This window comes from Neodiprion pinetum, chromosome 4 (genome assembly GCF_021155775.2).
Source record: "Neodiprion pinetum isolate iyNeoPine1 chromosome 4, iyNeoPine1.2, whole genome shotgun sequence".
In the NCBI taxonomy this organism is placed as follows: Eukaryota; Metazoa; Arthropoda; class Insecta; order Hymenoptera; family Diprionidae; genus Neodiprion; species Neodiprion pinetum.
In genome coordinates, this window is record NC_060235.2 from 38,870,957 (window position 1) to 39,015,135 (window position 144,179).

A 144,179-nucleotide genomic window follows, 5' to 3' on the forward strand; every position below is an offset into this window, starting at 1 on the left:
ACATTTAATTAATATCGATGCTTAACGTCAATCGCGGATGTTGTCTTGTTTGTCTTTTGAACTCACATCCAAAGGCGAATGGGTACTTATAGTCAAGAAGCATTCAGGAATAATGGGGCAAAATAATCGTGGAATGATTTGCGGGGAGGCGCGAGTTTCACTTGTCGTAGTTGTCCATCTTTCGACCGCATTATATATGTATAGAAAGATGAAAGCAAGAGTTGAAAGTTGATCGCTGATTGGTAGATGACGTCAACCCGGTAGTAGCCGACCAATCGCCTCGTGCCTTCCCGGACTCTTTTAGCTTTTGCTTTCATCCTTCGAGAGAAAGAGAAAAATAGGTGATGAAAAAAGAAAAATAAGACCGATACCTACATCCTGGTACATTATACATATATAATTCTGATCGGCGCGGCGGTTCAATTTAAGTGACGGGTGATTCAAACTTTCGGCACTCTCGCATATACTGCAGATTAACCGGTTGTTGACACGTGAATTTTAATCGCGACTCACAACAAGCGCGTAGGTTTTGTACGACGCGATCCAGTTTTTCATAAGGCCAAACCAAGCCACGCGATAGAATTACGTAAAAGTACCGACTGTCTGATTTTCCAATTTACCAAGATTTTAACGTTATAATCTCTTCATCTCATAAAGTTTCGTGCCGAATGCGAATGCCGTTACAAACACATTTTATGCATTATTCACACGCGAATGGCGAAGTTCAAGTTCGATTATCGCTTCAGCTTCATTTTCCGATGCATGTAGATACCGGAAACTTTAATTTGCTGATCCATCAATTGTAGAGAAACGTTATTGCAGGAAATATTACGTATGGTGCTCGCCGCATGTTACGGGCGATAATTATCATTCCTGTTTAGGTGCGAATATCGCTTTAAACTGCAGAAACTGTCGTCTGCGGCGTGGCTGTATAAACGTAAGATTGCACGTTGAATCCGTTAGAGAGATTACGTGGACAACAGGAAAAAGGTTGCCTTCCGGGATGCTCCTGCACGCCGTTGGATAAAATCTTTTGACACGTTGAATTACGCGAATTAAATCAGTATTCATCATACTTTTGACATTCATTTTCGTCACGTTACGCGACGTTCTTCCATTGAATAACACACATAAATTCTCCTCGATTTGAAATTCGAATGGTGCCTTGCACGCGATTTTTATTAACGCTGCGTGCCGGATGAATTCTAGCCGTCACATCCTTTAATATACATATATGCTAGGATGTTTTTCAACAGAAGTCGAGGAAAAGCGTTTACATACGTCGGTATAATTTATATTGTTATTCGTGGAATCCGTGCGGAAATTGCAAAGTTTAATGAGAACTTGAGATGGTTTTTGCGTACGTGATGAAATTTGACATTATCAAATTACTTGTCACCGTTTGTCAGATGCACATGCGAACCAGAATACATCCTACTTATCATCGGTCATAGATAAACACTTGCTGAATACCAAATCGTTAATGGCAGATCGGTATGTATCACGGAAGTATTTCGGATCTTATGCCAGTGGCATACCAACGAAGTTATTCTTTCCCTATACAATTTGCAGAACCATTAAAATAAATTGCTTCTTATAACTCGCACAGAATCGTTGTTCCGATTATTTTCCTTGACTGAGGCTTCGCGTTCTTTCTCTTCTCTACATGACGTGTCAGGAATCGATCAGGCTTTAATTCATGCATATCGGTACATATATTTTTTCTCGAAACTTCGTTAGGACTAACAAGGATTGTACCCCAGGTCAATCTCTCCGATTTGATTTCTTTCGTAATATGTTATAGTAGACTAAAAACTAAGCGACACGTATTACTTTTTATCTGCCATTGAACACTTTAAGGGGGTGAGACAATCCTCCAAAGTAATGCATGTCAAGGGACGATTTTGCGGTTTCACCCACAAGAACATAATAATTTTTAACCAATCCTCTTGGAAAATTTTTCTTATAACGAGAATTAAAAAATGTAATCTACTCAATGAAAAAAAAAAAACTGCCAAATCATCTTTTGACATACGTTACTTTGGAGGGTGGTTTCGCTCTCTTAAGGTGTTTAATGACAGATGAAAAAAAAATATGTATCACTTAGTTTTTAGTCTACTATAACATATCACAAAAGAAATCAAATCGGAGATATCTATCTGGGGTACCTTGTTTGTGAGAAAAATAAAATAAACATTTTTGGAGAACGTATAACTATAATTAGAACTTGAGCCTATTTAAAATGTACAGGCATATGCATACGTACGAGTTATAAGCTTTGAAACTGTATCGACGCCCTTTCATTGCAATTTCATTCCACCTGCAGGTGATAAAATCAGTAATTGCAACACTTTTCCATAGCATTTACATACGGTTATGGGTATGGCCTACAATTAATTAAAAATTGCTCAACACCCCCTCTACGGTCTGCGCTTTTCTACCGTCCGTATTGCGACATAGGCTTATAGTTTCACCACGTCCGAAAGTACGGACTACTTACGATTTTCACTGCAAATGGGGTAGGTAGCTGCCACTTTGCATTAAGTACTAACAATCTCTTCTGCATTCTAACGCGCTTATAATATTATTTGTTTGTACGACACTGAAAGCTACAAGGCGAGTCAAAGGTCGTTGAATAGCTGGTTGAGTCTCAGTTACGTGCCTCGGTGTTTTGCCAACGAAAACCCCAAAGTTGAACGAAAGCATTACCACAGATATATCTAGTCTCGTTGATTCGTCACACTTTCTATTGTTCCAGTTTTTCATCCTTTATTTCGGTAAGTCCCAGCCGCCTGTAATACAATTCGCAATACCTCGGGCGTAAGTAAATCTCTGCAACCGTGAATCTCCGACTCGTCTATTAAACAGTTTATTTTCTTCAGGACCAGTCTAACATCGTTTAGTGCCTAGATTCAGGGTGCCATCAAGTTGACTTAAAACGACGTAATCGATTTGATCATTGTGAGAAAGTTGCGATGAATGAGTCGCAGTTCAGTAGGCAACTAATTAATAAAATTGTTCACAGACATTGCGACGGTCTTGAGCAAGAAAAATACATATAACGTATGATGCAGACAATCCACGTTACGAAATCCGTGCATACGGTAATTGAGTGTATTTTTCGATCGTTGTATATAATTCGAATCCAAACAACATAGGTGCTGAGAAAACGTCAATTATGGTTCTATCGTTTTGCGCTAAATACGTAATTCTTACGGAATGAAAAGTATGGAAAAAAATGTAGTCTTTTTTTAACAATATATCGTAACCCCGACTTTCTTCTGTTAGCTTAGCAACATTGTTCTTGGTTTTTTTCCAATATGCTGGATTCCATGTAATTCTGAGCCGATTTTTGTGCTCGAAACCGCGTACATATACCTTGAACCGAGTACTTCAAGGGCGACGAGATATAACAACGTTCGATTGGCTATGCCTTCACTTTCGCTGCGGCATCTTCTATGCAGGTAGAAGAGGTACAAGTGTATACAGCACATGCCTAACAGCAACATGCGACTGTCGACTTTCAAACGCATGTTGGCCTGCATGTATGTGGATGCGTGGTGAACAGGTATATAATATTGCCGAAGCGTGTTAATAAGGTTGGGAATTCGTTTAGTGTCTATGTTCTGGAGTTACAGCCATGGTTAGCATCGGAACGAAAATCATTCTATAAGCTGTATGGCTGAATGGGTGGTGCGTGAGCATCGGAGAAAGTTATTGTCCTGGTCACCGAATTGTTACAATACTATATGTATACCTACGTACGTATCTTCGACATTCTGCATCATGAAATTATCAGTATTTCTAAGTTGATTCGTGATCGTCCGTTTATAATTCGTATTTACTGTAGGTTCCATTTTGCAGAAATGAAAGCAGGATATATCCTTCGCTCAGTACTGGGCATATCGCATAAATCGCGATGGAATTCTCTGTTTTTTAATTTCAATATTTGTCGATGGCTCGGTCGTCAAACTTTCCAATTATTTCCGCGTCAATTGTCGGATTGAGAACATGTTCGCTTCCTTGAAATTACAGGACACTGTATGGGTACATTGACGTGTTAAGACGAGAGACCAGGATTTTGAGATGACGCATTGAGAATCGTGCGACGTTTGTGCACAGATGCGTGTTCTAGCGTGCGTAGGGGGATCGAGAAACCGAAGAGAAATCAACGTGTGATTTGAAAGTGGTCCATTCATACGGGCTTGTGTGTATATGTAATTCCCGAAACCACGTGAGATCTTCATAACCGTCTGATCTCACAATTGCCAGCGGCTACTTTCTTTCATCAACGCAAGTTCAAGGTCGTATCATAGAGTCATTTTTTATTCGCTTCCCTCATCGAAGCGATATCATCTTTGGACTTTGGACGTAATGTTGCTAACGTCCTTGTTTGGTTCATGTCATACAGCGTATTGTTTACTTTCGAACACTCGAGCCGCACATATTAAAACTGCCGACTACCGTGAAAGCAGTGCGTCGAAAAATTGTGATATGTAAGCATGGTAAATGTTTTTTTTTTCTCTTTGCAGTTGAAAGAATCAACGAAATACGTGCAGCTGGTAAGTTTTAGTTGTCTTCTTTTCACGTTGTGTATATGCCTCGGTTTTTGCGGTCTTCAAATGAATCGCTTCCTTTTATGATGATGAAGTATTCGGACATTTTGATTTTGAGTTTTATTGTTAAACATACAGAATAATTTACATCAGAATCTAAATCACAACGGATCCCAAATAGGTTTATTTTTTAACGAATTTGAGATACCTTTTTGCGTCAAAACCGTCATCATCGATATCTTCTTCCATTTTGATTACAGTTTTTGGTTTACGCGCCAAGAGCCTTAACTTTCGTTCGGCTTCTGTTAAAGTAGCTAAATTTAGAGGCAGTTTTATTATATGTCTAGGCTCATGATATTTTATGTTTATACTACTTCCATCGGGCAGAACGACTATGGTTGGATACATTCTCTCGTACGTCTTCCTGTGCATTTTTGTTACTGATGCTGTACGGCAGTTGAGCCCCCGTAAAATCGTCTGCAGAGGATGCCACGTGACTCGGAGGACTCCCGGCATTTTACCGCTCATTCTGAAACGCATGGGAGTTAATTTTTCATAGCTCTCAAAGTGCCAGTAAATGGGAATTCGAATTATCTTTTCTCTCTCTCTCTCTCTCAATCTATTAAGACACTATCTATCTATTTGTCTCTCTATATATTCTGCGAAACGATCATTTTGTGAGAATATAATTTACTTTTATAACAAACCAGATAACGAAGAGATGAGATGTTGATCTTTTTTTTCTACTTATTCTTGTACATCATTATAATTGTTGTTCGAAGGTGCAACGATACAAGAGAATGTTATAAGTTCAAAATTGTTAGATTTAAAATTTCTTGTGTCTAATAATCGGTCAATAAACATGCACGTGCATAGAAATAACGAGCGTAATTTACACACAGACCTTTGTTTCACGGTAACGTGAATTTGAAATAATTGAGACAGGAGAAGTGGAATTGGTCAATTTACCAATTTTACAGAAATTGAATCGAAAACTAGCATGTTTATTATACATCATTAAAACGTTACGTTATAACAAAAATTTAAGGTTATGTCCATCGCATATAAGTAATATTATGGCAAGGTTTGAGTTACAGCTGATTGTAATAGAATGAAATATCTAGATAACTTATGTGAAATACTATAATTAATTCAAAATACGTAATCCCTGCTTACTTGTATCTTGCTTTATATCAAACACGATTGCGAAGCTCGAACATTCAGTTCACCATAGCCACAGAATACTTTTCGTCGTGATCAAGTTTCAACTTTCGTGTTAGATAGCGCCACCAATCGGAATCGAGGAAATCGCCAACTGTGACAGTCTCGGTACATACGAAATACGTAGCGACCTGCAAACATCCTGTAAGATAAAATATCTCACACCGTGCTTGCAAAGTAGAATTTACCGCGTTGCGCTACCGCATTGAAAATGTGATGCCTATATTCATTGTCAGAATATATTTAACGACGACTAGTATTTTATAGAACACCCATATAGCGATTGAAATGTAATCGTTGCGAATTCACAACGTCTCGTCATCGAGATCTGACAAAAATCTACTACGAATTTACGAGCAGTCGATACAGTACACGAAATATAATTAAGTATGTAATATGTAGCAATGAATTATTCAACAATCCTTTGACGAATTCGTATGATTATTTCAACTTTAGTTATTCTATTTTCGTACATGAAATAATTTTATATCATCCATTGAAAAATGGTGTATATTGTTTTATTCCTCTATATATACATAACACAACGGTCATACGATATTTTTACGAATGATATTTAAATTGATGTAATATTGTACTAGTATGTAATTCTAAATCAATTTATACGCGCTGTTAAGTTTTTAAGTTATACATTACGTATGCACGCATGTTGTATACAGATATAGTAATCAGTTTTTAATTATTTACCCTAGCAGCGATAATTATTATTTTTTTTTTTTCTTTTCATTTTCAGTTCATAATAATAGAATTGTATGCATGCGATTCAAGGATCGTTCGGGCCAGCTATTGCAAATGTACAACATTTGTACACATAGTAGCTGAGCTAGCAACAAGACACACTTAAATTTCAGAATATGTGTTTTGAAGATTAAAAGAAAATGAATAGAAGAAAAATAAAAATGAATTTTAAATACACGTGTATATAATATCGATTACCTAAGAACAAAAATATAAAAATTTATCGTTTTTATTCTATGTATACATATATATACATACTATATATGTATGTATGTATATATATATATCCATTCGCCTAATTATTGTTTAATATAATTACAATTCATAATTCATATTATATGAGCATTCCGATTCGCGTAAGCAATATCTTCGAACTTTCATTGTTCAAAGGGTTCGAACTTAGAAAGCTAAAGCTTACAGTTAAGGAATTCGCTATTATAATGACTCGAGTAAAAACATAAGCTGACAACATTCCTTTCTTTCTGTTGATCCCAAATCATTTTTTTGCCTTGTCAAGAGATTATCGTCTTATTTTTATTCTCATGATTCTTAGTTTTTCGATTCTTATTTTACTTCCTTCTTCCTGCTTCATCCTACCATGACAAAATAATTGGTTACATATTAGCGCACTCCACTTTTAGAATGCGCTATTAACCACTGTAGCGTAATATCGATATTGTCCTTTTCTTTGCAAGAGATACTGTAGCAGCAGATCTCTCGATCCTGGATCACAGATAGGTTCCTATAAAAAGAGATCAATCAAATTGATGAGTGATGAAACAATACAGGAACAAATTGGATTTCATATCACATCAACTCACATTCTTTCGATTAGTCCATTTTCATCAAGAGCATGTGGCAGATCTCTCTTGTTACCCAATACCAGCACGGGTATACCAGTTAGCTGTGGTTTGTCGAGTAAATTGTGAAGCTCGTTGCGGCTGGCTTCGATTTTTTCTGGATCAGATGCGTCGACCATATAAACAATGGCGTTCACTCCTCTGCAGTAACGTTCCCACATCGACCTAAACCTCGGTTGACCGCCGATGTCCCAAACTTTAATAGTCACGTTGCCCTTTGTTATTTTCCGCATGTTAAAACCAACAGTTGGTATCATGTCCTCACTGAACTGCCCAGACTGTAAATATCAACTATTGTAATGTGTTCTATACTCACATGCGTAAAAAGTAAGCGGTGGGTAGTTAATGTGTCAAAATTTTGTCAATGAAGCAGAGAAGAACGAAGGAATAAAAAAGATCAAGTCACTGGTAGTTTCGATTGAGTTTGCTAACAGCAAGTCGCGGTTTTGAAGATAAGGAACAAAGCAACTTTGACCTGGACGAATAACTGGGAGTCAAAATTCATAATTGCTTGGACAGTTGATGGCTTGGAATGGGGAGGGACCGAATGATAAAAATATGAATGAAATTATGGAAGTTTAGCTATAAATTGGGGAGCATACCGCAATCACGTTGACAAATGTGGTTTTTCCACTGTACTGAAGTCCAACAAGGGTGAGTTCCATTTCCTCCTTCCAAAACAGCGACTTGAACCAGTCCAGTATGCGGTTTATTAACGCCAACATTTTGGAATAAACAGATCACCGATCGTGTTTCCAGTATTTTCAGCCCAAGAAACGTCAACCTCCGGTCTGACTTTGTGCACTGCCGATGCGCTGCTCGGTTAACAGGAGGTGTGTACCGCTCTAGTCATACGCGAAAGTGAAAAACAGCGATGTGACTAATCTGTTTGGATCGTTGAGCGTATATATTTTGTGGTAAACAGCTTATCGGAGCCCCTTTGTCCTAACGAAATTGACGGCACTGAACGGGGTGTCTTGGGCGGTTTTAATTTATCTAGTAGAAGACTGTTCGACGTATGTATCTACGCGTAATATCTCGCGTGGTGTATATATGAACCACTGTATAACGTGAGATGAATTTGACACGAAGCAGAAGATTTTATCAGCGGTTCTCAGTTTACTTTCTCGCCTACCGCCCACGTTTTGTTACCATGCGCGCATGCAACTATGCCTAGAACCTAGCTAGAACGGGTGCTTTCCATGTACTGACTCAAGCTGACTCAAGTGGCTTGTGTCGCTATTTCTGGTGTATTCCTTTGCCCAGATTGGCCGGTTACACCAGAAATAGCGACACAAGTCGATTTGAGTCAGTAAATGGAAAGCACCCAACATACACCAGGCAATATTCCGGCTCAGTAGATATGTGTACACGGTGTATTTTATGTCCTCTAGTACAGAGCTTTAGTTAGATTCTGACACGTTCGATATTCCTAGGAATTTTACGACCTACGGTGTTGGATGAGCACCGTTTGCATTAACGGCCGCACGTAAAGGGCCGTGCAGAAAACAAAAAAGAGTCTGCGGCGGGCGACGGGCAATACAAACGGTGCTCATCCAACACCGTGGGACGTGAAATTCCTAGGGATATCGAACGAGTTTATCTAAGTCTTATATGCTCTAAGATCTAAATCTCCGTACACGTGGTGCTATGTTTTTAAATGTAATTTTGCTTAGCATAAGATTTTCAGTTTTAGCATGACAGTTTTATTTCAATATGGATTATTGATTTCACTGTGTCAACTAGTGAGTTACTTCTTAACTTGCAGTAAAACTTATCTCTACTTGTTCGATAATCAATGATTCACTTCGGTGTTTCAATACCAGGTTGAGAGATGGCGCCACAAAACTTTTCGGTAATAAAAATGAATTGCATAGGTGTATGCCGAAGACGTATGTACAATGGAATCTCCTACTCGAAAACCTGAGTTCATTGAAGTCGGAGACGTTTACTGAAGAATATAAAGACAGTTGCCCTAATGGCTTTGGTGTGACAACCGAAAATCGTCGTGCGATTGTGCTCCTTGAGATGTTCCAACAGTAGGGTTGAGAACTTACTGCAGAACATCAGAGAGTTACCGATTTTGACACGATGCTGGCTGTATTTACCTTCCGAGTAACACAGTCTTCGCAATGGTAAGCCCAAGCCAGTATTTAGCCTGAGTGTCCTTGCTGACTTGTCGGCGATACAAGAAATTAATAATGAGAATAAATTTCTTCCAAAATTCGTAGCAATCAGTGATTTAATTAAAGTATGGGAACCTGAGAGAAGAATGTATACATAGATCATAAATAATAATAGATCAGAATGTATATGATCCATTTACGATCAATACGTGATGCATACTATAAATTTTCTAATTTTCCAGGAGACAAACTAAATTATCTACAATGATACGGCTATAATATGTAAATGGAAGAATTAATCATTTCGAAATGGGATTCTATTCGACATGCGCTCAATGTATTCCATAACATTAATATTCATAATTATTCCAACAACTTTTCATTTACTCTCTCGATCTTGAATTTTCGTAGGCATAGAATCGAAACGCTGTTATAGCGAGTCGCAAGTGAAGTATCTACTTTGGGGAGAGAAGCAGAATTGTTTTTCGAAAAGTGTTCGTATGGAAAAAAATTAAAGTAACTGCAATATATCACGGATCCGCTAATTTTGATCCAGATGAAATGGATGCTCCGTATATCTGACAATATTTAACGCAGTGTCCTGATTTAAAGACTTAAAAAGGTGATAGTCGGCGATTTTTTTTTTTTTTCATAGGGAGAGATAGAACGAAGCTTCTTAAACTTCGAGTGTATTTTAACACACATTTGAAAGGTACGAACAAAAATGTATGTCATCCAACTGTCGCAGAACAGCAGCGTTATTAGCTGACCCGTTAACTGAAGAATATATCTTTAGTCAACGGCTGACCATCGAAGGGCCTAGCCGCTTGAGAGTCTGGAATCGGCAGGAAAGATAAAGTGCGTATTTCTTGTCTAAAATGTAAAAACTAAAATCACTATACATCATATCATATCATCATGCACCATCATACATCATACATTATACATCATATCATACATCGTACACAGTATTAAAGTTCGAAACCAGAGTTTGGATGTTCGGATGTTAGGATGTTCAGAAAGTGACGTCACCAAAAATTTCTTTTCTCTTGACGTCATCGATCTATAGCAATCGTAGACGAGGAAAATCAGTTAGCCGAATTCCTCAGTCCGGAAACAACCGCGCAGTAGAGTGGACGTATGAGGATCGCGCTCCGCAGATTTCGAGTGCCGGGTTCTCTACCTCCTGGATCCTGCTCTCCGGGTTCGCTTCCTGGTGCAACTCGACTTCAGGGACAATTGCTTCGTAGCTTGTGCGTTCCTGGTCCGCTACCTGGTGAAACTCAACTTCAACGATAAGCGCTCTATAATTTGTATGCTTCAGGTCTACTGCCTGGTGAACCTTGACTTCCAGGACAAGCGCTCCGTGGTTCCTGCGGTCTAGGTATGCTACCTGGTGGAACTCAACTTCCACGACAAGCGCTCCATAGTTTCTGCGCTTAAAGTCGAATACCTGGTGAAAGTCGACTTCCGGGACAAGTGCTCCGTGGTTTCTGCGCTCCAGGTACGCTACCTGGTGAAACTCGACTTCAGGGACAAGCGCTTCGGAGTTTCTGCGCTCCAGGTCCGCTACCTGGTGATCTCGACTCTTGGAGGACGAGGAAGACGAGGAGAACAAGGTGGACGAGGAGGACAAGGATTTGTGCACGGTGAGTATAACATTCTCATAATTTTTAATGGCAATTGAAATTATATTTTATCTAAAATTTTTAAACTTGTCATGTTTACAATAAATTATTTCAATTCATTTTTCGCAAGCCCAAATTCAGTAGCTATCAATGCGCTAATAAAATTTCTATAATTTTTTATAATTTTCTGATAACCTTCTTGGTAAAATGTGTCAATAAAAAAATTATATTAATCCTTACACAATATTTTTGATGTGTTTTGATACTCTAAATATTTATCAGTATTCGAGATATAACCCGAGGTTGTTAGCGGTGGTCGTTGGAGGTGATTGGTGGTGGTTGGCGGTGGTTGGCGGTGGTTACGGGTGGTTGCGGGTGATCGAGGTGGACGAGGAGGAGGACTAGGAGGAGGAGAAAGACGAGGAGGACGAGGATTTGTGCACGGTGAGTATGACATTCTTATAATATTTAATGGCAATTAAAATTATATTTCATCTATAATTTTTCAAACTTGTCATGTTTACAATAAATTATTTTATTTAATTTTTCGCGCAAGCCCAAATTCAGTAGCTATCAATGCCAATGTAAATTGTTAGACATCTCTTGAACAATTAACTTTTTAGAAACTAAGTTGAATACGTATTTTCTTCACGCTTAAGGATGAGGAGGAGAAGGACGAGGTGGACGAGGAGAACGAAGGTGGTCGGAGGGAGTCGGAGGTGATAGAAGGTGGTTAGAGAAGGAGGAGAAGACAGAAGAGGAGGACAAAGAGGACAAGGACAGAGACGAAGAGGAGGACTAGGTGGACGAGGAGGACGGAGGTAGTTGAAGGTAGTGGGAGGTGGTAGGGGGTGATAGGTAGGAACAGGAGTCGGAGGTAGACGACGAGGAGGACGAAGAAGACGAGGAGAACAAGGTGGACGAGGTCGACCAGGATTTGTGCATTGTGAGTATAACATTCTAAAGTATTGAATAGAGTAGGAATAGGATCAGCAGTAGGATCAGGAGTAAGAGTAGGAGTAGGAATGTGAGGAGTTGTAGTCGAAATAGGAATAGGAGTAGTAGGAACTGAAGTCAAAGTTGAAGTAGAAGTAGAAGTGGAATTAGGAAAAGTAGAATTAAGAGGAGTAGAAGTAGAATTAGGAAAAGTAGAAGTAGGAGTAGGAGTAGGAGTTAGAGTAGAAGTGGGAGTTGGAGTTAGAGAAGAATTAGGAGTAGAGTAGTAGGAGTAGACTGGTAGTAGGAGGAGGGGTAAAGTGGGGTGGGGTAGGGTAGGTTAGGGTAGGGTGGGGTAGGCCCCAACACCCGACTGCCCCAACACCCCACGACCCCATTAGCTCACCACCCCAGCACCCTACCCCACTATCCAACCACCTTATCACCCCATCACCCCACTACCCAACCACCCCATCACCCCATTACTCCACCACCATCTGACCACCTCCAACCACCTCCATCCACCGCCAACGACCGCCAATGATCACCGCTAACCACTTCAGGTTATACCTTGAATATTAATGAATATTTTTAGTATTAGAACAGATCAAACATTTTGTGCGACGATTGATATATTTTTTTCTTTGAAAAATGAATCGAAATAATTAATTGTAAGCATGACAAGGTTAAAAAAATTTAGATTAAATATAATTACAATTGCCATTAAATATTATAAGAATGTCATACTCACCATGCACAAATCCTCGTCCTCCTCGTCCACCTTGTTCTCCTCGTCTTTCTTCTCCTCCTCCTCCTCCTCGTCCTCCTCCTCGTCCACCTCGATCACCCGCAACCACCCGTAACCACCGCCAACCACCACCAATCACCTCCAATGACCACCGCTAACGACCTCGGGTTATATCTCGAATACTGATAAATATTTACAGTATCAAAACACATCAAAAATATTGTGTAAGGATTAATATAATTTTTTTATTGACACATTTTACCAAGAAGGTTATCAGAAAATTATAAAAAATTATAGAAATTTTATTAGCGCATTGATAGCTACTGAATTTGGGCTTGCGAAAAATGAATTGAAATAATTTATTGTAAACATGACAAGTTTAAAAATTTTAGATAAAATATAATTTCAATTGCCATTAAAAATTATGAGAATGTTATACTCACCGTGCACAAATCCTTGTCCTCCTCGTCCTCGTCTTCCTCGTCCTCCGAGAGTCGAGATTCACCAGGTAGCGGACCTGGAGCGCAGAAACTACGGAGCGCTTGTCGTGGAAGTTGAGTTCCACCAGGTAGCGGACCAGGAGCGCAGAAACTACGAAGCGTTTGTCCTGGAAGTTGAGTTTCACCAGGTAGCGTACCTGGAGCGCAGGAACCACGGAGCGCTCGTCCCTGAAGTCGTGTTTTACCAGGTAGCGGACCTGGAGCGCAGAAACTACGGAGCGCTTGTCGTGGAAGTTGAGTTCCACCAGGTAGCGTGCCTAGACCGCAGTAACCACGGAGCGCTTGTCCTGGAAGTCAAGGTTCACCAGGTAGTGGACCTTAAGCGTAGAAACTATAGAGCGCTTGTCCCTGACGTCGAGTTTCACCAGGTAGCGGACCTTGAGCGCAGAAACTACGGAGCGCTTGTCCCTGAAGTCGAGTTTCACCAGGTAGCGGACCTGGAGCGCAGAAACCACGGTGCACTTGTCCCGGAAGTCGACTTTCATCAGGTATTGGACCTCGAGCGCAGAAACTACGGAGCGCTTGTTCCTGAAGTCGAGTTGCACCAGGAAGTGCACCCGAAGCGCAGGATCCAGGAGGTAGAGAACCCGGTACTGGAAATCTGCGGAGCGCGATTCTCATACGTCCACTCTACTGCGCGGTTGTTTCCGGACTAAGGAATTCGGCTAACTGATTTTCGTCCTCGACGATTACTATAGATTGATGACGTCAAGAAAAATAAAATTTTTGGTGACGTCACTTTCCGAACATCCGAACTTGGGTTTTGAACTTTAATACTGTGTACGATGTATGATATGATGTATGATGTATGATGTATGATGATGCTTGATGATATGATATGATGTATAATGATTTTAGTTTTTACATTTCAGTCAAGAAATACGCAGTTTAACATTGCTGCCGATCGCAGTCTTAAGCGGCTAAGCCCTTCGATGGCCAGCCGTTGACTTAAGATATATTCTTCAGTTAACGGGTCAGCTAGTAACGCTGCCGTTCTGCGACAGTGGGATGACAAAAATTTTTGCTCGTACCTTTCAAATGTGTTTTAAAATACACTCGAAGATTTAAGAAGCTTCTTTCTATCCCTCCCTATGAAAAAAAAAAATGCCTTTTAGTTTTTTTTCGTTTTCGAAAGGTAGCAAATAAAACGCACCCTATGCTGAGGCACAATCTCAAGTCGCTGCGATCAACGCGTCAAAAGCTTCGACCGTAAGCGGAAAAGTTTCATCATTTTTTTTTCAACTGTTGCACGACGTTGTCCTAATTTGGTGTTATGAGTTTTCAAGATCCTGATGATTGGTAAGACGCCTTCGAAAATTCATTCTACGACGGAGGTTTTGTGGTCCCCAAATATTTTCGATAAACGTTGAGTAAGGATCGTTAAAGGCCGTTACCCTAATAAGGTATTGCGTGCCTTAGATCACTAACCGACTTCTTATGGCCCCCAGGCCCACTTAACCGCTTATTACATGTCACGAAAATTTGCCTAGGGGTAACCGTTGTACGCATGAAACTATACTACATTCTGTAAATACTCTTTCGAGAGTCCAAGTTTCAATCCCCGATCCTGGAATATTCTCCGCATCAAGTACCGTAAATTAGCGCAAATTCACATACCTACGCTTCTGAAAATTATTATTCCGCATAATTATTCATTTTTTGACGTTAGAATAATTGATTTGCAGAACTCTCATGGAATTATTCCGCTGTCAATTAAGTACACACGATTCGAGACGAATAGCTGTAACGTGGTCAAAAAAATTTTCCCTCGATTTCGAGGGTCACTCACGTTGTTTCCAACTCAACGAACCTCCTACTTGATCATTCCCTCGTCAATAATATATCTGTCGAACCGAAAAGGAAATTCCAATACGTTCGATAATTGTACCCGTATTCAGTTGTACTGCTTTCCACATTTACAGATCACAATAGCTGCGGTATAATTTCGGTGGTCAACACGTATTCGTTTAAAATAGTAGCGCGCTTGGGAACGTGACTTGACAAATATACATACGGGAACCGTTGGGTCGAAACGAAAATTAATTAACGATTAATGTATCAATGTCAGGTATTTATGTATATCGCATATAAAAAAGACCGGCCATCCGTCAGAAGTCAGGAGCTAGTTTTTAATTCATGATCTCAAAAGTCAGTTTCAATCATACGTAATCATACATTAAATATTTATTTATGTATTTATTTATTGAAACCAGCGAAATATATGTATACGTTGGTATACAATCGAAAATAGTTTTAATTAATATATTTTTCATGATTTTTAATTCATTTCACATTAAAATCTGTTATTACATTTTGGGTGTGATGTGAAATCTACTCGCATAAATTATAAACATTCGGTATGTTACCAACAATTATTATACATATATAAAATCAGTAAATCAACCGTGACAGGAAGTTCCAAGACGAAGTAGCAGATATTGCAGATTATTTTGTACAAATCATTACGGATGCAAATAATGAAAAAAGCCAGGTCAAGTAACCGTTTCAGTCCCGGCGGTGAAGCATTTTTTTAAAATATCACGATGAGTTGCATATTTCTATAATGTAGTTTTTCAAATTCAAGCGTCAAGTCTCTTATGAATTGGCGTTTTTTCCCATAATGGAAGATATGGCGAAGCGTAAAAAATTAACTCTTCGAATCGGTAATTAAGTGTACTTACGCCCGAGTGTTGAACCCGGATTTACAATAAACGTCGCATAAGTTTTGATAATTTATTCACGAGTACGTGTTCTCGAGTAATGCTTTTAATCGATTTGAAAATCGATATTTGCTCAACCGAATATTAATTATAGATGTTTTTTTTTCCTCGTACATTTCGAACTCGCGTATATCTGCGGGTTTGCTGATATGAAAGAAATCAGTCATACATACATCATGTATACGAACGTATTATCACTTATATTGTTTGTTCAAGGTTTTTTTTCGCAGTCGTCATTTATAAAAAAGTTTGTTTAAATTTATTCGCACGTGCTGTAAAACTTTGGAGAACAGTCGTTTTTCTGCCGTCCATATATATATATACGTATATTAACATGAAAACATACTTCCTTTGGAGGTACGTATTATTTTTTCCGGTATGCCATGTGGAAAAGCATATGGGCTATTCCGCGTCAACCGGATCAGTCATCTCTCAGATATTTTTTTAATTTGGCATGTGGATTGTGTAAGGGGAGTTAGATTTTTGTGCCAAAGCGCGAATCTCATAATGCAAAATTCGATTTTTTATTAACAATAACAAATTAGACTCCCATTTTTTTCAAAAATTCATAACTTCGGCAACAAATTAGATACAATTTTTTTTTTTTTTTCAAATTACGCGGAAAGCTCCATAGAATTTAAAAAAAAATACGAAATGGTAAAAAAAAGTTGTTATCAATTGTTTATTTAACAATTAATTTTTCAAAGATTTTTAAAACAGTGACCGACACGATCAAAAAATTTTTTTAAAATTCTGACATGTTCCTTGAACTGTACTACAACCTGTGAATTAATTCCAGAGGGGTGTTTTTCTTCGTTTTCGAGTAAAAAATCATTAAAGGTGTCGATGCGCATGAAATTGCGGCGCGTCGAGTCTCTACGTAATGGCGGGCGGCCGGTTGCCGTCCACCGCTACCCCGCGGCGGCGTCGCGGCGTTATTTTAGAGTCATTTTCACGATGTAGGACATGATTGAAAAATCTGAAAAAAATACTGTACCTTCACAAGGCCTGCTCAAAGCGATAAGTGAAGTTTCAAGAATGTGTTTTTCACCGTTTTTTTATTACAGAGATTCGAAATTTGTTATGACGCATTATGATTCAAACATGAATTACGAACACAGGTCAAGTGTTGTTCCAGGATATGGAATACCTGCACCTGTGCATGCGTCACCTAAATCCTTCACTATCCAGGTAGTCCAGGTAGGGTCACCACCTCGATTCCGCGAAGGGGTCATTTGGCTAAAGTCAGGTACATTGAATTGCACCTGCATTATGTTAGCCCCATTGGTGGAATTCAAGCAATTAGAAGAGTCGTTGGGTGGGTGAAGCACTATATTCCAGGATATGGAATACGTCCACCTGTGCATGCGTCACCTAAATCCTTCATTATCCAGGTAGTCCGGGTCACCACCTCGATTCCGCGAAGGGGTCATTTGGCTAAAGTCAGGTACATTGAAATGCACCTTCATTATGTTAGCCCCATTGGTGGAATTCAACCAATCAGAAGAGTTGTTGGGTGGGTGAAGCACTATTCTGAACGAGTATAAATTTCGAGCATTTCAAAATGCATAACATTCAATCGAATACCAGTGTAGCGATCAGTGCAATACATCGTCTCATTCTTCACACAAGTAATTCATTTCTGAAAGCAATGTCTACAACAGATGTGAAACGGTGCTGTAATCCTTTCCAAAGAGTTGGCCATAATTGGGTGCGAAATTTGGTAAAGCCAGTGACACCAGCATTACGGAAAAAGTTTCCGGACCTAGGAGAATATGTGTGCATGGATTGTCGAATAAAATTGTACAAATGCAACACAATTACTCCATCTGATAAAAACGAGGTAAGTGATATGAATCATAATTATGCGAGTGGTGACGATCTTGTTTCACCTTCACCAATTAGTGAACAGAGCAGTGTGGAAATGTTTCTTGAGAATGATATCGGGCAAGAATTGTTGTGTGATGTGAAAGAATTGTTTATCAACGCGAAGTGTGTCGCGGACAAAATTAAATATCTCACAATGACTCCTCGTAGTTGGTCCATCAGAGAATTGGAGTTACAATTTGATTGTTCATATAGAATGGCTCGTAAAGCTAAAATATTGCAAAGTGAGCGTGGATTTGGATCCTCCCCAGATCCAAGACCATCTCGCACTCTTTGTGATGATGTTGTCTCTCATGTAGTGGAATTTTACTGTTCTGATGAAATAAGTCGGATCATGCCTGGTCAGAAAGATTTTGTCACTCTTCGCGATGTGGATGGTTCAAAACATCAAGTCCAAAAACGACTTGTTTTGTGTGATCTGAAGGAAGCTTACGCCGCGTTCAAGCAACAGCATCCGAATGATAAAATTGGATTTACAAAATTCGCGGAACTCCGCCCAAAGCAGTGTATTTTAGCTGGACCAACAGGAACACATACAGTTTGTGTTTGCAAAATTCACCAGAATGTGAAACTTATGTTGGTGGCGGTTAGCTCAATTTGTCAGACATTCAAAAGAACGTACCACGATTTGATAAAACAGATATCGTGTGACTCTCCAAATCCTTTGTGCTATCTCGGTGATTGTAGTAGTTGTCCAAGTTTTGATATGGTTACACACGAAATGGAAAGTTTATTCGACGATAATTTCGTAGAAAGTATTAGCTACAAACGGTGGACTCATACGGATCGATCTGTTTTAGAAACGATCACGCAAGAAACGGAAACGTTCCTCGAGACGCTAAAGGAACAGACGATAGCCCTCAAGAAACATGATTTCATTGCTAAACAGCAAAGTGCATATTTGAAAGACAGAAAACATCGTCTACAACCAGGGGAGTTCTTAGTTTTGGGTGACTTTGCTGAAAACTATGCATTTGTTGTTCAAGATGAAATTCAAAGCTTCCACTGGAATAACAATCAAGCTACCATCCATCCTTTTGTTGTGTATTATGTTGAAAATGAGGACTTAAAGCATAAAAGCTTCGTTATCATATCAGAAAATCTACAACATAATACAGTCGCGGTCCATCTGTTTCAGAAGAAACTAATCGGTAAGCTTTTTGAGTTCTTCGGTAGTGAAGTTATCAAGAAAATGATTTATTTTACTGACGGTGCTAGTGCACAATATAAAAATAAAAGCAACTTCATTAATTTGACTCATCATTTTGACGACTTCAATGTCGAGGCTGAATGGCATTTCTTTGCAACGTCACATGGAAAAAGTCCATGTGATGGCATTGGTGGAACTGTGAAAAGATTTGCTGCACGTGCAAGCCTACAGCGGCCCAATGAAAATCTTATTTTGACTCCAAGGCAATTATTCGAATGGAGTGTGAGTGCATTAAAAAATATCGCATTTGACTTCTGCAGCAACAGCGAACACGAAGAACATGAAAAATTATTGAAGCCGCGATTGAACCAAGCAATAACGGTTGAAGGCACTCGACGATTCCATTCATTTTTACCTCTATCTATAAAAACTGTAGAATGTAGGGTTTACTCTTCCTCTGATGAGTCATTTACCCGTAAATCTATGCGCTAAGATAGCCATGTAAGTTATGACGAAAACCTTTGCTCACATTTCTAAGTTTAATGCCCAGTTTGATCAAAGATTAATAGATTGTATCCATAGAATAAGCGATTTATTTGTATGAAATATATAATTGTAAGTGCGTTCATTTCGCAGCTTCCACATATCTTCGGGGGTGATTATAAGTACTAAAATAAGTAGCAAGTTATGTAATTATTATCATTTATGTGCACTCTCATGGTGCGTAACTGTTATTTTGAATCTCTGTAATAAAAAAACGGTGAAAAACACATTCTTGAAACTTCACTTATCGCTTTGAGCAGGCCTTGTGAAGGTACAGTATTTTTTTCAGATTTTTCAATCATGTCCTACATCGTGAAAATGACTCTAAAATAACGCCGCGACGCCGCCGCGGGGTAGCGGTGGACGGCAACCGGCCGCCCGCCATTACGTAGAGACTCGACGCGCCGCAATTTCATGCGCATCGACACCTTTAATGATTTTTTACTCGAAAACGAAGAAAAACACCCCTCTGGAATTAATTCACAGGTTGTAGTACAGTTCAAGGAACATGTCAGAATTTTAAAAAAATTTTTTGATCGTGTCGGTCACTGTTTTAAAAATCTTTGAAAAATTAATTGTTAAATAAACAATTGATAACAACTTTTTTTTACCATTTCGTATTTTTTTTTAAATTCTATGGAGCTTTCCGCGTAATTTGAAAAAAAAAAAAAAATTGTATCTAATTTGTTGCCGAAGTTATGAATTTTTGAAAAAAATGGGAGTCTAATTTGTTATTGTTAATAAAAAATCGAATTTTGCATTATGAGATTCGCGCTTTGGCACAAAAATCTAACTCCCCTTACACAATCCACATGCCAAATTAAAAAAATATCTGAGAGATGACTGATCCGGTTGACGCGGAATAGCCCATATGTATAATACTCACAAAAGTTCCGTCTCAAGAAGTTGAAAAGAGAAGAGGGGAAATACATTGTTACATGTATTACAAGGGGGAATAATATTACACATATTTTGTATAAATTGGTTCGAAAAATTCAAATGCGTACATTTATATAATAATATTTTTACTTTATTTCATTAACATATATTTTTTTTTCATTGTATTTTTCCATCTTTTATTCCTAAATAATATACATATTACTGTCTAATTTCGCTAATCGTTTGTTTTCTCTTCACTATATGTATATATACTTCTTTTTTTCTTCCCATACAATCCTGTTACTCTTTCTTATCCATACTTGAATAGTTTGTGTATGTTACATTATGCCCGATGGATTTTTCACTGTCGTATAAAATATTGTTCGTTTAAATTTTCGGCCGTCACAGCGATATCATACTACGAGCTGTGCTTGTTGTATTTATGTATGCATGCATGCGTGCGCGCGTGTGTCTTTTCGTGTGTGTCACCTTTTAAACGCGATAGAATACTTGAAAAACAAAACAACCTCAAGTCTCCCAGATTTAAAAGATCAGACACACACGTTACTCTCCGGTTGATTTAAAAATTTTTTTTCTCCATTTCATACGCATGTATTTATATGTGTAATAATAATAATATATTAGATTAATTGCATGTGTGTATGCGTATTATATATACTAAGTATTTATCTACAGTGAAATTCGGTACTCGTTGCCAGACTCGCATTTCACAATATACAGTTGTCTAAAAAATATCGACCGATATACACGTGCGTTTTCACAGTCCTCCTCATCATCATCATCATCATCGTTATCGTGAATTCATAGATTGATTTTATAGTTGGCTTATGTTACTGATTAATTAATGATTTCATGCGATACGCGCATCGTGTAATATGAATTGACGAATTTCATATCGGCGTTGTGATATCGACGGATGTGTACCGTGTATAAAATTGTTTTCATCTTGCATCGTTATTTAATAAGTATACAAATAATGAATCCGTACATCGAAATTCATATACACCGAGCTAATTATCGATAGTATAACAATCCTCAATATAATATAATATAATGTAATCCTACTTGGCCGTTGACGAAACCAACATACATATACACACAGCCGTTTTTACGTTACTCGACTTTCAGGCTAATTTTTTTATTATATAGTATACCGTTGGTCGAGAGGATCCTTTCCAACAATTCCCATCTATGCCTGTATTCAATTTTTTTTTCCATCTTCATCGCTAATTCTACATTAATTATGTTTACAATTGCCGTTATGTACAGATAGCCGCTTTTTTTTTTTTAACAATAGCAATAACAATAATCATTAATAATAATAGTAAATAATAAGTAAATATACACATGTGCTCATACATAAATTAATTCTACACAATGTAGTAGATGTACAACTTCGGAATAGAAAAAAAAGAACGCCCGAGACGCGGTTCGTGTAGCATCATTTTACGCCATAATTATATATATATGTATTATATGCATATAAATATATTATTATTCGTAAGTAATAATAAAATATGTATGTCATATGTATACGGTGAAAAGCTGTTCTTTGTTTGTTTCTTTTTTTTTTTCAATTTATCTTCGAACTTTTGTCCTCGTTAGTTCATCAACTAACGAGTACAGAGGGCAAAAGAAAATCGTCGTACGTTCTTCTGTTTCAGTATTTTTCTTCTTATTCGTTTCATTAAACATTTTATTATACATAACATATTATACATATCTAATAGGTTGAATTTACATTTGCAACAATTTGCCGTTGTACTCGTTACTGCATTATGGCGTTACAAGATTATAAAAACGTTTCAATCTATATTATACGCATTATAGTATTCCTATACTGTAATATTATGTACAGTAGTTGATTTATTTCTTTTTATTTCCATTTTGAATCTTTTGCTTTGTGAACTTTGCTAATCGTTATTACCTTCATTCGGGATCATCGTGGTTTAATCGCAGAATGACAAAGAGTGACGACGACATATTTAATACATAGAAATGAATTCGTCTTCGACACAAAAAAAACAAAAAAATAGAAAAAACACATACATGTATATTAAATGTCTAAAAACTGAATTAAAACTCATCTTTGTCCATAATATTATAATGCGAATTTTATCAGTGTGTATAAAGTTGCAATAAGCGATTGTGAAATTAAGGAAGACCGTAAGCTATCGTTTCAGTGTTTTATGCATGTACGAGGGGATAATTATTTACACATAAATTATTTCGGATTTGACCCGTAAAAATTGAAATCACGTTGTCATTGAACGATCGAATTTCGTTATTAAATTTGTATAAAAAGTTAAAAGATACGTTTTTCTTTCATACAACGGAAGGACTATTGCCACTGTGAATCAGCGGTTCGCGATTTCGGAGTAACACCTCATTGGCAAGGAAGACTGATATTATTATAGGTATAACATGATTGTTTTTTTTTTTTTTATCAATTTTCTTTTTGTTTTTGTTTTTTTTTTTTTTTTTGTCTTTTTGTTTTTCATCAATTCCTCTCTATCACAGGTCCGTTTGAGTACAATCGCATACTTGCATGTATACAAATACATGATTGTATATATACATATATACGTATGTACGTGCACTTGTATATACACATAATGTAACGTACGATCATATTTTCACGATCGATCACATGATTCGAAATTATGATTATTATTTACTTCTCCTCGTTTTCCCTGTCGTTGAAAATTATTAAAGGTGAATTATTCATGGTTGCGGTTTTCTTTTCCTTCCATTCATCGTCATTCTGATTTATCTTGAGAACACACTGCCGGGCGAGATATACTTAAACATACCTATAATATTACGTATCATGCTATAATGTATGTGATAACCATGCGCGTCGAAATTCTTTTTGTGTGTGCGCGCGTGTGTACGTGTATAACAATAGTAACAATAATAATAATATTAATAATAATAATAATAATAATGATAATAATAAATACATGTCATCGGTCTCGCGACGGGTGTCACTCGGCGACGGCGTTATACGATTTCCTTAATCCTAATTCGGAGGCGGTCAAACTTTCGCCCTTGACGTAGTAATCGGCCGCGTCCCTTCTGCGGACGGCCGTTGCATTGCCGTTCGACGTTAACGTCGTCGATTCGTTTTTGCCGTTCGCCTGGATATTCGCGTTGCCGTTTTGCAATTTAGCCGCCGCAGCGGAAGCCGCGTTCGCCTCGGCCCGCTTCTTGTCGGCCCTTATCTTCTTCTGGGCGTATTGCTGCTGGTAGAATTCGTTGAAGAGGAAGAAGAACATTACCGCGTGCATTCCGATCCACCATACGAAGGCCCTCGGGTAGTTGCAGTCGATAAAGAGGAGCTGGAAAGCGTGGATCATTATGGCGACAAACTGCAGCATCTGGAACGCGGTCAGGTATTTCTTCCACCAGAGGTAAGGCTGCACTCGGGGTCCCAGGGCGGCCAGCAGGTAGTACGTGTACATAACTATGTGCACGAACGTGTTCAACAGACCGAAGAACGTCGAGTGGCCACCTGAGGGCATTTATTAAAACATTAAGATTCCCACTTTCGAGGATAAGTCGAATGTCACGAGAGCAATGGTTACGGGTTACGGGTTTATTACGGCGATTAATCGATTAATCGACCATTTCGATTAATAGTTTTTTCGATTAATCGTTTCTCCAATCAACCGATCAATCGAACATTTAGATTAACAGTTCTTTCGTTTTATCGATTAATCGACGGTTTCGATTCATGTACGGATAGACCTGCAGAATTGTTATGAGGTAACTTCGATTAATCAATTAATCGAGAAAACGATTAATCGAAACCATCGATTGATTGAGAAATTGGAAAAACGAAAAGCAGTAATCGACGATGATTGGAATAATCGAACATAAAAAAAAAAACCCGTTTAGGGACGCTCTTTAAACTTCCGATTCTTGTAGTAAATAAGTCCCGCTCTTAGAGTCCCGCAAGTAGACGTGTACGATGAGAAGTTACGGATAGGCTACTGTATGTATAAAGCGCATATGCTTTAAACAATGCAAGGAGCTGTTTTCGTAAATTCGGTACTTTTATTTTACGCATAATTTTCATACTTTCATTATAATTACCTGGAGTGAATTTAACGCCGAACCATACGGACATTGGCATGCATCCGTGGTGGATAACGTGGAGAGTTGATACGTGGTCGGTCTTTTTCCTCAGAACGAAGAAGATCTGAAAGCGAAAGTGAGTAACCGGTCAGATCGTTGGACGTAATGAAATTGCAGCCTATTTCACGAGGGCTGAACTAATCATCGGTAACTACAGCGTCGTTGCTTGTACATGTGGTAAGTTTTAACCGAGGAATGCTTCATTTCAATAATTATTTTTCGCTCTGTTGTTTTTTTTTTTTTTTCGTTTCTCTGTGTTTGTTGATATTGTTGCTGTTACGTACCGTATCCATGAATTCCGTGAATTTGGAGAAGTAGTACCACCAGCTTGCGTAGACCATCTGTTTGCGATGTGACAAGAAATGATTAGTCAATTGATATTCATTTCATTCCAGTTCCTGTGTCAGCGATACATGTACACGATGTGTAAGAGAAAATTGTTTTTTTTTTTTTTTTTTTTTTTCAAAGAACTCGATCCAACAAATGTATCAATTAAAAACTGAAGTTCAAAGTTAAACATGTTGAAATTTCACACTTGAATTTAGAGTATGAGAATATCAGAGAAAGATATGTTTTTTTCGAATTCTAATCTATGATGAATTATAATTACTGTAATTATAGTAAATGAGTTGTGTGTGTATTTTGGGTCAGTGTCTAGGATAATAACTGTCAGATTCTGTTTACGACGATACGAACAAAATGTTTCGGTAACGGTTTCGACAGAGTTTTTCTTTTTCTGTAGCTTTCTATATATCGTTATAACGATTGACTCATGAATGTTTGTTCTTCATTTTTCGTCTTGCTTGTTGCCTTTTTTTTTGCGCTGCGGTTCGAAATCGAATACCGAATAATTTCGCGGTCAACGTTTGGCAAAGAGAATAATAATAATAATAATAATAATAATAATAATAACAACAACAACAATAAGAATAATTGGAATGGGAAAGAAGAAGAGGAAGAAAAAAGAATATATTCTTAAAAATAATCAAGTATTTGTAAATATTTCATTTCGTATCCGTGTCAAGTATGAATATGGAACGTATGATAGCTGTTTGCTTATTTTTCGCGCCATTTATATATTTTACTCAACTATGGTGGGAATATTCGAATAGAATCGTTATACGCTGGAGATGCTGATGTAGTTTCAAAGTAAAATTTACAGCAAAAAATAGGAGAAGAAAAAACATCGACGATTCAGAATCAGAACGACCGTTCTGATTGGGCTGACATTTGGTGATCATTAAAAATTAGAATTCACAGAACCGTTGTGGCGACTAATTTATACGCAGTTATTAATCAGAGAGTTTTACAGTTGTACGATTCGTTAACCTGTAAACATTTGCGGCAGTAATTTGTTTCCTTCATTTTTTTGACACACTTTATCTTTCTTTCTCTTCTTTTTCTAAAAATATTTGCTGCGAGGAAGCGGAGCCAAAACGAGTTTGAATATATAAATATATGTACATGATTATAAATCGTGAAACCAGTAAAGCAAGCCGAAGATTAAACGTATAATATTGTATTTGAAAAAAATAAAGTAAAAATTGAAGAACATGCGACTTTGTTCGTGAAATAAAAAAAAAAAAAAAAACAAGATAAATAAAATAGACAAAACCATGCCCCATGCAGCAATGCGATTATTATCGCAATCTCATTTCTATTCCTTTTAATTTTAAATCCGATTATTTTTTTACCAATTAAATCAGCCCTGATCGAAAAGTTTGAGAAACCGGCGATGCGGTAAGATTAAAATTTCGAACAAACTTTCATGGTGTATTAATCGAGAACCACTGTTATTATTGTCGTTGTTCGTACCGACGTTTGTTACTTAGTGTGCGAATAACGTATAAGTATATTGTATAAATTGTATGCAATACTGTCGTATCATAATATAGTAACGAATCGATCGTACGTATAAGTAATAATATCTGCGGTGAAATCATAGACTAATATGTGAAGGTATATGTATAAGGTACAAGGTATAAGGGGTTAAGCGAGTATAGTACGTTTGAATGTGCGTTACTAGAACGAATACGTATAGTTGAATGATGGCTGTGAAATAGAGTTATGATAATCACGATGAACTACGTAGTGTGTCGCGTGTGTTACACTTGATTGAGAATTCAATTATAGTGGTTAATAATAGAGCTTGCCGAGAGTTTGTGCAAGTTTCCAAGTTATAGACACTCTACTGCATCGCATTATACTACGTATACGATGTACTACTGAAATACGCAGTCACTACATAACAAGTAAAATGTGATATGAAATGTGAATTAGTGTTACGAGGTATACAAAGGATGCACGGCCGTTAATATTCATTGCGCTGTAATATACGTAAGTAATACGTGCGGTAATACTTGAGTGCAAGTAAGCTGCATCACAAGAGAGAACTGAGGGCGAAAAAAGAAAGTAGAACCAACTACAAGAATCACTACGCGTGGGATTGGTAATGGAGCGATGCAAGTAACCTGAGTATTTACACTCGTATGCGAATGTAAGTATATAGGTGGGTATTAATGTTCGTCGTCAGGCTAGTTACTTCTTCCTGTATTAGCAAATGCAAATCAATTACAGATGTGACCGATGAAATTCTCCCACGTTATACGCGAAGACAGGAGACGTATCCGAGCAATATGGCGGTGAAAATCTACGTGATACGGAGTAACCACCTGAACGTTTCGCGTATCAATTGCACGAATACAAAGGCACGGAAAATCTTGCGCAGAGCGTGAGGCTCATATTTTTTAAGAACGAATTGATATCCAGTGAAAAATACGATGGTAAAGGATTTTCATAAGTGAATACCACGATACTGGGGTAGATGGGATTACTTTTTTACCATCAGATGACGCTGACCGTTATTTCAGTTCCCAATTATCGACCGAACCGCGATTATATTTATAAGGAAAAAAATCAAAGTTCACTATAGTTGGAGAATTTAAATTATACAGTTTTACCAGTTTCGTAACATTTGATATTTCAGAATAGTTATTTCCGTATTTCTGCGTGTATAAAATGTCATTTGATATCAACGAAACTCCTGGAACAAAAATAATTTCAATAACGAACTGAAACTACTCTCGTAAGCTTATCTAAGGTGTTACGCGTCACACGTTAACGAGATGAACAAATATTTGAAGAATATGAAAAATCGGAAGCTATATCCAATCAAAAAAGAAATAGTCGAGCCGATTTGACGGGATTTCCAGATATTTATTTGCGTGCATGTAAATGATACCTGCACAGGATGAATGCGAGTGGCGTTGTGTCGGTGCGGTCGTTTCACGGTAAATCGAAATGTAAAGATCAGTGAGTGAGTGCAGAGTAAGTGGTTCTAATTGGATGTAAAGTAAATACTGTAGAAGTGTTACTAGGTATTTCGGTTAACCAAAACGCACCCTCATTACTTGGGGTCGATCACTGTAGTCTACGGGTTGACACCTTAGCGAATAGTCCCCTGTGAACCATCCGGAAACGCCTATCTGCAAGCATAACAGCCCAAGGGCCGCCATCTTTTTTAAAATTCTACCACAGCCAGCACCCATCATAGGAAGCTTATTTTACAAGTGTTGATTAATCAGTCATTATATAGATCGCTACTTTGTGCCTTTTTACACCCCCCTCGTCATCCGGGTTTCTTCTCCCTTTGAATCCATTCCGTACAAGAATCTAAAGTTACAGAGAAAAATGGAGTCTGAATTACTCGGGAGAGCGAGTGGGCGTGTATAAGCACGAAATAAATATGGATAACAGATGTGAGTACCTAGTATAGAGTTCATTACAAAGAAACTACGGTACTACTGTTACAATATAGATATAGATATAACATGTTGTAAATGTTTAGATTGTATGGTTTTCTACAAATTTAACACAGTTATAATTTCTATGGAGCAGAATATAGGGACATTTAACGAACAATCAAATGCGGCAGATCACTTCTCAATACATATGTAAATAAGTTACTCTGATGAATTTTTTGCGATTCGTCCTTCTTTTTCTATCACGTTCAAGTTGATTATAGTTTCACATGTTATCCGTACAATTTCCTGTTCACGCTGAATAAAACTCTACTCAGACGGCTGTGAGCTTGCACGGAAAATGTCTCAACGTCTAACGGTATGACAGGTATCATATTTTTGTAGCTTAAAACGAGAGACGTGACATAGAAATCGCATTATTTGGTATAATTCATGAAATCACTAGACTGATGCTTGATCGAGTGGAGAGAGAAAAAAATGTTTTATTTCACTACATCGTCCGGATTACAGCTTTAATCCACTGTGATCGATTTTTTTTCTCAATAAAACCCGAATATCATGCATGTCCGATAAATTTTTATACCGGTTTAAAAAAAAATTTCTCTTCTCATCGCGTGATATGTGGTTGGAATTTATATACGACTCGCGGTTATTTCGCTGGACGAATGCATTGGAAATCGTTCGCGCGGTTGGCGTGCTAAAATCACTCCGCGAGCAACTAGTACCAGAGACCTTGACTCGTCATAATTGACGATCACGGGTTCCAAGAGTATAATAATCAGCAACGCGAATGAGGTGTGCGATTATGTCCGTCAATTATATATTCGCGTAGTGAGTATACGGAAGGTGAAAATTCGATCCCGCTATTTTTACTAGTATGAAAAATTCGCACCATGCGCGTTCGTTCCACACCGTGCTTATTACGAGATTGTAATTGGCTTGAGAGCATGATTATAAATATTTAAAACTACACGGCCGACTGATTATCGCACGAATCGTCAAAAAAGATAATTTCGATTGTCCATTTAACATCATAATAGTACATAGGATTACTGTTACACTAAATACTACAAGAAAATAAAAGAAGAGAAACATTGTTATACATTATTACATGCACCAGGATAAATAATATACATATATCACATACAGTAGGCACAGGTGTGTATACCTATAGGAGTGCACAATCTGCTGCAGCTTGACAGGATAAAATACTGAAAATGTTATTCGATTATACTATGTTAGTAGAGATAAACAAATTATATCTTAAACGGTACATAAATGGGTGAATATAAAAATGTATATAATAAGTAAAGAGAAAATAGGTATGAATAAATTTACAGAAACAGGATCGAACCATGGAATACGCAATGGGAGGAACAAAAATCCGGCAGATTAACGAATGAAGGTATAAGGTATATATATATAGGCGTACAAATTATTTTTGTGGTATTGCAAATTATAGGTGTTCGGTAGGTGTACGGAATTCCTACGGAGTTTTAGCCACCCATCAACAAGCTACATCCTCACGGTATTTATAATACATGGTGAGTGATCCGTGCAAAAAGTAATAGAATTAAGAAAAATATCTACATATTACATGCATAGAAATAGCCAAAATTAGACACCTGACTTAGACGCGTACGATCGTTGAGCACGATTTTGACTTTTTAGGTGCAAGACGTAATATTAATACCCATAACGAGTTATTTCGTGTAAATGTCCCATCGGAAATTAGCCGCTAGGTCATGTCAATCAGCCTGCATTTATGCAATTCAGGTTACATGTTTTACCGAAATCCTTCTGCATTTCGGCAACTGCGATTACATTTTACTGATCGGCGTTTGTTTCGTGATCCGCGGTTTGAGAGAATGAGGGAGAGTCAGTCAATCGCAAACAACGAAACAAATGCCGATCGATAAAATGTACGATCGGTTGCCGAGATGCAGGCGGATTTCGATAAAATGTATCCCAAATAGCAGTGACGCAGGCGTACTGACCACGTTAAAAGATGCCCGTGTCACGTATTTTCACGAAATAACTTATTATGTACACAGACTGCAAAGTATACGAATTGCCGTATCGTCACGTGATGTATTTTGCACCTTGGGAGCCGGACGTTGAGTTCTAATGGTTGTTTTTTTTTTTTTTTTTTTTATATATATTTTTAATTTCTTTTTCTTTTATCAGTCCTCTGTGGTATGGATGTCGCTCAGAAGGTTATGTGTGCTGCTTACCCTTACGGCAGTTGAACTTTCCGTATAGTCGACTGGCTGACAACGGAAGCTATACTGTCCCCACCATCCGCCCATCAGGCACTGCGTTATTGCCAGAGAAATATTTTCTTTTATTCGTTCTTAGATTATTTTTCCAAATGTCACAAGAAACATATGCTGCGGGGTCACAAGGTTCGCATAACGGATGTCCAGTGCATCGGTCCGTTAAATACGTCTTACAATTACATCACTACACATGTTGAATATGGTCCGTATATATGTACACAGGTGAATCCGTGCATGCATACAAGTAGTTAAAATTATTTTACGAATCACGGTTATAATTTGAAAAAAACTGACTCATCGAAAAAGTGCATGAGTAATAAATTTTATACTTTTTATGGCGCTTGAACGAGGTTTATTAAAGTTGTAATACTTAATTTTTTTTTCCAACCGAATATTGATTATTTTTATTGCACGAGCGAGTCGATACGTCAGATTTTTTAGAACCGATTATTATTGAATTATAAAAAATTGATATTGCATCCTTCGGCACTCAAGAGAAGGATGAACCGCATTACTGACAAGAGAATCAATCCGCTGATCATATGCTGTGACGAAAAGTACATATAATACGCTTTCTAACATAAAATATTTAAGAATAACATCGCTTGTACAGATGAAAGTTCTTATTATACATCACACATTTATAAACTAGACTCAGCTGACTTACCTCGTAAAACAGCCACGTTGAGAATAGAACTTGGACTAAATTGTAGACTATAAGTACTTCTTTCAGTTGATATGGTTTACGATTTTCCATAAACTTTGGTCCCAGAACCTTGACTAGGTAGACATAGCCTAGGCATATGAATAGCGTTGGGAATGGGGAACTCATCAGGAACCAATTCGTCGTCCTCGAATCTGCGGGTAAAAACGATTCATTCGTTAATTTTAAAATTCGTCAAATTTCTGGCAAAATTTTTTTTTCATTCAATTTGTCAAATTCGTAGCGCTGCAACAGGGACGCAAATATGCGATTTCGCGATGGATTGCGAAGGTGGCGGGACTGTCGCGTAGCTATGACGTCACGCGGCACCGACCAATCGTCGGTCGTGAGTCACCGATTTCCGCCACGAATATGAACACAAAGAAATATGGAAGAACAAAACGCTCGCGTGAACTCATAGATGAAACTTTCTCCTCTCTATGGTCATAAGCGATGTTTGATATTCCACAAACAGTGATACCGCGACACCGAACGAATGTGGAATAATTTATAAAAGACTTACGCGATGAACCAATTTTCTACATGTAATATCGGAGTGAGTTGCGACGGTTGGTCGACCCGACAAAGCAACTGCTTTTGCTCTAGAATCGTAGCGCATGCGAGTTAGATCATGAGACAGTTAGCCGAATGCACTCTGTAAATTTGTGCGCGTTAAATTTCACGATACCCTAATCATTTTCACGAATATTGAGAACCACTGCACATGTCGCGAATAGCTACCTTGGTATTACATAAAAAACGGTCAGCATACAGTTTTTTATGCCGGGTAAATATTTCACGGTTTGAGTAATATTATTATTAGTGATAAAAAATTTGGAAATAAATCGAGTAAAGTTTTTAATTAAAAAAGTGTACAAGTTTTTAGTCCCGATTTGATGTAAGAAACAGGTCATCTCTGTATATCTTTTTTTTTTTCTTTTTTTTTTCCTACAAATCGCTCAATTTCCTTTTTTTACACAAAATTACAATTACGAGTGAGGAAATGTACGACGTAAAATCTTGACGTGAAATAAACTTGGTACAGACACGTAAAAACGTGCCAAGGTTTTGAAGGCGTATTAGCGTGAAACGTTTTTTGCTGTTTATGCGATCATTCAACTCTCCATTACAAACCGTGCGATTCGACTCTACGCTGTAAATAAGAGTCGACGATTAAAGCGTAGGAAGAATGGCATTACGGTGACACGTGGAGAGCAAGAATGAAAAATACCAAATTAAAAAGAAAGAAACACGTCAAGCTTGAATTTGTTAAAATCGAAAAGATCATTACATCAAGTTTTGAGGTATTATATCACCACCTAAACTCTTCGAACACATTATGACTGTCAAAAAATATGTTACCGATTATATCTCAAATTAGCATATTTTAATTTACCGACATTACGACATCCATGTCTAACCGCCGTCGTCATGATTTATTATTATAGTAAACGCAATGATCAAGTTGTTTGTAATTAGATTTAAGATTGATTTTTTAACCACATTTTTTACACGTTGTTCGTCAAGGATATCTTGCGATTATAAATACGAATCCACGGCGTCTATACAGGTATAAGCAACCCGATAATCTACGGTAACTATACCGCGTGAAGATCTGTATACTGATTGCAAATTTACATCCGCATTCTGTTCGCTTGGATAGGTATAGATGTAAATTAAAAATCAGTGTAAAAAAATTCTTTGCTTTTATATATAATTACCACTGTATACGAATATAATTATAATACAAGTGAATAATAAAATTGTGACGATTGATAAGCACATTTCTGCATGAAAATAAAATCATTCGTTTACGATTTAATATTCTTCGTACCAATGATATTAATATACAGATATTGTTTGCTGAATATATCTTATTTACGCACAGACGTATTTAGCATAAAAAAAAGAATTTTCTTGTGTCTATAAGAATATTAACGTACGAGTTTGAATTGAATTAACATTTCGTTCGACAAGCATCGCACTATACACGTGATTTTTTTTATATCCAAGTATGTACAACAAACTTAAACTAAACGAAGTAAGTGCCAATCGTATTATCCACGTTCTAAACTAACCGAATAACTTATATGCTAACCACGGATATATATGAGCCAGGATTTTTTTTTATTTATATTTTAGAGAAAAAATATTTCATTGAAACTGGTGGTCGTCGTAATTAACAGGTTTCGGTTATATCGTCGAGAGACGTTTGTAAGTGGGAATAAATATTGAACGTAAATTGTACACACGCGGACAATTGCAAATACTTGAAAATTCGTGAATGTATTCGATGGTTTTGCAGAACGTTCTTTCATTTCCTACCTTGCCTACAAGTCGTTCGAGTAAAATTTTCACACTATCAAACCGCTGAAGATTAAAAAAATAAACAAACATCTGCAACGTCAATTAACTCACATAATTGCGCCAAATGGTATTTGAATATTTGTACAGTTAAGAGAACTCTTCGGTATATACATACGTATATACATACATATATATATATATACATATATATATATATATATCCATATGGGTGCGCCTGTGTATGTATACGTACGTATATTGTCTCCAGTTATATATTATGTGTCTGATTATACGGTCACTTGACATACCGAACGTCGGTTCTATCACATTATCACGGTCAAGTTTAAGGCCTCATTGTAGAGTCTGTATGGTATGCGTCTATATAGGCACGTTTGTATATCGAAATCGCGCGTTGCGTCAGCGATATGATTGTATCGCATCAAGATTGATGAGAAAAAAAAAAGATGACCATTTAACCGTCGGTATGCTCCATAAACATTAAACTAAACGTATATGCACAGAAGAGAGAGTTAGAATGAAGCAAAATTTTCTATCTGCAGTTATAAATTGTATAATAATAATAATAATAATAATAATAATAATAATAACAACAACAACAACAACAACAACAACAACAACTACTACCTGCACAACAATTATCGCTAAAGCGAGCGATTCAGGAAGGATAAATTCACTGCCACGCTTGTTATAGGTGAAAATAAATATGTATATACACATGTGTAGGTATGCAAATAAAAATGAGGAATGAATTTTTATTTGGTGATTAAGATTGTTGAAAATGTGCGGATATTTCGAGGGGCTTTAACATTGAATGTTCAACCGCGGAGTGGGTATAAAGGAAACGGAGTACGAGGAAATACCTGTACACGAAGGACCGTGAAGGAAGAGAATTCGAGAATGATTTTTATACCGTCAAATGATTTCAACGAACGACAATTTATACATAATTAATATATTTCAATCTCAGTTCACGTCCGCGAAGTATCGAAGCAACGTCGGGCGATACTTCCGGGTATAAAGGAAACTGCTGGTTATGGATGATGGCTTTGAGAAACGTAGCTGGGTGATGTGATGGTTATAGGATGGGTATAACAAGGTAAATCGGACGATAGGATGAATCAGACGTTGCGGGATCGTTCGGAACATTGTCAGGGAAAAGGAAAGGGAGAATTTTCGTTTTAACATTTTTGTTTTATTATTTGGGTAATTTTTTTTATTTTTTTTTTTTCTTTTGTCACTCCGATGGACATCGGGAGGAATTTGTTCGGAACGCGTTGATTCTCGTGAAATGTTATGTTACGCGTAACCATCGACGGAATGCAAGGCTAACGGATCTGTGATTGGAAAAATATTTACGTAAACCTACCGCGTTAACGCAGATTCGAGGGGAAAAAATAACGAACCGACGACAAGTGCAATAGTATGTGTACATATTTATATGCGTATGTAATAACGAAGCATTTTCTAACGTCTCTTACCGGTAGTCAAGCGGAGGCGACAACGTCACGGTCCAAAGTTCACCATCTTACCAATAATTTGTATTTTCTGTTAATCGGTTTGCACGTTCTAATGTCACACAACGCAAGATGTTAATGATGTCTGTTAGGGAATTTAAACGTCCGTGTTGTAATCAAATTTCCTGGTCAGAAGCAACGGATCTCCGTTTGCACGTAGAAAAAGAACGGAACCAACGTTTAACGCGAATCTTTTGCGATATTGGCATGTCGATGGACTAAATGGAATTTTAGCAGTTCTCGAAACGACGATTGATCGTCACCAATTGTACTAAGTAAGCACTTTAAAATATTTTTTACAGTTTGTATTGATTACACAAGGTGAAACAGTTTTGAAGTGAAACATGAGACGGGATCTGGGCCAATGCGACGAATGAAGTTTCATTTTTTTAATGCGTTTAATTTCAGGTCGGTGCAATAATAAAACCAAATAAAGTTAAAAATCGATTCCCGTAATCACGAATATATTATAACGAGATATAAAATGACATGCAAATCCATTATATCACGGTACGTTACGTATGCGTATAAAATTAACCTAAATCGTGAATTAACGCATGCATAAAATGAATTTGTTTTTCGTTACCGATAATTTGCGATGACTGGCAGAACGTGTATGGAATTTATTCACGACGGTAGAAATCAAACTTTTTCCACCGTACCGATTGACGTCGCTTCGATTGTTCGTATATGCCACAGTATACCTTATTTTATAATCACTGACCCCCTGACACTGCAAATAGATTTCTCCTCAATGTCAAATCGCTAGCGTAATAATTCATGCTAATTATTTTAGGCACGATAAATTTATTCCTCACTCGCTATTCCACGTTGAAAAAGAAAAACGATTTTCAACTCCGTCATGCTGCGAATACAGGATGATTGTGAGTTTTTTGACCGGATATACCTACTCTAATCGCGTGCCATCGATATGTAGGAGAGACCGGTGATAGTTGTTACACTTTTTACTCTCTGATTTTTAGAATTTTTTTTAATAAAAATTTTATTCAACTCGGATAAGAGACGATGTAGACGCATCTTTTGCGAACCTAGAGAAAATTCGTGCCTGTTCCAAAGCAAGTCTGAACAGGGTATATTTCGAATATTCAAAAAAAAATTTCGAGTATTTTAAATGAAGAAACCTCGTAAAGAATGACGAATAATTTTTTTCGCACCCGTGTCTTCTTTTTTTTAATTTTGATGTGAGAAACTCGGGTTTTTTCATGTATATTTTTAAGCAATAATTCTTTTCTCCGTTGTATTTTTTCCTGGAAACTACGAAACAGTCGATCTAGACTCCGAAAATCCTAAAAACCATGAAAAATTCGAGTCAGATTCTAAAAATCTCGAAAAACTTGACCCGGACAGAGAAAACCACAGAGAACTCGAAATGGGGAAAAACTTGTCGGGAAATTATCATCACATGCGACAACTTGCTGAAACCCGCGACGTTGTTTGAAAATGTGCATATCTTGCTGACCCGCTATTCAAATATCAAAAACATGTGCATATCAAACGAAAGTGACAAGAATCACCTTTCCCATTATCTTATTGTAAAATATTTCAATGCAGTTAATAAAATGAGAAAAACATTATTAGAAAATGGAAAATAATTACTTATTAGGTTCAAATTTAGTTTTTACATCACTGCGAGGCCGCATGCGATGCGATATTATAGTTAACAACATTTATTTGTTCCAAACATTGAACCGTCTTCTCTACTCGATTTTCAAACACGATTTGAATAAAGTTTTAATTTTTTTTTTTTACACAATTCCAACCAATTTTTTATACGACTTTGATTAGCTACCCTGTATTTCTAATTTCTGATTATTTCTCAAATTTGACTATTTATTTTCAGTCACGAAAGAACGATGCACACTTCCTGTTAACCCTGGTCCATTCAAACTTATAACAAATTTACATCGACGTACCATTTACATCTGTTTGTTAACATCGAATCGTTGATAATTGTATGTATAAGTAGCGTGGTAATTATTGCAATGCGCATACTAATTACGGTTCAGTACTGCTGCAGTGTTTTCATCATTGCGTAAAACCTGAATCGCAATATTGTTATTGAGAAGATTTAGCGCGTGCGACGGGAGGATAATCTTGATAAAAAAGAAAAACAAACAAACAAAATAAAACAAATATAAGGGAATACCTTGCACGTTTCTTAGCTAATGTATAAATGTATGTAAAATAACTGTACACATATACTCATACGTTGTACAAGAGTTTGCAATTTTTAAAAATAAACAACGAATAAAAAGGAGGACATCTTTTTTTTGTCCTTCGAAGTCACCTTTGCGATACGTGCGCGCATTTGGCCAAACAATTTCATTTAATTTCCGTAAACAGTAACTGAGGCAGCAAACACTGCGCGTCACGCTGTATTTTACAACGAGAGTAAAACTGGGCGCGTACATCGAAAGACGGAATAAAAAAAATTGAACAAAAGAAAAAAAAAAAACGGACGCCGTTTCTTGCGCCACGGAACGATTGAGTAATTAAAATTTCCAATCGATTTCCTCTATTATGAATTAAATCCTCTGTTGTGAAAGAAAATTATAAAAAAAACTAAAATACTTACCGGCATGTTTGTCCAGTATTTCGTGAAACTGATCGACGTACTGCATGATGACCGACATTTTGACGAAAGTCGGTGTGTCTGACGTTAGTTGCGATCGGTTAAAACCCGAAGTTCTTCCTTCTGTAACAGAAAATAAGGTAACGGATGATTATTAGGGATACGGAACGGAGCGACGTTGATTGTCGGTTACACCTTATTGTTAGATGTAATACGTAAACGAAACGCGTACGACCTTCGCAAACAACGTGTTTCACCGTCTGTGCAGAATATACAATCTCGCTTTTACGCATATAAATATTACATATGTGTTCGCATAAGCACGAGTCGAAAAAATGTTTCTACTTCTTTAACATTTTTTCTCTACATCTCTCGATTGTACCAATTACACATGCGTATGACGCATAATCGAAACTTTCCTGGTCTTTTGGTACGCAAAAAAGAAACGTGAAATTAATTCGTTGTGTACGATAAACTCGAGGGAATTTTCAGATTTTTAGTTTATAATATATAGATTTTATGAGGGAAGGGGGGTAAATATATTAAAATTAACCTCGCTTATACATGCCACGTGGCAGTTAGCTCACAATCGGACGTTTATAATCGATCTGTATTATACGCGACCTCAGGATTTGGGACGACACGCAGACTCGTGTAGCTAACACATATAATAATAATATATATACATTAGGTATATAAACGGAAAATTTATCTCATTGACAAATCTGAAAAAAACAATATACCACTCGTTTCAGTCTGGTTGCAGGGAAATGTGTTGTAATATATAGAGAAATTTAAAAACTTTCAACGCACTTGTATTAAGAGCTCGTATACGCAGGTATGACGTATACCTCGTTATCCGCGATCCTATCGTTCGATAATATATTTTTAAGAATTCAGTTAGGTAATGCACTTAACTGTGCGTCGGTGAAAAATATTCACCCCAGGTTGTCTAAGAGTTGCACAATCGGATATAATTCAACAATAGAACAATTCAACGTAAGAAAACAGTCTTCGGACAGTTAAGTCAAAATTCTTCACGAATCTCAACTCGTTCCTACAGCGTTGCAGCCCCCCAGAATTAGAGACCCGGAAAAATTAGAATCAAATATCTTTGCCCGATTGTCGGGTCGCACAAGCCTGAAGTTTACCGAATAAAGCGAGCGCGGTGATCAACAGCGCATGCGCGGTTAAGCGGCCTTTCCGAGTCACGTGACGCGCCGCCTGTCCGATTGGCCGTTGCGTCGATATCGAATAACTCGAAAACTAGGGTTCGCAGAAGGTTTTCGCAAAATAGTTTTCACCTCGGTTTTCCGTCGCAAACACCGTCCCCGAATCATCGTCGAAATCGATTGCAAAAATCGTATCATAGAAAACCGCAACGATCACGTCTCCGGCTTACGAAGAAACGCGTCGATCGCTTAGCGACGAACAGATTCGAAGAGAAGTTGCGATCGGTTTCCGAAACGAAATACGAAGATACGTGATCGAGGGCGAGTTACTTAACGCTGCAACATCGCGCGTGCGGCACGCGACGCAAGAGCGATCGATCGATCGATCGGATGATCACCGCGCGCGTTCCTAAAGGAAGAAGCACGCGCAGCCACGCCGATTGGTTCCCGTCAGCGATCGGCGTCCTCGACCACGTTCGGGGCGTTGCGTTGCTCCAGTAAATGACCGAAACTAAGCAAAATAGCGACCCGAGCGCAACGCAGCGCCACCTCGACCCGATGTGGCAACGTACGGACGGACGGACGGGTGTCGAAAAACTTACGATTCCAACGTGCGTCGACGTGGCTTCTCACGTCGCGGCGTCGGGTCTGCAGGTAGGTAGCGTCTCTCCTCGCTCAAGGCCAATCGGTTCTTGCGGGACAATTGAAACTTGGGTGTCATCACGCGTGCACGCGTGCAACGTTCGACTCGCATTGCCCGCCTTCGGAAACGTTTGCGCAACTGTTAAAACTATTAAATCCCCGACGAGGTCGAAGACGACGTTCCTGCTCGTGTCTGCGGTAGAATACGTAATAACGTAGGGCGGTCTGTCATCAGGTGAACGCGATTACACCACGTGCGAACGCCGCTCTGTAATAACCGATAACTTTTATTTTTCTATACGTTTTTTTTTTTTTTTTTATTTTTTTTTATTTTTTTATTTTTTTATTTCTCTTGCCATACCGTTTTTTCTCACCGTCGATATGAAGCGAGGATCGAACGGTTCGACGGATAAAAAAATTCTCCAAGTCGCTGCATAAAAAATTGATGCTTTTAACGCAAATCCCGGCTTTGATCGACGCTTTTTATTTCTTCTCTCAGATTCTTTATCGTTATACGTGTATTCCTTGTTTTTTATTATCGGCCTCGCCTAGAACGGAGATCAGTTCTCTTTTTAATTCGAGGCGTCGACTACCTCGAGTATGATAACCAATTGCATCGACTACGGCCTTCAAGGTTGCATGTTTATGTTATACCAGTTTTGCAATGTTCTTTCAAGTATGTACGGCTGTACTGCCTATACGAATATCACCGTAATACGTACAATAATCGAGAATGTGGTTATATCCGTAATCCCTCAGTCAACGTTGGGCGAAAGACATTTCGATCGTTATCGATTGTGCTCCTGATTCATTACTCAATTCGATCCTACCGCATTGCTACACGCGCATGTATGTTCGAAAAAACTTCGCTTATAATAGATGGAAAATAATTTCGGACTTCGCGTTTGCTGCAAGAGACAGAATTCGAAAAGCAAAAAAAAATAAAAATAAAAATTCAAAAAATGTCGACAGCTGGGTTATAAAAATATACCGATGGGTGGTATAACAATGATCGTTTCGAATCGTTGGAGCGACTTAGCCTTCGATTATATCCCAGGCGATATGGACCGCGTTCCGTTTCACGGGGCATCGATTTTTCCCTAACGACACAAGTGAACGCAGCGTTGTTTCGCCGTTGAATAAACGATTTCGATGTTCAATTCTCGAATCACGATTATGAAATGACAAATTTTTGTTTTTGCATTTTCCCGTGCAATACGTACACTGAGAAAAATTTCATTTGTTGTCGTAACTAGACAAATTCAGTGAAACAGGTATCGTTAGAAAAACTGTTTGAATATTGTTGGAATTGCGAAAAACGAGGCAGGCCTAGCCATTTTGCGCTATCGTCGATAATTTTTTGGTAATTGAAACGCAAAATCAGTTTTTGAGGTTTACTCAACTTTTTTAGTTAAACAAGACTTTAACGTCAATTTATCGTCGAAGGATACAAGTTTAGAAAAATATGATGCACGCATGTAACGAAATTGTAAGCATTACTTTTCGTCATATTAGGCCGGAAAATATTGTTCGCATCACGGGAATAATACTTTATACCTCAGATACGAAAATAGTTATTGCGACTTGGTATGACACATGCGTGTAATGTTAAATTATCCGAAATATAATTAAAGTGTGCGAAATGCAGTGTTTGCATTACAGGACGACATTACGAATCCATTGCAAAATGATATATATATATATATATACATATATACGTATCATTTAATATATAATGTATTTATGTATGTGTTATCATCCACCTATACCGACATTAACGATCAACTTGTCCAAAACACGCGGCGAGCAAGCAAATACTCGAATCAATTGCGAAAACTGTATATATTAGCAATACTGAAAATGGGGTCGTGTTTTGTTGTGGTTCATATTGTACGTGTATATATGTATATATGCATATACTACAACACGTTTGCGCAATATCGAGACTGCATGCCACGTGCATACATGTATAACATAAATATATAATACAAGACGCGCGAAAAGAACAACGATTTAAAATCGTTACAAAATACCGTGTTATTGTAAACGAAATTTACGAATTCCATGACATAACGCAAGCTACGCCAATCGAACCAATTACTCGGAATGCTGTCGCAATTTTATTTTTATAACGCGCTAATGCAACAAACCAATGACGCATAAAAAATACGAATATAGCTGTTTACGGAATATAATTATCAAACGAAATTAGCGAAACGGAAAGTAAAAAAAAAAAAAAAAAACGAGATGGAATCAGGTCCGAAGCCGTTCGGAACTTGTATCATTTCTTTTTATTTCCAGGCCGAGCTGACACGTAACAACAATAATAGAAACGTATCAAATTTCTTCTTGATTCCGAAGATTCGAGAATCGTGAGTTGAAAAGAGAGTGAAAGCCGACGCGGTGAGCGCCTTTCGCAATAAATTTCTGTCGCCGTTATAGAGTATACAGGTACTTGTTAAACCAGCGCGACGAGAACGAGAGGTTTCATAGCATTTGGGAAACTAACGCGCGTAATTTCGATTATACGCGTAAACAGAGATGCGAACGGTGAAAAATGCGCCACGGTTCGCGAACGAGTCGAAAAAATATTTCGAAAATACGAGAAGCTAATTCTTGCAAATTAAAACAATACGCTCGTGCACAACATCCAAAAAAACTCCACGACGAAAAAGACAACTTTAAATCTGAAATAACGTCAAGACTTTGGAATCAGAGAATTTTTGCTAAAATTTCGATGCGTCGTTTACGTATAAATACGACCGCGACTCGAGGTCCGAGTCGAGGGAAAATCAAGCGATTTGCAACCAAGACTCGTACTCGGAGGGTCCTTACGGCATTATTATACACGTCGTCGGAGGCGAACCTTGAAACGCCATAAGAGACGGCGATTTGCAAAACGCGATGGTTTACCGGCATCCATTAATCGTCCAGAATGTCGAGGAAATTTCCGTATGATTTTATTCCGGCTGACTTACCGTGAAGATCGTTTCGTTACCATTATAATTCACCTGTAAGTTCGCATGGTATATATTTTCTATTTGAAATCGACTCTTTTTTTTTTTTGTTTTTTTTTTTCCTTCTTTTTTTTCTCGCGCTGCTGGACATTCGACATTTGAATATTATATCGGCGCACATATTGACATGCGTACGTAAACATGCCTTGCGGCCATTAATGCGTTTCGCGAATACGAACGTTACGCGAGTTTTATATCGACCGGAGATTTGCGAAAGTCCGGCTCTGCCGGAGATGATAATACGCGAGGTGATTTGGGAGGGAAATTTCTAATTCATCATTGCAATCAAGTTATTATTGGTCGATGAACTCGCGCAAGCACTTGAGGCTAATGCAAGCGTGCATTTTTTATACCGTTCGTTCAACTCTCGTCGAGTGTATCATGCGCAAAGAACTAAATGAACCTTGCCACTGTACTTACTTTATACGCGTGACACCTGTTTCCTAACGAGAAAGGATGATCGAGAAACAATGAGAGCAAGAAGAAGTGGAACATGAGGACGGCTGAACTCGGATAAAGAGTTATTTTTAAACCTATGCGGAATTAAGTAAACCGCTGCGTTGTCTGTCCGTAAATCCAAACCCTGGGCACAATTAAACTCGAGGACATATAACCGCAAGGTCCAGACGCGACGGGTTCAACGGCCAGTTTTTACGCTTATGGACATTCGTCGGTATGCATATGTACGCGATCTCTATCGTATAATTACTGAAATTCCGTCTCGTTAGGCATTTTGTATTTGATGAAAAAGAAAGTGTATGCCTAATGTAAACGAATTTTACGTAAGGCTGGAGAATGCGAAGGACTCGGATGATATTGATCATCAATGATGCTCGATCCTGGAAGGCTATCTCGACTGTAAATCGTTCGGTATGAAATGTTTGACAGAAATAAAATGAAATAAAAAATATGTATATTTAAAACGACGAGTAATATGCAGATTTCAACCTTTCAGGTTCCATTATTCTTCGCCGATATAAACTTGTCAAAAATATCTAATTTAATTTTCTACGTGTACAAGGTATTCGCCTACAGACTGAACCGAATTATTATCCTTTTTCGCTTTTTATCTCAGCAAGGCCGCAGCCTTGCATTCCGAAATTGAGCAGATCACCAGGAAAAAATAAGAAGGATATTAAACTTGTATTTTCTGTGTGTATACCGTGTGTGTATACTGTGTTAATATCACCGAATCTCACCAAATGACGCATCACGTTCAAGTATCACATATTTATTACAATTATACGATATAATTAGGTTTACGTTTTCCTGCTTTCGGATGACTACCGTCAAGTTTCATTTATTCTTCCAGAGCTTACATTATCAGAGCTTTAACATACAAACTTTTTTGAGATCGATCGAAATTTCAGGTACGTGCATCAAGATATGCAGTTTCATCCGATCCTCCGTTAATCACGTCTATCCTCGCCATAACTATTCCATCATTTTTCTAACAAACGTCACAAATTCCATGCGATCATCCACACTGCGTGAGATAATTTTTTCCACTGACAAGATTTTCCATTCGTAGATTTCTGTCTTAATTATTTGCCGGGTAAACAAAAAATACCAACAGTTCCGGATAAAGAATAAAATCGCCTTTTGCAGCTGTAACAAGAAAATCTATTTCGTGTTACGTGCCAAGTTCGTTTTGATCGCGGTCAATGGCGGTTAATTTTCTCGTAAAAATCGCGATAATTTGCAAATAAAAAAAAATAAATAAATCGACTTCGAGGGGCCTTGGGTAAAAAAAAGAATGCGGTCGACCGGAATTTTCTATCGAATTGCAGTGACAATTGCAATTTGTCCGACAAATGCCGTGGGCAGAGAAACAGCGATCATGCCTATTTCGCGACATGCAGGTATACCCAAGGTAGGTACGTCACGCGAGTGGGTCTATCACGGGGCCGTACAACGGACAGGGAAAGTGCTGCATTGCTGCACGAAGTTGCAGCCGAAGTAGTCAGCAATAAGCGAGCCACGCAATCCAGCCTACACTAGAAGCCCCGTATCGGCACCACGAGGACGTTGGTCACGGGAATTGGAAAGACCGGCCTCATCGCCTTACGTAACGCGGTTGTCTTGTCTTCGTCGCGTTTCTCCGTTTTCCGTCATGAAATCCTCCGTGCGCTCGACCGGAGTCCATTTCTGACGATGTCTGAACCAGGGGACCGGAACCCAGGAAATCTCGAAGAAGGAGATTAACGATTCTTTTCGCGTTAATGGTGCCATCGGGAAAGAGCCGGAGTAGTAAAGATCGATCGGCGATCCATTGGATTTCGTTTATCGCGAAAGAGCGACCTTTGTCTTACAATCATGGTCCGGTCCAAGAGCTCTTGGACTGGATTGATAACGCGGAAGTATCGGTAGGTGAACGGGGTAGGTAGAAGACCGGTAAGAAAGTGAGAAGTTGAGTTAAGAGCGAAGGCGAGACGGGGCCGATTTATTTGTGTGTAAAACAGGAACAGTCTGCACGCGATGTTGACTGGGTATAGTGGTTCACCTTCGCGGCTGGATCTTGATCTTGGGTTTCACGATGAGGCTGTCCAAAGCCGCGCGCATTGGTATTAACTTCAACGCCCCGACAAGTTGCCCGGATTTTTACTCAAAGCTGGATCACCGATAGGAGGACGGAAGGATTTCTAATGTCGATTTCAAAACCGTTTAAAACTACGAGGAGGTCTCGCGAATTTCCCCTCAGGCTCCGGACACCGAGGACGAAACCGACCACTTGCTTCTCAAATTTCGACATATTACAAATTTCAAATAACTACGCGAAAACACCTACGCCTCGGGCTCGGAACCGACGATCAAAAGCATTCGATATCGTCGAAACGTTTGTATGTTTCATAGTGAGATAGAGAGAGAGAGAGAGGAAAATACGGTGTATAACTTAATTGTGTACAACAGTTTTACACTCGTTTGGAGCGTAACGTTAGATTTTTCGTTATCTTCACTCTTGGGCTTCGTTGTCTTGTTTTTATCAACGGTCAGGCCGGATCGACGAAGAAATCAGAAAAGGAATTTGAAAATTGTGACCGGAAGAGCATCGAAGCAATGAGTTTCTTTGTCATCTGTGGAATTTGGGATCACAGCTCGTGGCGACAATTTACAACTCGATCTGAATTCTAAACGCTTGTCCGTAACAATACTCCTCGTTCGTGACTCGGCCGTTTTACTAATCTTTCAACAAGCCTTCGTACCTACCGTAGATCAAAATCTAACGTCGAATTTTTAAAAAACAAAATAACAAGTTGGGCATATTTTACTCACCGGAAATTCGACACCAGCTTCACTGCTGTCGTTATAAATTTCACAAAATCACTCTCCGACAGGCACTTTTTGTAAGATTGTTCCCGATCAGTCCGATCAGCGAATGTGCAACAACGGTATATAAAAGAAGTGTGTATAATACAGATATATAATATATATATATATATATATATGTAAGAGACCAGCAACAACGATAAAATCGGTAAATTGTCTCTCGAAGAAATGTCCAATTATGCCATTGGTAGTACGAATAATAGTTGCCGCCGCACGGATCGATATTGAATATTGCTATATTGTATAAAAGTTCGAAATCCGTTTATGTTACAATGGTATAAAAAAGTGTGCGATAAAGAAGAGCCGCGATACCGACGGACGCTCTCTCCTCTTGTTTCTTAACGAGATATCGCAAAGACTGACGGGCAGTTCCCTGGCGCATTGCTTTTAACCACGCGGCCATATTGGTGCCACCACTACCTCTACCTCTACCTCTGGCCATGCAGGCATAAGCCACAGTAAAATCTGCCCTTCCGCTGGCGTTCCTCGTTTATTCCACTCTTCGAGAGCGTAAGCAATCGCAGTCGGAAACCCCGTAAATTATTCCTCCGCGTTGGCTCGGTCCGCGTGTGCACCAGTGACGTCATCGATCGAAAAAGGTCGCGAGAAAAGGAATAATACACGCGAGGCGTTGCAATTTTTTCTTTTATTTTTTTACCCAATTAATCAATTTTCGATGAAATTTTTTCCTCATGAATAAACGAAAAGACAACGGAGAATGAAAAGACAATGCAGGCGTTAGCTTGGGGGATATAAGAGCGAATAAATTCAAGAGGACAAAAGTTCCAATAGATCAGAATCACAGAGGAAAAGAAAAGTTTAACGGGAAAGAAATTATTCTTCATCGGAAATGGAATAAGCTGCAGAGTTTTTTTTCTAATTACGCACTGAACCCCCCTATTTTCTTTTTTTTTTTTTTTTTCTTTTTTTTTTTTTTTTTTTTGCGTGACGAATTAACTGTGCTAATTTCATCGAAATCGGTTTTTGGCTGACAATCGTTTCCCTGACTGAAGCGATTGATAGAAATCTTGTTGTTTTTTTTTTTTTTTCTTTTCTTTCTCTTCTTTTCTAAACAGAAAATTTGAAAATCATGTTCTTTTGTTATATCCTGCAACACAAAGAGAGGAAAGTAAAATTTAAAATGATCGTTTTTTTTCCGATGTCGGTGTAAGGTATTATTACAACGATAATTGGTAAGAAATTTAATAATGATCGGAACGAACTTCAAGATATTTTGTACAAGTTATCGGAAACAAAACGAGAATTATAAATTTAAATTTATAATCTTTGAGACGTAGAAAACTGTTTGGTTGATCTACTTTGTTTTTTTTTTTTTTTTTTTTTATCGCTTCCACTATTTCACTTAATTCCCATTCTCATAAAATCGCGATCATTGTATTTGAACCGGAAACGTAATAGTCGATCGTTTTTTCATCTACATAAATGACATCACAAATTATCATACAATTGCGAAATGTTTTTTGTTTTTTTTTTTTTGTTTCCCTTCTCTTTCAAACCGTCGGAAAATCATATGTAAATAGTTTAGAATTTTTCCTCCTTCTCTATAATATGCTCTGAAAATATATTTCGTTGGCCATGAAGTGAGTAAATAAAAGAGGATACCTCTTTCGATCGGTACAGCGCAATGTTGCTTACATATTGTGCAAATCGGTTTAAGCACGCGTTTGCGTCGTGTGAGGTCGACTGCCACGAGGAAAAAGAAAAGAAGAGAGAGAGAGAGAGAGAGAGAGAGAGAGAGAGAGAGAGAGAGAGAGAGAGAGAGAGAGAGAGAGAGAGAAAAGGAATGGAATGAAAAAAAGTTGATGCGTATACTTGAATTGAAAATATGCGGGATACAGTCGAGAGAGAAGCGGCTTCGAAACGTGCTCATTGAAATATGTGCATACACCAAGAAATTTGAGTCCTTATCGACATTATTATTACCTCGGCGTAAAAGATTTTTTTTTTTCCTCCGCTTCTTCTATTCGTTCGCTCTCTCTGTCTCTCTCTCTCTCTCTCTCTCTCTCTCTCTATCGATCTGCACTATGGATCTCCGTTCGTTGATTTACATATCTATCATTTGTTTCCAATCATACGGATCCGTATTTTTTTTTCTTACTGTTTTGATAATCACCGGTCGATTATCCTTGACGACTATTCTTGTTGACGGAAATCAGCTCTACTTGGTTCCGTTTTCTCTTGGGAGGCTTTAAATCGATGTTCGCATTACGGACGATAACGGTTCCGTAATTAGGAAGCAGAATTTTTAATTCACATACCCATAGAACGACCGTAATCATCATATTTATCATTGCTCACACGATGAGTATTTGTAATGTCTGAGTTCAGTACGTCAAACGGTTTCGTTCGAGAGAGTGGTAAGAATTAACGACGTGCTGCGGGTGTTTTATAAGTATAATGCCATACGGTTATTCAAAAATAATCTGAGTAACTACGGTGGAAATTTGATAAAAAAATATTTAACAAATACAATTGAAATTCCAAGTGACGTTTGCGTATAATTTTTCAAATACGTAATTACGCGATTACGTAATTAGTATATTTTTAATCAGTTTTTCTGCAGTGAAATTTGCGCACGTAGTAAAATTTGAGTGTTTGCACGTTTCCTGTCTACACTGAGCTTTAACCCCGGAAAACAGACGGACCGGCATTCTCATGTTAATTTTATAATCACCTATGTACGATTTGAAATTCATTGATTTTAATGTAATCGCAAGATTACAGGCAGAATAATAAATCGATAAAAAATCCTCAGCGAAATTCTGCCCAATGCTGATCATTCAATGATCTGCATGAATCGGCATGCATGATTTAATAAAATTTTCCATTATACAGGTATAAAAAATTTATGAATGTAAAAATTGATGCCGTGATTAGACTCACCATACGTCAAAAGTCCGAACTTTGAGCTAATAAAAGTCAAATATTGCATGATCAGAAATAATATGCTAAAATGTTCAGGGCGATAAATTTTTTGAAAGAAATCTAAATCCTCCAGATAAGTGAAATGAAAAAATCAAGTTGTAGTTACATCGGAGGTGAAAAAACCGGTCGCGCGTCATTTCAGTTCCGATTTAACCTTTTCGAATCGATGGATCAATAAATTTTGAGAACGCGACTATGGCATTCTTAAATTAAATTCTGCTGCTGCTGGTGATGATTTAAATTTTTTTTTACCATTTTACATGTACAAAAATACGTGAATGTAAAAAAGTAACGCCGTGATTAGACTCACTGTACGTCACAAGTCCGTACTTTGAGCTAATAACAATCGAATAATGCATAATCAGAAATAAAACAATACTAAAAACGCGATTACTTCATAAACTGTTCAAATGAATAAATAAGCTTTTGAAAAAAAAATAAATCTTCTGTACGAGAGAAGAGATAAAATCAATTTGTATGTTACATTGACGGTAAAAAAAAAAAAACTAGTAACGCGTCATCCCCGTTTCGAGTTAATCATTTCAAATCGATGGATCGATAAATTTTGAGAAGCTGATCACAGCGCTCGCAGATTTTAAGAATTCAACTCTGTTGTATCCTGGAGTTAAATTTGGAACTATGTCCTCGCGTATATCCCACATAACATGAAATCTTTCTAAGAAACTTTCGATACAATATTTTATATAAAGATTATGAGAATATTTTTAAGAACAACAACAATCAAGAAATCTTTTGCAAGTTTCTGGCGCGGACATTTTAAATTTGCAGCAACCTTTTTTTGAAATATTTTTGAAAAGTATCTTTCCTTTCATGAAAGATTTCAGAAAGTTTTCTGAAATATTCATTGTTACGTGGATATCCAGCCAGATATTCTCCAAGTCTAAAAACTACGAAAAATCCTCAATTTCTATTAGATAATTTCCTCACAACCCGTCGCAGGCTTCTGATCGCTGTTTTAATTTTGAACCACGTTCGTTCATCGACCCTCTTATTTTTACCCCCCCAATCGGTGAAAACCCATTTGTAAGAAAGAAAGAAATGATCACCATGACCGTCATAATCGTCGAATGTCATTAATACACCAAATAAATTCAGAACACGCGCGTCACGATTTATGTCATCGTTTCAATTATCGATATTTGAACGCTTACGTTGAAAAATATTCGGAACCCGATCCCCGGGTTGGGTTATTTTTTCCTTAATTGACGTTCTATTATCAAGATAAGAAATGTGTGCGCTTTGTTTGTTTCTTTATTTCTGCAACTTGACGGGAAAACGTGAAGAGAAAAAGAAAAAAGGGAGTGCAGATTTTATTGAATCGAGGAATTGGGATTTTTTCGGCACAATAATTAATACAGCTTTACCCACCGTTTTGCATGCAAATTAATCGCGGTGTTTAGGAAATTTGTCAAAGTCAATCACACGCCGATTTTTCTTACTGCAATAATCGCTGATGTGTAATAAAAATTGCAGATAGCGTGGAGATAAAAGGAAAGAAAAAAAATCGAGTATAATAATTACGAGGACATTTGACGCTTAGGTTATATTATCGGCCTCTTGACGCAACCTCTACTGTTATTTATAATAACAATAATTATAGATGTTTAAAAAAATGCGTGCATAAACGAGCGCGGAAGCTGCTGCTGGATAAGTATATTTACGTGGGTATGACATTAAAATAATCTTGTATTTCCTAGTGTGCAAATAATGTGAAATGATCAACTCGGGGTAAATATAGCTGCTAAAAATTCGTAAGGTCATCCGACACGTATAACTCAGTCGATGCAGTACAAACTACGGGATTACATTACGTACATAATAATACAGATATACCTAATATTTCTAGATAGATCTAACATTTGGCAAATCATCCAAGCTTTCAGGGACGTGCCCGGATTTCGTGCAGGATTTGACAAATTGATTTTTGGACTTGTTTCTGCAGAAGTTGAAATTATAAATCAATTCGATTTACAATTCGATGTACGTGAGTATCAATTTCGTCCCACGTCATGTACACTGAGAGAAATTTTTATTCCTCAACTATTTTCATTTTTTACCATTTTTGACGTTAAAGCCGTGTTTAAATAAAAAAAGTAGAGTAAACCTCAGAAACTAATTTTGCCTCGCAATTACCAAAAAAGGATCGATAATGGCGCAAAATGGTTAGGCCTACCTCGTTTTTCGTAATTTCAACAATATTCGAACAGTTTTTTGTAACGATACCTGTTTTACCCAAATTTTTCTAGGTACTGCAACAAATGAAATGTTATACTGTAGTTTGCTCGTCAATTAAAGGATACAGCGAAGAAGGAAGAGCAAATTAAATTGAAATATGGCGAAAAAAAGTAGACGAATAGGCAATTATCGTTACTTGAGTGTCTATAATAAATATCTTTACGATAATTGTTTATTGAAAAATCCCACGCTGCTCGTGTATACCTGCGCTGAATTTTTTTTTCCTCTTCTATCTCTCCTTCTGTATCTTTTTATTATACGTAAATAGTATATTTTGCATATTCCCCCATTACGATTCTGCAGCACCAAATCGGAGAACGATGTTTGAATAACAGTTGAGGAAACAAGTAAGTGGTCAACTTTTTGCGTTACTCGGTCTAGCGTGAATGTCGGCGATTAGTCATCACCTTAATATTTCTTACATCTTAAGCGGTTCGTTCGATTCCCGATATACAGGCCAAGTTTTATCGTCGTTAAAAAATCAAAGAGGCGGCAGAAGTTCTGCCAACTTTAACGAAAGACTTTTACCTCTCGGACAAACGTCGCGATGATGATTTTTCATTAAAAACCGATTCATTATCGGCTCTCGAATCTTTTCGGTTCGTTCGATTCATCCAAATTTCGGCTACATCTATCCAGAAAATTTACGCGCCAAACTTATTAACACCGCGTCTTTTACGTCGTACAACTTTTTACCTCAAATTGCGGTCTGCGGTAAACAGTGAAAAAATTGCAGGCAACTCGAATAAACAAAACATTTTAATATGTAGGTGATACGGTGAAACAGTAAAACTCATGTTTAAATATTCAGACGAATGATTTCGCTTCACGGATACACGCGAAGTGGCTTGAATGGCTGCATTGAACAAAAATTCAATTATAACATTAACCTGTAGAACTAAATTATAAAATAAAATTCATTTCACCGTCGGACATTATTCCCTACACTCTTAGAAATTCGATGTTAAATGTAACACGAAGAACGAACGATTTACACCGATGATATTTAATTTCACTCTAATCGGTGCTGACTTTTGTTGACACGGTAAATTTTCTGACAGTTTTTGTGGCCTCGCACAATTTTATTCGCTCTTTTCTTTTTTTCATAATTATTTATTCCTCGTCGATTATTTTCTTCCTGAAAAATATTTCGAGTTGAGAAAAGGAAGAAAAAAAAAAAAAAAAATGGGAATCGTTTTTCAACCGATATTAAGTCCGAGTTCGGAAGGAAAAGTGATGCGAAAAGGATTCGTCGTCCGAAATTATACATGTTCCTTGACGAAATTGAGATGAATAATCTCTATAGTTACATCAAGTTCACGGAATTCCACAAACGTGATTAAATATACGTAGAAGGAAAATTCCCTTTGACGTCATCCCGGATTATTCATTAGATACGAATACACACGCGTCGTTCAATAACACGTTTCTACGTACGAACGAACTTGACCCTCCGGTTTTAAACTATTACACTGTCCGTCCTCCGCGCTGACGGATAATTTAATTACCGATGATCATTAAAAAGTTGAGCCGCTGCTCGACGGACGGAAATTCATCTCCGCGTTTCAAGATCGTTCCGTTGTTGTTTAAAATATCTCCGCGATTTACTTACACTTGTATCGATTTAATATTGACACTTGGAGCTCCAACTCTTCCAACTCTGCACGTGAAAGTTGCAAGGATTAACTAACTGGCGTTCAACGCTCCTGGCTATTATTGTTTATATTCTTCGACTTTTTCTCTGTTTTTTTTTTATTTTTTATTTATTTTTTTTCATTCGAACGACATTGAAATCAATATTGCCGCGTCATGCCAGTGCACGATTGATCCCGCGTCGTAAATACTGTTACTGTAAAAAAAACAAAATACAATTGCAATCACATAAAATAAATAAATAAGTATAATATACACATATGTATATATGTTACATATAATACATCATTGTTTGTATCGATTATAATTTTTATAACCTGCGCATTAAGCCATCCGTTGCGCAAATTAAACTATTGACACGTCATTTTACGATTTATCATACGTTTCAAGTAATGGCTAAATTTAAGCAAATTTCGGTCTTTGCGATTGCAAAAAAAAATTCACACGAAATAATGACGACGGGTACACGTGCGTATAGTACGAATTGCATCCTCCGTGTTTGAGGATGTTGACTTGTTGCGCCTTGGCTGAAAGACGATGACAAAATTGCGAAGAATTTAAAAATTAGGGAAAAACCTGTCGTTGATTAGTTTCGACATGAGAAATAAGTCGATGGTGAAGGTTACGTGAATTTTATGGAATTTGGATTTAACAATAAAAAAATAAATAAATAAATAAATACAAATCAACGTTCACGCAGAGATTTACCTGCAAGGGGCCGAAATTTGTTCGAGGTGCGTCGTTGATTCTCCGTCGACGGGATGAAAGCCCCTGATACGAAATTAAGGAGTACACATCGGTTAGAATTAACAGCATTCGAGGAACGGCCTTGGCACACTGTGCATGAGCCGCATAATGCGCACTCATCGATTATACGGTGCAATTGTTATTGGTAACAGAAACGCCCGCAAACATAGGTGTATAATATATTATATGTCGCGAGGCGATTCGCCGAACGGCCGAGTGACCAACTTTGGGGACGAGTAGCAATCACGGCTACTCTTGGGTCTTGGGCTTGTTTAGGCTGTGCATGAGGTGTGTGGTCATATTACTGTACCAACTGCTTCATGTGACATTCGGGCATGTCATGCGTGTGAACGACCAGAAATTAGGCACAATATACAGCGTGCCGCTGTATCAGGTAGGAGGATAATATTGTCTCTCTGTACGTCGATATAATACTTAGGGAAAATGTACCATTTTAGGACACTTTAATACCCTATGTGGCCATAAATTGATCCGTGCCATTTGCATAAGAATAAAAATCTGGAAATACGTTTAGGCCAAAAGTACCATAAATGGCCAGTAGTACCCTATGTGGCCATAAATTGATCCATTTATGGCCAAATCAATTGCATGTCAATAAGAACCTGGAAACACGTTTAGGACAGAAGTACCGAAAATGGCCACTAGTACCCTGTGTGGCCATAAATTGATCCATTTATGGCCAAATCGATTGCATATAAATAAAAACCTGGAAATTCGTTGAGGGCAAAAGTACCATATATGGCTATTATTACCGTATGTGGCCATAAATTGATCCATTTATGGCCATATCCATTGCATATAAATAAAAACCTGGAAATACGTTTAGGGCAAAAGTACCATAAATGGCCAGTAATACCCAATGTGGCCATAAATTGATCCATTTATGGCCAAATCAATTGCATGTCAATAAGAACCTGGAAACACGTTTAGGACAGAAGTACCGAAAATGGCCACTAGTACCCTATGTGGCCATAAATTGATCCATTTATGGCCAAATCAATTGCATATAAATAAAATCCTGGAAATTCGTTTAGGGCAAAAGTACCATATATGGCTATTATTACCGTATGTGGCCATAAATTGATCTATTTATGGCCATATCCATTGCATATAAATAAAAACCTGGAAATACGTTTAGGGCAAAAGTACCATAAATGGCCAGTAATACCCTATGTGGCCATAAATTGATCCATTTATGGCGAAATCAATTGCATGTCAATAAGAACCTGGAAACACGTTTAGGACAGAAGTACCGAAAATGGCCACTAGTACCCTATGTGGCCACAAATTGATCCATTTATGGCCAAATCAATTGCACATAAATAAAAACCTGGAAATTCGTTTAGGGCAAGAGTACCATATATGGCTATTATTACCGTACGTGGCCATAAATTGATCCATATCAAGCGTATCTAACAAAATGTTTGGTCACTATTACCGTACATGGCCATAAATTAATCCATTTGTGGCCGTATCAATTGCATATAAATGAAAGCCTGGGCACAAACGGCACAAAAGTGTTAGGTTGGCTCTGACGGTTGTAAACTTAGATTTTCAAGTAATTGAGTGGTCAGAAGTGCCATGGACATACCTATACCGCGAAAGATTTTCTCCTGATTCAATGAATAATTGAATAGATTTCTAGTACCAAAAACAATTGAAACGCTTTACATGGTTGGCAAAAGATGGCGCACTGGTCACAAACGGCGCCTATACCGTATTCTATGGACGATCACTTCGACAACTAATTTGCGGGTTTCGATTTGGACGTGGATGTCGATTTACCCGTCTAAAGATTCGTTGTGTAACCCAGCTTGAGCACTCCGAGTGACTGAAGGGGGCGAGCGAAAAGTGAAAAGTGGTTTACGCAAAATTTACAGTCCTGCACGCCGCCCGGCGAAATTTTTCCATGTGACTAATCAATAATATGGCGTTGTAATAATTATTAGGATTGATTTATAACAGCGAATTATGGACGGTTGTTGGCCGGATATTTTCATACAACTAGACTAAGAGGTTGCATGTCGGCGGAAAATTGATACTTTTTATACTTAATTATATTAACAATAAGATATAGCCGGACATTGGGTCATTATTGTCGAATTAGCGTAACCGTAAGTTACGAATTGGGTCTTTTTGAAAATGAAGAAATTGTGATTAGTGAAATTATCAGCAAAAGCTTGGATGTATGTCGGTGATCCGTTTGGAATGTCGTCGAAATTGCTAGAAACCCAGTAGATCCGATCGATTTCACTCCGCGCAATGGCTTATTTCATTAAAAATCGGTAAAACAGATGTTCTTATTGTCGTTCAACATTAGTTCAATGATGTGGATTAAATATTTGAAGATGTCAACGTGATAAAAAAAACGTATTTCAATGAATTTGTAGAAAATACACTCTTCAGATTAAAATGATCCATTGAAGAGTACACATATTGTATACATATATGCTTATAATTCTCGTATTTCATAATATTTTTGTATTTTGAAAGAGTTCCCTGCGATACGATGATTTGATGAATACCTTAATGTACGACTATCTTGTAATACAATTGATAAAACGACTCGATTTTCAATATCGATTAATAATCAAAGACTCCCGTTACCTCGAAAAAAAAATATAACAAGAATACACTGAAATTGAATCGAACATCATAGAAAATAGTTAAGCAGCTTGAACTGTTTTTCAAAAATTGACACTCGGCATGTTTGACGACTAACATTCCAAGACTAAAGTTTTAGAATATTTTCATAAACTCAACCATCCGCACTTTAAATGTGGGATGGAGTGTTTTGTACGTAATATCGAGGCTGGTACAAAAGTACAGTGAAAGTGGACCGAAGATGAAATTTCATGAAACTAGAGATCGAGAGTTCTCAGCGGAGTTTCGCGCCAATACGATATATATTATAAGTATGCATGCTTCGCGTTTACACCGTGGGAACTTCTTCGACTTGCTTCGATTTTTACGACTCTATGAAAATCGTAAATACCAAAGCCAAGTGGCAAGAATAGCGATAGAAAAATTAAAAAAAAAAAATTAAATTACTAACCGAGCAATACAAAACAAAAATTGTTTTCCGCAAGAAACATATTATATACAGCATGCAAGAGGCTTAGACTGAAATTTCTTTCATTGAGTAAATATGAGTATATAAATATAAATCGAGAAGGTATCGAAACCTCGTTTCTTTTTTTTTTTCTGTCTCATTTTTTCTGCGATCCTGTAAAAGAAAAAAAAAAAAAAAAATATGATACAAGATGACACGTCGGGTGAAAAAAACTCTTCCCGCAGAGAATCATATTATAAAATAATGCACGTACATCGAATTTGTTACTTAGGATAAAACGAAGATTTTTTAAAACAAACGTATCGTTTTTGAGCGATCAGAGAAAAAAAAAACAAAAAAAAGAATACAAGAATAAAGGACAATATGGAAATCACTGATCATAGATCCTGTACGTCAGTTATAAACACACACGAGAAACCGTTTCTCCCAGCGTTTATGTTACATATAAGCATATTGAAATTTGTCCTCGAATCCTATCACAGACGTTTCTATGGGTGTGTTTTTTTTATTTTTGATTATTTTTTTTTTTGCAGAAAGTAAATCGATCGGGCGTTTTTTTTTTTTTTTTTTCTTCTTCATTCTTGTCAATTCGAATTTTCGATCGCGTGTTTGTTTGATTTTCTTTTCTTTTTTTTTTCTATTCCTCGAGCCAAAACTCGGGTGTTTATTACTATCTGATATAACAAAAAGTCGAACGTATCCGCGACTTTTTTTTTTCTGCTGTGTGACAGAATTAATTTATTCTGTTCCACGGTCTTTCTCTTTCATTTTCTCTCTCTTTCTCTCTCTCGCTCTATCTCTCTTCTAATTCCCCGCAATCTTCCGGATATAACTGTAATCACGTTGCAATATGTAGGCACGCTTATTTTCGATAACTCGTAACCTTCGTCCGCGTTTAAATCTGTCGGTAGACGGGGTTTTTTTTTTTTTTTTTTATCAATTTTTTCGTTTCTATTTTTTTTGTTTTTACCCTTTTACAGAATGCGTAACATTCGATATCGTACGTGATACGACGTGTTGTCAATCTTAAAAGTTCGTAACCTTGTTTTATTTCGGGTACATAAACGTCGAGATTTTCACTCCACGATGGAAACGATCTTGCAACGGAAGTGGCGATGATTTTCGCATAAGAGCGAAAAGAAATGAAGAAAAAAAAAAAAAATACAAGGAAAAAATGTCTTTTGTTGAGATTTTCAAAATTTAACGTTACATATTATGAAGTTACACGTTATACTGGATAATATATGCAAACGATTCTGGGTATATTGAAAAACAAGACAATTTCAATTTCTTCAGACGTGAGTTTAAATATTGTTGTTTGAAAAACACGGTAATTTTAATTTCCTCAAAGGCGAGTTTGACGAAATGAAAAAAGCAAACAAAAAATTGACACGCACAGAGCTGAAAATGTATTAGACGTTGAATGCAGAGATTTCGCAACAGCGTATAATAAATTGTAAATATTAGAACTACGGTTAATTAAAATTCAACATTAAATTTGAGGGTTATTTTATCACAAGCTCGTTTCTTGAATAACAAACATGTAAGAAGTTTGAGGGTCAGAGTCGGTCCTCGAAATTGGCTTGTAATTGACTTATTTCAATTATCCATAGATCGAAATTTTCAATCACGCAGTTGCGTACAATTTCTCCACCGTACCGTATGCCTACGCATCCGTGCAGAAGAAGTTTCCAGATATTTTTTTCTTGCGAACGAGACTTTCCAAGTCAACGAATTATTGCAAAACACGTATAGGTATATTCACACATGTATCCACGCCCATATATCGCTTTACCAATAAATATCTGTATAATATATTAATTCAAGTATGTTTGGTTAAGAGAAAATAATTCGAAAAACGAAAAATAATTTTTAAAACACACACGCACATATATAGACATATATATATATATATATTTACCCTCGTCAAACGGGAATAGATTGTCCATTTTTTTGAAAGTTGATACATAAATATATATATATATATATATATATTATTTTTCTTTGGGATATATATAATAGATACGTATAATCTGAAAATTGCAATGGTCGATCGAATTGCTATCATAATTACGATGATAAAATTTTATTCCGCGCAGAGACTTTCGACCAGGAATAATAGCAGGAGAAGAGGATAGAGTGAAGAGTAAAGAAGAGTAAAGAAGAAAAAAAGGAAAATAGAAATTTCAATTTACGCAACGAGCCTCGACGATTGGATATAATGTAGATTATTGCACAATATAGAATGTGACCGTATATAAACGAGTAACGTTGCAGAATCCGGAACGTGAAAATTTTGAAATATCCAACCATATTACAATACACACGCATCGCACACGTATACACGTGTACCTCATTCTTCGATTGATTATTATAAATATAACACCGCGTGTAACGTAATCAGTTGCATTCGTCGTTAATTTGCGTTATGATAATTCACATGCGCTCGACGCGATTCGTGTATTTTTTTATTTTTTATATCTCTCTCCGACTATTTTTCTGCGATTCGCTGAGCGCGCAAATATTTCACGTGTCAATCGTTTGAAATAAATCATAGAATAGAATGAAAACACAAGCGGCAAACTGATGAGATTTTAATAACAAAACATCGAGGGAAAAACAGCAGCAACTGACTTTTTGATTACAATTTCTAGAACCTGACGATTTTTTTCCGTTCGACGTGTACATCTACGATTAATATATGTATATATATATATATATATATATATATATCATTATTATGAAACTATACAGGTGATGAATGGAAATTTTTCTGAGCTTTCATACGTCCGGCGAGTTTTGACGTATTCGATGAAAACAGGAAAGTAATTGATCATGAGAGATCGATTACGTTCTAATGATTAGATTCTAACGAAAATGACCTCTGATTTGCATATATAATGAGTATATTACCGAGTAAACAAACGACTTACTTTTTTCAAACAGTTATGTTAAAACAGGTTGTAGGAAGGTGATATACATACCTATATGTACGTACAGATGAAAAAAAAACAAACAAAAAAACAAAAAATAAAAAAATCATTTCAAAGTACAAGCTAAATTATACACACAGGTGTCTATAATTGACGGCAGTTTTGCCCTGTAGTGATCATTAATTTTCTGACCCGACTGTCACAGGCGTTAATACTCTCATGTATCGCTAAAATGTTTTCCCCGCGATAGGTTAAGATTATGACCACCTTATTGAAAGGCTTTTACGCGATACACGTGGACAGTGATTACAAGCTTGTCACTTTCGCATTAATTTTCTCAATCTCTGTTACTTAATACACGCATCTTGCGTATAGATTTATATTATAATGCGAAGAAGCGTTGACTACATCGAGATTTAATAAATACAAATTTCCCTCGATTTTAGGCAGGTGTATGTATATACATATATATATATATATATATATACAGATATAGATGCGTGATCCCCATGGAGGTATATTCCTGAAAAATTTTAACTCATTCTTATCATTTTGACAAGGCGAGCCAACCTTCTTAAGACATTTATCGTCCAAGCCGATTCCAGAAAAATTAAAAGAAAAATTGAGCATTCTAACTATTTCGATTATAAATCATTGTTAAACCGAAAAAATCCATTAGTTTGGCAAATGCCGGGCCGTTAGGAATTATTATTAGATAGTACATACAAAATAAGAAAAATTATTCCCTTAAAAAAATATTTAAAAAATACAAAAAATAAATTCTCCACTCTGAACTATGGCTCGAAATGTTTGTTTTGGGACCCAGAAATTATGTGAATTTTTGTAAAAAAAATAAAAAATGGCGTTTTTTTTTTTTCAGGACCGTAAAAGGGTTTGTAACATTTTTTAAAAAAGAATTGTTGGGACGAAAAATCTGAAAAAAATGGTGAGTGCTTTTTTTAGATTTTAGAATCATATAAAAAATAATGAAGCAAATTGGCGAGGGTCAGGGAAAATGTCCTCTCAGTTGGCATGGAATACTTCATGTGTATATATGTATATATATATATATATATTTGTAATTACCTACCAGGTATAATACCAATATACTGTAAAATGCATCGATAAAATGAAACTAGTATTACGGGTAAACGCGTTTATCATTCACATACATAAAATATATGTATATTAAGTAATATCGTGTAAACACCACGTTAAATTTTATAAGTAGGTTAAGTTGAGAAAAAAAAATGTTTGTATGGGTATAAGTTATTATTATACGTATATATACATACATATATGCACGTAATAATAGTTGCATAACCTTATAGCCGAAAGTAATAACAGCTAAGTCAAACTTACGCCGTATATATATGCACGCGGATTAAACTGCGTACGTATGTGTAACATACCGTTTTCTTCTTACCTATGTATAATACATACGTGTACGTACGTAAATACATGCGTACCTTTAATCTTGACACTCGTGACGCATTTATATTGTCGCAATCTTTCGCTGCTACTCTGATGCAGCGTTTCAACGGCGCCTCAATAATTATTACTGTTAAGAAACGATGCGAAATAATGAGGTGTACCTTCTTTGTACAATAGTAAGAGGGGAGCAAAAAATTTGCAGCCTCTGGGCAGACTTAAGCCCGCATGTCCCAATTTTATACAGCGTAAATGAATAATTGTTTGTTTTGTACGAATTCTATAGTTGTTTCTTTTTTTTTTTTTCCTTTCGTTTTTCCTTCTCAAGCAGAATATAACCGCAATTATGATTGCGGAAATTATTTCGAATTGCAGGTTCTCTGACTCTCAAGTTCCAAGGGGATTCTGTTCAGTATTATATCAACGATTGAAGAATTGATTTAACTGAAAAGGAATTGAAATTTTCATTCATATGACCGTCCGTGAAAGAAATCTCAAAATCAACTCAGAATTCTGATTGTACAATTATATATTTTCATCAAGAATTTGTAATTTGTATGTGTATTGTACATATACCGCGACAATCTGTTGAAACTTGAAAATCAACCGCGCATGCGCGAGTTTTATCGGCTGTTCGCGCAGGCTGGCCAATCCGAGTTTTCAGCTGTCGAACTCTTTCTGCCGGCGATGCGGTTGATACGAATTTTCGAGGTTAGAATCTCAAATAATCGAGGCAGCGACTCGGAAAGGTTTCGGAAGCGTTTGTTGTCGGGTCGGAAAGTTGATTCTTCAAAGAACGCTCGGAACTTAATGCTTACGCTCTTTGAAAATTCGAAAGTAGAGATTTTGCGTAGGTTGGCCCGCCTGCGTCGCGGACAAAAATATCGCTGCGGGAAGATTTGGCCGACCAATGAGATTTAATTATTTGGCGCATGCGCGGTTCATTTTCAAGTTTGAAGAGATTGTCCCGGTATGTGTAATACAATTCGATGGCAAAGATGCAGTATTTTTTTCACCCGTAGTTGTATAAAAAAAAACGATCATTCTTTACGTGACAAACAATCAGTGATATATACACGATGTAGAATACTGACGATGTAAGATTTATAAATATTGTAGCAAATTAAAATTATTTAAAAATATATTCAAAGTATGTTGTGGATGTGTATCTTATTCAAACAACTTGTAATGAACAATTCTAAACACGTTAATTTTTATACGCGTCATAGATATCACATTAATTGTTTATTCGACAAACGTTGACATTTTTTCATTGCCTTTCAATTATGCACGTGTTTCAATTATATAATTACAAACATCGATCACGATCTTGGAATTACTGAATTTTTCATAAGGCACAGAAAATAAAAAATAAATTTATAGGTATATGAAAATTTAATAGCAATAGCAATAAACTCTCGTCAAAATTCGCGTGTTTTTTTTTCTTCCTTTCTTCTTCCGTCTATATCATATGTCTATATGTATGCATGAATTTCAATACGTAGACATAAACTTGGTTCGAATTTGGAATTAAAATTAATGCCAATTTTTCAGGGAATTGCACGGTAAAAAAAAAAAAAAAAAAAAAAAAACAGTCATGAACATTTTGCGGATTATTTTGTATGTAACAAGTGTGTGTGCATGTGTGAAGGTTTTTTGCGCGTCTTTGCTTAGTTAGTCCACCTGCAATTCCGCGGCCGTGAGGGTCAAGGTTAAGCAAATGCACGTTAATTAGGCTTCGATCTTCAACGTTGCGAAATTATTCACTGCAATATTATTGCTAATGAAATCTTACTGGACTTAATAACAGTCAACTACTTAAATACAACGTTTAAACACCAATTAATAAATTAAATTAACATCGCAAATATGTACAATGTACATACGTATATATGTACCTATATGCATAATATATTCATAATATACATACATATAAAATCATAAATTTGCACAAATTTCGTTTCGTGTACACGAATTTTATACACCGTAAATGCAGATATCCTAGTTATATGATAAACGGAGAATTGCTTTTGCGATCTGTGCCCAACTTATTATTATCATTATTATTATTATTGTTGTTTTTATTATTATTATATCATTATTGGTATTATTGCTATTACGGAAAAGAACGTATGAGTATTAGCCTACATTTCAATGAGGCAGGATGGCACGAATCTCATGAAGGTTGAAAAAAAAAACTGTACGAAACTAATGATTAATTACGCGTGCAGTAATTATGCTGTGCGTCATTTGACTGCCGATTAATACACGTTAAATGGAACGAGCGTATAACGACAAAGCGTATAACGACAAAAAAATGAAAAAGAATCGCTTCCTTATTATGCAAGCTATATTTTATGCAAAAAATTAAAAAATAAAAAATAATGCCCAATCTTTACAAACGTGTTAAAGATGGCAGTTCAACCATACGTAATGAGTATTTTATATGGAGAGATGAATGATTTTGTGCAGAATGTATTATAGTATGAAGATGTGTGGTACATCGGGGAAAAAGACAAATTCGGGCTGCGGGAAAGAAATTTCGAAACGCGTTAGTAAAAGGATCGAGGGTGAAATGACTCGAGATTTTCGTGACAAAATAATATTTTTAAGTCGAATTAATTAAAATTAATTCATGTAATAGAACTAATTTTTTTTATTTTAAATTGAGATTTTTTAATCTTTTTTTCAAATTTCAATTCATTCATCTGTATGAATGTATCGTCTGTCATTTTAAATTGATTTTTTTAACTCAGATAAATTTCATTGATTCAACTTAATTCAGTTCAATTTTTTTTTTTTTACTCCTTAATATTCGACAATCCATTCTAATTAAAGTGAATTTGAAAAAATTTCAACACATTCTTTTGTATCTCCTGTCAGTTGAGATTAATTTTACTTTCGTTTTAAATTCAACTTAATTCATATCATATCGATTTAATTTTTTTATTTTTTTTTTTGCATGTCTTTAAACCGATGCTGTAAACAGTTAATTTTTGCACGAATCGTTGAAAACAAACACTGCACAATTTAAGCCCCGGAACTTTCGCGGATGTAGGCGAAATTTTTACTACAAACCGTAAAATTGCAGTATTTAATTGGCGTGGTGATAATCGCGAATTAACGAAATTAACTAAACAAATATTTGTCGCATAAGTATACACATATAACATGTGCATACATATTGTAAGAAAATTTACAAGTATGTGCAAAACGAATAAATACATTATACCTCACATCATTTATTCTCTCGAAGCGTCGTAAATCGTCGTGACAAGCGTTTTGCAAGAATGTAAGCAATTTCCACTTGTTATTATTTTTTTATTTTTATTTTTTTTCTTCATTATTATGATTTTAAATTACGGAAACAGGTACATGCAAATTATCGATTACACTATCAAGATTTTTCAAGTGGAATTCTTCGAGTCTGCTTCTGATTTTACGTATCAGCATGACTTTCCACTATCGTTGATCAAAATTTTATCATAGCTTTAACCGATCGTCATGCTAGAAGACCAGGATGAACTTGACTGACGTTATATCGAACAGAATTTTTCAAGGGGCGACTCGATTGTATTGTAAGATCAATGATGGCCTTTACGCAACTTGGAATTATAATTGCATGAAATTAGGTAACGACAAATGACACGTATTAACGATTCGTACATGTCGTGTATAATATCAACGCCTTCCAGCGTTCATCGTCACGGAAAAGTTATCAGTTAATGGAAATTTACGCGTGGGCAATTAAAATTGATTCTAAGAAAAAAGAGAAGAAGATATAAGGCGATTAAAGCCGAGAGAATTAGTGCATTTCATTCGATTTATAAGCTTTGACATGTTAGTGACGGTCGATAACGAATTTTTTATTATAATCAATTAGTTCAATTTTCGAAATTCCATATTATTGCTTTCTGTGTTTTTCCTATATTCAGAACCGTTTCTCTCTTCAAAAAAAAAAAAAAAAAAAAAAAAAAATAGAAAAAAAATACCAAGTGGAATAACAACACCCACCTACAAAATTTCAAAATTACAATTATTCGAAGATTTTTTTAGGATTAAAATTTTACGTATCACGTGGCATTTTTAAAAATTAAACGCACAGAATAATAGATCAAAGAAACCTCATACAATGTAAAGTGGTAGATATGAAATGTAATAGCAGTCGAGTCGTAAAATTTTTGCTGACGTGAGACAATATTTTAACCGTCAGCTAATTATCGCGGTTCTCTGAATAATTCCCATTAATTATAATACCTTTCAAATCTCAAATTCACGACGGGAGTTACTGCTAATGGATTTAACCACTTTAACTATTAAGTCGGCAAAGCGGCGTCAAGCACGCCCGTGTCGTGATTAAAGTAATTTAATGTTTTTGGTGTCTTAGGTGAATATTTACTTTTGAAAGCACGTGTTTTAAGTATTTTTGAGATCAAGGAATTCGATTAGACGACAAAAATTTATATTCTCCGCGCATTCATACAGTTTTGAGCCCTCGAAGTAGAAAAATCTTTCATCATTTTTTTAAATGGCGTCATAGAACAAACTATCACCTTCTTTCTTATATAGGGATGAATATATTTTTAAAAACATTGAATAATAATACTTTAGAGTCTAACCACGCGATTTCAAGAATTACCGAGTAATTTTTGTGACATAAGCTGTAGTTATACCGTAAAATAAATGACTCTGACTGGGTAATTCTTGAAACTTCGCATTTTTATTCGAAAATGTTGTTATTCAATATTTTTGAAAAGAAAAATGCGTCCCGAGAAGTGAAAATTATCAAAATTTCGTCAACTTAGGGGGCCCGAAACTGAATAAATGCGCGAAAGATTTAACTTTCTATGGCCAGAAGCGGATTCCTTGAACACAAAAATATTTAAAACACATGCTTTCTAAAATAAATATTCACAAGAGACATCCAAAAACATCGAATTACTTTATGACGACGTTTCGTGATTTTTGGCAGTTATGGCGCGGGCGCGATTGACGTCGCTGTAACGCGTTGGCAGTTAAATGGTTCTAAAATTTTTTTTGAAACGTTGCACAAATATACAACGTGTTTTTCGGTTTCATAGTTATAATAATAAACGTTTGAATCAATTGATGACTCGAAGAAAAAGAGAGACTTTGCGTTGTTCTACACGCACGAGTAATAAATATTTTTTCTTCATCCTTTGCTCTTTACGATTCTAACAATGTACGTTAAAGGTGTAATAACAGAGTGTAATTGTTCCATGGACCCAATTAGCACTTTCCGGGTTCCCGAAATCTCGGGAAAAACCGTTCCGATTCGGAACCGGTTTGTATCGGATCGGGTTTTTTGTCGATTCCGGAATGGTTGGGAAACCCAGGATTTTCAGGTAACCAGAAATTTTTGAAAAACCCGAAACGTCAGTAATCTGACTTACCTAATATCTACATATAATATTAGACCAATACTAAATACTAAATACTCAATACAATTAGTAAATAGAATATCTAAATGACGTCAATAATTTCAGTAAAAGTTATATCATCTTTCATCGGGATATCCGGGAATCCTGAAAATTTCGACAAAACTGATACTTTCGAGAATCCCGAGATTTTCACCGAAACTAATAGATCTAATTCCCCACCCGACGCTACCAGAAGAATTCTGATACCAGGTCAGCCCTACATACAATACACATTTATGTATGTACACACGCACGATGTATAATACTGGGTTATTTCCGTGGTGCGTCCCATAAGGACCCCTAATTGTAGGCAAATCAAGGTACGAGTGCACTCTGAGCAGCACCGATGCTCTTTTGTTAGCACGCGGCTGATGTCACCCCAAGAAACTCGGAGCTGCTCAGGTGAACTCGTACCTTGATTTGCCTACAATTAGGGGTCCCTATAAGGCGCGTCACGGAAATAACCCGGTAGTAGTTACAGTTCTTTTTCTAACCATGTAGTATAATATCGTGTATATTATGAACGGGCGATGAAGATAATCAACGGCATGACAAAATAATAAAATAATATGGACTTCGATGTACGCAATTATCGCGGATATATATATATATATAAGGCATACGGTCTGCAGACTCGCTGAAAAGAAAGAAACCGAAGGAAGAAGAAGAAAAAAAGAAAAACACAACTAATGTAATAATTTGTTTACGGCTTGACGTAGATTTCGGTCTTATACTCCGCAATGTCATGCAATTTTTATGTCATACGATGTTATAGATATACACGTACGTACCCATACAATACATATATATATACAGTCGCAAAAATAAGGATCAAAGTTTACGAGAGGGATTCAAATATGTATATGTAGATATCCTTCAAGTAGAAGAAACTAAAGGATTTGTTTTATTTCTTTTAAATCCGAAACACATGGCGAAACAAAAATCCTGCAGACGCAAATAACTGGTTTCTCCGAAATGTCACTGACCCAAATGTTTAAAAAGTCGGGCGAGATTCTTGAATTTTGAAACAAAGAACGACGTTGGCGTAAAGAGCAGTAGGATGAAGAACCAAAAAAAAAAAAAAACTGGGAAAAAACAAAATCAGCAAGCACAAAACAAATTTGCATTGTACCGCAATAAGGTGACCGTGGTAATTATAATTCGTGTTGAACTGTTTATTATTATGTATAAAATAATGAAAGATCGAAATCTTAGAATGTGCGTGTAATAATGTGTCGACAGTGGATTTTAAACATGATATATATATATATATATATACACCTGATGGGAGGTGCGCGAATGACTCGCGTAAGAGAAAAAGTTTTGCGAAACTTTCGATGAGGCGTATAAATGTAAATACAAATATAAATGTTGGGCGTGTATTAACAAAACGTAAACGAAACTACTAAATTCCAACAGCTAGCCGTGTCTGACAATTACGAGACATGTACCGAATCTGACTCGCTGACTGCACAGCTAAATTTCGTAAGATTTCTCGGCGCGCGTTCAAGTCCCCAAACGGGCCCATCGAGTTAGTCAGGGCAGGGATTTCGGGACCACTTTGCAGGCATGAGTTTGTCGATCAGTTTCTATCGCGGCGCGTCGTTCGCGGTACCTACATACGAAATGCCTTTCGACGAATCGCTGTCGCGACGAATATTCGAGAACACAAATTTAAGGAGGAGATTTTATCTCGGATCTCCCGAATCAGTGTCGACGCTCGTATTTCACGTTACGCAAACAAAATTTACCTGCAGAACTGCAGTCAACGACTTGTTATACCTGTTTCGAGTAAAGCCAAACTTCGGACGCTGGAGTTACGAGGTTGAAATTGAAAACTTGACCCGACGCAATATTGACAAAAGACATACTGTGTTCGTACATTGATACCACTATTTTTAACTTTGGAATAAATTTAACGGATATTCATAATATTAGGGGAGAAATTGAAGTTTTTTTTTTTCTACAAGTATATACATATCTCGCTTGTTTTCATACTCTGCTTCATTTGACAATTATTAGTTATTTCTTGGGTTGTTAACGAATAAGAAATTTTACCTACTAGAATCCATGTTTTCTGGAAATAAATTTTCAAGGATTATAGAATTGGTTGTTTGATTGGATTGTTTATTTTTTTTTTATTTTATTTTTTGCTACTAAAAGCAAATCCGACGACTATTCAAATAATTGAAGCTCTTTCAATGTCAAAAATTGTATTCGCTTAATCCGAGTTAAATTTACTCAATTGACGTAAAATTTTACCATAAACACATAAAAGAAATACATGGTATTAGAATTGAGTGAATATTTACGGGATTCGAAAAACCTTAAGGCAAATGTTTAAAAATGATTAGACGCTTGGCTGAAGAAGTGTATGAATTTTGTAAATATGCTTCTATCTCGACAATTAATGATTTGATTCGATTGGGGTTTGTTTTATTCAAAAGCACATAGATCGAGCCCTATTTACAGATTTTTATTGTTTAAACCGATTTGCTTCAAATTCAAAGAGAGTATTCTAGGATAGTTTATACTCTTTACCAAGATATGGAATTACTGTTTTTTTTTCAACAAAATAACGAGCATTTCAAATTGTAATCCGATTTTTAAGAAGTGTCAGTTTTCAGAATATTCGTATATTTTCCTTTAAACATTTCGATCACGTAGTGAATTTCAGACAACCGGAGAACCTTGAGTTGAGAAGTAGTGATTATTAATAAAAATTCATCGTTACAATGAACGTGAATATAAATTTAAATATCATTAACAGTTTAACATGTTAATCAAATTTAAACTCAAAAAATATTAGATTTTGAGATTTTTTAAAAGCGGTTTAATTTTTTTTACAAATTCTAGAGGATATTCCTCACTTAGCGTTGAAGAACTTATGATAATTTCATCATATGCCAGGATTTGGTTTCAAACTATGCATCTTTTTCTAACTGTTTTCTGTTAACTGAAAAAATGAATACATTTTCGCTAAGAATTTCAGAAGATTTTCCTTTCATATATTTCCAATTTTTTGAAAAAAAAAAAAAAAACTTCAATTGTTTCAGAAAACAATGTATGGCTTCGAAACTAAATCCCGACCCACGATGATATTTAAACAAGTTTTTGAACACAAAGAGAAGAATATCCTCTGAAATTTTTAGCAAAAAAAAAAAATGAAACCATCTTTGAATAATCTCAAAATCTAATTTTTCAAAAGCTTTTAAAAACTTCTAGCGATCTCGATAAAATTTTACGTACTTTTGTGTTTAAGCTCATTTAAAATTGGAACTTGTTTATACGCAACCTTTTTTTTTTTTTATGTAACCAATAGCTTTCGGGATATACTAAATTAATCTTCGGAAATTGTCGATTTTCGCATATATTATACCGAATGCTAACGTCTAACAATAAACGTCATAGAATAAAAGACTAAAAAAAATCACTAACATTCTCTACAGGTAACAGAAAGTTTTCACAAAATTTGATTTAATTCTGAGAGGGTTAGTCTTTTGGTCAAATCTGTCTGTGTGGAATGCCCCATATACATATATGTAAATACAATAGCTACACATCTAATCCGTGTGTATACTACTGTCAATTATGCACCTGCGTAAATCACCTTGGGATTTATTTCTGCCTGATTGTATGAGAAATTGTGTCGAACTTGAGTTGCCGGGTGACACGTTTCAATCGATATTCCCTGTCTTCTTATTATCCCCGGGTTATTTTCGGAGGTTCATAATGAGTGAGTAAAAAAAAACTGGTTTTCCGGTCATACAACCGTTCAATTTACACGCGCAAAGATGTTATAATGATGTATGCCAACATGTTGAAATTAATATATTCATCAATTCAGCGCACAGTTTCGTTGTACAATGTATTCACTTGCAAGTCTCACACGAACATGTCGTATTATAATAATGTCAGATATATCGCGTATGGAGTTGAATGACGAAAGTTTACAATTCGCCGGGTAAATCCACCGATATTATAGACAGCTGTATCGTATGTTATATTTTGCAATTTTTATACATTTTTTATTTTTTCCACATAATTTCGCTAAATACAACGACGACTCGGGATATATTCTAAATAACTTCCAGGTCCGGTATGGTGAATTACACGTTATTGACCGTGTAGGCAACCGCGTGGGCTCCGTTCAACCGTAAATCACGATCAAGGTAAAGACTTTAAACACCCAAACTTCCAATTCGTAACCCCACACATTATTACCGACAAGATTTTCCTCCCAGATTTTCGGTCTTGTACTGGTCGCGTTTTTAGTTCGTTTGAATTATTGTTTTACTGTTATTATTATTATTATTTTTTTCCTGGTTACTTGAAAATTTCCGTACGACTTTTGAATTTTATAACGCCTTATCATACCGCAGAGCTGATTAAGCGGTAAAAAATTTCACGAGCAGTGTGTCGGGTTGGAGAAATAATAGAACGACAATAAGGAAACAGGTTTCGTAACGCTTTTGACCACGTTTATCAATTTTTATACGGAGTTGTTTGTCGTTCGGTTTAGCATCACTGCGTCCATGGAATTTCAACAAGTTCCATCGCGTTCACACGGAACCGTGGCGACACGATGCGATGGACGGAAAAAAGCGCGGGTATTTCAAGAAGCCGAGTGGCGCGCGTCGCTTTGCGAACCGCGCGATTCGAACGGGCTGAAAACGAAGACGCGTACTGAAACTGCACCTCACTGTTTGTTTCACAGGTGCGTAATACGTGAATTTCGGCAATCTCCTTTAAACGCCGAGGAGAAGAATATTAAATATAGATTATATCTTAAAAAAAAAAAATCGAATTGCACGTGATATTGCAGGTATTAACAGATCCAGCGATAACGCGTACAGCACGAAATATGTATGTATATAAAGTGTACGTTGAATTGAAATAAAAGAAACTTGTTCTGTATAAATATTATATTTTTAATGTACTATTTTTACTATTCTTACTGATTTTCATGCATTAAATCATGAATTTCCCACTGTATTCGTGCTTTGTATACATATACTTTACACTAGTTATGTAATAACCTCGAACTAGTTTAGAAAAAAAAAAGAAATTTTCTGATAAATTCACCGATTCCAGCGCAGATATTTGCGCGGACATATCGCGGCTCGATTTTTTTTTTAATCAGGTGGTTCCGCTGTCTTTTATCCGGTTTTTTACGGCAGCGTGATTAGCCAATATGATATTTTAAGATCAGATTAATTATACACCCAAATCAATTATATGTGTTCGTACCGGAGTGTAAATCATGAGAAATAAATAACGTGTACTTACGTATACCTATATTCACGGCATAAACGAGCTGGCACATCGAGACGTTTATTATTGCGTCAATTTAATAGAACCAGAGATTTTTTTTATCTATTAACTAATAGAGTTTTTTCTTAATCAATAAAAGTTCGCCTTGTTGAGTATGTCAATTTTGTCTCTTTCTTTTTGCATAAATCAGGCATATATTAACTGTGTGTGATATATTGTACAAGTAATTCTGTCGAGATGGGAAAAAATGTAAGGGTCGTCCGACGAAATATTTCTCTTCTAATAATACACGCGTCTGCTGTTATAGGCAATATTTTTTTTCTATACCTTAGAACAAAAGATATAGAATAAATTTTTAAGCGAAGATACCGATTAATTCTGAGACCTTTCAATATATTATTTAAAGAAGAAAAAACTTCTCCCGAATGCATATCGCCGGGTCTATTTCATCGTATTATCGATATAATGCATGAAAATCAGCTTAGGAATTTCGTAAAAAATATAACGAGATAACGTTATTAATTTACGATTTTATATGAAATATTTGTCCTCCGACTGACGGCGCAGCAGTCAATTTAACCGGTAAAATTCGTCATTAAATCCCCCTACACGTATCCGAATAATCTATTGATTCAATTGATAATCGTTCTAATCAGTATAATAAGCCTCACGTGTTCACAGCAGCTGTTCAATACTCGTAAAAAATATGCGTTCACACATGCGTATGCAATAACACATATTTATATTTATAAAATTCGTAACACAATCCCTTGTACCGTCATAAACGTCTGTGTTTCACCTATAATTTCTACTGCAATATTGTATATTACGTTAACTACACTATTATATATTACTGTCCTAAGCGAGCAGAGATCAACGACTGACTGAATCGGAATCCAGGCGGAGCAAATACCGGGTGAAAAACTTTGCCACAAATGTATAGGTACATACATATACATAGATATATACATATGATTAAAAAAATATCTCTATGTACACCTGGTAAAAATTTTTAAAAGCATACACTGTAACCACATGGTAACGCGTTCAACTACGACTGAAAACGTGTGCAGATAACTCGGTACCACGTGCTAAAACGGGGAGATACCCGTGTTTGAAATTTACAATCGGATGAGTCATAAATTCGTTAAGTATTTTCGAGGTATGTATGCCTGTCCGTCTAAGAAGCGTCTCGTACCTACCCATTGAGCTTGGTATAGGTGTGTAACTAATCAGTAGATACGCGATGCGTATCTCGACAACCTGTATATTAAAGGGGAATGAGTTTTTTTTTTTTTTGTTTTCTCTTCTTATTCGAAATGCACGGAGAATTAATTTTTGAATTGAAAAACGGTCTAAATATTAATCGTATTTGTCGATCTAAGAAAGGAATATGTTGTAATCAATTCTCGTAGTTCACGATATTGTAAATATGATCACAGGATGTGTAAAAAAAATTATACGATACGTTGTAATGTTTACGAAGTTTATCCCTGAGATAATCCGATTACAATCGTTTACACGGATCGATAGATCTGTTTTGGTATAAGCGCCAGTTTCGCGGCTGTGGGTCTACATTAGGTCTACGTTATACGGCGAGGATGATCAAGTTTGGCGGAATGCGGTCTTCGCAATTCTTTCAGATACACCTGTAATAATAATTATTAAATACTTGGCAAAAGTTGAATAAGTTTTCTAAGAGGGAAAGATAGAACAGAGAGAAAAAAAAAAAAAACAGACAAGAAACAAAATAAACTTTCTTCCTTCTTATGCTCTCTTCCTATATCATGAAATGTAGGCCCTAAAAACGTTTTACGGGCCTTTTCTTTTGTTTGTTGTTTTTCTCAGAATTCTGATTACACATTACTGACGGAGGAGCTTGCCCGCTTTCCTGCGAGAAAAACAAGTTTCAACTATTCGAAATGAGGAAAAAATCTGTTGGGAAACAATAGGTAAGGTGGAAATGAACCCAATTCTTCGAAAATCGTAAGTGCAATGTGAAGAAATGTTTGACGCGAATGAATGAATAACATTTGGGAAAATCACCGCCGTCTGCAATTAGCCCGAGTGAATCACCGGCTTCTTGATTTCATTTGTTTAACGCAACTGGTGGATATAGTCGGACAGACATGCGACACAAGTTTTTGTACAGATTCAGATAAATTCGTGTAAATTATTCTCTTCCAAGTGGCATGTAACGTAAGAAAATAAAACAGATGCCAAAAACTTGAGAGATCGAAATTTTGGAATAATATCCAAAGGCGAAGCTTTGCCGCAAACTCTTCAAGACAGCCAAATCATTAAAAATAGAGTATTGATGGTAGTCAATCCGCCTAAATAGTGTGTCACACATTAAAACGATATTTCGCTAAATTATTTCGATCAATTATCATTATTTACACGAACGCTATTATGAATTTATGCTGATCTTGAACTGGCATATTCACCCGAAGGCGAACCTTGTGGCCAAAACACGAGTTCAATGAAACTTCCTTTCTACCTACAGATAAGTGCGTGGTATTTAATAGACAAGTGAGTTTAGATCTGTCAGAAAGAACTTGAAGCGAAAAAAAACCGTGACAGGTGATCAATATATCTATCGAGTCTCATTAGATAGAATGAATAAATGATTTGAAGTAAAAATTCTCATCGCTATTGATTTCAGGAAGTGTGTTCTAGGGTATAACTTGAAAAACGCATGGCCAAGGTGAAAGAGAATAAAAGATAAAAGAATCCTGGCTCTGCGCCTGATGATCGACAATTAGATTGCAGCGGCGCACGTATGGCTGCATGAGACCGTCTGCGTTAACCCGACCGATACCGGCGAACAAGCCAAGGCGAAGCGAAAGCGAGTAAAATCAAAAGCGCTACTGCGAAAAAAGGGGGGATGAGGGGTGGACGAAGATTCGGTCTGCTGATGTAAGGGGTCACTTACCGAAAGGAGCAAACTGGCGGTCGCGACTTGTTGCGGCGTGGCTTGAATCCCGAGGAACGTCAGAACTCGGGGTGTGGGCGAAGGCAGCGGGAGACGCGTGACGACCGGGACGCGTGTCGGGCGTAGGTTAGGTTAGGTTATGTGTTAGGTTGGGTTGGTTGTACCAACGCAACGCGACGCGTCGGTTGGTCGGCGGCGACCGGTGCCCGGCTTTCGTTCGCTGTACCAGAGCAAAGAATACGGAAGGTGTGTAGACCAGAGGATGTGGATTCTGAACGCTTCAAGGCCACTGGTGTCGTCTGCTACCGTCTAGTCGATAGAGTATAGACGGATAGATGGCTGATTGGGCGAAGTTTGGGAGTTTATAGCTCGGTGACCGATTGTTCGATTCGATTGGGATTTGTTTTACAATAAGCCATGTTGTTAAGTATATAAGGTGTGCTTTAAACGGAGATGCAGAGTAGCAAAGTCACGTAATACCGCCCCCCCCCCCCCCCCTACACGTGACGTCATGACAATTACAGTTAAACGCAAATGACGTCATGTGGCGGCACATTCACAATGGCGGAAGTAACAGTGGATGCGCAAGAACACACCTTATATAGGTATACTTACACCATGGTTTCAGCCAGAGGTATGTAGATCAAGGACATATCCTAGGCGTTGTGAAACATGCCACAGAGCGAAAGAGTTCATGTTACTGTCATCCACAATGCTTCCCATAAATCGATTAAAATAGAAAAAATATGTATGTAATTCATTTATTCAAGCTTCATGCTTGATTTACTTACATTTAAATAAAACAAAGTCTAATGGCCGTCGAATGATTGGTTGTCGAGATATAAATTCACGGAATTCATCCACTACCTTTAGGTACACTGACTATATAATAAACCTCCATAGTAGACGACACAAATGGCCGTGAATCGGTCAGAATCCACCTCCTTGGGTGTATACAGAAATACATTGCAATTGTTTCAGAATTCCGTCTAAACACAACGGCATATTCGACAAGCACACTATACAGCGTACCAAAATCCATAATTTGCGTTTAATGTTTTATGCCGTAAGAGTTGTAGTACAAAACGTCGAGATTTTTCCAAAATAATGGTGAATAAACTTCGGCGGGTTGCATAATACGCATAAGGGCTTTGATAATACTGGAAAACAGGGACATTTTACTCTGTCGGTAAAGACGCGTTATAGCATCCTCTTAAATGTGGGTTACACGGGGGATCAGCTACGATGGACCGGCATGCAACGCTCTTCCATAGATGTGTACCTTCATTCTATTTATTACACCGATGCCGAAGGAGAGAGAACAGAGCCGGATTTTAAACGAAGCGATTCGGTTAAAAATAGTATAACGTACGCATACTTACCGAGTTGAGGGCAGTATGCAGTCGTCGGCTTCCCTTCGACGCTCATGGTTCCCTGACGGTAACGGTATATGTATAATAAGACGTTACTCGTTCGTCGCACGTGTTTCGCGCAACGCGGAATCTGCGCGTCGTCAAATATCAGTCATTCGCCCCTGCACCGACCTACACACGCGTTACATCACCGTCTGCAACGGATCGAAAACCGCCGCTTCTATGATCCTCTGCGTCCTCACCGAACTCGCCAATTAGGTATAATTACTCCAGTCTCGAACGGATTCTGTCTGTTTTTGTTTACCGTCCCATGTCGAACTAGTTTTTCTATCGTAGATACGAATGTCGAATAAATTTACCACCTTGAACCGTGTTTACTTCGACAGTCCAATTTCACTCGTTCCTCTATCCGAACGACCTGTTGTTTTCAGTCGTTCCGTTGATGGTTGTTTTGACTTCGCTTTACGACGACAATTACGGTAATGCCTCCGCCTCAAACAGCCACTGATCGCCCCTGCACGCGATTATCGTTTATCTCAATTTTATTATCATCCATTGTTTATTTAAGCAGCTGAGTAACATGTTTTACAGATGATTCTATACGATGTGTTCAACGACGATTGTTAACAGACGTGTGTGTTAATGTGCTGTAGGTCCAGTGTTGGCCAAGTCTTTAACGATTTTCAGCAGCCGAAGAGTCAAACTATCAATTTACCGATTGTTTATTCGTGACGTTATAACGTATGAACTGAAATTTGACGTCAAGCGAACGTATTATACTCATAATTCTTAATTTCACTCAAATACCCCGAACACGCCGTAGTTGTGGCAAACTTACAAGAAACATTAAACGATGATGTAGTCAGTTGTGATTTATAGGTCCAAGGTCACGTGTATCCTTCATTGATTTAATTGTATAACACTTCCTTACATGTAGGTATGTGCATTATACTTTTGCGAATACTCAGCAGTACACACCGATAATTTTCAACTGAATAACTGATGATGCACAGTAACATGCTCTACAATTATGCGAACTTTACACTCTCCGTTTCATTCATGTCGAGAACGTATAGATGTAACCGGGATTTACGAGCCTTACTCACGCATACTGACGATGAATCGCACCAAGCGACTGCGGTGCAAGTTCCCGCAACCGGAATTGCGGTATGTTTGTAATGTGGCGTTACTATGTAATTGCCAGGTATTCGACACGAAGATCTCTTTGTAATATGACCCAGTTTCGATTTCGCATTGGTCACTAGTCCGCGAAGTGTTCAGCGTTGGGATGGGAAAATTTTGCACACGCATCTTCTGCTATGAGACATGTGGAAGATACGTTATTATGCGACATGCAAATCAATCCTGATAATTGCATGTCTGGATTCGAAATTTCAAAATTTATTCAAGATCAGAACAAACAAGCCAATGAAGAAAAGAAACCCCGTCGAAACTCCATCTCTACAACATGATGTAAAGAATTTGGATCGTTTTGTTTTACTTTTTTGCAAAAGGAGCCATTGGCTGCATTTCATATATGTTTGAAGAAAGATTATAATGATGTATAAATATTGTGAAACAAGATTACGTTATTCGAAAATTATCTGGACCATTGATAGAGAAACCTTCATTCTATTATATTACATGTATTTTGTTCAGCTTATTAAATATGCATATATGGCAAATGTATCTTGATCTTCTGTTTATCGTATAATAATCAAACCATTATGGGTACATATATGGCTTCGAACATAGGTATACATGTTTTACGCGATACCATCGAATTCAAATCCGTTTATAATTGCTGCTTTGGATAATTTATGAAAATAAATATAAACTTAACAAACTAATTAAGAAGCGGAGAAAAAACGTGAAATATCAGATAAGAATAAAATTTATTGAACAAGCTTGGATGACGATTCTCCTCGAGTTTCAGCGTTTGCATGCTGTAAAGATATTTCATACTATATTGAAATGATTGTATGTAAAACATAGCCACATCCATTATTAAAAATTCTACGTATTAAAAACTGGTTTAGCCTGTCTACAATATTTAATGCGGACTGAGATTTAGCTATCCGACCGCATCCCGAAACAAAGACCCAACCACACAAATTAAGTATTTTGACCTTTTTTGCTATTTGTCTGTTTTTTTTTTTTTTTTTTTTTATCGCTGCATTCATTTTAACACTGTATTTAATCTAAACCCGATTTCGAAACATCACATCCTGTATTCTCGGCGAAATTCAACGGTAAAACCACATCATAAAATCGGAGATAAAATGACATCAAAGTCAGCAATACCAATGAACAAATGTTTGTAAAAACTGCTCCAGTCTAGTATGCGTCGATCGAGTGGAGAATAATCCTTGTTGCGTGAAAAGTGGAAAGTTAAAAGAAATCTTCACCACACTCTCATATTATCATACAAATTGAACGTCTGAAGCAAGGTTTGAATTGGTCACTACTTCCACATATTATATCCACGAATGAAGTTATATATCGATCACACTATCGATATTATTTGCTCTTGAATTTGAGGAGTTTTTTTTTGGGCAGTAAAATATACAAAATTCAAACCCTCCTCAATTTTAATGACAACGTATAGCATTTTTGTATACACCTACATTGTATATTTCATGTACTACGAAATGAATTAATATATACAATACAGATAACACGTTATCGATGGCGTAAAAATCATATGCTTCATTACACGATGCGATAAGATAACGCTTCAGTTACGCGTTGAGTTATACCTGGATTTCTACGTGATGATAACAGTACGCAATAACTACGAGTCCGTCACCTTATATATTGGTCATGGATTATTGAACGCAGGATATTATATTAATGTAACATCTTAAGTCACTGAATCAACACGAAACCAAGTTCGCGAATGGAATTTAGCGTGACGATATATGTACAATTATAATCAGGATAACTTCTTATTTTGCTTTTTTGCATTAATTGCTTACACGTGTAGGTACTGTGTCCGGGAATTCCGCCAGTTTCTTTGATTATTTTTTTTTTTCTTATTTTTACTGCGTAAATTATCAATTTGGTTATTTTGTTTGTGACATAAATTATAATTTTTTATAATATCATACATCGCGATAGAATTGGACTTGACATAAGAAAAAAAAAAAAACGACAACAACTCGTGCTGAAATCTCAAATATGGTTATGTTGACGATACGGAGACGAGTGTTTGCAACGATAATAGTTTGCTGATACATACAAACATCACGATGAGCTCAAGTTGCAGGAGCTGTTTCAGACAGAACACATCTTGCTTTCACAACTTCGTCATGATCCGGCTGGATGACCTTTGAAAGATATAATTTTGCACAAACATATCGAAAACTCTGGAAATTCATAGCCACATCGTTTTAAGTTCGTAAACCAGGATTATACTGTAAGTATCCGGTTACACGTACAACCGTGAGAATAAAAATTCCGAGCGGTAATTAAGTTGCCGCTTTTTATTTCCTCTCCAAATCGATTTCGAACAACCATCAATCGGCCCTGATGACTCGACTGATCATTGGTTGCGTGATATGTAATCAATCTGGGGAAATAACCGAAACCGTGTCCCGATCGCCGTGTTCCTAGAACCTCGATCACGATCGTTTTTTGCCTTCGTCCTGCCTAACGATCCATTTGGCGTCCGATTCTCGGGCCTTCGAGTGATTCCCGCCCATGATGCGTTTCCGGTTGGGTTTGCCGTAGGCCTGCCGGTAGAAGCCCAGAAACAGGACGATCAGGGTGAGGTTGTAGAAAAACGCAACGTGAGCAAGCCATCTCGGTCTTGCGCAGCCTCTGTAGAGAAGGTAAGCGACTTGGGAACCAACGACGATAAACTGTACCTATAACAGAGTGAAAATCAAATAAAAACCGAAGTGGATTAAAAAACTAGAGATCCGAGATATTTTTTTAACTCAACGTTTTACGAAGATTTCACTCCACCTTCCCTCAAGACAATGCTGATCGTAAGATTTTCAAAAGAAAAAAATAGTCGTTGAATATTTCTGATAAGAAGAGGTTGATGATAAAGTTTCATAAATCTTAGGGAGGTCGTTTGCTAGTAAATCCAATTCAAAAACTTGTTATGCCACAGCCGAAGAAGCTCCTCCCCAATAATAATTACACACAGTGTAGTTTGAAAGTGTCATAACTTCGACTCAATCGCCGTAAATTTCTTGAAATTTGCCCAGTAATTTAATGACACTCGTTACATCGGCTGTGATATTTTCGAGAAGTTCATCACCGGTATTTAACAATGGATTTTTATCACCAGCTCATTAAGGGAATTGATTTTAACGAACTTGTTGGAAATTAAAAATCGAAGGGCTGCAGAATTGTATAAAAACAAATTCTTTCTTCAAATGTGTATCGAGTGTATAATTGAATTGTCAGAATACTTAAGATTTCTTTAACATTAGAATTATACGGATGTATACCTTATACACACTATGAGACAAGAGGAATGATATTCCGATAATAATCACGTTTCAAAAAGGTCGTTCGGATCCTATAATCAGTATTTTTTAATATCGTAATTAAATTTTTTTTTTTTAATATTATTCTACTTCCATCACGAGTCTGTTATTGTACGTGAAGTATTTTTCTCTCACGGAATGTCCCTGAAAATGATCAGAGCTGCACGTAACGGAACTCATTACTTATAACCTTATCCGGGAAGTTATAAACATATTTTATATACCCATATCCTATATATAGTTTTCAAATTATAGCAATGACAGCCGTTCGATTAATTGTAAGCTTACGATTCACCGAATGATTCCTGTACATACGTAGATATGGCTCAAACATAAATAATCTCACCAGTTGAATTTGTGTCAAGTATTTTTTCCACCATAAGTATTTGCGGTACGATGACCCGAGGGCCGAGATCAGGTAGTAAAGGTACATCATGACGTGTATTCCGGCGTTGATGGCGACGCTTGGCCAAGCTGTGTACAAAATCGGCTATTATAATTATAATTAGCCAAGACTGACGTGCGAGTTTCGCGTATTCGGCGTTATTCTTTCCATCAATCAACCGCTGCCCGGGTTAAATTCGGTTTTCGGCCGAATGGATTTCGTGGTGAGATTGAAGAGAGCTACGTCGTTGCAAGAGTGGCGATATTGCTACACGTGTTTTACATTCCGTCAATTTGTTTGCAGACCCATGTATAATGTCTGTAAGCACCGCGGAGCGGTAATTATACGTCGCAGGTTCACGGTTCGCGAATAGCGATTTTTTTTACCAAATCAAACAAACAAACAAAATGCCAAGCAGAAAAAAAAAATACGCATCAAAAGGAAACGCGCAGATTTGAATTGCAGGACCAAACATCGCAGGTAGTACACTTGGGGACAATGAATCTGAGACGGCTAATTTTTTCCACTAGACAGTTATGTTGGCAACACACATTAACCTATAGCGCCACAGTCTGCCGAGCGCGAAACAAACGCAATCTCAATAAACGTAACATGACCCATGACCGTCGAATCTAACCTTAGAATTGACGTGTCAATCCAACAAGTCATTATCCCCGCGCTCCCCGCGGTATTCTAAGGTTAGATTCGACGGTCACGGGTTACGTTACGTTTATCGAGATTGAGTTAGTTTCGCGCTCGGCCGACTGTGGCGCTGCAGGTTTCTCGGCGTTGCCAACATAACTGTCTAGTGTAAAAAATTAGTTGTCTCAGATTCATTGTTACCAAGTGTACGGTACCTTGGCCTCCGGGTGTGTAGAGCGTCCCGAGGTACCAAGCCATCAGCATCGCCAAGTGGTGATAGACGTGGAGGAACGTTATCTGCTCGTTTTTTTTTCGCAGTACGAAAAACACCGTGTCCATCAGGTCGATCATTTTGTTGAGATAAAAAAGCCAGACCGCTCTCGCAAGCTGTAACGAAACAAATATTTTTTATGTTTATTGTATATTTTTTTTCAAATCTCGAATACGACATGACTTTTACATACATAGTTATTTATGTCACGCGTGTACGTGATATAATTTCGTTACACACATGACACAGCGGATATCGCGCAAGATCATCGTGCCTTCACGGTTTTAGATTTATTTAATTATACGCTGTCGTTTGACGCATTTCGTGACATATTTTTCATACATTACGTGAAATTCTTGAATTTTAAATACGTGACGTGTCAATATGTTTGTATCCCGGACTCGGCGTCGGAATTGATGAGATTCGAATGCGTTTTAAGACGTACAGGCATTACGATCATCCTTGGTACGAGCACGTGATAATTTGCGACTCGTTGATATTTCAGGAATAACCAATCGGGGAATAATGGTAATTAATTGAATTTACGGTTTCATATGTGTGCATGTATGTTGAAAATGATTTAAACCATTCAGTCATAGTGGTAGGAGTATTCTTACCATTTAATTTATATCCGCTTTTTTATGGCTAGAGAACTTTTCAACATATTTCTTTGCGGTTTTTTGCTATTTCTGGTAGCATACTAATAGGTTTGTAAATTATTATTATTAGAAACAAATTGATTGAAAAATATTGGGAAAATTGAAGGAACAAGTCATTTCTGAGAAAGTTACCCCTCTACACGTATATATCATGTTTTACATGAATTATAAGTTCTTGGGATTCCTGATTACGAATCTGAAATCGGATTTTGCATAGTTTTTTTGACCGTATTCCATCAAAGTTGAAATTTTCGACCACCATATTGGATCCACCATCTTAAAGTTTTGAAATTTGGTTTCAGATTCGTTATCAACGATCCCAAAGATCATAAAATACCAACTTGTAATAAAAGTTAACGCAGCACAATAATGTGTAACTCAAAATCGCATGGCTAGACTGTCTAAAAGTGCAGGTATTTTATATCGCCATTATATACAAAGTGTGACGTTTTCCTTTTAATTATATTTCATACAACGATGGCGGTATAATTTTGGTATGGAACGTCATCGCTGCAAATACTTGGTTTTTATCAAATTGATCTATTTGTTCCGAATCGTCATTAACCTTCTAAGATAGCGTATAATATATCAATTAAAGAGATAGATGGGATAAAAATCGACCCTTTTTATTTATTTTACTGCGAGATACTTGCACATCGAGTTTTTACCAAATTTACGTATTTGCGAGCTACGACAATCTCCAAGTCTGAAAACATAACAACGAATAGTATTGAAACAAAGAACGACAACTCAAATATTGATGTTTAAATTTAAATCTCTTTAATATTATTAAAAACTTAGCAGATTATGTTGGATTTGTAGTTTTATTCATTGGCTCATTTTATTCGGAAGATTTTTTGCTAGAATCCCGTTGCGTGACTTTCTTCAGAAATCATGATTAAGTATTCAATCACAGAAACTCGCATCGATATTAATTATAATCAACAAAATCTGTCGTTATCATCGTTTCGAAGCGATTTTAAATAAAACATAGGTATCCAAGCTTTCACTTAAAAATTCATTACCAACGTTTTATTTTTGAAAGTTTAAAAAAATTGGCCCAGCCTACGAATATATCAATTGGATCTCAAAATACTAAAATCGATTAAAAGTAACGGCTCAAAAGTTGTTCGCTCATCGGCCTACTCAAGTAAACTCGATCCCCGGATCAAATATCGTGCATCACGTTAACGGACTTACTGCAATTTGGTTTTTGGCGAATTGCTTATTCGTATATTAGATACATTACACATATAGCGTATCAGTGACTTCTGCAAGCGGCAAAAAGCGAGGATAAAAATTACCGTCAATAAATCAAAAGCGGCAGTGAAATTTATTCAAACATTAGGATGTAGTATCGAGTTAATGCCACGACGTAGAAGTCGTCGTACTCCATTACATCAGCTGCTATTACTTATTGCCGGTAATCATATCCCGAACATCGATTTCCTTTTTTATTCCGCGCAAATTTATCCATCCAACATTCGTCTCCTCTTGACACGAGGAAGAATGTCTACTTCAATTTTGAGTAATTTTTTTCTCGTTGTTATACCACTGCGCACTTATCTTACACCTGTATGCGTCGATGTATATGTCCAATCTACCTTCAGGCAAAACAAGCCTGCTGTACCGTTTATCCGTCATCTATAATACAGGCAAAGATAAATGTTGCAGAACCGCGAAACGGCGATAAATCGAACGTCAATAATATAGCAAATGGCCAAGGGCAAGGATCGGTAGCCGTGAATTGGATCATAAACTCTTTACGCCAAGATTTTAATACGTATAGGTATATAGTTACGGGCACTTACAATTAGACAGGTAACTATATACTGGCGTATGAAACTCGAGCCATTAGCCTCGTTTTTCAATTCGGCACATTTGTGCGTCAATTTAGCCGGTCGCAAAAAATCGATGCTAGAACAAAAAAAAAAAAAAAAAATAAAGAAAAAAAACAACAGAAAAAATTAACGAACAAAGCGGGAAAGAAAGACAAAAAATACACAACCGATCGTTTAACGAACCTAATCACGGTCTATACGGTATAGATAAGAATTTAACGGATCACCCTGAATCAGCGATTAGCATCGAGTAAATTCATGATGATGATGATGATTCATTAATTATTCTCCGTTACCTTCGAGAGCTTGAAGGTTTTCGTCAGAGTTCGTTTATGCCGCAAACAGGCGTATAACGCATGGACGTATGTACATAGATTGTCGATGATTACCGGCCAATGTAATTATAATTCATTGACATTGAACGGAGTTATAATGGAGTCCTTGCACTAATCACTACCCGGGGCATTGAAAGTCACGATTAACCCTCCGCCATTACATGCAGTATAACGATGACGGATAAAGTTTACGTAAGTTTGAAGTCAAAAGCGATGCACAGGATGACCTCATGGAGGGTTGGTTGGTCAAACGGATCGATATCTTTTACTAATTTCATTGCAAGATATTCGTCCACGTAATATTGAGTATTCATCAAAATGTAAAGAGACCGTCCACTTCGTACACTGAGAAAAATTTCATTTGATATAGTAACTAGAATAATTCTTTAAAACAGGTATTTTTAAAAAAAACTGTTTCAATGTTGTTGGAATTACGAAAAACGCGATACGCCGATCCTTTTTTGGTTATTGCAATGCAAAAACAGTTTCTTTGGTTTACTCAACTTTTTTAGATAAATAAGGCTTTAACGTCAATTTATCGTTGCACAAGCGTTAAATTTTCGCAACACTTGCAAGAAAATATAATAACAGTGATCGCAATGAGAAAGAATAGTAACGGATACTAGACTTTCCGGTGAAAGCTACAAAGTTCATTTTCATTTTCTACCTAGAACTATATTTTTCGATTATGGTAAACAATGAAAATAGTTGAGACTGAGCGGTAACCGGAAATAAAAATTTCTTTCAGTGTAATTTACGAATATAGTAGATACCGGTAACGAGTATCAAATCTCTGGATGTCTGGTAATAAAATGAATAAAAATAATCGATTTTAGTCCAAACAACCTCGCGAAGATCTCTATGCTCGTTATTTTGAACGATTTCCCGCGTACTTCCCGAAATAAAAATAAAATAAAAAAATAAAACACAAAGTGCCAACTCACCCTCGTTTTTGTGGGTTCCAGCCTTTGCGACCGGCCGCAAAAAGGGCTGAACATCCCGGTCGAGACGCAGGCGAGAACTTCGGCGAGGATGTAGGCGTTCATGGTGATCTGCACTAGGTTGTAGCACACCAAAATACCCCTGAGACCGAACGGCGATGCGCTCTTCATTCGGCGCTTGCCGTAGCTGAGAATAAGGCCGTAACCGAGGTACAAGAGCACGACAATCGACGGATTATGGAGGCCAGGCCAACCCTCGACGGTTTCGTCTTAAAACGGAACGATGTTGTTGTAATTAAGTATCAGGTATACCTGGCTACAATATTTTGAAAACGTTTTTTTTTCCCGCCCCGGATATCATTTGATTTCGGGGTTTTTGAGACCGATTCGCAGACTTGGTCACTGTTCGTGAAATTCCTATCGACGTAGGTTTTTGTTAAGATTTTTTTTTTTGGTTTTTCCTGTTGCAGCCACACCGAGAAAAATTTCATTTGTTACGACAACTAGAAATATTCCATAAAACAGGTATCGTTAAAGAAGTTGTTTGAATATTGGTGGAATTACGAAAAACGAGGTACGCCGAACCATTTTGCGCTATCGTCGATCCTTTTTTGGTTATCGCAACGCAAAATCAGTTTCTGAGGTTTACTCTACTTTTTTAGTTAAACAAGGCTTTAACGACAATTTATCGTTGCACAAGCGTTAAATTTTCGCAACAGTTGCAAGGAAATATAGCAACAGTGATAGTAATGTGAAAAAATAGTAACGGATACTGGACTTTCCGGTAACAGCTGGAAAACTAATTTTCATTTTCTACCTAGTACTATATTTTTCGATTGTGGTAAAAAATGAAAATAATCAAGGACTGAGCGGTAACCGGAACTAAAAATTTTCCTCGGCGCTCTTTACTAACCTGGTTTCCCTATGTACTGTTCAAGGAAATTGGGTATTGGTCGATCAAACATTTTCACACTTTCTATACGTATACTCTTCTTGAAATTGATCAAATTGAGCAAGATTTTCGTTGCTCCGCCGATCAATTTTCGCTAGTTTGCGTGCAGCATGTCATGATACCAAAGGCATTCACAGTAAGAAGTGAAGGTTGAATCGGTAGTAGTGTGTTTTTTATATTTTAGTACCTTTTTTCTCCACCGTATGCGTATATTGATTTTTAACGCGATTCACGTTTTTATCTATCTATTATTAATAATATCATAGCTTTCGGATCAAGCCCACTGTACGACCTTCTGGGGAATTTATGTACACCATAAATTATACTACCTACGTATAAAACGTGAGTTGTGTACCACAATATTATTGAAATAAGTAACAAATATATAGACATAATGTTATGTATTGCACATATATAAATTTTGACAACTCATTTTGTCCGGTAGATAATAAGATAGATAATAAGGTAGATAATTTTATCGATTGTCGATAAAATAATTTTCTTTCTTATTAATTTGGCGATGTTCTTTTTTTCACCAGATCGCTAGTCACATTTATCTGTATATTATTATCCCCGGTATTGCCAACGTTGCACGTGTATATTATTTTGGCAATCGTTTAAAATTGTAGCCACAGGCTTATAACTGTATTACAATAAAAAAAACATGCGTCATTGTTGACGCGACATGTATAATTGCCAGACTGGCATATGCAGTCTTGGTATCCATTATACACACCTCTCTTTTAACCGAACCTTCCATGGTTTTTAAAGCATCTCACGAACTACTTCGTTCACCTTCTCTTTCAAAGAAGTTGTCATTAATTATCGGGAAATTATCAGAGACGGATTCAAGCGGAAAATTATTCCCGAATCATGCATAGACGTATAAAGACGAGGTATTTTTTCTTTTGATTGAATAGTCGAATAACGATTAACTGAAAAGTATCAAAGTTCAACGACTGTATTACGCGCAATACAAAAGCCTGCAATTGTATAAGTGTATATTCGACAGTTAACATACATACTAATCAAGGATGTGATATTGAAAATTGAAATGTTTCTGCCGTGTCGCAAGTTTATCAACGAGTCGTTCAACCCGCGTCATTGAGCCGTGTAACACGAGGTTGGAGGTCGTTAAGTCATTACTTAGTAACGTCATGCTTCACAATTGCGGGAAAAAGGCGTTTTAGTTTCTTGCACTGGTATTGTGAATAAATATCGTTACGTACTAATAACGAATGTACGAACGATCTTTCTATACATACATACACACCGCATCGTTTCATAGTAAATGATGTGATCGTGATCGTTAATTATAGTCCTTCATTTTTATCGATTGCGATACGTGATACAGAAATGTTTGGAAAAATTTTCCGTTCAAGTCGTTGGCCATGGATCCCCTTCTCTGTGATCCAAAAAGCACTATTGACGCGATAATGGAATGTGACCGTCGATGATGGCGTCAACCTTTTTCTTTCCGTTATAATCATCTAATTCAACCTTCGACGCAGGCGTTCATTTCGATCAAGAATTTTCCAACAAGATGATTCACTTTCCGATTCTACAACTATAGGATTGATTTTAAAATTGTTCTCTAGGGGGTGCAAAAAATGCCCATCTTTCATCTTCTTGGACTATTGAATTTGACGAGGTGATTGTGTTCTCTTTAATTCTTCTACAGCGTTTTCAGATGCTATGATATTTCTAAAACCGAAGGAAAGATTTTCATTTTTTAAAAGGTTGGCATCATTGTTTGATTCACAATCAGCGTTCCGAAGACTACTAATGAGAAGAAAAAAAAATTGCAATCAAAATTATCACCACAGCCATTAAACAATTTGTCTCTGGCATACGTTGAATGTTATTTTTACATTAAATCAAGAGATACGAAACTGTCTCGCACAAAGTACATTCCAAAAATTAAAAATCTAGAATTGCACTCTCTCAATTCTGCGCACATGCAAACAAGAATATCGTTTTATAATTATAAACGTCATTCACAATCAATTATACGAGCGGAATTTCGTTTTCGTGAAGAATACCGAGAATTTTAATTTCATATTAAAATTAAGTTCAGATGGATAATTGGAACGTTATTAATTCATTATTATGAATTATATAGTAAGCCAATTGGCCTCGTGGAATTAAGAAGTATGAAAAATTATTATACTCTCTAAACTACATGGCTCTAAGTTTTTTCATTCTCTCTCAATTCTGTGATAGATATTTTTTTCTTTTCCTATTTACAGCTTTTATCCGTAATATAAGAATAATATTATATCTATAATATTTTATCACCATGTAAAAACGTCTTCATATATACATAAATAAGCACTATACGTATACATGCCTTTTATGTCGCTGATAACCATAAGCGGTTGATGGGACGTTTTGAATGAAAAAAAAAAAAAAACCGATATTTTCTATCAATCAGTATTTTCCCAGAACAGGTTTTGCTTTTTTCTCGTGTATCGAACGATCCAAAAGAAAGAAAACCCTTTCTTAGATTGCGCGAAATCTTAAGGTTCGTATAATAATGCTTTTCACCGATATTTTATTATAGGTTATGAATTTTATTTTATTTATTTAAATTTCTCTTGTATAATTCTCCCCAATTATGTACAAAAATATAATGAGAATCAATGATTAGATTGCAGAGTTTTTAATATATGCAAATATATATAATATTATATCTATACATATAATATATGCGTATATACATTAATATTATACGTATATACAATATTAAGCATATAATAGGTACGTACATGAAAACGCTAGTATTTATTATTATTATTATCATTATAATTTTTATAAGTCGCTTCCATCGTGTCACTCATACATTACACACAGGTATATGCACATAATAATAACAATAATAAATTGTCATTCTGTACTTGGTATTTATAAAAAAAATTTATTTTTAATTTAAATTATATTAATTTATACATACATATATATCCTGTATATTAAGGTGATCCTTGTTTAGGGTGTTGGCGAATTTTTACCAGCTCACGCCCCAAGTTAACTTCAAATAATTCAAAAACAATTCCCTCATTTTTTCAGATTTTCATCTCAACTCTAACCCTTCCCAATAGGACGATAGATTTCCCTATTGAAAATACACGTGTATTCACCAAAGTCTCGCAGTTGCGAATTTTTTTTTATAACATTATTACTCTTACAATAAAACATATACTGAGAATCTGGCCGAAATTCACCCTCTTACAGGCACGGGTTAGAATTGACACAAGTATCTGAATAGATCAGGCAATTGTTTGGCAATTATTTGAAGTCGATTTCGGGGGTGAGCCGGAAGAAATTCGTCAATATCCTGAATAAGGATCACCCTAATATACAATATACATACGTAATATATTACTAAAGATAAAACTGAGAAAAAAAAGAACAGTGAAAGAAATTGAAAATTAAAGAATAAAACAATGTAGCACTATAGTATTATTATTATTATTATTATTATTATCGTCATAATAGTATGTACAAAGAGGTATGTTTATTTTAACTAACTATTTGTATGTATAATGTATACAAATGAGAAGAGCGTTTATGGAAACAGATCAGCTTGGCGTTTGTGTGTGTGTGTGTGTGTGATGTGTGCGTGTTCGCTTAGTTCATCGTAATATATATATATATATATATATATATATATGTAATATACCTATGTACACATATACATATTTATATTATCGTTAGATCACTATTCCATGTGAATTGAATGCATTAGAAATAACGGTATGACAGTATTTATATGCATATGTATATATGTGTGACCAGAGTCGAGGACTGAACTAAACTTGTAATCGTCATCCTCAAAATGCTTTCAACCTTATTATCTATAATGTTTATAATATAACAAGGAAGAGACACCGCATGGCTGACTGATGAGATCTTCTGGCGCGTTGGATAGATACCGTCTTTGCTAACAATAAGACTGCAGTATCCAAAGTTAGAGCAATAATTTTATTTTTCGGGGAAGCTTTTTTCTTTCCGTACGTTGTTTTTACCCCTCTTTGTGAATTCAAGACGATTATTGGTCCCTCGCGACCATGGACTTGTGATATCTTTCAAACGAAAATCATTATACGAGAACGATTACAATTAGGTGTAATATCACTTTGAATGGTGGTGGCGGTTTGATTATTGAAAAAATTCAAATTCTCCGAATTCCGGGCGCTTCGAAAGTTGAACAAATTGCTTTCAAGACGCTGCTCATTCAAAATATCTAATAAAATGGCCTAATACAGGAGTGTAACGAGTTACAGTCACAAACAAGCCACGATTACACACTGTCTCAAACTTTGCCTCTTGCGACGAATCCTTCAACTTCTACAAATACACACAGTCTAGTGGAGTAATAATATATAAAGTATCCGGTAAAGTATCTCTAGACACCAGGTTCGATTCCTGGCTTCGTCGTTAATTTTTCGAGTCACCTGAAAATTTCGAATTTGCATTCTGTATTCAAACTATCGACGTGGACACACCGATTTACAATCAATGATATCAAATAATTTTGGCTACTTTGGGTAGATCGGAAATAGGAAAGATCGATAATGACACAAAGCCGTTACAGTTTTGACTCTTCAAGCCTGAATAAATTAGCCGATTTTACTTTGATGCACTTGGCGTCACACGTTGAATGAGAAGCGCTTTAAGATAATTCAAACTTTGTTTGCACCCAGTTTTGTTATGATCTACTTGAAAAACAATACCTAGTAATACGCATGGAAGCATGTGTACAATGTGTGAAATTCGATCAATTTCACAATTAAATGCATCGGTTTATGTATAATATATTGTTTATAAACGGATAACGGAGAGTTCCTTCCAAAATTAAGTATCGTCATTCTGTGAACAATTGAAAATATTTCTTAATTAAACTTCTTGGTATAGAAAAATCCCCCTACGTTCATTTTTTAAAGTCAAGGCTTTTTAGCTTACTTTTCACCTCTTAGCTGAGCTTCGAAGCAAGTGAGTGTAGCACTGCTGCTACATTGGTACACAGACTTATGGTATTTGAACTCTGTTTTGATGTACATTTTTTTTTTTTCTTCATCTCGAAGCGCAACAATTGCATCGTTTCAACAGAGACAATACGATCCTTGTATGTTTACAAGTCTTAAACAAAACGAGAAATTTGTTTTACGGACAAAATTGCGTGAACATTTCGTTCGAATAATTAGGTAAATGACTGAAATTTCAGTACTTAAAGCAAAACGTCGAAGATTTCGTCGATTAGTTCTCATTGCCATCGACAAAATGACATTTCTTAGTTTGAGCAAAGTTTAGTATATTATAGGTATGCAACTATGCATGGATCATAATGCCGTTATTAATTTTGCATATCGGTAGCGTCGTAAGAACGGTGATTTTCGAGCCTGATTAGCAAACGCGAAGTTTGAAAGAAGATTACAGATTACCATGGCGAATAAATGATCGCTAATGATCGCTAGCCGTTCCGTAAGGCTTCGGATTATGAATAGTTCAGTCGTGTTCGTGTTCATGCCCAAATTCGCTAGGTTTATACACGACAGATTGTTACGCGAGATGAAAAATGGTATTTTCAATAATCAAGTTTAAAATGCGTGCCGATTAAATTAAATTCGAAGAATACGTTTGTGTATTTGTTTTTGTATGTATTTCTTCTTTACATTCATTATTTATCATTTTCTTTAATTTTGTTTTTGTTTTTCCCCTCTTTGTTACTTCTTTCCATTTCGTTTTTTTTTCCTTTCTTCTTCTTTCTTGGTTCAAATCTCTCTTAATCGCGGCGCGTGCATAGAGTAATATTGCACACGCGTTTCATCGGTAAAAAATTTGAAGAAACGATATGTATAAACAAGTAATGAAAAAGAAACAAAAACAAAAACAAAGATCACTTCGTTTCGATAAAAACAACAATTTCATACATAATTATAGACTCCCTATCTAATAGAAAATTAATAACAAAAAAATCCTTATACTTAGTTAATTACTTATCCTTACATATCTAATGAACTTCGGTGTATCGATTACTTTTTTTTTTTTACAAGAGATTTTTGTTCTGTTTTTTCTTTTCTTCAATTTCAAATAATTGTTAGTTGCTCGTCCCCCTCCCCTTTTCTTTTTGTCTTTAATCATAACGTTTTGTTATAGGTACATTAATGTATAATAATATTAATAATAATAATAATATGAAAAGTCGAATTAAAACAGGCTCCAATTAACGTCACGAAGAACTAAAAATCAGAACACGAAACTTTCAAAATTTAGAAGCAGAATTCTTTCGAATATTATTGTGTCGTGTTTTTATTTTTTTCATTTTTCTATTTACCATTTTTTGTTTTATTGTTTCAAATACGCGCTGCGTAAGAAATCGAACGATTGATCATTTATCCGGTTGCCAACAGATTTTTCAAAAAATAATGAGGAATTAGTATTTGAAATCTATTACTTCATCTATGCAATATACAAAATATAATGACACAGGGCAATAAAAACATGAAGCGATACATAACATAATACACATTCCACAAACACAAATAGGAAAAGACAAACAATAATAACAAAAATAAGATAATTGAAGAAAAAATAATCTTTAAAAAAAAAAAAAAATAAGAGGAAACTCGTCTTTTTCCTAAATACAAGCAACCTTTAAATATTTCATTTAACCTATAAAACGTATCAATAATAATAATAATAATAATAATAATAATAATAATAATAATCTATATTTATACTAGTTTTCGATCGTCCGCCCGTTAAGTAAATAACGTTATCTGACTTGCATTTTCAAAATGTTTTCTTCTTCTGTGCATCATCTTGACTGTTGGAGGAAGAGAAAAAAAAAAAAAAACACACACAAAAATAATAATGACAACAAAGTCAACGCATATTAAAAATCTGTCATAGATCTTTCTGTCTTTCTGTGTAACATACTGTAGAATGATATCGAACGTGTATTAATATACTAATAATAACTCAATTGTATTCGACAGTAAATAATTATTGAATTCTAAACAATAATAGAGAGGGCCGGAATTAATTAAATCTGAAACTTGTAACAATAGTGCTAATCATTATTTACCGTGTAGTGTGTGTGTGTGTATATATCATATATATACATCGCATATATACAGTAAGAGACAAAAAGATAAATACGTGAAGCACGCACGTTGTTACGTATATTTGAATTTGAACACACGAACTTAGTTGTCGAATACTGTATATATAGCCAAACATATAACACGTATTGTGGGAGCAGAAGAAATATGAGGCCATAGATGTAGAGCGTCTAGGCGGAACACACGAATTATCATTATCAATATTATTTATACCGTTGTTTTTTTTTCCCCAACTCATATTTTCTTTCTGTTGTGTCTTTTTTTTTCTTTTTTTTTGCTATTTCACTTATTAATCAATCATTTATTTATATTATATATATTTTATTTAATTTGCGCGACTAACACACACTCTCCCAAGTATCTCTTCCCCCCCCCCCCCCCTCCCCCCCACCCGTCGAAAAATATATAAAAACCAGCACAACGCGTTATATATTACAATTATTTATAATCTTTAATATAATCGATAGATTATTTATTACTGTGTGCCCAAATATTTTCTATTCAGCGAAATATAATAGCGCGTCATAAGTTCATTTTCGATACGGCGATTGATGACAGTTATTAACTAATAGTTCGAGTCGCACGCAGATGAAGTAGTGGTAGCGGCATAATAGTAGAAGTAGTAGTGGTAGTGGTAGTAGTAGTTGTGGTGGCGGTGGTGGCGGTGGTGGTGGTTGTGGTTGTAATTTGTTTAATATAATTTCATTATATTTTTTGTTGTTTAATTTTTTTCAATGAGAAATGCGTAGCAACTGGTTCGCCAGATATTCATGTAACTGCGATCAGTAATTACACAAGTTTTTGTTCTTTGTTTGGTTTTTTTCCCGTTCGTTTACTTATTTCTTCGATTATTGTTTATTTAATTTTTTTTTTTTTTTCTCACACGCGAGTGATTTTTTTTACTTTTTTATTATTTATCGTCGATTGATTTTAGGCCACTTTTTTCTCCGTATTATTATTAGCTACGTATCCATTGTTCGTTCCATTGCTGTAACAACTGTTGTACTCCTTGTTGTAAATCGTTGCATACGACGATACACCATTTTGATGAGGTTTCGTATCGTCTTCTAAGACTGGCATGCAACCGCCTGAGTTTGCTTCTCGTTTCACATCAGACCTAACCCGTGTGTACTTCGTCTTGTAGAAGTCGGAGAACAAACCGAGGAACAACACTCCGTGGAGACCGATCCAGATCATGAAACTCCTCGGGTAATCGCACTCCGTAAACAGAAGTTGGAACTGGTGCGTCATTATCATCACAAATTGGACCTGCGAAATGAAACGAGAGAATTTAGTCAGGCATTGTACACTTTTCAGCGTTCACATGTCGTCACAAATTAGATATCGCAATCGGATCGCTTTAAATTTTAGTGAAAATAAGTGTGATGATCTCATTTTATCGATGATGGAAAAAAAAAAAAAAAGATAACAAGTTCGAATATTTAAACTTATAATAACTATGCAACTGGGGTGAATCAAAAAAAAAGAAATGTACATATATACGCAACACGCAATCGTCTCTCTGTGTTTGTTCAATTCTTACGATATGAGCCATATTTACGATCCAAATGGTAATGAAACCTGAACGAAAGTACGTTTACGCCACGAATGATGATGATGATGATGATGATGATGATGATGATGATAATGTAGTGACATCGTAAAAAAGTATTGTATATTATTATGTAAATATCAATCAAAGAAGGTGACTCGTAAATTTATAATTATGAAATCTAAACAGGTGAAGAGAGGAAGATGAATGGGCAAATATGAGATCTTCTCATGTTTACTCATGTATTCACTATCTCATCCACAATTGCATGTTGGGTAGATGAATGAGTAAATAAAAGAAAAACGTAGGGCAAGAATTTTTAGAATTTAAAAAGCAGGAAATAAAATAACTTTCTGGGCCGCTCTTGACTTTTGTCTCTTTCTTTCTCTAATGTTTTCTGTCCATATACCAATATCGGTGTCGGTATTCTTATCGATCATGTCATCAATCTTTGGCTTGGATTATTTTAATGCAAGTATTTTATCCAGAAGAAGCGATCGTTGTAATCTTATTGTCAGTGAAGAGGAAATGAGGTGATTATTTCCGTGCAGTTATATTAATCGCATTATCTTATCATTGTCGAACGAGATTCGTATTATATACACGTTTTTTACTCGATCCAATCATTGAGACATAGATATGTGAATCATAATGTCAAACGTTGTTACGAGAATTTAAATTTTCTACAAGTTTTTATCTCGCACGTAAACGAAGAAAAAGAGAAAAGAAAAAAAAAAAGAGGAGGCACTCTGTGTTATAATTCAAAACTTGGTATATAAATAGGACGCTGAATGAGTATGAATAAATTAATAAATACAAGAAAAAAAAAAAATAGAAATTCTTGTGAAATTCTGCAAGGCTTTTGCACCACAAGGTTTAGACCCTGAATCTGACCATTGACGTGGGATTTTTAATGAAACCGTGTAAAAGTATGCTGACCAGATTCAAGGCTCGCGAGAGATTTGGCCTCAACGAAACTGACTTGACCACAAATATGAAAGGGAAACATAAGGCGACGAAGAAAGATTAACGAAACTTCGAATCAATCGACGATTAATCTTTAGACTTCTTCCTGCGTTCTCATTCGTATTCGTGTTCGATTTTAATCAATGTACTCGATCGAACCGCACTCACCATCTGCATCGTTGTCAGATACTTTTTCCACCATATGTATTTCTGATACTGGGGACCCATCGCCGCCACCATGTAATAAAAGTACATAACGATGTGAACGAAGGTGTTTAGTAAGGCAAAGAACGTGCTGTGGCCACCCGGTGCAAACTTCATCCCCATCCAAACCGAGAATGGCATAACGCCATGGTGAATCACGTGGAGGGTGGACACGTGCTGATTCTTCTTTCTCAGGATGAAGAAGAGCTGCGCGTGAAAGAAAAAGAAAAGAACAAACTTAATCACGTTGAGTTAAATCGAAAAAATAATTAAGACAACTTTCGCAATTTAATTTCTCTTCAAAACCGATCGTTCGATTTCTCACGTATCACATGATGCGTGTGTGTGTGTTTTTTTTTTTTTACCTTTCGATAAAATCCATCAAATTTTGAAAAATGATATTCATATGTATTATCAATGATAAGAAAACGAAGAAAAAATTTTCGCTACCCTTTTGTAAAGTGGCGAGTGTTCGTGGATACGCGGAGGGTAAGAAAAATGCAGGCACGAAGAAAAAAAAAAAAAAAACACGGCGATGCACCACGTTAATGATATTCAAAAATTATCATTGAATGACGCTTTTCCAACCGGAAAATTCCTTGCGTCATATTCAATTCTTGTATATTTGTTCGTCATTTTACGGAAACGTTTGTTATACACGTTACGCGAGGTGTTTGTACTGAAAATTGTTGACTTTTAACATAATCGCAACTGGCTGCATGTATGAGATGTAGGAATATATAATGAACAAGTCGGAAAACAAAGAACAACAACAACACAACGAATGGTTATATTCTATTACCCGCACCTGTTGCAGGAAATACAAGCAGATGATTTTCTCTTCGTTTCTTTTTGCCCCCCCCCCCCCCCCCCGCCTTTTTTGAATAAAGATTTTTTTTTCACATTCTCACGAATCGCAACCCGCCGCGGACCAAAGGTGTATAAAAATGTTCATTCATTATTTACTTTCAGCTTGTTATCATATACGCTGCATTTATTTTCAATATACTTGAGGTGTAAATTATTGTAATGTCCCTACACGTCACCGAGTGCAACGATGTTTCGGTTACATAATTAATTAACTAGCAAATAAACCGGTATAGCGCGTTATAATACGTAATATACGTTTTTATTATTATACAGTGTCAGACCGAAGCTTTTTTTCTCTATTTTACTCTTTCTTCCATATTATCCGTATTTTAATAATTTTACACGTTATTATATATATATATATATATATATAGAAATTACTTATCTTACGCGAGGCAAAAAGAAAATTTATACGATTATTACGAGTGATTATAATCGTTGAATGTATTGTTATATGCGACCGAGTGATGATACGCAGTAGGATTGACTGTCAGAATTTTTTTTATGTTTATTTAAATCGTTAAATAGGTGGATAAAGTTTTTTCAGACGGAACTGATCGAAAGTCAAGTAATAAAACAGATTTTTTTGTTTTTATATAAACTTCGGCTCGAAATCCGGCAGCATTTAATAAAGAGATTTACAGCGTGCGTTAAGCGTTAATAATTTTTTGTACTCGTACATCGTAAATAGAAGACCGATAAATTGAGATAAAAAACATTGAAATTTTTTTCAAAGTTCGTACCGCAAATATCGTCGCAAGAACAATTGATCAATAAATTTACAACAAGTTAATTCATTTATGAAAAATTCGTAATTAGAAATAAATTATAACGAAGCGTCAGATTCGAAATTATTTTCTAACCATTCGCTATTCTGATTCGATCGTTAAAACTGTACGCATAATTGAATGTGTAAGTATTTTTCGTAGTATAATAAGCTTGCAGCATGTTTATCATCACATACACGTATCGCAAGTTTTGTTTATTTCAGTAACTTGACAACGGCGTGAAGAATTTTGCTTTTCGTAAACACATATATGTATGTATAATATATATACATATGAGTATAAATACTATCAGAAAAAGCCATTTAACTTTCAGATTGTCTATCGTATTATACCTGTAGGTAATAATTTACTAAATAAATTTCGTACTCTGTGTATTTAACTTGCGAATTGTAAAATACACGTGCGTTTTATACATATATATATATTTTATTTATATTTATGTATACTTTGTGGTACGACAGAAAATTATCATAACTGCAAAGTATCTCCAGTGGAATGAAAAACTGCAGATGCGAAATCCGCAATGAAATTACAGATATTTGCTGTTTTTTTTTTTTTTGTTATCCTCTTCTTTACTTCGAAACGGTATTGTTTATTTTATTTTATTTTATTTTATTTTATTTTATTTTATTTTATTTTACTTTTTCTTCACGGTAAGTAAGCGCGATCGGTATATTTGAACTATTCTCGCTACGCAGCTACGTGTCAAGGTTTCAGATTTTACCACCGACTTCAAAACCCGTACAACATTATTTTAATAAATATATTCCAAGTGCGAAAGTTAACGAAATTTTTAGAACCTTCGGCCTGAGTAGTTGAGAATAAATAAAGCAGCGTGTATTTCGTGCACATTTCGTTTTGCAAATGTTATTATTCAAGGCGTTATTTTTAACAAGTCGTCGTACGTATTTGCGATTATATCATCTGCCGAACTGTTTATACGATTAGAAAAAGGAGTTCTAAGAGAAAATAAAAGCATATTATATAAAACGTATATTGCAATTAACAAGTTTTCTCTAGTATAACAAGCAACGCATCGTTACACGTTACACGTTGTATGCGATACGATCTAAGAGATCGGTTGAAATCGATTTGGACGATGAAGAGACGTGGAAGAAAGAATGGAAAAAAAGAAACGAAAAAAAAAAATGAAATTAAAATAAATAAAAAATAGGAAATTCAACGTAGGATGAAACAAATTTTTTAAAATTCCTTATTTACCGTGTCAAAGAATTCTGTGAACTTGCTGAAATAATACCACCAGCAAGTGTTTGCCATCCTCAGGGCCAACGGATTGTTTGAGTAATCGACTGGCTGACACCTCAGGCTGTATCCTCTCGCCCAGCCGCTCATCAGGTACTGTAAAAAATGAAAAATAAACGGATTGAAAAAGGCGTTGTAATAAAAAAAAAAAAAAAATAAAAAAAAAAAAAAAATAAATAAAAAAAAAACGAGTCCTGCAATCGGGGCAAAATTCAACCGGCCTTATAATAAAAGACAAATTGTTTTATTCCCCTTAGTCTCTTTCATTCTCATTCCAAGTAGTTTCTACAAATTTCACATTTATACGTAACTGTTTCAAATTGAAAATTAAGAATCGAAAAATTCCTTTTTTTTTCTTGTTTTTTTTTTTATTATTTTATCTCGCAGATATTATGCGAAGAAATGAGAATTAAAATAATAAGATATTGTTATGCTGCGTCGTAATACACGTAGAACGGGGTAAAAAAGTAATAAAAACTTTTATCTGCGACCAAGCATGAATTTCTTATAAAATGTACGTAGATATAATACCTTTTTTCGATTATTTGTTTGCGTAACTCGAATACCTTGCGGTGTATAAGTATACATATGTGTATACATATTAGAGCGGTCCAAAAAAATCGAAATTTTTTTTTTTTTTTTTTTTATCAAAGTCACACTTTTCATGGTTTGTATGAAGTGGTAATAAGACGCCTGTGAAAATTATAGCTATTAATGTTGACATTTAGTGGTTCCTGGAAGCGATTTTTCATTTTCCATACGATTGACAAGCGAATATAGTTTTAGTTTAATTCCTAATTTTGCAGTTCGGTAAAGAGGCAATCTACGTAAATGTTCGATACACATTTTTGTAGCGAATTCAACGCTCTGCATGAAGAAAAAAAAAAAAAAATGGTCAGTTATAATTTTTAGATAATTCGAATCTTTGAAAAGTTATTCAAGACTAAAGTTGAAATCGTGTAAAAATTCGCGTTTTTTTTTTTCGAAATTAATAGCGAAAATACTAGAGTTATCGGAAAATATTGTGGGTTTCTTTTGTAAAGCATTTCAAACGCTATAAAATCGTGTCGTTTATTCAATTCTCAACTTGAGTAAATTCATTCCTTGCAAAAAAAGAAAAAGAAAAAAAAAACGTGCTTTTAAAGTGGAATTACATTATATTACATATTACTACTTGTAATAATACTCAGCCTGATAAAATTTCGCAATCGTGTAACCAAGCGTAATAAAACTTGTTGTACGTACGTGCCTCGACTATAACGTAAAAAAAAAACCACTGCAGGGATTGAAAAATTAGCACCAATTAAACCTCTTAAACTCTTCTAGACTATACATTCCACTTTACGCAAAACGCGGACGTAACTTTTCGACTTAACGCGCGTACTTTCATAAAGGATCATCTGCATGTTTGCGACGCGATGCTTGATATTCGCTCCTCTCAATTTGCGTCAACTTTTTTACACACGCATTAAATTGCAATGTGATAAAACTACACCGTGTCAAAAAAAATTTTTTTCCATCGGGACGAACGATTACAATTAATTTTTCATTTACACTAATTTCACTTTCTATTATAAATCTTCGTTCCGATGACAACGGAATTATTTCTGTTGAATATTAATTCTCAATCTAAACCAATGAATTGTATATTCCGCTTGTTATTTACAATACACGTATTTCGTTTGAAATGCTTCCAAAATTTTTTTTGTTCCAAATAATGATCCATTCAATATAAATTATGACGCATATTTGCATTATAGACGTATTTATAAGGAGAGAAAAGGAAAGAACGTTCTAGATCCCGTACATCATGTATACCGGAACAATTTATTGAAACTCGAAAATTAACCGCGCATGCGCGAGTTTTATCGGCTGTTCGCGCAGGCTGGCCAATCCGAGTTTTCAGCTGTCGAACTCTTTCTGCCGGCGATGCGGTTGATACGAATTTTCGAGGTTAGAATCTCAAATAATCGAGGCAGCGACTCGGAAAGGTTTCGGAAGCGTTTGTTGTCGGGTCGGAGAAAGTTGATTCTTCGAAGAACGCTCGGAATTCAATGCTTACGATCTTTGAAAATTGAAACGTCAACATTTTGCGTAGGTTGGCCCGCCTGCGTCGCGGACAAAAATATCGCTGCGGGAAGATTTGGCCGACCAATGAGATTTGATTATTTGGCACATGCGCGGTTCATTTTAAAGTTTCAAGAGATTGTCCCGGTATGTGTATGTTACGTAATACATGTACAAAAGCTGCACAAGTGACGGTTGTACATACGTCGTAAAAAAAAAAAAAAATACGCACCTCGTAGAATATCCATGTTGAAAATACTGTCTGTATGAAATTGTAGACGATAAGGACGTGCCTCAGATTGAAGGGCTTTCTGTTCTCCATTAGCCTTGGTCCTATTACTTTACTAAAGTACGCGTAACTCAGGCATATAAGTACGGTCGGAAATGGGCTGCTCATCATCGCCCAATCGTTCACCCTTGGATCTGTAATAAAATTATTACCCATCATTCCCAATTTTGATGCTTCTTTTTTTTTTCAACCTTTTACTCTCTGTATATTACAGCGAATATGGAGAAGAGATAAATTGAATTAGTTATATTACTGATTTAAAAAAAATATATATATTTTCCTGCAATGAAAATTAATGCGTTGGAAATTATCGAAACGATTAAAATTTTTTAGAAATTTATCATTTCTGAACAATTGTGTGTATTTAAATAAGAATCAAATTAAAATATATAAATTACAATTGAACGAAATCTTATCTTTTATTTTTTTACGTGTATCACCCAATTACAGACTTAATTCTCGGACAATGTGATATAATTATGATCAATGTATGAACAACGTGTTTAATTCACGTATGGAGATATTTCTCCGCAAGATATTTGAGAACTCAAGAGATTTGAAATCAAGAGAATAATGATCGTCGAATTTCTCGTAATAAAACGTCGGTATAACAATATCTCGGTATAATTATCCTCGATTATAAATATGCAATGAGGAAGTTTGTGAAAAAAAATAATAAAAATAAATAAAAAACAAAAATGTAATAATTTATATTGCCGAGGAAAATTGCAGTGAAGAGAAGGAGGAAGAACGAGGAAAAGACATTTAAAAATAGAAACAATTCACTTTCTACATGAGCGAATAAATGTTTCGGTATAAAAAAAACTTGTGTCATCTTAACGGTTATGACGGAAAAAAAAAAAAATGTAACACAAGAAAAATAATCTTTTAACTCGTTTCGGTAAATTTTTTTCCTCGAACGTTTTGGAATAATATTAATCGTAGGTTTTTCCGTGATCGCGCAGCGCAAATTCCTCTGTTATTATTCAATTTAATACATTTTCAAAATGGAAAAAAAAAGAAGAAACAAAAAAAGTGAAATAACTCTGGCATCGAAATTGATGGAATTGGAATTGGAATTATAAATAAAATTTATGAAAGAAAAAGGAACACGTGAAATTAAAGAGGCAATTTTGGAAAATTACTGCAATACTCTTGCCGACGAAAGAAAAAAAATAAAAAATTACATACGAGTATAATTAGATGGATAATAATCTATTATTATCATTTCACGAGGCACATAATTCAGATTAATTATTCGGTCCGCTAGATAATAAACATAGTTATGTCTCTATAAACTTCTTTACTTAACTTGATACGTCTATATATATGTATGTGTGTGTGTGTGTGCATCGATAAGGAATATAACGTTTATATGAATACTTGTTACAATCTTGTATACGTATATCGCGATCCAAAGAAAAATAAATCGTGTAAATTGATGAAGACTAATTGATACGCGTTATATGTTGGTACATGCTTGAATTAGTCGTCATAATCGTTTTATTCACGGTTCGGGATCATCGCGTTCGTTATTAATTATTACATCAACAAGATTTACAAAAATTCGTTTGATAATTCATAATTCGTATCGAGTATTACACAGAGGAATAATCTGTACAATAATTCCACACACGTGTACATGTATACACTGAGAAAAATTTCATTTGTCATTGTAACTAGAAAAATTGAGCAAAACAGGTATCGTTAAAAAAAAACTGTTTGAATATTGTTGGAATTACGAAAAACGAGGTACGCGTAAAATTTTGCGCTATCGTCGATCTTTTTTTGGTTATTGCAATGCAAAATCAGTTTCCGAGGTTTACTCTACTTTTTTAGTTGAACAAGGCTTTAACGTCAATTTATCGTTGCACGAGCGTTAAATTTTCGCAACAGTTGCAAGAAAATCTAGCAACAGTGATCGTAATGAGAAAGAATAGCAACGGATGCTAGACTTTCCGGTAACGGCTAGAAAACTAATTTTCATTTTCTACCTGGAACAATATTTTTCGATTCTGGTAAAAAATGAAAATAGTCAAGGACTGAGCGGTAACCGGAACTAAAAATTTCTCTTAGTGTACATACATATTAGGATGTTAACGAATTTTTTTCGCTCCACCCTTGAAATCAACTTTAAATAATTCATAAACAATCCCCTCATTGTCTCTAGATTTTTACCTCAACTCTAGCAGATTGTCTGTATTGTGATCGAAGTTTCTTATGAAAATAGCGTGGGAAAAAACTATTTTTCTCAGTATATATTTTATTGCCAAAGTAATAATGTTCCAAAAAATTTGTAACCGCGTGATTTTAGTGAGCATTAGCGCTATTATGTAAACAAAAAAAAACATCACATCATCATAACAGCCGATCTAGACGAATTGCACACCCTCGAAATCTGCCTTTTTTTTGTATTAGTAAAAAATCTTTCATACTTTCACACGTGCGGTTAAGTATTCCTAGTTGAGAATTATGATAATATCGTCACCATCATCATCATCATCGTTATTATTGCTATTACTACTATTATTATTACTGTTGTTGTTATTATTATTAATAGTATTGCAAGACCGAGGCCGTGAAATCCACTCTTTGCTCTCTCCAAATATTTGTTCTATTATTTTTCTTCTTAATTTCAACTCTCGCAAAACAACCTTGATCGTTTGATTTTATGGAGGTTATACATATACACTGGTAGATGGATGAACGCGGTGTTAAAATATTTCAAGGGGATGAAAAAGAAAAGGAGTAAGAAACAAGAAAAAGGGCAAAAAAAAAAAATAAACAAATAAAAAATCTACGTTAAAAATTGTATAGAAATATTCACGCTGTATGGTATAAAACAGAATTAATATGTAGATACAGGAAATGTAACCACGTAAAATCGAAGTCGATCAAAGTGTGCTTTTTTTTTCATACGCATAATTAAAAATTTGCGGTTTAGGTAATTTTTTAAAAGGTGAACCGGATCCTGTAGTCATGATTACTTTTAATGCTAATTCGGACAACGTCTCGTTACATTTAATCAAGTTGAAGTTGTCTTTTTTTTTTCACGTAATCCGCGAGTAACATAAACGTGAAGAAGAAATCGAATCAGAGGACGAAATTATTATGTAACTAACCCGAACCGTCCCGGCTTAGCACGGATGACTTTTTTTTAGATCCACCGATGACTAATATTTGATTAGTGCATTATTTTCACGTATATCCAACCATTCGGTTAACGCACGCCGGTAAAGCAGCCGAGCTGTGCTTTTTCATCCGATGTAATTTACCATTATTGAATATTCGAAATGAAAACTTATTTTTATCAAAATTAATTATAACCGATGTTACTCAACGATTTCTTTTAATATCGGTTCAGTGATTCTAGAGATTAAGCCTTACATAAAAATAAGCAAACTTCACCTATTTATAATATTATTACGATGTGGAAATATAGATTTTTGTTGGAATAAAAAAGAAACGAACTTACACGTGTACACGGGATAATGATAATTGCTAGACAATTTTCAAATGTCCGGACTAATTTTTCTTCTTCAAGTGCAACGTGCGTTTTTGAATTATAATTTTTGACCAATTACTAGTAATTTCATAGTAGGTGTATATATATACATATATATATATATATATATATATGAAAAGGAAAACAAAAACAAGAAAATTAGTCGGTTTCATTTCTCGAGGAAATTTTGTTCATTTTTGTTTTTTTTTTTTTTTTTCAACTTCCCTACTTTTTCAATTATTTAAGAAACAGAATTCCAAAAAAATCAAATAAAAATGATGAATCCTTGAGAACGGACGAATGGATTTGAATGAAAATTGTTACCGTGAGGTTTTTTTGGTTCGTTTGTCAGATTATCAAAAATTGCGATCCGATACGATGGAAAAAAAAAAAATCTAAAAATATAGGAAAGTAGGCGGAGTTTTTCCGGGTAACCGATATCGAATCCAAGACCGGACTTCTAAAATTTGTAACGGTGGTTCCGTTACAGTGGTTCAAAATTAAAAAAAAAAATCATCGTATTCGTAGTTTGAAATTCGAATTCGATATTATTCTTTTTTCTACGGGAAGTTCGAGGGCTTGCTCATGGTCAGTCTAAGGCCGCTTCTTCCTTTAGGGAGCAAAAAAAAAAAAAAAAAAATGAAATGAAAATGGCGCGAGAAAGAAAGGAGAAAAAAGAAAAAAAAAGGTTCCGCGCGGTAGGCGAGATAAAATTGAGAGATTAATCGGAGAGTTGGCAGGGAATGCCCCATAAATGTCGTGCGTGCTGGTGTCCTTCTGCGGTAGTACAGGCATACTATCATACGGGTTTACCGGTTACGAAATAACTCTTATGTATGAATATTCAATATACGCAACCGATTCTTGACTCTAAGCGGTGAAAGTTATACCTTAAAGTTTAAACTTTATGCCTAGCCACCCGAGAGTATCGACGACAACTCTGTGTCGTGACTTGTCTTGTTATTGCACCGCATGAAACGACGATTTCGCCGGACTCTGAAACGCACCGCGACCTACGTCAATTTTATTTGCGAGATTTGCCTGTGTATTGTTTCATTGTTTAAATTATTTATTCATTTATTTGTATGAAATTATACGTCGATGTAAAATCAAGACGATCCGTTTCATCGAATGTGGCAAAAAACACGTACTATATACAGAAAACAGAAGGAAATTGTGATGTTAGAAACAAAGGAGCTTTATTTGTACACTGTGAAAAATTTTTCATTTTTTATACTAACTAGAAAAATTCAGTAAAACAGGCATTGTTCAAAAAAACCGTTTGAATATTGTTGGGATTACGGTAATCAAAATATGCAGCGTTTCACCAAAACGAACGTTTAGATATCAATATTTTATTATATTATTCAAACTCGAGTAAACTGTATTATTCAAGTCGAATAAGTTACAAAAACATCATTAAACAGAAACGTGTAGTCGAATCGAATGAATGAAATTAATTTTTATTGTAATAAAAATCAGCGTTTTTTTTTTTTTTTGTTTGTTATATTTTTATCAAGACAATTCTTTTTCAACTCCATCCGTACAACGCGAGCTAGTTTTATAGCGTGGAAATAGATAAAAAAAAAAAAAAAACAGCATCGTCAGCAGTTGTATTCCGTACCAGTTTTACATGGGTATTAAAATACATACATGTACATATACGAACAAACACACACATCTAATCAATCTATAGGCCACCATTGCACTTGTACTACTTATCAGCGTATCAAGTTGCTCGTTCGTGTATATACATATATACTATATATATATAATAGAGTCTACAAGGATCATCGCCGTGTCGTTAACCCTAATGATCGATAGATCGGGTTCGTAATCGTATACACATCGACGTGATAATTTATTAATGAACGGAAAATTCATGGCCGACCATTTTTTATATCTAGGATAAATAATTGATATACATATATAATATAATATAATATAATATAATATAATATATACATACATATATAGATATATATGTATGTATGTACGTATCTCTGCGGTCGCTTTGCTATAACACGCAATTTATTATAAATATTGCCCGAGGGGTTCGAAATGTTTAATTATGCAAAAGACTGTATGTTTTTTTTTTTTTTTGCGTCTGCGTATGTTTTTTACTTTTTCATCCGAGCGTAAAAAATTGTTGTCGTGAATTTAGCAGCGAATAATTATTCCCAGTTGAGGGAATTAGTCGGTGATAGATCGATCGCGTGGAATGATAAAAACGACGAAACAACGATCGAGCACGGAATAAAATACTGGATTTTTTATCCCCCCCGCCCCTCCCTCTCTCTCTCTCTATATTCGTCTTCTATGACACAACGCATTATGAAACATTAGAGTAAATGAATTCAACTAGTAAGGTATCAAAGGATTATTAAATAATGACCGCAAATGAATTGGTAAACGATTAATAATTATCATCTACTATACATATACCTATATATATATATATATATATATATATACAAATATGACGTATGTTATGTATTATGTATTTTTCTTCTGTTTTTTACGAATCGCGAGAGATTAAAAAAAAAAAAAAAAAAAAAACAAAGAATTCTCGATAAAATTGTTGTTAGCTTTGCAGGGAATAATTGCGGTTTTTATAAGAGATATGAAAAAGAAGTGACTCGTTGTTGTTCGGAGAAAATAATCTTGTGTACAGTGTTTGTGTGAAATTAATTAACTGATTTAACGTAGAGAGTATTCGTTTCGAGTTCATCTTACGTGAAATACCCTTCTTCGGCACAACTTTTAATTATAGTTATTATTTTTACTCACCGGACTTGTTGTCCATTAGATCCCTGTATCCATGTACAAGATCTGCTACTACGCTCGTCATCTTGACGTATCTGAAACAATATTGTAAACAAAGAATGCAATTAGATATTTATTCACGTAATTTTTTTGTTTTGTTGAAATATCGGGTAATTTTTACGGGGAATAAATTAATTCGCGGATTTTTCCATTCGCCGATTATGAATCTGATCTCGGAATTGTGATATTCAGATTCCAATATCGCGAATAAACAGTGAGTGATATGGTCCGATTTTTACGTAAGCGAAGGTTAAGAAAAATTCGTGAAACTTGATGAACGAAAAAACAATGAAACAAACATACAATCAATATCGGATTTTTCGACTCGTTTTGCCGTGAATCAAAATTGCAAAATCAATTTAAATAATTGTGATCGACCGTTTGTAACTGAAATTTTTCATTACATTAACAATAAGACAACGTACATAAATATCTGAGATTTTAGAAAAATATAGAATTTTAAAGCCTGAAACTTAACGAAATCTGTCATTCTTGTCGCAATCCAGCATCGGACTATGTATTCGTTTATCCGATATCGGAACATGAAAAAAAAAAAAAACACTTGAAGAACATACTTTTTTAATTAAAAAAATATTGCAAGATTTGAATTTGAAGAACCAGCTGATTTATTGCAAGTAAAAAGCATGGTAAATTTAGTTTTTATTACAAATACTTGGCTGCTAAAAAAATGTATTTTTTTACTTCTTCTCTCGTCGTTCTTAAACTTTCGGAAATATCGTCACGACAATGGAATCTTACAGCTGAAATTTTTCACGAAACAAGTTTGAAATTAGGTCTATATAATGTGTTATAAATTAGACGCCTTTTTCGAAAATACAATTTATTACCTTAGACCGATAGAGGCAGAGAATTAATTACGTACAAAGCACATTAATAATCGCTTGGAAAGATATTTCTTTTTATTATTTCATATATTTTCCTTTCACATAAAAACTGTTCCTGTTCGTTATTATCACATCGAGCATTCTGACGTTGCGTGATGCGTACTTTACTTATTATGTGATGCGAATGAATTAACGCGATAATAGCATTAAAATAATTCATGGAAACGAGGAAATCATATGTACCTTGAATTGGCCATTTTCGAATAAAATGTTATTACTACTCGGCAAAAATGTCGAGTTCCGCGATGCCAATTTTTCTTTTTTATATCTCCCCAATACACTGCCAAATACCCTGTGAAATTAACAATGAATCAAAGTTGCCGCATTGAGAGAAAAAAAAAAATTTCCATTTCCATTTTTTTTTTTTTTTTTTGCTAAAAATTCGCCTTCTCATTTCATTTTATACATATATATATATATATTCTACTTCTACTTTCACGACCCGTAAGTATACGAATTTCAAGTAAAAAAAATCAACTCCGTAGTCTTTGTTTAAAAAATTTAATGCCCTGCAAGAATATGCTTGGAAAAATGTTTTAATTAAAACGGTTCAACAGTTGCACCATTGTTAATGAAAAAAAAAAAAATAATAAAATTTCCGTGTTATTTAAGTGGGAAATTTTCAAAATGGCCAGCGACACCTTTCAAAATTGAGCTAAAAATATTTTCAACCGGGAGAATTTTTTTCTCAGTAAATAGGTCCTTACGAGACCGTGGAGTCGATGGATCAGTTTTTTTGGCTCACTGTAATATATATATATATATATATATATAACCAATTATGAGACAGATCCGAGTGGGTGAAAAAAAAAAAAAAAAAAAACGTGGTTGAATTAACGGAGACCGCCGCATACGTAAGAGACGCATAATTGCACGTCATTTTTTAATTCAATTATATTTTTATCAAATGACTTCACCGAAGCGCGACGAGCCGGCTCATTAGATGTCCCTACCGTATACGTATTATACATGCATTGGTAGTAAAGTTTTATCAATAATACACATGAGAGGCTTCTCCTCCTCCCTCACCCCCTCCTCCGTCTCCTTCTACTTCTTCTGTGCCATACCGGAGCGTAATACAGGGCGACGCAAACACAGACGCACACACACACACACACACACACACAAAAACACCCACGCATCCCTCCGGAGCCAGTAATAGAGTAATTCTTTGTCCGACCTAACCTAAGCCGACCTAATTTCGCCGAACGTAACGTAACGTAACGTGGAGGCATCGCGCTGCATTAAACATAGATACACGTGCGTGTGTGTGTGTGTGTGTGTGTCTGTGTGTTTTCATATATACCGCATCTAGTCCGACTTGCCTTCTCCAAATTAGATCCCCTTGCATCATCTGAATTCCAGGTGCCCTGGCTTCCACTTCTCGTTGGAAGGGAAATTTCTTTCTTTTTTTAATTAACACACACACATATATATATGTATATACGTGTATATGTATACGTTAGGTTGACCCTTGATAGTTGGTAAATAAAATTTTTCTTCTCCCACCCCTTAAATTGACTCGCAATACTTAAAATTGATTCATAAACGTGAAATCCGCTGTTGATTTTAATATTGACCCGCGACCCAAAGGTCCTTTAAAGGAGTGTAAAATCGATTAGGAGTTATTATCAAGATAAAAGATTTGGAAACACAAAAAAAAAAAAAAAAAGTTTTGCACAGTTTTTACTGCGAAAATCAATGCCGTTGTCCGTATTTATACAGCATTACTTTTTTGACATGAAATATATACGAGAAAATCGAAGAATAATCGGATCAAAAAACTACGACGCTAGATTGGCAATTAATTGTGTTCCGAGATGTTACATCTATTTCCACCTAACTTTTGTAAAAGTTTCACCTTTTTATGACGTTAAAAATTTTCCTTAAAAAAATTCCTTATTTCTGCTTCTTTAAGTAAAATCAAATAGTCTCTCATTTTATCTAATTGAAAACGATTATCTTGCAAGCATTTATTGGCGATTAATAACGCATCAATAATTCAGCTTCTTATCTTCACATTGCTATAATGACCGTATCATCTTGAAAAATTCAGATAAATGTGCGGAATGCGGTAAAATAACTTTTAGATTAGTTTAAGTTGTCACACGATGTTGTTTCATTGTTTACATGAAAATTGATCAAAAAATTGAAAGGGTCTTTCGGGCACGGGTTAATATTAAAATTAAGAGCGGATTTCACTTTTAAAAATCATTTTCTAGTATTCTGAGTCAATTTAAGGGGAGAGAGAAAATTTTTTTTTTTTTTACAAATATCAAATTTGACTACTTTGATCTTTTTTTGTTTTGGATTTTCGATATTTTTAAGCTTGGGAATTCTGGTCATTCTGATTTTCGGTTTTTCCGATCTTCACACCAACTCGTTGAGTAAACTGTGTGAGTATATTTTAATTTTCGGAATTTTACTCCATCGAAACTATAATTTTCGTAATTTTGCTGTATCGTAGCTTTACTTTTCGGAATTTTGCTCTATCGTAACTCGAATTTTCGGAATCTTGCATTTCGGAAGTTTGAGCCGTCGGGTTTCCGACCGTAGAAAACTTCGTTGGTTCGTCAAAGTTTGATCTCTTCAAGTTTCGCCACCAAATAATTCGGAATCAGGCGCTTTCGGGAGTTTTCAAATTCATAACTTTAACCCCGCAACACGACAAGGTTGAATTTACTGGATAATTCTATAAAAAGGGGAAAAAAAGAAAGAAAAAACAAACAGAACAAAACAAAAAAAAAAAAAAAACCAACACAACTGTTATTTCAATTTATTCAGATCCGAAACGAAATCTATTTTTTTTTTTTTCCTTTCCATTTTTTAGGTCTCGTTCAATTTTTTCTCTAGAAGATTCTAAAATTTACGAGACCTCGAAATTTACGAGAGCTAGACTATAGAATTTACTACTTGTTCGACCGAATTTGTTCGTATAAAATTATATATATATATATACATATATATACACGAGACCAAAAAACTGAGGAAAAAAAAAAAAAAAAATCCCAGACTTCCTTTCAGATTCGAACGAATCGATATGACAGTTTTGTTTCTTTTTTTTTTTTTATTTTCCTTTCACTTTGTCCCGCGACAAGGCAGAGGATTTGAAATTAATATTATCCGCCGATGCGAGTTCGCTGCTGCATTTACACGTCGTCGTTAAATAAATGCTGAAATCACGAAGGCGAGCGGCTCCGTTACGTATTATACATGTAGTTCCGTATTTACCATCTTTGGACAAGACACGCGGTTTCCAACTTTCAATCTCGCCGCCTCGTCGTCTTCGAAAACTTTGTAATTCTGTACCAAACTAACGCACGTTTTTTTATGCCGTTTTTCATGTTTAAACAAAAAAAAAAAAAAAAAAGAGAAAAGCAAATTCCTCGACGAATTTTTCAATTTTGACGGTGATGCAATTTATGGTCTTTTTTTTTTTTTCAATCATTATCACAACGTCCGAGTTACTTTTTCGCATATTTCAAATTTCTACAGGCATAGCGACAATTGCTACTTCGGCGATACTTTTAGAATTGAATTTCAAGTTTTTCGATTATATTTCTTTTCTTTTCGAAGCACCGACGGTCATCCCTGATTTATGAAACTCCCGAGGTATCTTCACGTTCGAATTGTCAACGCATGTAAATGTAGAAGACGAGAAAAAAAATAAAAGAAAATAAAACGAAAGAAAAAGCCGAACGAAGCGTCGTGGAATAAAAATTAATTAAACGAATGTAGAAAGGAATATGGTGAGAAAAAAAAAAATATAAAAATCGAAAAAGAAGAAGCCAGGCTTGTGCAAAGGTTACATACAGCGGACGCGTAAAATTCCTCCAGACGTTTTTAAATACGTAAAATTCAATCAATCAACCGATATGTGTGTTTTGAATAATGCGCAGCAACGAGCGATTAACCGGTAATAACACAACGTCCATTTGCGTTTGACGTCTGTTGAGAGTAATGCGCGAAGTAATGTGTAAAAAAGAACGGCACAATATCTGAACGAGAGATTTGAAATGGAAAAAAAAAGAAATCGCAAAACCGCGGTAATACTTTGTCATAAAAATAAGGCACCGCAGTTCGGAATGCGATTGATACCGATCGTGCATGAGTATTAGTAATAGTCAGTATTACGAATGGCAAAACGAATCTTTAATTTTTTTTATTTTTAACCCACCTTCGTATACACGTATGACATAAGTTTTGTATTCGGAATTCTTGCGTCAAGGGTTAGGTTACATGTAACAGTTGACATCGATTAAGGAGATGGACTCGACGCCTCTGTCAAACGATTTATTATATCTTCGTATTCACGTTTGTGTGTACGCGCTTTATTCAAATTGAACCGTCGAGGAAGGAGAGAAATTAAATAAAGAGAGGAAGAAGAAGAAGGAAAAAAAAAAAAAAAGTAATACAGGTCAATTTTTGTTCATCAACTTTTGCACACCTCCTCAATCGTCGCGTCATTAATTATCCAATCGTATAAAAATCATGTAAATGAATCGAACACGCGAGTGATAAAGGCGCGTACACATCCAAAAAAATGGACAAGAGAAGAAAAAAAGTAAAAAATTTCAACAGGTTGCATAATTGTAAGCAACGACAACAATTATGACGGAAATTTTTGTAAACAAGGAATTTTATCAGGTATATTTTTTACAGTCAAACTATTTCCTCAAACACGAAATCCATCGATCATTTTTAATTCTTTTGATACACGGTATCGTTAGATCGTTATATCGCATAAAATTTATTTAGAAAAACACTCTGCATTTTTTCAGTGTATTATAAACAGGGACGTGTGTATATATAGATAGACGATTAAACGATCAATCGATCATACGTATTACAAAAGTTATTCTCCTACAATCAATATTATATAGATCAATCGGACATACGCTGAGAGAAATTTTTTTTCCGGTAAACCTCAGAAACTGATTCAGCGTTGCAATAGCCAAAAAAGTATCGACGATAGCGCAAAATGTTTACGCTCACCGCGTGTTTTCGTAATTCCAACAATATTCAAACAGCTTTTCTAACGATACCTGTTTTACTGAATTTTTCTAGTTACTGTAACAAATGAAATTATTCTCAGTGTATGCGATATTGACTTGTTATCTATCATGACAATCGAGATTGACGATTGAAGGAAAGTTTTTCAAAAATTTTCCGTATAAGTTAATCGTGGAGCAGGTTTCAACAACCGAGACAGCGTCGCATCCTTGATACATCAAATCTTTCGACCTCCGGACTCCGGAGAGTAATGATAAATTACAACGCGGTGACGACGCGTGACGTACAGTGAAAACTTTCAGGGATATCCCCGAGGCGAATTCAAACCGCAAATGAAAATTAAACGTGCAACGATTCGATTCAATATTTTTTATAAAAATAATGAAAGTAAGAAAAAATTTCGTCAGCACTTAATTACGATTCACGTATAATAATAATATATATCCATATGATGGTTAGTTTTTAAACAAAATCATTTCATAGAGAATCGAAGTGTTTGAAAGCGTTCCTATTATACACATCTTCGTCTATTCGCTATTTTACTTATACATACAGTATTGTAACATTCACTTGTCTGGGTAAAGATGAATAAATGATTTTTGAAATTCATTACGCAACAGCTCAAATATACAGTCACCGCGTTGAAATCTCGTGAAATCTTCTTCGTGGAATTTCCGGTGGGAATGAAATTCAAAGGGCTATATATACACACACACACACACACACACACACCCACCCACCCACATGTGTGTGTGTTTCGCATCTCTCTATATATATATACAACAAATTAAAAAGCCGAGTCCACCGATTACGTGTATCATCTATAATATATTTCACGTATTTATTACTATTTTAAAATCATTTTTCAAATCTTTGAAAAAAGCAAGTTTTACTGTTTATCGACGTCACGTCGAATCCGTCGCGTCTAACAATGAAAATGTGATACGTATACGTGTGTATATCGACACATTGTGATGTAATTTGGCATGTTCATTTTTTACGAATATTTGATCGCAAATCTTATAATGGAACTGTCAATATATATGTATATATATATATATATACATATTACATATATATGATTATGTGCAAAAATCTGTGAGGTATGCAAATATTAAAAAAAAATTACTCCCTCTTTTTCTACGCACTTTCAAATCTTTCGGTCGCATTCCATCAAAGAGAGCGATACACGCACGCAAACAAACAAACAAACTTTTACTAACACAGGATGACGAAGAAACGAAAAATAATAAATAAATAAAAGTAAATCTACAAAATTGAAGTGGCAAAGCGGAAATAACTGTGTAAAGTGGTAAGTAGAAAAAAAAAAAAAAAAAAAAAAAAATTGTCGAATAGGAAAAATTTCGAGAAAACTGTCCTCGAACACTCAAAAATATCGTCAGATTTTTATGTTTATTCGAATCTCGCGTGCTGATTTTTTTTTTTTTTCTCCCGAAGCAAGCGCATAAGAAGTTTGACCGCGAGATGATTTTTCGCGGCAGGGTTTATAAGTGGGTCGAGTTGTCAGGGAACGGAGCATACACGTACGACATAAGGATAATCGTTATTGACCGAAAACTTTCGAACCTGACGTAACGCGACGGCGGGGCTGAAAACGGGTTGTTGATTATTCACAGAAGTTACAATACGCGCCAACATTTTTATGCAGACGTGACATTTATTATACACGCGTGTACGGTGTGAAATGAAATGGAGACGGGATAAAAATAAATAAATAAATAAATAAATAAATAAATAAGTATATAAGTACTGGAAGAAAAAAAAAAAAAAATCACCGTTTTTGCATTTCCCGTTTCATGGCAAAAAAAAAAAAAAAAAAAAAAATTGAAATTTTTCATTTACTTTTTTCTCTCCTTTCTCTTCTTTCGCGCTATTTTACCTCTTTGTTGTAAATATAATACGCAAATCCGTCGAGTGTTCAACGCACTTACTTACTTACGTGCGTGTATATATGTATATATATAATATATGTATATACGCGGATAAATGTGATTTATATGTAAACAAGTGTCGTTGGAACGGCGAGACCGTGAGCAGCGAGCAGCGAGCATCGAGCAGCACTCGGCAAGTATTTAGTAACTTTCTCGCGGTTTTTTTCAACGTCTTTAATCTTGCGTAATATTCGTATAATGACGCGTCGCGGAGTTTGTTCCCCGAGAGAAAGAGAAAGAAAAATAAGGAGAAATGACGACGATGACGACGATTATCATTATCATTATGTTGATCTCCTCGGCCCGATCGAAAGTCGGATTTCAAAATTACAGACGCTAACACGCCGAATAGCTGGCTAAAGTTTATTACTTTCGAAGGCATTTTTTATTTACTTTTATTTTTCTTCATTCTTGTTGCTCTCAACATTTTTTAACGTACGATTTTATGTTTTAGCCCTACGCGACGAGAAATTACGACCGATGTTTGGAGATAATGATGATAAAAGAAATTTCTCTAAAATTTGATGAAAGCAAAAAAAAAAAAAAAAACGTTACGGAGGGTAAGATCTGCGAGAATCGATTTCATTTTTCATTTAATCGTTCCGAGCACTCACAATAATGATTTATATTTAAAGGTGAGATGAAAATGTAAACGTTAAAAAATAAATTGATAAAACAAATAACGGTATCACTTATTTGGAACAAGAGGAACGACCAATTGTTTTGAATCTGCGATAATTGTGTCTTCGGAAGAGAAGCGAAAGAATAAATGAATGATGAAATAAAAAAAAAAAAAAGTAATAATAAAAATAATGATAATTAATTAAAACCCGTTACCGAACTTTCACCTGTTGTTATTTCTTTTTCCGCAAGACGCGAAAGAAGGGGGCAGGAAAAAAAAAAAGAGGAAGAAGCCGTCACAAGCACCGCGATATATATATACACACACACACACGCACAGACTCTTAGTGATGAAATCGCGAAATATTATGTATGGCCGTTACATTATACGTATCTTATATATATATATATATATATATTTCATTCCATTTCTCGCGTTCCGTTATTGGAGTTTCGGCTTTTAAACTATCTAGCAAGCGCAAAGTGATTTTTGGTCAAGCCTGTACGAGGAGCAACATCAGCATTTATTTGAACGCAACAGCAGCAGCGTGGCTCTGGCAACTGCTTTCCCCACTGTCTTATATGCTTACTACTTTTATCGGCGACTTTGCGTATAGTTAGTTACAATCCGTCTACAACCTGTATGAGTTGGTTGAAATGGCCCATCGAGATATCACAGCAGCATGACTTTTGGGGAACCGTGTCGTTTAACATTTTTTACTATGATTCAAAGGTTTTTTTATTTAATATTTTAATTTTCGATTCGAGTATTTAGGTGGACTGTAACATACTGCGGAAGAATTGAAAGATATAAAAAACGCGAAAAGAAAACACGCGGTGCATGTATACACGTGTATTTGTGTTTCTGTCGCGAAATCGAAATCAAACAATCGCTGCAGGGATAGAATATTCACGATTTTATTGATAGACGATTAGCAAGATTAGATTAGACGTAATATTACCGTGAGGTTCAAGTTCGTAAAGTTAAGCGTGGCGAATCATTTGGGGCGGGATTGATATTTTTCCAATTGTATAGCGACCTTGAGGTAATCAAGTTTTCAAAATATTTATACACTTTACTAATTATTATGATTTATTGCGTTTCAGAAATTCTTAAGATTGATCGAAATAACGATTATACCGAAACGTGAATCATATTGCAATAACGTTAATAACTTCAGCCTCATATATTATCGAGATAAGATACAAAGTGGTAATTATAAAGCGAGATAATATTCGAATTCAGATCGAATGTAAATTATAACTAGACACGTCTATACAAAGTGCAGAGATTCATTTATAGAGAATATATACAAAGTAGCGAAAGATGATGATTTAAATTTTTTTGAATCCAATCAAAAAGTAGGATTCTATAAAGATTTTCATGCATACGGTCTACAATTATGGGCGAAAAAGTTAATTAAAAGAAATCAAGTTTGTCTGTCTGCCAATAAAATATAAACTACACATTCATTTCCCGTTATGCATACGATACGTATCGAGAACTCACGATGACAAATTAACGAACGAATACTTGAGAACCGCGTGAAAAAATAAGAACGGGAACAAAAAAATAAGGATGATAAAACAAAAACACCGATGCCAACGATAAGAATGAAACGTAGTAACTCGCGCCTGATTTTTTTGTTTTCCAGTACGTATTTTTCCGATTTAAACCGCTCGTTATTATGCGTAAAACACGGTTGCATTACTATTCACACGTTTGCATTTATGAATTACACATTAATCTCTGTCCAACTGACGCGTGTTCCGTGACGTCACTTAGAACGACGAGTAAGATCAATTTACGAACGCTGGTTTAGTTCTTTTTTGTTTCGACAATTCTGGGTAGTTGATTCCTTGCAAATGTTCCTAAAGTTGCAAAAAATGGCGATTACTTTTAAACATACGTAGAGTTTCGACTTTCGTTTGTTTCAACCGTTAACGATCGTCATTCTTTTCTTTTTTTTTTCATCCTTTCGTTTTTCTATCATTAATCGCGACTGGGTTGTAAGAGATGAAAATATTTCACTCGAATGTAAAAGAAATCCCTCGAAGACAAAAGGAAAGCAAGCATCAGAAGCAGCTCGTCGCCTCGTACGCCGATCGGCAAATATGGAGAAAGTCGGGACGAGCAGAGGAAACAATGAATGAAACACGATTCATCGGAAGAAACGGAAGTAGGCAGCGTGTCGTCTTTCAAACTCTTCACGTACCGGAAGTGAAGTGAACGCGGGCGCTTCAACAGTTGCGCAATCATTTGGGTGAATAAAAAAACGTCAACAAAACCAAAAAATCACCTCACCGTGAATCAGCAGGAATCGCAAAAAACAAATCGACGTAACAACGAGTTTGAGTTGTTGAAACGGTTATAAAAACCGACACGCATCGGGAATCCCTCGAGAGATCGCCGCTTCCATTTTTACAGTTACATTACGTGTATTTTATTTAATATACCCAGTGAATAACGTTGCAATTTAAAAAGATATCGTTTCCACGGTGCTAAATCGAGTTCGCGAGGATTATAGGATTATCATCGACGGTTACATCGCCGCCACCTCGCGTTGCTCTCGTTGTTGTTGTTCGTAAAGCACGGTTGGGATTATATTCAAATGGAGAACACAAGTCACAGAAAAAAACAACACATACACACAAACAGAGTGCAAAACTGGAATTCATCCAGACATTAATCGCGAATAGCGTATCCACGCGCGAGTTTCACGTTCCCAACTATTCAATCGCCGTTTTTTCACAAACACGCGCTCACACTCGCGGGGCTACTATTACGTGTATGTGTGTATGTACTCACTTTTCAGCAACTGAACACGCTTTTGCGTGCATAGGTATGCGCGTATGTATGAACGTAATGTACCTTCTTGCGGAAAGAAATCACGATCGTGAAAACAAAACACTAACGGTCACGGAAGACGCACGGGGCACAGACTGACGGACCCTCGAATTTTGTTTACTACCGTCGAATATCTTTCCTGCCTTATTTTCGGGTTGTAACTTCCGGCTTCCCGCCTTAAAACAGCAGCGGACGTATCACCGAGAAACTTGGACGGGAAGTTGAATAAATAAAAGTACGAGTTTGTGCAGATTTGAAACAAGAGAAGGGGCCGGAAGAAAAACGCCCGGGATGCGTGTAAGCGATAAGCGGCATGTGGGCAGGGGAATCGATTGGCGTTTCGGCGCCCTAACCTCAACCTCATCGGGAGCAGTAGGTCAGGAGCTCCATTTTGCACACAAGCCGCGTACATGCAACGGAGCGGCCGACACCCACCTGCTTCTTTGGCTTAACCGTTGGCCGAAAACAGGAGAAGGATATACTCGGCGCTGGGAAGTGATAAAACAGAAGAAAAACGCGGCGAGGGGTCGGGAAGTTGTCACGTCTTATCCGCGTATATTATCCCTTGGTTGTCACCTGCGGCACGTTGTGCGATAATAAATACGATAGCGTGGAAGCGAATGAGGGATCGTTAAGCTCGCCCGTTAACCGGGCGTGAAAAAATGTCGCACCGTTTATTCGCGCTGCGTTACGCCTCGCAATGCCAGGCGAAAACCACGCGGAGGATGGCGAACCGAACGGTTAAGAGTAGAGGATGGGAAAGAAAAAAAAAAAAAAAGAAAGGAAGAGTAAAAATAAAAAATAAAACTAAGACGAAATGAAAAAAAGGAAACGCGGTGTACGGCACCAAGCGCCGCTCACTGATACCGAGGCATTATTTAATCCGCGGCTTATCTTTTATACGTATTCTCCTTTTTCTTAAACCTTCACTTACTATTTATTTTCCTACAAATGATATTAACTCCGTCAACGCGGGCACGTCCACTCACGCCGCCAAACGTTTAGCACAAACTATCGAATCGCCTCGACGCGGAGCCGATTTTGATAAGCACAGCCTGCCCTACCACCGCGCCACTCACCCTACTCTATCCAACCCTGCCTCCGCCTGCCCTTCCCTACTTCGAACCGCTGCCGACTTCGCTGCCTTTGCTTCGCTTCGGCCGCCGTTGAACGCGTTGAACCGAGCCTTCTGCGCATGCGCCGATCGCTTTTTCGTCCCTCCGACTTGGCCAAGCACCCGCCATCTACGAGTCGCGTCCGAACTAACGACGGAGGTTGTTTTTTGCGTCACGTGGCAAAGTACGCAAACGCGGGACGCTTAAGGCTGACGCTCATTATACCGCGGCGCAGTTATTGAGAGGTGCTCCCACTATGGTCGCTGTGACCACCCGCCGATACTGTCTCTATGAAAAAGAGATATTTGTCGATTATCCGATGACCGCCATTTGTCTCAATCGTCATGGGCTCACAATAAATAATCAAACTAATTCTCAGATTGGATAGTCCACCGAGTTTCAGCCCTTTGCGACTCGCCATTGATGATAACGCATTTTACAATTAGATCTGTCAAAAAAAAAAAAGCCGAGCGCATTATTTTCTCACAACCGGGACACGAATCCCGTCGCTTTTGCAACGTTTAAGCGTACTAAACAGTTACCCTACCTACTACACCAAACTACTTTGTAAAATTAGTGACTTTATTTTATTCATGATACACGGCACAGACGGGCATGACAGATGACGCAGTCACTGAAAACCCACCAATAAGATTATAATTTCTGAATTCGTACTCACAATACAATTTTAAATAAATTTACAAAAGCCTTCACTTTCCAAATTTAGTAAATTGTTAGATAGTCCGTAAAATTACAGTGTAATTATCTGAAATTGAAAAATTGCTTATTCCAAAATTAACGTGGGTATTCTTTGATCTTTGTTGGGATCTTATACTGTTAAGTATGCCGTATAAAGTTTATACGCGCACAACTTGAGTATATTCACAAGAAAATTCCGGAGTTTCCAAAAACTATTGAGAAACCTTGTAATACAGTACGCGTGACATGCTATCAATTAAAACTAAAATTCTCCGGGGTGATTTTAGAACTCAGATTTGCGAAAGTCGAAATCTGACTAAGGAACTGAAAGTCCACATGCGACATTTCCGAATCTAGTTGTGAGATGTTTGAAATCCTTTTAATTCCTTCTGATACAATATATTCTCAATTTCCAATTTATTTGTACATTCATTGCGTGAATTTAGCCGAATGTTTAGTAAATTCCAAATACTGTATGGCAAATGTACGGTAAATGTACAAATACAATATATTTAATTACATTTTTGTCTAGTAAATGTGTAGTAAATTAACCATTTGAATAGGGTTAGTATATTTATACATATAATATGTGTATGGTAAAAATGAAATAAATTTTAGCTCAAAATATACTCTCTCATTTCTTATGTATAAAAATTAATACGTAAAATAAAAAATAGTCTTCACGAAATCAGCATTATATCCGAACAATAAGAGAAAAATAATATTTTCACATAAAATAATCCGTTGATTATAACTTGTTGTTCTAAAACTCACATTTACTTAAATTTCCTCAAAAATGAAGTAATTACTTACGTAACATTTATTTAATTTCTGTAGGATTTATTTAAGATGTAAAAATGAATACATTTATTATTCGCAAGAACAGCGGCGAGAATGAGAAGAAGAATCCTTGTAAACCATAACCATCTACACCAAAGTAACGCAGGTTGCCCTATTTTCATACTTGGGGTGAATTTCGGCATCGGTCGAAATCACCCTGCGTCACGCGGAAGACGATTTTTCATCGGCATCTGACGTGAGAGAGTACAGAAATTTGACGAAGGACTCCTAAGCCGACGAGTCAGATTGAATAAAGATGCAACGATTTGCATTCAATTCGAGGTGTACATTTTTTTTCCCAGGTAATTGAATTTCCCGAAATAAACGTATCTTTGGACATGTCAGGTTTTGACGAAGAGGGATTTAGCTCCGAAGTTAAATATCGGAGTAACGTCAATTTGCAAGAAAGAATGAAACATGTTTATAATCTCAAACGATGTGTCTGTAAAATGGTAGAGGTGATCAAGTTTTTGCACAAAAATCGCAATTAAATTTTTATGCAAATAAATCGTATCCGTCTGACGTACACGAATCCGCTTATGTAGACAGTGGATTTACAGGTTATTTAATTGTATCAGGAACCGAAGCTAATTATTTTTCACGCGACATTAAAATATCAAATTATACATATCCACCTATATGCAAGGATTCTTGCACCACCCTTTTGAGCGATAATGAGATCTGACTATACCCAGATAAAGGCGGTAAAAAAGGAAGGAGACAGTTATCGTCAATTTGACGAGATCCAGTTAAACCTAGCTGGGCGGATTAAAGAAGTAAGGAAAAAGATAATAACCGTGAAACTTTCAATCACGAACCATTTATCGCGATCCTTTTCTGCAGCTCTCATTCGAATAACAACGGAAGAGCGCGACTTCAACGTAAAGGGTTTTTCGCAACGGAAGCGACGCGCGATGAGGGTGAAATTGCGATCGCCAATAGAGGAAGAGTTAAGGACAAAGCGTGACTCTGATTGGCTGTCGCTAGTCTCGCGCCAACATGATGCAGCTCGTAATTCCGGAACGTAATTTGAAATATACGCGGTAGTAGCGATTAGAGAAGGATGAGAATATGCCTTGAGTTATGCTTCTAAGAAAATGAACTTTGGCAGGGATGTATTGAGTGGAATTTTTTTTACCCAGTTTTTTTTTTTTTTATAATTCCATCTTCCTCAATGGACCTCATGGAATTTAACTGTCGGTAAATTTTAATGGAAATGTTGAATGCCAAAACGCTGCCATTAATATGAATAAGTATCAACTGACGCACGATATTTTTTCACTCATTTTCGCGCATGTAATTGCACTTACGCCATGTATGTTAATGTATAAAGCATGGCAAACGTTCAATTACAGACATAACATATCTACGTATTTAACTTGCGACGAATAAATTGCACGACAAATTTAGGCAGTTTGAAAAAAAAAAAAAATTTCTTTCCTACTTCTTTGTCGTTTCTTTATTGAATACTCTTTCGAATTCTCATTCTTGATAATAAACACGTAGATACGGGATGCCATCGCTGTTACATTCGCAATTGAGATTTTTTCTGCGTTAAAATCGAAATCATTTGCTATTCTTTCCTTGTTATCTCCAATTTGCTTGTTCTTATAAAAGTCATTGACGCGTTTGCGTTTAGACGAAGGTGACGCGTGTCAATTACATCATGGTAGGGGATTGACGTAGCTATACATACATATATAATATATATATTTTCCAAATTCACGGTCCGAGTAATTTCGGGAAGGTGATGTATGAACCTTCGACATTCCTACTTTCTCATCGCCAACGAGGCTCTATTAGGTAAAGTTCATAGGAGAGGAATAAGAAACGAGGAAAAAAAAATCGATTTTACAATAAAGGCATATTTCGTGTCAATGATCGTTATTCAGGACAAAATTGATTAATGATCCACAGTGACGTCAGGTGTCTATGATTTCGAATATTTATGAACTGTTACTTTGCATAAGAATTTTGCATTTCGTATTTCGCGGTTTTGGTTGGTAAATATTTATCCTTCAAATAATTCTCTAGGCCGTACGGTCAACCGACGTAAAAAAAAAAAAAAAAAAAAAAAAAAAAAAGTTAATAACCTGTACGTAAAATTCAAATATCGAAAAAAAGTTTTGATACCATCGTTAAAAGACCTCCGGGGTTAAAATTGATAACCTGCGAACGATGAAAATAATCTACCCACAAATCTGGTCTCAAGTATAAACGGGAGAATCGATCGGATCTTGAATATGGTTCAATTTTATCGATTAAAGTTCAATCGGTATTTGATTTATATTATACCCGGTTGGCATATGTAAAAATATTCAGATGTAAACCAGTGTCGCAATACCGGAATAAAATATCAAGTCAAGGGCCTTTCGTTCGCGGTCAGGTTTAATCGACTTTGGTCAGTCTCGTAAAACGCCGTGATTCGCGATGGCATTCGACAACCGATCGCATCACTGGCAGTACAAGAGAACGTTAGATTCTTGAACACCAGGAAATACTGTTACCAATTTCTTCATAAATCTCCAAATCTTGGAGCAGACTGCAATGCGATAAAAACTATCGATGAATGCAGCAGATCTTGCTTAGTAAAACTGCCGGCTGGTCACCTCCGACGAAACGTTATAAAAAGTTTCGCGACTCCTGATCCAAAAACGGGATTTCGATGTCCAGACATACAGAGTTTCTTGCAGAGAAATTGTAACAAATAAATAAATAAATGAATTATTAAAAAATGTTGTAACAAGTGTAGTGGAGAAAAAAAATTCTGATCGTGTCTGGATTGCATACCCGATAAAATCGCACCATCTCGCTACACGGTGCGATATCTAAAAACTGCGTCATTTATTTTTGCTCAGCGATATTCGCTCCGACGATGTGAATTTTCGAACCGAGAATCGATTCCATCGCATGTTTGATAACCTCGGTGTTACACCAGAGAACGTTATTTTGTTTATTTGCTTTTATTCTTCGGGTATTACAACCTCCATCTTCAAGCCCACGTTACGCAGGTGTAATAAGTAATATTGCCGTACCTAACCGATTGTCAGCCAATTAATAAAATGACAAAGCGATTTATCCCATAGAGAGATAATACACGTGGGCCCACACATGCGCACACACGCACGTTAATCATGCATATATATTCATTCAGGTCGTCTCCTTGTCCCACTTTCCTCTTGTATTAGCCTCATTCGGGTTCCAATTCGATTATACGTTTTTAAAATTTAACTTTTAAACAATCTGCGGAGGCAATTCATACTTTACCTGCAAATATCACTGTACGTGCGAAATACTCGTTAGACAAATATGTATTATTCGTTGTCTGCTGCTTCGCGTGTGTGTTCACGCGCAATTCACACCGCATACCGGTGAACCGGTAATAGATATTATTGCTGCGTTGTGTCACCGTTATGCAAAAGGCCTTCGATCGGGACTCCGGCGGTCAGGGAAAGTGATCTTAATTTTATTCCCCCGCTTTTGCTCAGCCGCCGCCGCCGGCTTGAAAGCTCGAACCCATCTTGCCCTGTAACCACGCGTTAAGTCGACTCTCTGAAACACTCGATTCTTCCGTTCGCAAAAATTATGAAGCAGAGTTTTGCCATTTCGATCGAGTCTCGCTCCGTCGAAATAGAGGAGCAAAAATGCTGATATAGTTACAACAAAATAAAGTGTCATATAAAAGATGTGACGCTGCCTGTGGGAGGTTAAGAACCCGATGGGTCTCACCTCGCGTTTTGCAACGTTTGTTTCTGTCCCACCCGAGGGACTACTTCCATTTTTTCGATCGCGTCAGCAGCCCATCGATTGATAGAGCGACTTGGCCGACCGAGTTTTTACAGAAAGTTGAGTATTGCATTCTTTGTTTTAAGATATTACAAGCCAATTGCCGACGGCCAATTAAATATGGCGGTTAAATTTTTAACTGCAAAATAGCGCAAGTATGAATTTTAACTTAGAGTGAAGAACAGCGATCATCACTCATCGAACTTGAGTCGATATGTTTTTGTTGCCGGATAAACAACCGAGGCGAGTAAACGTTTGCCTGCATAAATTCGGCGAATTTTTTTTTACCACCTCCGACTATTTAATTAACATCAATCCACCGACTAAGTACATACATTTTTTATCATCAAAGTTAGGAACACTTATCTACGCGTGACTAATATGAGTTCAAAACAGAGGTCGCCGTGTGTATACGCAGACGAATATCGGAACGATCTCTGCGCAGCTTCCTGAATCTCGCTAATCGCACGGTTAATTCCTGTGTTTAAATTAGTTTTTGAAACACCCACAGTGAAGATGAATATCTCCTATGCTTGAACATGCATATGGCTGTAATATAAACCGAGTTTATAATCAAAAAACAGCAAAGATGGATGTGATAACGTCGCGAACCTTGCGCAGGAACTTCTTGGGTGACATTGAAGAACCGCTGTGACAATTACATATGCGCGTTAATTCAAACCTGTATCGATCCGATCGTTACGCGTTCAATGATATTTTGTCAAAAAAATACCGATATCGGTCTAAAGATCTTTGGAATTTGTATTAAGAATATCGGCGAGATCCTTGAATCTTTGCCATCAGGTTCTGGGTATAAGGTGCAAGAATTTTCGGCACCGATCATACCTATCATACTTTTACAAGCACAGACCGTGTGGGAGAGGAAATTCACAGGTCAGCATATCGCGGCTTGCATATATGCGGTAGGCGCAAGTTTTCCCGCGACTTGACTTCTGTTATGGAAAACATTCCACAGGTGAATACCAAGAAGCCGTCGATGCGCGCTTCTTGTTATTCCGAGGTTTTAAAACACAACATTTCTCCTTTACTTTCCGTTTACGCTTAAGGTGCTTTATATTATCTGTCTCGTATACGCAATCTAATTTTGGCCTGCAAACAGAGTCCGTCGCATAATTAGGTTTTTATATTATACCGCGTTCCGAGTCAAGGAGACGTGATTCAAACAACGCTCGCGTTTACTTCTTTACTCGATCACGTTGGTATATAAAAATAACAATAATAATTTGAAGAATGCCTTAATACCACTTACTGATCCGTATTTCGTAATGATTTTTTGTCACTCGCGACGTATACACCTCGTGTAACCCGTGATTATCACACAGCTCTAATAACGCCTTCGTATTTCAAGCCGGGTATATTATACCTGTCTAGAAATCGTTATATTTATTTGTCAAGGTAATTATATTGTTATTACACGAGAGATGATGTACATCACTATGTAATTATATAATATATGTATACATCGTGTGTAAATATTATTATGCTGAATCAAGATATTTTCAAATTCTGTATAAACATATGGTATGCATAATTTGTTGTTAAATATTGTTATCGTTACGCAAGGTGTAGTGTATTATAATCACGGGAACAATATCTTCAACATTTATTATTACGCCAATACCGAAAGACGTGACTGCATCAGGTTGCCGGAATTATGAATATAATATCATTCGCATATTGCGATGTATACACAAATATACGCTATACAGGGTGGGCTAAAAAAAAAAAAAACCGACCGATTTAAAACGTGAATAATATCCGAAAGCGTCAAGTCTTAAGAACTTTTTTCACTTGAAATCAGACGGTTAAACCTTTCGTTCTGCGTTTGAAAATTCAAAAAATTTCTTGCTGAGATACGTGGTCTTGAAAAATGGGTTTTGAAAAAGTTACTGGAAGAACGAAAAAAATTTATATTAAAGAATGTTCTACTCAAATTCCATCTTAAATTGGCATCCAAATTATGATTCTGGCATTTTAGCAATTCTCTTAAATTTTTTCACATAACGTGAAACGTTTTTCGTATAATATCAGAGTCAAAACGACCTTTTGAAAACCCGTTTTTCAACAGCGTGTATCTCAGCGTGAAATAAAGATTTTTCGGATTTGCAAACGCGAAACAAAAGGTTCATTCTTCTAATTTAGATCAAAGAAAGTTCTTGAAAATCAGTTGACGCATTCGGATATCATTCGCGTTTTGAATTGGTCTTTTTTTTTACCCACTCTGTATATAACTGTTATATATCCAATATTACATGCGGTAGTTATTCTTTTCCACGAATTTATTACATATCTGGTGTATTTACCACCATCCAGTTCCAGAAATCTCCACATTTTCAATAATAACTATACCTACAAGGTGTAACACCATGTTCGGTATAGTTGTGAGCGTGTAATATTGAAATATTGTATTTCATGTTTTTGACCCGGATTGAAAAATACGGATATAAAACGATATTTTGAAATGAAAGAATGATAATTTAATGATGATTAAAATACCTCCCGGCTATTCCGTTTATCAATCTATATTATATTCTTTGCCGGGTGAAAAAGGAAACACAGTTCGAGTAATCGACTATTGCTCGGGTAAAAAGTTGTGATAAAATCGTCACAAAATAATATCCGGTTGAGAAATGTTAATCTGACGAACATAGGGTCGTATAAAAATCCGACATTACAAGTCAGACGCGCATGCGATGCTTTTCCTCAGCATACTTTCCGGGGGCAGGAGAGGTGATGGAATCCGGTAACCTTTGGATGTTTGCCTTGAAATTATATTGATAAAATGTACGTACATTGTGCCTGCGTGAACATACGTATACGCATAGAAGTTTTTGTAAAAAATCAGAGCAAAGAAGAAGAAGAAAAAGGAAAAAAAAAAATGGTAAACAAAAGAATTGCATGCATGCAGGCGGATTTTCCCTTCGTTAAATTGTCCACGAAATAGCTCGGTACGTATATTACAGGTGTTGGTATCAAGCAGAGAGACTCGGCAAAACCTAATTGCCGTTTGAAACCATAATTTTATCTAATCGGGTGCTCAGTACACATGGATACAACATAGATGGTAATATAAAAATAGGTTAAAAATTAATTAGAATGCCAATTTTGTATGGCGTGGGGAGAAAATACAATTTTAACCAAAAGCTGGAATTAGTGAAACCAATCGTTACACGCCTGTGTATAACACGTAGCTGCTTGCAAAACGTGTGCTTACAGACGAATCAGTTTTTTCTGCGCTCACGCATATGAACACTGCATTGATGAAAATTTCCGTAAACAGAGTATCATGTGCACGGGGAAATTGGAGAAAAAATCATTTCCTTTTTTACAATCTCTTTATCATCCAACCGATCGAGGCAGAGATAAAATATACTGGGAGTTGTATCATGTTGAGACCACTCGGAGCAACCTTTATCGGTCAATTTTGTTTCAATTTGCTATTGAAATCAGTGAGCTGAAATGCTGTAACTCGTGTGTCCAATGAAAAGAATACATTTTGCTACAATTTATTTTTCACACGACGTCATGTTCTGTAACGTCGGTTACGACTAAACCGAATAGACAAGTTGTACCAATGTTAAAAAACAACTGCAACTGTACGCTGAGTACGTTCCAATTATAACCGAGTATTTACAAGTTTTTTTTTCCAGTCGACATGGCAAAATAACAAAGCAGCAGATTCAGACCCCTTGACACCTGCAGGTCTGAATGGATGCAATGCAAAAGTTTACAGGTAGCCATGATGTAAGGAAATATGGTGTGTCGGAACTGAAGACTGATTTTCGCTCGTTCTGCGCAAATCCAAGATGACGTCACAGAAATCACCCAAATAGGTTACTTGAGGTTACTTATTTATTTCCGTATGTTCCGTTTGCTGAAAATGCCGGTTTCTGCAGTCAGAAGGTTCAAAAATAATAATATAAACACCGAAGGACAAAATATCAATCCTTTATGACGTCACCTTGGATACGTCTTTCGATTGGTTCAACTAAAGTGTATGCGCCGGTGCAAATTTAAAATGGCAGCGCGGTCGACCACTTCGAGTTTTATTTGGGCTGTCGAATGATTTGTCTGATTGACCATCGGTCGAGAGTTGTTTCAAGCTAAGCGAAATAACAGCACGAACATCTCGGGCGTAATTTCACCTTCGACGAATGTCTATAAAAGCTGCGAATTCGTCTTGCAAAATAGCCTCGCGTATACAAAGACGCGCGTGCGTATGCGTCTGTTGCTACATGGACTCGCTGTTGGACGGCTATCAAATAGGAACTCGATTACTCAAAGTCCCTCTCAATTAACCTCGAATATCACTACATCCACAGCCGGAGTCTGGGCGAAGGTCGTTCGTCAATTTCGTGCATACGTCAGTCAAGGTTGATTTGTTTGGGGGGACAGGGTTCGGTGCACGATTAAAACTATGCAAATTTCTCGAAAAACAGTTCCTCGACAAGACGCGGGGGCCGCTCAACTCATTGCCAATTCTGAATCGGCATTGCCGATCGCGTTGCAGGTTCTGTTCGAGATACCGACGTTTTTCCCGACAAACCGCCGGCGCGCGGCCCACCGATTTAGTGAGGGGAATTCCATTCCGGCACCGTCGTTAAAAATATACTCCGTGATGCGAAGTGATGCTCGGAATTTCCGCAATTTCACGATTCTTTATTCACCGGCCAATCCCAAAGTCTGACTCAGATTGGAAAAGTTTGCCGATTTTTCAATCGCTGGTCGAGTAATTTTTGGATCATCAAAATATTCCACCGTCGTTCGATCCATTGCAAACAGCTTTTTCCCAGGTAGCATACCGTTCGCTGTTGGTTGACTTAATATTAACAAAAATTCTCAGTCAACTGTTTCAAGTCAACTGGGAATAGGCATATTATGAGCCTATTGTTCACCGTACACCTACTAAGACTGCACGAATGTCCTTTGAAAATTCGTGATAAAGGCAACACCCGACGTCAACTATTATTTGGTACTCAGTTGACTATAAAAAGGCGATAATTTGCAAGTAGGCTAATTACGTGGGCTAATAGTCAGATGGCGTCAAGTACGAGATAACAATTAGTTAGTCTAACTGCCATCAGACGTTGAAGTTCATTCGGCACATGAATGCGCTCGCACAAACAATTATCTGTCGGAAAAACATCAAAAACCTGAACAATCACAACTATAGTTGAGACGGCTAGTATTAATTTATTATTGCAAACATGAAGTATACTGCATGTCAATTTTACGTTCAGTTTTTTGACGATCTATAGCTATTGAAAAATAGGCTGCCTTTTGTTGATTTTTTGCCAACAATGCGTCGGCATGTCTTTAATTGAACAAAACGGTGACTTTTTGTAGTTGAATGATAGACAGCCTCGAAATAAATGTGCTACCTGGGCTTGTTTACCGGATTCCGGTTGATGGGCCAAGAAATTCGATGGCATACACACCTGCGTTCCCAGATCCAGAGCAAAATTTACTTCAAGGTTATAATTTTCATAAATTAGCATAAGAGCCGCAATTCCCACTTGTGCAGCATTTATATGTATCGTTATCCCGCGAAAAATCAGAAATAACTCAATCCGTTATCTTGAGTGGAAAAATCAATGATACCTCGACACGAAATTTGAATAGGTCATAATAATCAGTATCAGTCATAGTAATCATTAGGCATTCAGTTAGTCTCGACGGATTGAATTCTTATCACCGACAATATATTCCATCTTCATATTTTTTGATAGAAATGAATTCCACGCATTTAATTTTCCCGCATGGTTTAACCCAGAGTGACCTGCAATTGGCTCTAGGCGTATGACGTCACGTAGATGGCGTCCCTAGCGGTACCGCGGAGTGTGAAACACAGCCACAACATACGTATAATTAAATATCGAGCAGCCGCTTATCCACTCTGCGCATCGTTAATAACTGCAGGCGTTTGAAAACTGCGTCATTGAAGTAAAATAATTAATTACTGGTAAGTCAGATATTGCTGAAAATTACTTACCTTGAACTGTTATTACCATGACTGGCTTCTACGCGAGACGCGCGTCATCAGGTGTATTTGATCTGTGTGACGTCAAGTGCGAACCAATGAAACTGTGAATGATTTTTTTTCGGAGTTCATTATGACGGCGCAAACTAGAAAGTCAAACATTCGCACCATTTCACTTCATAGATCGAGTGTCTAGGTGTAAAGATTGTTGCGAACTGAGAATAAATGAGAAAAAAAAAAAACAAATTTCTTCAATTGCTTCAAACACCAAAAATTTTCATATTTGAATCACGACAATGATTCTTTTTACAATTAGCTTATAACCGCAACCTGTTGCCTTATTGCGGTTATTGGCAATGGTTTCATCGAGTAAACTACATCAAGTAATTACAGGCGTGTGTGCTCTTTTCTCGTATACATCTATACATCATATTAAGCATCCATCGGCATAGCTCTAGGCGATCAATTATTTCATTAGTCTTTCTGTGGTATTTTTTCATCTCTCTCTTTTCGGTTACTACTTTTTCTGTATTTCAGCCTCAAGACACTGCGCAGTTGCGGTTCCACGCGAAGAGTATGCGGTACATTTTGTTCTTCTTCTTTTTGACCGTTCCGTTTCTTTCTTACTCTTATTCACTCTCCTTTTTTTTCTATTCAAAACCCGCACTTGCCCTGGGTTCAAAGTGACCGATGTTTTGCTGGACGATGAATTTTTACGCAACAATATACAAAATTGATTAACTAATAATCATCATTGAATCGAACGACGAATCCATCGCGGTTATCCTTCAACGCGTCTGTGACTTGACCTAAGGGATCGACGCTTCGATTCGTCGTCATTAACACGTAGCGTAAAATGTCACGCTCGACCGCCTCGAGGAATTTCTTTGATCATTACATCGAACCACTCGGTGCACTGGCGCCTTTTCATCCGCATCGTCGTAATACGCATGATTTACGTATGCGTTATAGCAGTGATAAAATTCTCGATCGCGTTATCCGATCGGTAATTGCACGTGGAATTCGTTTAGTAAACAATTTATACGGAGAGCCCAATGATATGACATAAGTATTATGTACACTTGTCTATTGTGACGATGATGATGACGATGACGATAACGCTTGGATGTTAAATAAACACCTACATAATTATATGCTCTCACGGAATTTTGTTTGCGATGCACTCCATATTCCTCGCTATAATTAGTAATTCATACGTATCAATAATTCTTGTCACGAGGCGGAGAAGGAGGGAATTTTACCCGGGGATTTCAGAAATTTTTCGATCCGTAGGATTTAAATTTCGTTTTTCAACTCTGGAGCGTAAGTCGCATTCTTGAATATTCATCAGACTCGCTTACAACAGAACTATTATACTTGAGTGAGAAACGCACAAAGTGGATAAATCTGTGTTGCGCATAATGGATGAATCGCAAAAATCACAGCAACTTTTTCAGTAAGCTACATATGAGGTATGCATTGGACAAGGTATACGTGCAACCAAACAAATCAGCGCAACGAATCTGATCGATTCATCATGAATTGCGATATTTAAAAAAGATATGAATGTCTTCTCCCTTCTCGCTTATACGCGATGTCATCTTCCATTACATATTTAACCACGTAGAAGATCGGCAGGTGCAAACATCGCAAAGTTCAGTCTTGCAGTTTGTGTACGTGTACGTAAGTACGGAATGCCCGGCACTGTCACAGACCGATTGCCCAATGCTTTACGGCCCGCGGTTATGCCCGAAAGGCCCGTAAGGCCCGAAAGGTTGGATGCCGTGCAGGCTTGCCTTGCCCCCCCCCCCCCCCCCCACAACGAAGCAGTTTCCGGTTTGCGGCTTCGCGGGAGCGGCGCGATGCGGTTCACTTTCACTATCCAGCTCCCGCTTTCACCGATTGAAAATCGGTCCCAGCAGCCGGTCCCAGTATCATCTTCATCATCATCATGATCAACGTAAAGACTGCGAGCCCTAGATTATTTTTCGTAATGGTTTACGGTTCTGGTAAATTTTTAGAGTAATTCGATAGCCCTGCACTTACCGACTGGTCTTATGGGATCCCAATGAAAAAATCGAGTCGGCATAGCAGAATACTACAATCTTCTTTCTCGCAATTTGAAAATTTCCCGCCGTAATGCGAGGTTCGGTTTAGTACCGACTGTCAGCGACATCTGGCGGCGGTTGTTTACAGCCGGTAAACGAAAGCCTCGCATCTCTCTCTCTCTCTCTGTATCTGCTGTGAGATTGTGAAAATCGAATCTCGCACCCCAGTCGAGAAGCTGTGGATCGAACGAAACGGTGAGATCGACCGGTGGAACGTTACCGACCAATCGTTTTCTCTATCGTCGCCAATTGTTGTTTAATAGAGACTTTATCGACTATTGCTCTTTTTATTCCGTTGAAGACAAATTCTCATTTTTATCCACGGTATCGGTAAAATACCGACGACCGAGCGTAGACTTCTCATTTTCTAACTATCCGATCGTTTTCATCCGATTTTTCATTACAGATTGTAGGCACTACCCGAAATAGTTGAAAATGATGCAACTAATCTCTGAACACTGATAATCGTGCGTATTTGGTGAATGTTGTCTGGGTGAGTCGAAGTTGAAAAATCTGCAAAGATCGGATAGAGCTAAAGCCACTGAAAAATGAGCAGAAAAGACACACTCGAGGAATAATGGAAGTGTGCCATTGCCCTTATAACGGAGTGACGGTGCTTGACTTGCACCAAGGCGCAACATGATACTTGTACCTATCTATCTACCTACTTCTCGACCCGCATCGGGTTAATTAGAAGCCGTTCAGAGATTTTCTATTACGCGACAACCACACTTTCCCCAGTTGCACTTGTCCTAATATCTCTTCTTGCGCAAGGGAAGGCGTAAAAGATACGGCTGTTTGTACCTACAAATATCAGTTATACTGTCTGCATGTCCACGCATGGGTATATATGGCATGCAAGTTATTTATCGGTGTAATAACCTGCAGTAGAAGGTATAAAACTTCCGGGAAATTTTTATACACGTATACATATAGTCGCGGACTACGTAACCGATGTAAATATTTTTGCAAGAGGAAGAATTAAAATTCTGTTTCCTGGTACATTAGTCTCATCTTTCTTTTCCTCACCTTCGACTTGGAGCTCCTTTTTTTTTTTGGCACTTCTGGCTAGGCTAAACCGCAATCATGTAGAATACCAATATCGCTTGAGGAAAATATTATAACGAGCCGTCTTCTTTGTATACGGTGTAATTCTTTTCCTCCTTTAATGTGTAACCGAATTAACTAAAGTGTGAACAATCATCTTCGTCGTGAAAGAAAAAAAGGAAAGGACACTAAAGCGAATCTGTGCACGTATATAGACACACGATGAATTTTTCCTGTAGCCTAACTTGAATGAATAATTATCGCGGTGTACGGTCCGTTCTGTGAAAGATTGAAATTATCACTAAATGAGGAAAAATTAAAAATATTCGTCTGGCTGCCGCTCAAGTTGATCATCACACATCGCGAATTCAATATGAATCTTTAAATTAAGAAATAAATGTATTCATAAACGCGGCAATAATATTACTCTTTACTATTCAAACCGGTGTTTTTCTTGTCTGGCCATTTTATTGACCCGAATTTGAAATTCTCATCGAACCTACCGTCTGCATTGCGAATAATAGGTATTTTGTTTTCGTCGTGTGGTTTTAACTCAACGACGAAAAAAAAAAAAAAAAAAAAACGGATAAATACCTATCTGACGAACAAAAGACAAATTTAATATGTAAAAGAGGAAATTTATCTTTGCGATTAGTGCACCGGACTCACGACCAGACGTTAATTGCTTATGCATTGCAGCCTGGAAGCAAAGCCATAATAGATTTATCTGCTGCAACGTGGTTAAAGTGGTAAAAACACGGCCACGGTCCAACCTGGGCTACATCATCAGCCGGTCATTTTATTTCTCACTTTTCTCGTTTGATTCGTCATCCTGTCGTACAACAAAGTTGAAACGCGTCTCGAACCTTCGAAGTTGCCCCGGCGAGCTGTGTTCTCGGTTCCATAAGGCCAGTGATTACCATTTCTGATTAACTACAAGATACTTGTCATTCAGCTCGGCGACAAAGACAAAGCACAAGCCAAAGTACAGGAAAAGTAAACTCGGTTCCGCAAATAATTGACACGCACTTTAAATTAGTAAGGATTACGAAAAACGCGCAAGTTTTATACTGTCGGACAGTGATCGGGTCGGATCATCCGTCGTTCATTTATTGTACAAAAGCCTTAACAAGTATAATTTATCTATACATTGTAACAACTAACCGCAATGTATTTATATTATTACGTTAGATGTATATCATTTCTCGTTTTATAATGAAACACATCCAATACAATCAATGTATAATACGTCGAACACATGACTCGTATTGATAATATGTCTCAGAGAACATAAAACTGTGATCGGAGGATAAGAATATTATCAATAAGTGCAGCGAATTGAATATACATCTAAGGTATATTACAGATATAGCAAGATTAAAAAAAAAAAAAAAAAAAATTTATAAAAAATAATAAATCGGTTGCATCTTTAATGTGTCACTGATTGAGGTGCGACGTTCGCTATCCATCATTATTATTACTATGTATATGCTCGTAGGCTTTATACATATTCATCGCATATTTGACACTATATGTACATGGTCCCCATTTTGTCACAAGCAATTTCTATACTCACAATAATCTACTAACAAGTATATAAGTTAAGACTAAGTTAATGCTAACAATAACACTAATAATAATTATAATAATAATCATAAAATGGTAATATGTACAACCGGTATCAGCTGCCGGTCAAATCCCGTTTCGTTCATCGGTTTTCCTTTATCAGCAGTTTCTGCCAGCTTTTTCATTATGTACAGGTACATATAATAACATGTACAGGCGACAAACGTTGCGTTCTTTCTTGTTCATCCTTTTTCTCCCCTCAGCTTCTCTATTAATCTCCAAATGGCAAATTCTCAACCCTTTGTGCAATGAGATGAAAAATAAACATAAACAAAAATGTATCTCCATATAGCCGCTTTCTTACTTCCTTTCGTTCTTCTGTTCTTTCTGATATATTCCTCATTCCTTTCTTTGGTTCGGTACAATTGGATAATGTGTCGCGCAGGCGATGATACTAAGCTCTATATTGTTTTTGTTGTTGTTGTTGTTGATGTTGTTCATGTGTATAATAACGTATAGTACAGTATGTGTAATGGGGTGTGTAAATCAGTTGCACACTTCATCCTCGTGCTAATATTATTTATCAGGATCGCGATCATCGTCATCATCGTCATCGTGATCTTCTAATGTCCCGGTTGTTTTTTTTTTTTTTTTCTCTTCTCTTTTAATCAAGGATCGGCGACCTCGATCCGTAACGGCGAACAGGTTTTGTGTATAGGTATACAATTAGCGTATAAAGTCTCGCTGCATCTATTCGCTGATGCTCCTATTGTCTATGAATACTCTGTTCCTAAGTCCGTTACCGGAAATGTAACCTGTCGCCATTTTGTACTTGCCGGCGTATATCTCGTCCTTGGTATCGACGCCAGGTTCCAGACCGTTCTTCCTGTCACTCTTGCTTCCGTCGTGAACCTTGCCGTTCTGTAGCTTCGCGTCGTTGGAATCGTCGGTCTTGGCGAGGTTGCGCGACTTCTTGACGTAGGCCTGCTGGTAGAAGTCTCTGAACAGGAAGTAGAAGAGCACGGCGTGCATTCCGATCCACCATACGAAGGCCTTGGGGTAGTTGCACTGGATGAAGAGCAGCTGGAACGCGTGGACCATCACCAGAACAAACTGGACCATCTGCAGGGTAGTCAAGTACTTCTTCCACCAGAGGTAAGGCTGCATATGGGGACCGAGAGCGGCCAGAAGATAGTAAGAGTACATCACTATGTGAACGAAGGTGTTGAGCAGACCGAAGAACGTGCTGTGACCTCCTGGAATAATAGAATAGAAGAGGTTTTACAAGGGCGAATTTTGCGATCTGGTCAGTCTCATTGGGGTCGTTGTCTGAACGTCGCGTGGTACATGGTAACCGTGATAAATATGCATGACTTATTAGTGGTTGGGCAGCCTCTGCGAGTTCTGGGCAAGCAGAGTTTCGTTGACATTATTGTAATTTCTACTCATCCGCGGCCACCTGTCGAAATTACTTATGATCTCAACAAGGCGTTTAACTTTTAAGCCGGTCAGTTAGCCCTTTATGCACTGGAAAAGCAAAGAGGACTTTGTATTATGATATGGTAATTTTATTTCTTTCCTCGTGTTATTGGTCATTCGGAAGCGTGCGAAGCTCGATCCTCGACCTTGGCTGTCTTGAACGTACACAACAAACCACACAAGTGCCTGACGAATTACTTTCTGTAACTGAGTAAGTAATCTCGAGATATTCGACGTTTTGTAGACCATTCACCAATCGCCATCATCGATAGGAACGAACATACTAATCGGGGGGAAATTTTAACTTAACTTTTAAAAGAAACGATCGGTGCTCAACGAAGCTTTTCAAACCGTACGCGCCGCGAGTCATTTGGTCACAGAATGGACGACCACTTGGCCTTTTGAGATCAGAATAAACGATTCGTCAAGTTCAGCACGTTCCCATTAATCATGCAAACTCCAATTGAGATCATTATGAGGTACAAAAAGGGTACCGGTTTTATTCCGTTCCTAGCTAGGCTTCGATCTTCGGCAATCGTGTAGTATGTAGTATGGAGAAGATGATTGACAGCGGTGAGAAAAGTTTGCTAATTCAATAGTTACGTCATTGTTGTGTTAACGGTACACTTGGCATGTTCTAAAACTGACCATTTTTAGCCGGCTACCTATAACTCCGTTGAAATTGAGGAACAGATCACGCGTGTCCGTTGAACCTTCGGTTGCAAAGGTACATTCGATGTTAATGACTCTGAACGAACGCTCGCCTCTAGCAACGCTTAGTTTTTATCGAAACAGCTCATGACTTTAGAGGCTCGTAAAATACCTCAATATTTATGGTATGGTATATAGACTTAGTAACCGATTACAGGATTCATCGGTTCAAGTGCAGATCACGTTTTGCTGAATCACGGCAACGGTATTAATCAACGAATACGATTAATCGTGTTCCGAGTGTAAGGTTAAGACGAAAATTAATGCACTCTAAATATGTATAATATACAATGAGAATGTATTCAATTAACGTCTGCTGGGATGGTGACTGTCCAGTAAATATTAGAAAACCGGTTAAATTAACATTGATGTTAGTGAGAAGATGCGATGGAAGCCATGGGACTTCGATCGTTAAAAACCGTACAGAATAAGTAATATCTACCCAAAATCCGGTAGTATATATTTGGAGTCTGAGATCAGAACTACATGTGGCCAATATTATTCGTGTCCACAAGAATATTGAACGCGCAATATTTGTAATGCTTGAATATTTAATGACGCGTGGCGAAGGTATCGCGGCATCTCGTAGAAGACGTTCGATGTATTTACCTATTCCGTATACACAATGTGCTAGTGCCAGTGATAATTGATTTTTGTCGTGTCCTCTTAGAGTGGTCGAGTTACTCTGGAAGTAATGACTGTCAATTATCGGGGTCCGATATTTCACCGAGTTTTGCCTTCAGACAAGTCTTGGGTACTTTTGGCTTCGACCCGTATTTGTTGAACCGTACTCGGAATGAGACGAGAAGAAGTTTTTCAAAAGTCAAAGAGCGTTGGAATCAGTTTCCATAACCCACCTGGCGTGAATTTCAGCCCGAACCAGACGGACATCGGCATTATGCCGTGATGGATGACGTGGAGGGTCGACACCTGTTCGTTCTTCTTCCTAAGCACGAAGAATATCGTGTCGAAGAATTCCGTGAACTTGGACATGTAGTACCACCAGCACGCGTGGGCCATTCTGACGGCCAACGTGTTGTTGGAATAATCGACCGGCTGACATCTGAAGGAGTAATGACCGCCCCACCCGGCAACGAGAGACTGAAAAGGAAAGAACGTCATTAGGTACAGGAATTACTCAACACCATGGGATTACTGTCCAAGCAAACAATGACACGATTTATGCGAGCGTCTCTGCGAAATGATACATGATACATTGATACGTCATTAAATATCATTGGTCTTACCTCTTTGAAGAGCCAGTAGGAGAATATGACTTGGAACAGGTTGTAGAAAATCAAAACCTTCCGGAGCTTCATCGGCTTTCTGTTCTCCATCAGTTTAGGTCCGAGCACCTTGACGCAGTAAGCGTAGGTGAGGCATATCAACGCCGTTGGCATTGGACCGCTCATCATGAACCAACCGTTGACTCTCGGGTCACTTTTGTTGTCCATTAGGTCCCGATAGGCGTCCACCACCATCCTGACTACCTGGTCCATCTGCAAGATGAGGTACCGGGCGATAAGTTAGTGAGAAAGTCGCTACTGATTGGAAATTGGGGAAATACCAATGTCGGAAAAGTCTTGACACATCGCTTCTATAATCACCCAGTTGGGCAATCCTGACCAATCGCGGTTACCAAATTCTCATTTCTTGTACGTATGTTGCGGGTCGAATATCTGCGTAGTCAAGACGCGTGTCAAATATGTCACGTTAGTCGGAATAGTGAAAACTCGGAAGGGTTCGAAGTGCGAGTTGTCGAAATTCGGAATAGTTCAAATTTCGGATGAGGCTTCCGCAAATTCGCCGCAGTAACCTTGGAAGACTATGAAAACCCGACTGAATTCTGACAATCGGCAATTTGGATTGTGCTTGAAATTGATCGAACAATTTGCAACATCGATTCTTTCGACTGACGAAATTTTACCCATGCATAAAGATGAGTCCAAATCATCAGCAATGTTAATCATGCCGACCTTTGCCTGATATCCTGTACGCGGTACCGTTTCGTCGTAAAATTGCACTTCGTATTTCGCAAGGGAGAAACCAAAAGTTGCATAAAGTAAGCGATAGCTTCACGAGAACATTTGCACGTCATTATGCAGCGTCAAGAATCGTTTTATTGCTGGATGTGACCACTGTGACCTCCGGTTGCAAAATCGCCAAGCCTAAAATCGAGGCTTTCTTAAAACCACCGCGGCTGATCAATGTCAGGGTAGCGTCCGAGGTTTTTGCTGTCCAAATTTGCACAGTGGTAATAATTTCTACATAACACTGAAACCAGCTGGGCTACACATTGCATAATACCTATTCGAGATTGTTCACACGCGAATAATGACGTGCGGAGAAGGTGAGATTGCAAGGCAAACATTCCGGAGCCTCGGCCTCATCTCCCATTCCTCTGCAATCTCACCAGCAGTTTTCCGTGAAACCCGTCGCTAAACGCCAACAGCTAGGCAACCAAGGCTACGCGGTTGCATCAATTCCACAGCGAATTGTGGGTTGCCTATCTGCCGGGTGAGTATCAGAGAAAAAAGACACGCGCTGCTGAAAATTCGAGCAAAATGCTTATTCGAAAATCGAATTAACAGCAGCGCTCGGATACCTCGGAATTCTAATGGTACCTACTACCTTTCACGGGCGTGTTGAGCAATCTACGTGAACCGCGTGGCTACCTGCTCGTTGTGAAATTCTGAGCGTCTCGCCGGTCTTCCGCAGGTCGTTAAGATTGGCCCGTTCGGCGAATGCGGAATGTGTGTGTGTGTTTTTTTTATTATTTATTTATTTATTTTTACCACGGACAATGGAATAAACGACAGCGTCTCTCCTAGTCGATCGTCCGAGTAAACCGATCTATCGTAAAATCGGCGAGGAATTGAGGAATTTCAACCAGGTCGGGGTGATTTTCTCGCGGCTTCAGTGGCCCGAGACCGTCACCGTTGGGCCTGAGTATTGCCTTACAGAAACCGCACAACCCGTTCTTCGATTGAGCGAGCTAGCGAGCGAGTGAGTGAGTTTGTTTCGCAACGCGCTAACGTTTCTGTTCGAAAGGAAAAGTGGCTTTACATCGAAGGCTGGTGCAGCAGTGCAGTTAGGTATACAGGTATAAATGCAGCGCCTGCGGACCGAAAGAGAATAAAGTACAGCGGGAGAGGGAACGCGTTTTCTCGGTTGCTTGAAAAAAAACAACGGAAATAAGAAAAAAGTAAAAGAAAAAGAAAATAAAAGAAAAAGAAAACAATCTCACCGGACCAGCTATAATATTCCCTTGCAAAACTCCGGGTTTAAATATCTACGCGTTACACGGAACTGCAACTTGTAACAGACCCGTTTTTTATCTTCGCACGCTCGCGATTCGAATATAATTTTGTTCTCATCCACTTGTTACAGGCCAGCAAAATATCAGACATTTCGTGTTCCACTATCCGAACCAGAAGGATGTGCAATTTTGAACCTGATGTATATTGTTACTTTGACGAAAGATTGGTATCTATGGATTGTAGCCGAGGGCGCTGTAAAGTTTGAGAAATTTATTTCTCAACAGGCGATTTCCAAATTAGAACACAAAATTGTGATTATATATACGTATGTCCGCGTGATGACAGAGAGAAAAGCCATATTTAATTTTAGTCGAATTCTCATATAATATACGAGGTGTGTGTAATTTTGCGAAAAACGGAAATGTGAAAGGTGGAAAAATCGAACGGGAACGTTTAGCTATAGCGCGATGATAAATTTCTATACCGGGATACAAAATCCAATGTCAACGCTGATTTTAATCGTCGGCAGTAACGTTCGGAATAGAAATTGAACGGTCTGAATGATGTTACGATGCTTGTATGTATTTACCTGCATAAGCACGCGGCTAAATTGTGTTCCGTGATTTACGGGGTTGAGTAAACGTTTTTGGAAATTCTTCGGCTTCTTAATTTACGAAATACCCCGCGGCTCTTCGCATTACAACAAAGCGGAATATTTTCCAACAACACATGATACGCGTGAGTAGATATAAATTCCGAAATTATCGTACGTATTTTGGATACCTATCTACGGTATTATGCGCATAGACGAAGACGCGAACTTTGGCCGCTCTTAACTTTTACCCTTAAGTTTGATTAAAATTTTTAACAACTTTTTTACGTTTCTTCCACATTTTTTTTTCACACACCTCGTGTACATATGTAAAAATTACTTCGCATCATCTTCCGGCGTTGAATTTCTGCTCTTAGAGGGGACTTCGAACGACGCGTTTTTCAAACTTTGTTTCATACTTTCAATATTCATTTATTTCATTGTAATTCTCGCCAATTATACAATCATACAAAATTTCCAATATTTCAAACATCTTCGAATACTTTACGCGATGTAAGAATAATGATATAATTACTGGGCGAGTCTCAAATTAATTGATATTCATGTCAATATATGTATATGTATATTTATTATACTAAAATCTATCGTTTCGACGAAACTCTTTGCGGTGAATAAATTACAAATCACCGTAGAATATCTAATTTTTCACATATTTGACTTTCGGATCCGGTAAACACCCGTGTGTGTAATGTATAAATAAACGGCGAATGGAGTTTGGAATGTGGATGACCGTAGGAGGTATCCAGGTTCGAAAGCCGGCTCCATGATATTATAACAGATGCGTTTAAATGTAATTCGCAGCCCCGGTCAGGTGCAAAGCGAATGGAGAACCGCGTCGCCGTTAGAAATAAAAAAAAAAAAGAAAAACGACCACCCGCAGCGAGTTTCATGCCGCATGCGGAAGTCTGCAATTCTTCTTTGAGACAACGCATGGCGTTTACCGCAGGTTCTGCAAGTATGCGCGCATAATAAAACTAGTCAAATTATGCAGGTCGGTGATTTATCCGCGTTATATCTTGATATTACATACGCGAGCCGAAGGTGAATTTTTATTATATTTTATTTTATTTTTTATGTCATTGTAAACCTGACGCGTCTTTCTGCACAAACCGCGATCGGTTTATTGCGTAAAAACGATACCTCGCATTATTCCCGGAGCGTGAAAAAATAGTAAAAAATTTTTACGCACTTTAGCACAGCGGTACGTAATCGATCTGTGGTAAAAAAGAATTTATACGTGACGCGTTAATCGGTATATTTAATTATACATGCACAGTGTAGCGTGTGAATTTAATAATATCAAGCCACGATGCAAGAAGCCGGTTTTTTCAGATTACATCGCGCTTACACATACTCATGAGAACCATGCGGCGAGCCACAGATCGAGTGTAATAATCGCATGTATGTGTGTGTGAAAAGTTTTGCGATTTCGAAACCGGTTCAACGAAAATAACGCACCTGTCATACCCGATGCAGAATTGCTTATGATTAAGCAAGGTAGCCAATTTCACGGAATGCTTGGTTTCTTTTCCTGTTTTTATTA

At 36.6% G+C, this 144,179-nt stretch overlaps 6 protein-coding genes and 2 long non-coding RNA genes across 15 annotated transcripts in view; 2 read left to right on the forward strand and 6 right to left on the reverse strand.

The window, feature by feature from the left end:
- Positions 1-4,661: 4,661 nt before the first annotated feature.
- mRpL55 (mitochondrial ribosomal protein L55) lies at positions 4,662-5,880 on the reverse strand. Its single transcript, XM_046622054.2, has 2 exons — positions 5,733-5,880; positions 4,662-5,085 (listed from the first exon to the last, which is right to left on the reverse strand). Exon 2 carries the CDS (start codon positions 5,082-5,084, stop codon positions 4,740-4,742), a length of 345 nt encoding a protein of 114 aa, XP_046478010.1. The 5' UTR covers position 5,085; positions 5,733-5,880; the 3' UTR covers positions 4,662-4,739.
- A 554-nt stretch (positions 5,881-6,434) lies between these two features.
- On the reverse strand, positions 6,435-8,498 carry Arl8 (ADP-ribosylation factor-like protein 8). Its single transcript, XM_046622050.2, has 3 exons — positions 7,996-8,498; positions 7,355-7,671; positions 6,435-7,275 (listed from the first exon to the last, which is right to left on the reverse strand). Exons 1-3 carry the CDS (start codon positions 8,116-8,118, stop codon positions 7,155-7,157), a joined length of 561 nt encoding a protein of 186 aa, XP_046478006.1. The 5' UTR covers positions 8,119-8,498; the 3' UTR covers positions 6,435-7,154.
- Positions 8,499-22,057: 13,559 nt separating this feature from the next.
- On the reverse strand, positions 22,058-76,302 carry LOC124216907 (very long chain fatty acid elongase AAEL008004). Of its 4 annotated transcripts, none has more exons than XM_046622007.2 (8): positions 76,100-76,300; positions 37,853-37,972; positions 31,379-31,569; positions 30,667-30,747; positions 28,073-28,156; positions 24,956-25,012; positions 24,630-24,735; positions 22,058-24,045 (listed from the first exon to the last, which is right to left on the reverse strand). In XM_046622007.2, exons 1-8 carry the CDS (start codon positions 76,143-76,145, stop codon positions 23,519-23,521), a joined length of 1,212 nt encoding a protein of 403 aa, XP_046477963.1. In that variant the 5' UTR covers positions 76,146-76,300; the 3' UTR covers positions 22,058-23,518. The 4 variants fall into 4 exon arrangements, with proteins under 4 accessions (XP_046477963.1, XP_046477966.1, XP_046477965.1 ...); XM_046622010.2 differs by lacking the exon at positions 76,100-76,300 and adding an exon at positions 45,954-46,375; XM_046622009.2 differs by lacking the exon at positions 28,073-28,156 and having other exon boundaries at positions 76,100-76,302.
- On the forward strand, positions 67,895-71,456 carry LOC124216933 (uncharacterized). Of its 2 annotated transcripts, XR_006882736.2 has the most exons (4): positions 67,895-68,382; positions 70,603-70,680; positions 71,031-71,225; positions 71,334-71,456. It is a non-coding gene; the product is annotated as an uncharacterized lncRNA (long non-coding RNA). The 2 variants fall into 2 exon arrangements; XR_006882735.1 differs by having other exon boundaries at positions 71,031-71,345.
- Positions 76,303-79,269: 2,967 nt separating the features above from the next.
- LOC124216919 (very long chain fatty acid elongase 4-like) lies at positions 79,270-85,980 on the reverse strand. Its single transcript, XM_046622041.2, has 4 exons — positions 85,670-85,980; positions 81,835-82,006; positions 80,939-81,066; positions 79,270-79,959 (listed from the first exon to the last, which is right to left on the reverse strand). Exons 1-4 carry the CDS (start codon positions 85,835-85,837, stop codon positions 79,714-79,716), a joined length of 714 nt encoding a protein of 237 aa, XP_046477997.1. The 5' UTR covers positions 85,838-85,980; the 3' UTR covers positions 79,270-79,713.
- Positions 85,981-92,602: 6,622 nt separating this feature from the next.
- LOC124216910 (very long chain fatty acid elongase AAEL008004) lies at positions 92,603-120,479 on the reverse strand. Of its 4 annotated transcripts, none has more exons than XM_046622019.2 (6): positions 120,346-120,479; positions 108,037-108,107; positions 101,685-101,875; positions 99,344-99,481; positions 96,429-96,671; positions 92,603-95,011 (listed from the first exon to the last, which is right to left on the reverse strand). In XM_046622019.2, exons 2-6 carry the CDS (start codon positions 108,095-108,097, stop codon positions 94,673-94,675), a joined length of 972 nt encoding a protein of 323 aa, XP_046477975.1. In that variant the 5' UTR covers positions 108,098-108,107; positions 120,346-120,479; the 3' UTR covers positions 92,603-94,672. The 4 variants fall into 4 exon arrangements, with proteins under 4 accessions (XP_046477975.1, XP_046477972.1, XP_046477973.1 ...); XM_046622016.2 differs by lacking the exon at positions 120,346-120,479 and adding an exon at positions 119,373-119,419; XM_046622017.2 differs by lacking the exon at positions 120,346-120,479 and adding an exon at positions 110,303-110,365.
- Positions 120,480-131,160: 10,681 nt separating this feature from the next.
- On the forward strand, positions 131,161-132,467 carry LOC124216938 (uncharacterized). Its single transcript, XR_006882741.2, has 3 exons — positions 131,161-131,346; positions 131,646-131,834; positions 132,390-132,467. It is a non-coding gene; the product is annotated as an uncharacterized lncRNA (long non-coding RNA).
- A 4,682-nt stretch (positions 132,468-137,149) lies between these two features.
- The window catches only part of LOC124216911 (very long chain fatty acid elongase AAEL008004), a 9,213-nt gene continuing 2,183 nt past the window's right edge, over positions 137,150-144,179 (reverse strand). The window contains exons 2-4 of the mRNA XM_046622020.2: positions 140,011-140,262; positions 139,621-139,864; positions 137,150-137,829 (exon numbers count right to left, since the gene is read on the reverse strand). Of these exons, the coding sequence (XP_046477976.1) occupies positions 137,324-137,829; positions 139,621-139,864; positions 140,011-140,262 (1,002 nt within the window). The 3' untranslated portion in view covers positions 137,150-137,323. The remainder of the gene's footprint in view (positions 137,830-139,620; positions 139,865-140,010; positions 140,263-144,179) is intronic.

Bases quoted from the DNA above. Each gene is read 5' to 3' on its own strand.
- Arl8 (XM_046622050.2), bottom strand. From the start codon at position 8,118: ATGTTGGCGTTAATAAACCGCATACTGGACTGGTTCAAGTCGCTGTTT. The intron at 7,672-7,995 runs GTATGCTCCCCA...TGATATTTACAG, and splicing joins CATTTGTCAACGTGATTGCG to TCTGGGCAGTTCAGTGAGGA. The intron at 7,276-7,354 runs GTGAGTTGATGT...CTCTTTTTATAG, and splicing joins AATGGACTAATCGAAAGAAT to GAACCTATCTGTGATCCAGG.
- LOC124216910 (XM_046622016.2), bottom strand. From the start codon at position 119,404: ATGCACGCAAAAGCGTGTTCAGTTGCTGAAAA. The intron at 101,876-108,036 runs GTGAGTAAAAAT...ATTTTATTACAG, and splicing joins TCTAATGGACAACAAGTCCG to ATCCAAGGGTGAACGATTGG. The intron at 99,482-101,684 runs GTGCGTATTTTT...CATTTTTTACAG, and splicing joins CAACATGGATATTCTACGAG to TACCTGATGAGCGGCTGGGC.
- mRpL55 (XM_046622054.2), bottom strand. From the start codon at position 5,084: ATGAGCGGTAAAATGCCGGGAGTCCTCCGAGTCACGTGGCATCCTCTG.
- LOC124216907 (XM_046622007.2), bottom strand. From the start codon at position 76,145: ATGAGCGTCGAAGGGAAGCCGACGACTGCATACTGCCCTCAACTCG. The intron at 30,748-31,378 runs GTAAGTCAGCTG...GCAATAACGCAG, and splicing joins CAACGTGGCTGTTTTACGAG to TGCCTGATGGGCGGATGGTG. The intron at 24,046-24,629 runs GTAATTATAATG...AAATGCCCTCAG, and splicing joins CGGCGTTAAATTCACTCCAG to GTGGCCACTCGACGTTCTTC.
- LOC124216919 (XM_046622041.2), bottom strand. From the start codon at position 85,837: ATGAAGAGCGCATCGCCGTTCGGTCTCAGGGGTATTTTGGTGTGCTAC. The intron at 82,007-85,669 runs GTGAGTTGGCAC...GTTTCGTTACAG, and splicing joins TGGAACCCACAAAAACGAGG to CTTGCGAGAGCGGTCTGGCT. The intron at 81,067-81,834 runs GTACCGTACACT...TTTTGTACACAG, and splicing joins CTACACACCCGGAGGCCAAG to CTTGGCCAAGCGTCGCCATC.